This window comes from Taudactylus pleione, unplaced genomic scaffold, assembly GCF_031769625.1.
Source record: "Taudactylus pleione unplaced genomic scaffold, aTauple2 ptg000201l, whole genome shotgun sequence".
Classification (NCBI taxonomy): Eukaryota; Metazoa; Chordata; class Amphibia; order Anura; family Myobatrachidae; genus Taudactylus; species Taudactylus pleione.
The window spans coordinates 59,962,481-60,106,659 of record NW_028284603.1 but is presented as its reverse complement, the minus strand read 5'-3'; the positions used below and the strand labels follow the sequence as shown (position 1 = coordinate 60,106,659).

Sequence of the window (144,179 nt, the reverse complement as noted above, 5' to 3'; positions counted from 1 at the left end):
GTGTCCATTAAAACATAGATATGTGGACAAGCGGAACAGAGCAAATGCAAGATTACATGACTGTAACAGCCCACTGGGTGGGTGCATTGCCTTCATTGGCACCAACAGCAGCAGCAGAAGCATCTAAGAAACAGCAGCTCATTCAGAGGTAGACTACTCTGTGTATCAGTAGTTTCACTAAGAGGCATACCACTGACAACCTTTTAGAAAAACTCACGTAAGTCATTGCAAAATGGCTTTCGTCGCTTGGACTCTACTCAGGATTTGTGATTTCTGCCAACACCAACAATATTGTGAGAACATTATAGCTGGGTGAAATCCAACATGTCCCATAGTTTGCTCATGCAATCAACTTGGTTGTGCAATTTTTTTTTTTAAATGACAGGGTTGTGCAGGAGATGCTCTCTGTGCCCCGAAAAATTTCTGGACATTTTCATCATTTAGCAGGTGCATGTAGAAGATTGCAGCACCTACAAAAAATTGTGAATTTGCCCTGCCACCAGCTAAAGCAAGAGGTAGTTACAAAGTGGATCTCTACTCTTTATATGCTTCAGTGGATGGAGGAACAGCAAAAATCCATCTAAAGCTACACAGCGAACTATTACATAGGAAGAGGAGGGGGAATGCACCTTACTCAAACTCAGTGAAAAATACTTTCTGTGTTGTGCAAAGTGTAGAAAGCCTGAAACCCTTCAATGTAGTCACCTGTGAAGTGAGTTCAGTTACTACCAGCTTGTGTCAGGTAATTTCCCTAATTAGACTGTTGAAAAAGAAACTTGGTAAATTTAAGGAGAAGCTTAAATGAAGCGATTCTGCAAAGTATGTTGCACTTGTAGATCAAGTTCTTTATTCACTTCACCAGGAACTAAGGGCTGTCAGGACCTGCCAATTTGATCAATACGTTTTGGCAACTGTGCTCAAACCTAGGTTTATGTCATACATCATGTTTTTTTTCCCAATGGACACAGATCTGAAGAGATGCAAAGACCTGTTGGTAAGCAAATTGTCAGCTCCAGTGGTATGTGATGCAGTGATGGCTCCTCCTTCACATATGGTCACTATTCAAAGTATGGTTGAGGACTATTTTTAATGATAGCATCCAAATAGACATATCAGGCAGTCCATTTGACTACTAGCAGGAAAAAAGGCAATTTGGAGGCCCTTGCACAAACTGGCTTTGCTTTAATTGAGCTGCCCCCCCTCCAGTGTGTACTCTTAAAGAGTTTTCAGCACAGCTGGGAACCTTGTCTGCATTTGGCATAGGAGGCTACATCCTCAAAATGTAAAAAAAAGATGATGTTCATCAAAATTAACTGCAAATACCACGAGGAAGACCTTTACCACCAATTACATCCAAAATTACAGAGGCACCTGTAATGGTGGATTCCATCAGAGACAAATTAATATTGTGTGAAGTACAATGATGTAGACGCTGATGAGGTTGAGGATTCAGATGATGATGGCGACAACATCTTGCCTCTGTAAAGAGAGTTTGTGCATGCATGTAGAGATCATTGCCAGCAATATCAGCTGCCTATTGGTAGCTTGTCTTCTGGGGGCTGAAACAAACAAATCGCTTCATGATTGAGGATATTGTTGATGAAGGTGTTGGTGGTGAAGATGGCAGGTGCTTGGATCTAGCAGAGAAAAAGGAGCTAGCTGACACGGGACTACATGTTGTTACTTTTTTAGCCAAAGTTTCTGAATTTTACAAAAACTTTTTTATGGATGCGCTGCAGATGACATAACAGGTAAGAAGTTCCTAGATGGTTAAGCTCCCTACATCTATTTGCTCTGGCTTTACAAATTGCACAGATGGTTTGACAATTGTTCTCTGGATTTGGGTAGAAATAATTCCACACATAAGAAGTGGATTTGTTTGTCTTTTGCTCAGACATGAAAATGGGCTTTTTCTTATCATGGGCAACAACCTTTTCCTCCACTGGTGCTTGATTTACACAAACAACATCTTCATCATCATCAACATCCTCATCATCAACATCCTTATTAGCATCAGCTACACAAATATCCTAATCCTGGTGCATTTCCACAGAAGCATCCTCTATTTCTATGTTAGCATGTTCACTTGTGCTTACATCATCATGAGGCAGAACCACCAGTCATAAATAAAGACCAAGGCCTTAGCCTTTCCATGCCACTTTGTATGGTGAAAGGCATATTGCCAAATGTTTGTCTTTCTGCAACTTACTTTCACATTTCTTTACCACTGTACCACTGTAAAAGATTTACTTTACCACTGTAAAAGATTTTAGAATCCCTGACTTAAGCCTTGTATGCCCTTGGGCATTGGCTTTAGTAGCTGACGTAGATGGACTAGTATAGTCATGACTGGTGACACTGGCTGCAGCTCCAGCACTAGTATGTGGTTCCTGCTCTACTCTCAACTAATTGTTCTTCATATCAACAAACACAGAGAAATTGGGGTACATCACACAAGTCAGTTTGTACCAATTTTAAATATTACACTATGGTATCAATGACCTACAGTGTCACAATATTTTTGTGGATAAGAGAAGAATAACACACTTTGCTACCACTTACAGTGTCACAAGATTTTTTTATGAATAATAAAAGAAGAACACACTGCGCTACCACTTAGTGTCATAATATTTTTTATGAATAATAAAACTATAACAACAAAAATAACTACACTGCAGAAGAGCACCCCTGGACGAAGCAGCAGACCCTTGATGAACAACACAGCACCCCTTTATGGACAACAAAGCACCCCTGTGGAGTATGGGTGGACCTCCTGCAGAGTCTCAATGATGTGGTTAATAAACTGCGGTCTGGCCGGCAGTGTCACCAAACAATAATAGCGCAGCTACAGTAAGTTGCTAACACACACACCAAAAAAAAATGCAATTTTATTTTTTTTACACTGGGAAGAGCACCCTGGAATGAGGTAGCAGCATCTTGATGAACAACACAGACAGCACCCCTTTTTTATGGAAACCAAAGCACCCCTGATGAGTGCAGACAGACCACCTGCAGAGTCACAAATACGTGGACGATAAACTGTGGTCTCGCCGGCAGTGTCACTGAACAATAATAGCCCAGCAAGTTGCTATTTTTTTACAATGGGGAAGAGCACCCCTGATTGACAGAGAACCCCTCTGGACAACACAACCCCTTTATGAACTGCAGCCCTTACCACTTGATGGATAGGACAATAACACAGCAGCAGCTCCTTGTTTGATAGGACAACAGTGACACAGCAGCTGCAGCATTCACTGAAGCCCTCCTTTATGTACAGCATCCCCAGCCCCTTTATGGACAACACAGCAGCAACCTTCAGCCCCAGACCCCAACAGGACAAGTTGGACAACACACTGACACAGAAAGTGACAGCAACATGTCTGTTCAGTTCACTCTCCACATCTGGAGTGAAAATGGCGGTGATCACAGAGACCAGTGTGTACTCCGAAAGAGTTTTCAGCACAGCTGGGAACCTTGTCTGCATTTGGCGTAGGAGGCTACATCCTCAAAAAGTGATCACAGAGAATCCAAAACCCGCAAGATTTGACAGCGGGCTGGAAAGACTCGGATCTTGGTTCGGGTCCGAAAGTTTGGGTGGGTCTGGTTCTCTGAGAACTGGACCCGCTCAACTCTAATATATATACTCTGACAAGATGTAAAGCCACAAGCCATGGCAGAACACAGAGGATTTAGTACAAATGATTTCTACTTTGGCTTCATCATTTCAAAGCCCTTACGGCTTTGTCGTCAGGAAAACAAACATACAAATACAAAAAGACACTTACCTATATGCCCCACCTGATGAGTACTGAGTGATAGATTGCATTTAAGCCATGATCACATGACCGGGGGGCAAGGGTCACCCAAAAGTGATGTCACCGGCTCATCTCCGGAGGTTGCCATGTCAATCTAAGAATCTCTTGTGGCTATGAGCAGTATAAACAAAACAGAGTCAAACATATAGTGTAGTTACATCGTGGCTCAAAAACACAACACAACATAGGTGTGGGATCTATAAATAGAGGATGTATATACTTAAAGGCAATAGGATCCATAATCATGGATGCTGACAATAGGTGAGTTCTAAGGCTGCATGCATGGAGCAAGTGGTCATGTACAGAATATCCCCAAATAAGTACATAATCCTGAATATTAAAGAAGTTGTTCAATCTATACACAGAGAACAATACTTACTGGCTGCACAGGATGATTAAATGAAAGAATTCTAAGCAATACGTTCATTAAGCCCAAAAGGCTGGACAGTATTCATTCTCAAAATCCATTTAGCTTCTAATTTTGTATTTTTATTCAACTGCAGAAGCAACTTTAATGCAATTAATGACTTTATGTAACACAAGTTTCTCCTATGTTTCTTGTTTTTTATGTATCCACATCGCATGAGAAATCCAAAGAAAGGAGGAACATAGATAAACGAACATCCAGGGGCGTATTTACCGATTGGCCAGGATGGCACTCACCAGGGGTGCCGACCAAAGGGGGGGCACCATCTGGCAGTGCCACCAGCAGCCAAGGAACAGACTACCCCCACTAGTCCCCCGGCCCCACAAGTGTAGGGCAGACCACAGTGAGAGCAGTCTGCTCTACACAGTTCACAAACATACAGTTGCCAGTTGAGGCTGTGTGTTTGTTATAGCAGCTAGCCAATGAGAGTCAGACAGACTCTTATTGGCTGCTGAGTCGTCCACGGAGGGAGCTGGCTAGAGCTCACTCTTGAGCTCCGTCTTCCAGCTTCCCTGTCTCTCCCATACTGCAAGAGAAGATCCAGGACTCGGAGAGGACAGTGGCGGTCGCGTCAGGAGCGGGTATCAGGTAAGTTGTATTTTTTTTCTTGTGTGTGTAAGCCTGGCACAGCAACGGGAGTACTGTATAGGGGGTGGCAGCTACTGGAGCCACTTTATGGGGGGTGCCTGCTACTGGGGGCACAGTATAGGGCTGACTACTACTGGGGACACTGCATAGGAGGACTATCACTGAGGGCACTCTATGGGGGACTACTACTGGGGGCAGTGCAGCATAGGAGGGACTACTACTGTGAGCACTGTATAGAGGGCACTATTACTGGGGGCACTGTATAGGGGGACTACTACTGGGGGCAATGCAGCATAGGGGGATAACTACTGGGGGCACTGCATAGGGGGGGCATCAGTCCATTACATTGCCAGGGGCACATAGATCCCTTGATACACCCATGTTAACATCTAAAAGAAAATCCACATAATTATGTAAACATCATGGAAATTCATCTAAGAGTATATCAACTGTATTATCGGATGTGTATTTGTACTATTTTGCTTTCGTCATTACCAGCGCCATCTCCCCTGTAGAGTGTTATTTTTCTATAGTCTAATTTTGTAAGAGCTGCCATTCGGTTACCTCCCCTCGGTAATTCCGGGATGTGGTCAATTATTTTGTAATGCAGCGTTGACAGTTGGTGACCTTATTGTTTGAAATGCTTTGCAACCAGCTGATCAATGTCTTTACCATTTAGAGCCATGTGTATAGCAGACCTATGGAGGGCCATGTGCTCTTTAAATGTCCTGGAAGTAATGCTTATATAACATAAAGCATACAAGCATGTAATCAAATAGATTACATATTTAGTGTTACATTATAACACATGTCTGATTTTATATATTTTGCCCGTGTGTGCATGTTGAAAGGTGTTGCCAGCTTGTAAATAGCTGCAAGTCATGCAGGATGAGCATTTTATAGCACCTAGGTTTTTTTGTAGGTAGGCGTGGTATTTGATCTCTGTTGGTAATATGTGATGTCCGTATGGACTAGAAGATCCCTCTTTTCACGGCTAATGAATCATTCTGTACAAAAATACACACAGGCCCCTCCTTCTATACATCCCAATTTAACCAGGACAAAATTGGAAGCTTTGCGTAATTTTAACCAGGACCGCTCCATTGTAATACGTCCGACAGATAAGGGTGGGTGCATTGTATTACAGGACTTGCAACCATGCAAAGAGGAGATTACAAATCAACTGTCTGATACTAAAACATATGTCAAATTACCCAAGAATCCCACACTACAATTCCATTAGGAATTGTATATCATCTTACAAAAGGCATTAGATTACAAGATTATTGACCAAAAAACATTTGAAGCAATACAGCAGAAGGACCGTATCACTATTATCATCTACCCTGTCACATAAATACATAAAAACCTGCAGTGCCCACCGGGGCGTCCAATTTTTTCCGCCTGAGGTTCTATGCATCAACCTATCAAAGAATCAAAGACAAAAAAATAAAAATAAAACATAATACCACAAAACTCAAATCCCATCTTTCAAAAAAAAAGAAAAAAGAAGAGACAATTGAGTGGGATGCAGATCAATAGATGAACATATTCAGAAGGTTCATCTCATTCAAGCCCTTAGGGGCCACAGTATCTAATTGCTCGTTCTATTTAGCCTCTTTTTTCAACAGCAACAGATCCTAATCACCCCCTCTAGCCAGAACAGGAAACCAATCAATAAGCATATAACGCAAAGTAGAGATCTGGTGACATTCCTCAAAAAGTGTAAAGCCACAGGTTTATCTATGGAACCCGTGTTGTATGCAAGGCTAATAGATGAGCGGTGCAGTGACATCTGTTCTTTAAATGTTCGGATTGTCTTCCCTATATACATCAGCCCACAAGGGCAAATAAGGAAGTAGATTACATAGTCAAGTTGACAAGTATGCAACCCAGCAACATTGATACATGGTGTTTGTGAGTGCCACTCTGACTTTGGCTATATATATATTACCAATTTCTTGACCATCAAGAATCCACCCTCTTCTTCGTCATTCTTGTCCAAACCTCCAGGGTGCTACAAATGTCTCAGCTGTACCACCAGTTGCAACATGACCGTGGGCACTACATTTAAACACCCACACTCAGACTCCACATACACCATTAAACATGTCATGTCATGTACCTCTACTTTCATAGTATACCTGAAATCATGTCCTTGTGGTCTCAGCTATGTGGGTAAAACCACGAGAACTATGAGGGAACGCATGGCCTTACACAGGTCGGCCATCAAAGCGACCGTGTGGTAAACCTTCAGACCAACCTGTGGCCAGGCACTTTGCCAATAAAAAACATTCCCTCTCCATGTTAAGACATATGACCATCGATCATATCCCTAAATCCTAAGGGGTGGTGATAGAGCAGGAGACCTCCTGCGGAAGGAGGCCTGGTGGATTTTCCACCTTAGCACCACTAGCCCGAATGGTCTTAATGAGAAGATCACATGGAGTGTATATAATTAGCTCAACAGAAGTTCTACACATATTCAATCTAGGTACCAGTCCATACGTTCACTTACACCAATTGAACATCCTCCTTTTAGGGGAGGTTGAGTACACACACAGATTTCATCCCATACCTCCATGTCTTGCATGTAAGAAACGTTTATATCATCCCCGTTATTAGTGAGTACCTCTATTACACCATATTGTTCCATATGGACTTATTCTACAGGAACCTAATTCATTACTCCCTAGCTTGAGTGCTGTACATTTAGATGTGCCATTGTTTTGACTTCTGACTATTTTTTGCAGTAATGTTAATATGCCTTGTCATTTTAAATGTCACTTAATCCTATATTGTCACACATTTTTATGTATTATGTATTTTAATTTTCTTGTTTCCTGTTCTATCTTGGCATTGCACACTTAGGTGTTCTTCCTCTCCTATTCATTCTTTCTCTAGGTTTTAGTTAATGTTTTCCTGTACTTTGTTGGCAGGATAACAAAGCCGCATCTGGCTGGGCATCCTGGTTGCTATGACTACCAGAATACCCTGTCGCTTTGATGTCATCTTTGCGGGATGGGGTGATCATGCCACATGTCCCGGGCAGTGTCTAGCCGCATGCACAGGGCAGGGATTCTCCTTATTTAAGGTAAGATTTCTTTCACATTCACTGTACACACCTTGACAAAGGGACTTATTTGCCTTGAAATGTTGGTTGTGATTCATCACAGTAAAAATCTTTATACCCGCTTGGAAGACTTCGAGTGCCGCTGGCTTTTGTTCTCTATTGATCTGATTTTCCAGAGGGCATATATATATATATAAATCCAATCGGGCAGCACTCCAGAAGATAAGACACTGCAGAGGTATGTGAACAAAATCACCAATGTTTCAGAGCCATTTATTGCCCCATCATCAAGGTCAAAAGATATACACAAATAGTAAGCACTGTGACACAGGCAGAATAGGGGTCCCTCTCCTGGGTAGATGGACTCCCTCTTTAAGCACACAGCAGCCAGATAAACAGAACACAAGTCTGGGTTCTCATACTAGCTGGTCAGCGCCAGTCTTTATTATCCGGACACATAAACAAACATAAATAAAAACCTAGCCCATCTGGGCTCTAACTAGACAGAATGTTCCCTCTCTGTCAGGACACTAAACAAAAAGCACGTCCATATTACTCACAGGTGTGTATCCAGCAGTGTCTCAGAGCAAGCTAGCCTGTGCCTGCTCTCCTAGGTGTGAGACACTCAGTCACAACACCACCCAGCTTATATTGGCCACTTTCAGGTGAAAGCCCTAATGAGCCTGCTATCAGGCTGACAGGCCCAATACCTGGAGTGGCCTGTGGATGGAGCCCTCCCTCTTCTCACATCCACACCCCCAGGACCCATTCTGGCTTTTCCCAAAAGGGAAAAATGTAGAAGCCATTACACACTTCCCCAGTGCTTTTATCACATATCCCCCCTTTTGTTTCGACATGTGGGGTGGAACACCTGCAGCCCCTAACCAATGAATGCGTGACAATGCATCTGCATTGGCCAGCTGGCTTCCTGGCCTATGTTCCACTGAAAATTTAAAGGTTTGCAATGCCAAGAACCACCTTGTTATTCTCGCATTGCTGTCTTTGTTCTCTGACATCCATCTCCAAGGAGCATGGTCAGTGATCAGCCTGAATTTCCTTCCCAATAAATAGTACCTGAGAGTTTCTAATGCCCATTTTATGGCCAATGCTTCCTTCTCAATGGTAGCATAGTTTCTCTCATGTACATTTAATTTCCTGTTTAGGTAAAAAATAGAGTGCTCCTCACCCTCTTTGCTTTGGGACAGGATCGGTCCTATGCCTACATCTGATGCGTCAGTTTGTACAACAAACTCTCTATCAAAATCAGGGGTCACCAGAACTGGTTGGGTACATAACACTATTTTTAACTCCTGGAAAGCCTTCTCTGCTTCAGGACTCCATTCCACCATGACTTTCTGTTTGCCTTTGGTAAGGTCAGTCAGTGGGACTGCAATGGTGGCAAAATTGGGTATAAACCTCCTATAATACCCAGTGATCCCTAAGCAGGCACTCACCTGCTTCTTATTCAGGGGTCGTGGCCAGTTTTGTATTGCCTCAATCTTATTGAGCTGTGGCTTTGTCAAACCCCTGCCAATGGTGTACCCAAGATACTTTACTTCATCCATCCCTAGACAACCCTTTTTTGGGTTGGCTGTCAAACCTGCCTTATAGATGGAGTCCAACACTGCTTGTACCCTAGGCAAGTGAGACTGCCAATCAGGACTATGAATGACCACATCATCCAGATAAGCAGCAGCATACTGTCTATGGGGCCTTAGAATCCTATCCATCATTCTATGAAAGGTAGCAGGTGCCCCGTGTAGCCCAAAGGGCAACATCTTGTATTGAAACAATCCCTCTGGTGCAGAAAAAGCTGTCTTTTCTTTGGCGTTCTCAGTTAACGGCACTTGCCAATACCCTTTGGGTAGGTCAAGAGTAGTTAAATATCTGGCTGTCCCCAGCCTTTCAATTAGTTCATCCACGCTAGGCATAGGGTAGGCATCGAATTTTGACACACTGTTCAATTTGCAGAAGTCATTTCAGAATCGCACACTCCCGTTGGGCTTTAGAATGAGCACAATGGGACTTGACCACTCACTATGCAACTCTTCAATAACACCCAACTCTAAAAAATATTTTATTTCCTTTGACACTGTATGCAGGTCACACCAACAGTTTTCCCCTTACGCTTCAAGGGGTCCACCAGCTCAGCTTTCTTAAGTGTCACCAGGCTACCAGAATCTAACAGTGCCTCTACCCGGTTGCCCTCTACAGTGAGTACACACATGCTTATCAGTCTCAGTCTGCTGGTCAGCAGTACAGGCTGTCTGTGCAAAGAAAGACCCCCTGCAGTGGACATGAGCAATATCACATTGCATAGGTTCAGAGGTAAGTGAACAATTAGCTGCAATATGTCCAAAGCCACCACATCAGAAACACTGAATCATATTGTTATCTAGTCTCTTATGGGGTAGGAACCTTTCTGGCCTGGCTTGCCTGTCTCCAGGTTTCACACCCTCAGTCTTAGGTACATTCCAATGCCCGACACCCTTCTCCCCTGGAACAGTCTTACCAGTGTCAATGGGAGTTCGCTGTGGTGCCACCGGGGCTCTATGGGGCAGACTCAACAGCTCCTCAGCTGCCACGTACCTCTCCACCAGTTTGACTAACTGGTCGGCGGTCTTAGGGTCGGCATGGCTCACCCACTTGCGCAGAGTTGCAGGTAGCAAATGAAGAAACCGGTCCATCATGACTCTTTCCACTATCTGTGGTCCTATCAGTGTCTTGGGCTGTAGCCATTTTGTGGTTAGATGGACAAGGTCATGCATCTGTGAGCGGGGAGGTTTTTCCATTTGGAACTTCAAGCGATGGACCCTTTGGGCACGAACAAATGTGGTGACTCCCAAGCGAGTTAGGATTTCTTATTTTAACTTTTTATAGTCCTTTGCATCTGCCAGGCACAGATCATAATAGGCCTTTTGCGGTTCTCCAGACAGGAAGGGTGCCACAAGACTTGCCCACTGTTCCTGGGGCCAACTCTCCCTTTCTGTGGTTCTCTCAAATGCATTCAGATATGCCTCTACATCGTCGCTCAGAGTCATCTTCTGCAAAAAATGACTGGCGCATATGGAGCAAGTTTGGGTTGGATGGTCAGTGGGAGCATCTCCAGACTGGGCTACTAGGTGTTGTACTACTTCCTTTAGGGCCTGGCTGTTTTCTGCTATGGCCCGGCGGGTCTCCTCGAGGGTAACTTGTTGTTGCCTCTGGGCTGCCTCCAAGGCCAATAGTTGCACCTGGGTGGATTCCTGATGAGCTCTGGTAGCTTCTTGCTGAGCGGACATAGCCTGAAGCAAGGCCTTTACAATGTCCTCCATGGTGTCTTTAGGGGTAGGCTTAAAGCAAAACCTGGCCTCTCTGAGCATCTGCTGATGCCACCTTCATGAATTCCACAAAGTGTCTGTCCCTTTATATTTTAAAGGACAATTTTTCCTTGCTGCTATTTCAGTGGGTGTTTTCCCACATTCTCCATCAAGTGTGACACAGTCTGAATAGGGGTCCCTCTCCTGCGTAGATGGACTCCCTCTTTAAGCACACAGCAGCCAGATAAACAGAACACAAGTCTGGGTTCTCATACTAGCTGGTCGGCACCAGTCTTTATTATCTGGACACATAAACAAAAACAAACATAAATAAAAATCTAGCCCATCTGGGCTCTAACTAGACAGAATGTTCCCTCTCTGTCAGAACACTAAACAAAAAGCACGTCCATATTACTCACAGGTTTGTATCCAGCAGTGTCTCAGAGCAAGCTAGCCTGTGCCTGCTCTCCCAGGTGTGAGACACTCAGTCACAACACCACCCAGCTTATATTGGCCACTTTCAGGTGAAAGCCCTAATGAGCCTGCTACCAGGCTGACAGGCCCAATACCTGGAGTGGCCTGTGGATGGAGCCCTCCCTTTCCTCACATCCACACCTCAAGGACCCATTCTGGCTTTTCACAAAAGCCAACATCTAGTCTGTTATCAGACTTCTCCTGGGGGTTTTAATATATGTAGGACAGGAATCAGGGACACACGTAGAAGCCATTCCACACTTCCCCAGTGCTTTTATCACAGCACATTTATACTCAGATATCACCTCATGAGATTCATGCTTCCCGGTGTCTGGGAATGGGTCACCACATGATGACATCTAACCACCCGTAGAATATGTAGAGATGAAGCTACGGCTTTGGAACAGATAAAACTCATGTATACAAAATTTCGTGAGAGAGGGTATGCTGAGGATGTCCTGCTGCAGGCTAGGAACAAAGCCAAGTCAGAGTTACTGAAATCTAAGAAATCTAGGGAAACTATTGAATGTAGATTTCCCTGTGTCATCACTTTCATACTCATAGTGACAGCATTAGGATCTCTGCCCAGACACTATGTTCCATTATGGGCACAGATCCTGACTTAAATTTACACAATATCCGTATTATGCCATGCTACACCCGAGGACGCAACTCTTCAGTGTTTGCAATAGCATTAATTATATGATCACTTTTAATACTAGTTTAACACACTTGGGGGCCTATTCACGATGAAAAAATTTAAGGGGTGATAATTGTGGATTGAACTTGCTGTGAGTTCAATGTAAGTATCAAAAAGGCATAAATCAAGCCTCATTTACTTAATTATCACTTCCAAAAAGCTGCTATTTCTGCAGAGACAGCTTTTCAAAAGTGTGTTAAATTTCACTATCCTCTTTGTGTACCTGCAGCAGCATCCCAGACTTTTTGCACCTTTAGGTGTACCCAGACTGGCTGGTAGGGACATGTCAGGCAGCTGCAGCCCTGCTGCTGCATTTGCCTGGACCCCCCGGGACCTGCTGGGTCTGCCCAGCTGTCAGATGGCTGCTGTCCTACTGCTTGGCTGGGAGGGAAGGCAGCATTATTGCAGCAGCCACAGAGCCCTCCCCCCGCCAGTGATTGCTGCAGCTGTGGAGCTCCTCCACCAGGTCTACTCAGCTGGCAGGGTCATGTCAGATGGCTGCTGTCCTTCTGCTTGGCTGGGAGGAAGGCAGCCACAGAGATTCCTCCCTAGGTCTGCCTGGATAGAAAGACCACCAAAAAGATGTGAGATGAAGGCATGCAGTGGCATAGAGAGGTGAGATCCCTGGAATTAATAATCCTTGGGTGCTGTGGGTAAGAGGGACAGAGGAGCTGAGAGATGCAGGCAGGAATCTGAAAAGATCCCCCTGATGCACAAGTTTCCGTGTGTAAACGGCATCTTGTGAACACATTCGGGGACTGTACACCATCTGAGAGTGGCGTATAGCTACACTACCAAGTTTCAAATAAATGCTTTTTTGTAACGATGATCTACTAAAGTATGGACTGTAGAAATTGTTGGGGGAGAATGATGAATGAGTATGTATTTTATTTTCTACAAAAGTAGGTAAAAATTTAAATTTTCATCTACTTTTGTAAAAATTAAGGTAAGACGATAGACCCCATAGTACACTATATGGTGTACCTTTTAAAGTTTCAAGATTAAAAATTATATTTCATTTAATTGTAACCCCCCTTCTACCACTAAGGGCACACCAGGTTACTAACACCTATGTCATCTCTTTTTACCCACCCTTAGAATCATGTGAAGTGGTGTACCTCCTTTTGCTATTAATTCAATGCCTCCACCTACGTATTGGAAGTAGACCAGGCCTACTTGGGAAAATCCAAATGCGAATAAAGACACGCTTAAACGATATCATTGTATGGTTATGATTTTGCTCAAGCTCACAACTGACACTCGCTTACTTATGTAATTACATAACCAGATTACAATACGAATGTTAAAATTAAACTGAACTGTGTAACGCTCAATCACTGTATATAAATTATCAACCTAGATGTAAATAGTAGTAATACATCATATTTTACTGTAACACCTTTAATCATAAATTAGTTGATACATTTTGAGTCCTCAGCTTGTTTAATACGGGGTAAGTACTTTACACCGCTGTCAGTTTGTAGTCCCTTTGACACTTGCCAATAATATGCTGTTCCTAACTTTTAGTATATAAAAGTTATTTTGTTGGAATATCCTCTGACGATAACTTTTCCTGTATGCTGCTGTCTACATCCACTGAAGAATATATAAAGTTGATACATGTGTTGCAAATATTTCTAAGAGAATAGCATTTAGTTATAATCAACCTCCTAAGTTTTGAAATAATTCTTGAGTTAGTAGTTTGCCTTATACCTTCAAATAAAATGTATTCTTATTAGGGGTGAGCGGGTTCGGATTTCTGAAATCCGAAACCCCCCGAGCCCCCCCAATCGGAGGCCGATCCGAGTCAGGCTCGACTTTTCCCACCTGACTTGGATCTGAAATCGAGGCAAAACGTCATAATCCCGCCTTCTGGGTCTCGCCGGTTTTGGATTCTATATAAGGTACCTGCGTCGGCGCCATTTTCTCACTCGGCTGTGGACAGTGAGAGGGAGGGTGGGAGTTAGGGCTGGCTGGGCTGTGTAGTGTAGTGTAGTGCAGTGTAGTGTTGTGCTGTGCTGTGCTGTGCTGCGCTGCTGTTGTCGATAGGGGCTGTGTCCACTCCTCCAAAATCAATAGGGGCTGGCTGTGTTGTGCTGTGCTGCTGTTGTCCATAGGGGATGTGTCCACTCCTCCAAAGTCCATAAGGGCTGGCTGTGTTGTGCTGTGCTGCTGTTGTCCATAAGGGCTGTGTCCACTCCTCCAAAGTCCTTAGGGGCTGGCTGGACTGTGTTGTGCAGTCAGTTGTCCATAGGGGCTGTGTACACTCCAAAGTCCTGTGCAGTGTCCCAGTCCTAAAGGTGTGCTGTAGTGTTGTCCAGGGGGTGCTCTGTCCATCAGGGGTGCTCCCCCCAAGTGCAAAAAAATAAATATTTTTTCTGTTTGTGAATTGTGTGCGCAGTAGCCGCACTGCATCAACAAAGTAGCGCCAAGCGTGCGCCTGTGTCATACGTAAAGTGCCAGCTGGCTTGTCTGTTAAAGGGTGGTGTAACCCCCAAAGTGCACTCCAAACAAAATAAAAAAATATTTTCTGTGTTTGTGAATTGTGTGCACTGTGGCCGCACGGTTATCAACAAAGTAGCGCCAAGCGTGCCCCTGTGTCATACGTAAAGTGCCAGCTGGCTTGTCTGTTAAAGGGTGGTGTAACCCCCAAAGTGCACTCCAAACAAAATAAAAAATTATTTTCTGTGTTTGTGAATTGTGTGCACTGTGGCTGCATGTGCATCAACAAAGGAGCAGCGCCAAGCGTGCGCCGGTGTCCCATAAGTAAAGGGCCAGCTGGCTTGTCCGTTAAAGAGTGGTGTAACCCCCAAAGTGCACTCCAAAAAAAATTAAAAAATATCATTTTTTTGTGTTTGTGAATTGTGTGCGCAGTAGCCGCACATGCATCAACAAAGTAGCGCCAAGCGCGCGCCTGTGTCATAAGTGAAGGGCCGGCTGGATCGTCAGTTAAAGGGTGGTGTAACTCCCAAAGTGCACTCCAAACAAAATAAAGAAATATTTTCTGTGTTTGTGAATTGTGTGCACTGTACGTGCATCCTCAAAGCAGCAGCACCAAGCATGCATCTGTCTGTTAAAGGGTGGTGTAACCCCCAAAGTGCACTCCAAAAAAATAAAATATTTTCTTCTGTGTTTGTGAATTGTGTGCACTTTACGTGCATCCTCAAAGCAGCAGTGCCAAGCGTGCATCTGTCTGTTAAAGGGTGGTGTAACCCCCAAAGTGCACTCCCAAAAAAAAAACCAATTTCTGCTGTGTTTGTGAATTGTGTGCACTGTACGTGCATCCTCAAAGCAGCAGCAGCAGGCGTGCGACTGTCAGTTAAAGGGTGGTGTAACCCCCAAAGTGCACTCCATCAAAAATAAAACATTTTATTCTGTGCTTGTGAATTGTCTGCACTGTACATGCATCCTCAAAGCAGCAGCGCCAAGCATGCATCTGTGTGTTAAAGGGTGGTGTAACTCCACAAAAAATAAAAAATTATTTTTTTTCTGTCATTGTGAATTGTGCACACTGTAGCTGCATGTGCATCAACAAAGGAGCATCAACTTATGTGTCCCATAAGTAAAATGCCGGCTGGCATTTTTCTTAAAGGGTGGTGTAACCCACAAAGTCTCCAACAAAAAAAAATTATTTTCTTTGTTTGTGTGCGCCTTAGCCGCACGTATATATCAATATAACATAAATGGAGGACCAACCTTTCTCCGACAAAAATAAAATAGGGAAAGATCAAGAACCACTTCCTCCTAGTGCTGAAGCTGCTGCCACTAGTCATGACATAGACGATAACATGCCATCAACGTCGTTTGCCAAGGCCAATACCCAATGTCATAGTAGAGGGTACATACAATCCCAAATGACAAAGTTCAGGAAAATGACCTAAAAAAAATATTTTAATCATCTGAGGAGAAACGTAAATTTGCCAATATGCCATTTACGACACGGAGTGGCAAGGAACGGCTAAGGTCTTTCCCTATGTTCATGACTAGTGGTTCAGCTTCACAAGACGATGGAAGCCCTCCTCCCACTAAAAAAATCAAACGAGTTAAGCTGGCAAAAGCACAGCGAAGAACTGTGCATTCTAAGAAGATATCACAAATCCCCAAGGAGAGTCCAAGTGTGGTGGCGGTTGCGATGCCAGACCTTCCCAGCACTGGACGGGAAGAGGTGGCTCTTTCCACCATTTGCACGTGCTGAAAGGAGCACCCACAGTCCACTTGCTGATATGCAAATTGAAGATGTCACTGTTGAAGTACAACAGGATGAGGATACTGGTGTACCTGGCGCTGAGGAGGAAGTTGGCGAGGAAGATTCTGATGGTGATGTGGTTTGTTTAAATCAGGCTCCGGGGGAGACAGTTGTTGTCCGTGGGATGAAAAAGCCCATCACGGTCATGCCTGGGCAGAAGACCAAACATTCCACCTCTTTGGTCTTGCAATATTTCTATTCAAATCAGGACAACAACTGTCTTGCCATATGTACCATATGTAAAGGTGAAATAAGTAGGGGTAGGAACGTTAACCACCTAGGAACATCCTTCCTTATACGTCACCTGCAGCGCATTCATAAAAAGTTAATGTCAAGTTCTGAAACTTTGGCTAAGACCGTAAGCAGTCCAGGGACACCTAAAATCCCGTTGTCCTGTTGTACCCAAGCACCTGCAAACAATACCGTCAACTCCCTCCTCGTCAATTTCCTCCTTAGTCAGGATCGGAAGTAGTCCTGCAGGCCATGTCACTGGCATGACTGACTCTCCTATCCGGGATTCCTCCAGAGGATCTTGCATTGCTACGCCTACTGCTGCTGCTGCTGCTGTTGCTGGGAGTTGTTCATCATCCCAGAGAGGAAGTAGGAACACCACTACTTTTACTAAACAATTGACCCTACAGCAGTCCTTAGCGAGGAGGATGAAGTACGACAGCAGACATCCTAAAGCAAAATGAATAACTGAGGCCTTGACTGCTATGTTGGTGTTAGACGTGCGTCCGGTATCCGCCATTAGTGCAGTGGGATTTAGACAATTGATGGAGGTAGTGTGTCCCCGGTTCCAAATCCTGTCTAGATTCCACTTCACTAGGCAGGCGATACCGAGACTGTACAGAAACGTCAGAAAAAGTGTCCTCTGTGTCCAGAAAAATGCAGTTGTACCCAATGTCCACTTAACCACAGACATGTGGACAAGTGGAACAGGGCAGACTAAAGACTATATGACTGTGACAGCCCACTGGGTAGATGTATCACCTTACGCAGCAACAACAGTAGCGTCACCAGTAGCGGCATCTCAGAAACGCCAGTTCGTTCCAAGGCAGGCTTCGCGGTGTATCACCGGTTTCAGTAAGAGGCACACCGCCGACAACCTCTTAGAGAAACTGAGGGAAATCTTTGCCCAGTGGCTTACCCCACTTAGACTCTTGTGATATCTGACAACACCACCAATATTGTGCGGGCATTACATCTAGGCAAATTCCAGCACATCCCCTGTTTTGCTCACACAATAAACTTGGTGGTGCAGAATTTTCTGAAAAGCGACAGGGGCGTGCAGGAGACGCTTTGGGTGGCCTGAAGAATTTCTGGCCACTTTCGCCATTCAGCAACTGTGTGCCGAAGACTGGAGCACCAGCAAACACTCTTGAACCTGCCCACCATCACCTGAAGCAAGAGGTTGTGACATGGTGGAACTCAACCCTCTATATGTTTCAGAGGATAGAGGAGCAGCAAAAGGCCATTCAAGCCTATACATCCACCTATGACATAGGCAGAGGAGGGGGTATGCACCTGACTCAAGCGCAGTGGAGAATTATTTCTGTGTTGTGCAAGGTTCTCCAGCCCTTCGAATTTGCCACACGTGAAGTCAGTTCAGACACTGCCAGCTTGAGTCAGGTCATTCCCCTCATCAGGCTTTTGCAGAAGCAGCTGGAGAAAGCGAAGGAGGAGCTAAGACGGAGCAATTCTGCTCGGCATGTGGGACTTGTGGATGAAGCCCTTCATTCGCTTTGCCAGGATTCCAGGGTGGTCAATCTGTTGAAATCAGACCACTACATTTTGGCCACCATGCTCGTTCCTATGTTTAAAGCCTATGTGGTGTCTCTTTTTCTGGCCGATACAAGCCTGCACAGGTGCAAAGACCTGCTGGTGAAAACACTGTCAGCTGAAGTGGAACGTGACACGTCAACAGCTCCTTCTTCATTTTCTCCCGCAACTGGGGCTGCCAGGAAAAAACTTAGGTATCCTAAGCAACCCGTTGGCAGTGATGCAGGGCAGGCAGGACCAAGTTTGGACATCTGGTCCAGACTTAAGGACCTGGCAACAATTTCTGACATGTCTACTGTGACTGCATATGATACTGTCACCACTGAGAATGGTGGAGGAATTATTTTCTGTGTTTGTGAATTGTGTGCACTGTGGCTGCACGTGCATCAACAAAGGAGCAGCGCCAAGTGTGCACCTGTGTCATAAGTAAAGGGCTGGTAGGCTTGTCTGTTAAAGGGTGCTGTAACCCCCAAAGTGCACTCCAAACAAAATTTAAAAAAAATCTTTTTTTCTCTGTCTTTGTGAAATGTGTGGGCTGTAGCCACACCTGCATCATAAAAGCAGCAGCGACAAGCGAGCGTCTGTCTGTTAAAGAGTGGTGTAACCCTTAAAGTGCGCTCCACAAAAAGTAAAAAATTCTTCTTTTTTTTTTCTGTCTTTGTGAATTGTGTGGGCTGTAGCCACACCTCCATCCTCAAAGCAGCAGCGACAAGCGTGCGTCTGTCTTTTAATGGGTGGTGTAACCCCCAAAGTGCTCTCCACCCAAAATAAAATAATCTTCTTTTTTTCTGTTTGTGTGTGAAATATATGTGCAGTAGCCGCACCTGCATCCTCAAAGCAGCAGCGACAAGCGTGCACCTGCCTGTTAAAGGGTGGTGTAACCCTCAAAGTGCGCTCCCCAAAAAATAAAAAATTCTTCTTTTTTTTTCTCTTTGTTAATTGTGTGGGCTGTAGCCGCACCTGCATCCTCAAAGCAGCAGCGACAAGCGTACATCTGTCTGTTAAAGGGTGGTGTAACCCTCAAAATGCGCTCCACAAAAAATAAAAAAATTCCTCTTTTTTTTCTTTCTTTGTGAATTGTGTGGGCTGTAGCCGCACCTGCATCCACAAAGCAGCAGCGCCAAGCATGCATCTGTCTGTTAAAGGGTGGTGTAACCCCCAAAGTGCACTCCATCAAAAATAAAACATTTTCTTCTGTGCTTGTGAATTGTCTGCACTGTATGTGCATCCTCAAATCAGCAGCGCCAAGCGTGCATCTGTGTGTTAAAGGGTGGTGTAACTCCACAAAAAATAAAAAAATAAAAATTTTCTGTCTTTGTGAATTGTGCTCACTGTAGCTGCACGTGCATCAACAAAGGAGCATCAACTTATGTGTCCCATAAGTAAAGAGCCGGCTGGCATATTTCTTAAAGGGTGGTGTAACCCACAAAGTGCACTAGTCTCCAACAAAAAAAAAAAATATTTTCTTTGTTTGTGTGCGCCTTAGCCACACGTATATATCAATATAACATAAATGGAGGACCAAACTTTTTCCGGCAAAAATAAAATAGGGAAAGATCAAGAACCACTTCCTCCTAGTGCTGAAGCTGCTGCCACTAGTCATGACATAGACGATAACATGCCATCAACGTCGTTTGCCAAGGCCAATGCCCAATGTCATAGTAGAGGGTACATACAATTCCAAATGACAAAGTTCAGGAAAATGACCTTAAAAAAAACATTTAAATAATCTGAGGAGAAACGTAAATTTGCCAATATGCCATTTACGACACGGAGTGGCAAGGAACGGCTAAGGTCTTTCCCTATGTTCATGACTAGTTGTTCAGCTTCACAAGATGATGGAAGCCCTCCTCCCGCTAAAAAAATCAAACAAGTTAAGCTGGCAAAAGCACAGCGAAGAACTGTGCGTTCTAAGAAGATATCACAAATCCCCAAGGAGAGTCCAAGTGTGGTGGCGGTTGCGATGCCTGACCTTCCCAGCACTGGACGGGAAGAGGTGGCTCTTTCCACCATTTGCACATGCTGAAAGGAGCACCCACAGTCCACTTGCTGATATGCAAACTGAAGATGTCACTGTTGAAGTACAACAGGATGAGGATACTGGTGTAGCTGGCGCTGAGGAGGAAGTTGGCGAGGAGGATTCTGATGGTGATGTGGTTTGTTTAAATCAGGCTCTGGGGGAGACAGTTGTTGTCCGTGGGATGAAAAAGCCCATCATGGTCATGCCTGGGCAGAAGACCAAACATTCCACCTCTTTGGTCTGGCAATATTTCTATTCAAATCCGGACAACAACTGTCTTGCCATATGTACCATATGTAAAGGTGAAATAAGTAGGGGTAGGGACATTAACCACCTAGGAACATCCTCCCTTATACGGCACCTGCAGCGCATTCATAAAAAGTTACTGTCAAGTTCTGAAACTTTGGCTAAGACCGTAAGCAGTCCAGGGACACCTAAAATCCTGTTGTCCTGTTGTATCCAAGCACCTGCAAACAATACCATCAACTCCCTCCTCGTCAGTTTCCTCCTTAGTCAGGATCGGAAGTAGTCCTGCAGGCCATGTCACTGGCATGACTGACTCTCCTATCCGGGATTCCTCCAGAGGATCTTGCATTGCTACGCCTACTGCTGCTGCTGCTGCTGCTGTTGCTGCTTCTGGGAGTTGTTCATCATCCCAGAGAGGAAGTAGGAACACCTCTACTTTTACTAAACAATTGACCCTCCAACAGTCCTTAGCGAGGAGGATGAAGTATGACAGCAGACATCCTAAAGCAAAATGAATAACTGAGGCCTTGACTGCTATGTTGGTGTTAGACGTGCATCCGGTATACGCCATTAGTGTAGTGGGATTTAGACAATTGATGGAGGTAGTGTGTCCCCGGTTCCAATTCCTGTCTAGATTCCACTTCACTAGGCAGGCGATACCGAGACTGTACAGAAACGTCAGAAAAAGTGTCCTCAGTGTCCTGAAAAATGCAGTTGTACCCAATGTCCACTTAACCACAGACATGTGGACAAGTGGAACAGGGCAGACTAAAGACTATATGACTGTGACAGCCCACTGGGTAGATGTATCACCTTACACAGCAACAACAGCAGCGTCACCAGTAGCGGCATCTCAGAAATGCCAGCTCGTTCCAAGGCAGGCTACTCTGTGTATCACCGGTTTCAGTTAGAGGCACACCGCCGACAACCTCTTAGAGAAACTGAGGGAAATCATTGCCCAGTGGCTTACCCCACTTAGACTCTTGTGATATCTGACAACACCACCAATATTGTGCGTGCATTACATCTGGGCAAATTCCAGCACTTCCCATGTTTTGCTCACACAATAAACTTGGTGGTGCAGAATTTTCTGAAAAGCGACAGGGGCGTGCAGGAGATGCTTTGGGTGGCCTGAAAAATTTCTGGCCACTTTCGCCATTCAGCAACTGTGTGCTGAAGACTGGAGCACCAGCAAACACTCTTGAACCTGCCCCGCCATCACCTGAAGCAAGAGGTTGTGACGCGGTGGAACTTAACCCTCTATATGCTTCAGAGGATAGAGGAGCAGCAAAAGGCCATTCAAGCCTATACATCCACCTATGACATAGGCAGAGGAGGGGGTATGCACCTGACTCAAGCGCAGTGGAGAATTATTTCTGTGTTGTGCAAGGTTCTCCAGCCCTTCGAACTTGCCACACGTGAAGTCAGTTCAGACACTGCCAGCTTGAGTCAGGTCATTCCCCTCATCAGGCTTTTGCAGAAACAGCTGGAGAAAGCGAAGGAGGAGCTAAGACGGAGCGATTCTGCTCGGCATGTAGGACTTGTGGATGAAGCCCTTCATTCGCTTTGCCAGGATTCCAGGGTGGTCAATCTGTTGAAATCAGACCACTACATTTTTGCCACCATGCTCGTTCCTATGTTTAAAGCCTATGTGGTGTCTCTTTTTCTGGCCGACACAAGCCTGCAGAGGTGCAAAGACCTGCTGGTGAAAACACTGTCAGCTGAAGTGGAACGTGACACGTCAACAGCTCCTTCTTCATTTTCTCCCGCAACTGGGGCTGCCAGGAAAAAACTTAGGTATCCTAAGCAACCCGTTGGCGGTGATGCAGGGCAGGCAGGACCAAGTTTGGACATCTGGTCCGGACTGAAGGACCTGGCAACAATTTCTGACATGTCTACTGTGACTGCATATGATACTGTCACCACTGAGAATGGTGGAGGAATTATTTTCTGTGTTTGTGAATTGTGTGCACTGTGGCTGCACGTGCATCAACAAAGGAGCAGTGCCAAGTGTGCAACTGTGTCATAAGTAAAGGGCCGGTTGGCTTGTCTCTTAAAGGGTGTTGTAACCCCCAAAGTGCACTCCAAACAAAATTTTAAAAAAATCTTTTTTTTTCTGTCTTTGTGAAATGTGTGGGCTGTAGCCGCACCTGCATCGTAAAAGCAGCAGCGACAAGCAAGCATCTGTCTGTTAAAGAGTGGTGTAACCCTTAAAGTGCGCTCGACAAAAAATAAAAAATTCTTCTTTTTTTTTCTGTCTTTGTGAATTGTGTTGGCTGTAGCCGCACCTGCATCCTCAAAGCAGCAGCGACAAGCGTGCGCCTGTCTGTTAAAGGGTGGTGTAACCCTCAAAGTGCGCTCCCCAAAAAATAAAAAATTCTTATTTTTTTTTCTCTTTGTTAATTGTGTGGGCTGTAGCCGCACCTGCATCCTCAAAGCAGCAGCGACAAGCGTACATCTGTCTGTTAAAGGGTGGTGTAACCCTCAAAGTGCGCTCCACAAAAAATAAAAAATTCTTCTTTTTTTTCTCTTTGTGAATTGTGTGGGCTGTTGCCGCACCTGCATCCACAAAGCAGCAGCGCCAAGCGTGCGTCTGTCTGTTAAAGGGTGGTGTAACCCCCAAAGTACACTCCATCAAAAATAAAACATTTTATTCTGTGCTTGTGAATTGTCTGCACTGTATGTGCATCCTCAAAGCAGCAGCGCCAAGCGTGCATCTGTGTGTTAAAGGGTGGTGTAACTCCACAAAAAATAAAAAAATAAAAATTTTCTATCTTTGTGATTTGTGCACACTGTAGCTGCACGTGCATCAACAAAGGAGCATCAACTTATGTGTCCCATAAGTAAAGAGCCGGCTGGCATATTTCTTAAAGGGTGGTGTAACCCACAAAGTGCACTAGTCTCCAACAAAAAAAAAAATATTTTCATTGTTTGTGTGCGCCTTAGCCGCACGTATATATATATATATATATAACATAAATGGAGGACCAAACTTTCTCCGACAAAAATAAAATAGGGAAAGATCAAGAACCACTTCCTCCTAGTGCTGAAGCTGCTGCCACTAGTCATGACATAGACGATAACATGCCATCAACGTCGTTTGCCAAGGCCAATGCCCAATGTCATAGTAGAGGGTACATACAATCCCAAATGACAAAGTTCAGGAAAATTACCTTAAAAAAAACATTTAAATCATCTGAGGAGAAACGTAAGTTTGCCAATATGCCATTTACGACACGGAGTAGCATGGAACGGCTAAGGTCTTTCCCTATGTTCATGACTAGTGGTTCAGCTTCACAGGACGATGGAAGCCCTCCTCCCGCTAAACAAATCAAACGAGTTAAGCTGGCAAAAGCACAGCGAAGAACTGTGCGTTCTAAGAAGATATCACAAATCCCCAAGGAGAGTCCAAGTGTGGTGGCGGTTGCGATGCCTGACCTTCCCAGCACTGGACGGGAAGAGGTGGCTCTTTCCACCATTTGCACGTGCTGAAAGGAGCACCCACAGTCCACTTGCTGATATGCAAATTGAAGATGTCACTGTTGAAGTACAACAGGATGAGGATACTGGTGTAGCTGGCGCTGAGGAAGTTGGCGAGGAGGATTCTGATGGTGATGTGGTTTGTTTAAATCAGGCTCTGGGGGAGACAGTTGTTGTCCGTGGGATGAAAAAGCCCATCACGGTCATGCCTGGGCAGAAGACCAAACATTCCACCTCTTTGGTCTGGCAATATTTCTATTCAAATCCGGACAACAACTGTCTTGCCATATGTACCATATGTAAAGGTGAAATAAGTAGGGGTAGGGACGTTAACCACCTAGGAAAATCCTCCCTTATACGGCACCTGCAGCGCATTCATAAAAAGTTACTGTCAAGTTCTGAAACTTTGGCTAAGACCGTAAGCAGTCCAGGGACACCTAAAATCCCGTTGTCCTGTTGTATCCAAGCACCTGCAAACAATACCGTCAACTCCCTCCTCGTCAATTTCCTCCTTAGTCAGGATCGGAAGTAGTCCTGCAGGCCATGTCACTGGCATGACTGACTCTCCTATCCGGGATTCCTCCGGAGGATCCAGCATTGCTATGCCTACTGCTGCTGCTGCTGCTGTTGCTGCTGCTGGGAGTTGTTCATCATCCCAGAGAGGAAGTAGGAACACCACTACTTTTACTAAACAATTGACCCTCCAACAGTCCTTAGCGAGGAGGATGAAGTACAACAGCAGACATCCTAAAGCAAAATGAATAACTGAGGCCTTGACTGCTATGTTGGTGTTAGACGTGCATCCGGTATACGCCATTAGTGTAGTGGGATTTAGACAATTGATGGAGGTAGTGTGTCCCCGGTTCCAATTCCTGTCTAGATTCCACTTCACTAGGCAGGCGATACCGAGATTGTACAGAAACGTCAGAAAAAGTGTCCTCAGTGTCCTGAAAAATGCAGTTGTACCCAATGTCCACTTAACCACAGACATGTGGACAAGTGGAACAGGGCAGACTAAAGACTATATGACTGTGACAGGCACTGGGTAGATGTATCACCTTACGCAGCAACAACAGCAGCGTCACCAGTAGCGGCATCTCAGAAACACCAGTTCGTTCCAAGGCAGGCTTCGCGGTGTATAACCGGTTTCAGTAAGAGGCACACTGCCGACAACCTCTTAGAGAAACTGAGGGAAATCATTGCCCAGTGGCTTACCCCACTTAGACTCTTGTGATATCTGACAACACCACCAATATTGTGCGGGCATTACATCTGGGCAAATTCCAGCACGTCCCATGTTTTGCTCACACAATAAACTTGTTGGTGCAGAATTTTCTGAAAAGCGACAGGGGCGTGCAGGAGACGCTTTGGGTGGCCTGAAGAATTTTTGGCCACTTTCGCCATTCAGCAACTGCGTGCCGAAGACTGGAGCACCAGCAAACACTCTTGAACCTGCCCCGCCATCACCTGAAGCAAGAGGTTGTGACATGGTGGAACTCAACCCTCTATATGCTTCAGAGGATAGAGGAGCAGCAAAAGGCCATTCAAGCCTATACATCCACCTATGACATAGGCAGAGGAGGGGGTATGCACCTGACTCAAGCACAGTGGAGAATTATTTCTGTGTTGTGCAAGGTTCTCCAGCCCTTCAAACTTGCCACACGTGAAGTCAGTTCAGACACTGCCAGCTTGAGTCAGGTCATTCCCCTCATCAGGCTTTTGCAGAAACAGCTGGAGAAAGCGAAGGAGGAGCTAAGACGGAGCGATTCTGCTCGGCATGTAGGACTTGTGGATGAAGCCCTTCATTCGCTTTGCCAGGATTCCAGGGTGGTCAATCTGTTGAAATCAGACCACTACATTTTTGCCACCATGCTCGTTCCTATGTTTAAAGCCTATGTGGTGTCTCTTTTTCTGGCCGACACAAGCCTGCAGAGGTGCAAAGACCTGCTGGTGAAAACACTGTCAGCTGAAGTGGAACGTGACACGTCAACAGCTCCTTCTTCATTTTCTCCCGCAACTGGGGCTGCCAGGAAAAAACTTAGGTATCCTAAGCAACCCGTTGGCGGTGATGCAGGGCAGGCAGGACCAAGTTTGGACATCTGGTCCGGACTGAAGGACCTGGCAACAATTTCTGACATGTCTACTGTGACTGCATATGATACTGTCACCACTGAGAATGGTGGAGGAATTATTTTCTGTGTTTGTGAATTGTGTGCACTGTGGCTGCACGTGCATCAACAAAGGAGCAGTGCCAAGTGTGCAACTGTGTCATAAGTAAAGGGCCGGTTGGCTTGTCTCTTAAAGGGTGTTGTAACCCCCAAAGTGCACTCCAAACAAAATTTAAAAAAAATCTTTTTTTTTCTCTTTGTGAAATGTGTGGGCTGTAGCCGCACCTGCATCGTAAAAGCAGCAGCGACAAGCAAGCATCTGTCTGTTAAAGAGTGGTGTAACCCTTAAAGTGCGCTCGACAAAAAATAAAAAATTCTTCTTTTTTTTCTGTCTTTGTGAATTGTGTTGGCTGTAGCCGCACCTGCATCCTCAAAGCAGCAGCGACAAGCGTACATCTGTCTGTTAAAGGGTGGTGTAACCCTCAAAGTGCGCTCCACAAAAAATAAAAAATTCTTCTTTTTTTTCTCTTTGTGAATTGTGTGGGCTGTTGCCGCACCTGCATCCACAAAGCAGCAGCGCCAAGCGTGCGTCTGTCTGTTAAAGGGTGGTGTAACCCCCAAAGTACACTCCATCAAAAATAAAACATTTTATTCTGTGCTTGTGAATTGTCTGCACTGTATGTGCATCCTCAAAGCAGCAGCGCCAAGCGTGCATCTGTGTGTTAAAGGGTGGTGTAACTCCACAAAAAATAAAAAAATAAAAATTTTCTATCTTTGTGATTTGTGCACACTGTAGCTGCACGTGCATCAACAAAGGAGCATCAACTTATGTGTCCCATAAGTAAAGAGCCGGCTGGCATATTTCTTAAAGGGTGGTGTAACCCACAAAGTGCACTAGTCTCCAACAAAAAAAAAAAATATTTTCATTGTTTGTGTGCGCCTTAGCCGCACGTATATATATATATATATATATATATATATAACATAAATGGAGGACCAAACTTTCTCCGACAAAAATAAAATAGGGAAAGATCAAGAACCACTTCCTCCTAGTGCTGAAGCTGCTGCCACTAGTCATGACATAGACGATAACATGCCATCAACGTCGTTTGCCAAGGCCAATGCCCAATGTCATAGTAGAGGGTACATACAATCCCAAATGACAAAGTTCAGGAAAATTACCTTAAAAAAAACATTTAAATCATCTGAGGAGAAACGTAAGTTTGCCAATATGCCATTTACGACACGGAGTAGCATGGAACGGCTAAGGTCTTTCCCTATGTTCATGACTAGTGGTTCAGCTTCACAGGACGATGGAAGCCCTCCTCCCGCTAAAAAAATCAAACGAGTTAAGCTGGCAAAAGCACAGCGAAGAACTGTGCGTTCTAAGAAGATATCACAAATCCCCAAGGAGAGTCCAAGTGTGGTGGCGGTTGCGATGCCTGACCTTCCCAGCACTGGACGGGAAGAGGTGGCTCTTTCCACCATTTGCACGTGCTGAAAGGAGCACCCACAGTCCACTTGCTGATATGCAAATTGAAGATGTCACTGTTGAAGTACAACAGGATGAGGATACTGGTGTAGCTGGCGCTGAGGAGGAAGTTGGCGAGGAGGATTCTGATGGTGATGTGGTTTGTTTAAATAAGGCTCTGGGGGAGACAGTTGTTGTCCGTGGGATGAAAAAGCCCATCACGGTCATGCCTGGGTAGAAGACCAAACATTCCACCTCTTTGGTCTGGCAATATTTCTATTCAAATCCGGACAACAACTGTCTTGCCATATGTACCATATGTAAAGGTGAAATAAGTAGGGGTAGGGACGTTAACCACCTAGGAACATCCTCCCTTATACGGCACCTGCAGCGCATTCATAAAAAGTTACTGTCAAGTTCTGAAACTTTGGCTAAGACCGTAAGCAGTCCAGGGACACCTAAAATCCCGTTGTCCTGTTGTATCCAAGCACCTGCAAACAATACCGTCAACTCCCTCCTCGTCAATTTCCTCCTTAGTCAGGATCGGAAGTAGTCCTGCAGGCCATGTCACTGGCATGACTGACTCTCCTATCCGGGATTCCTCCGGAGGATCCAGCATTGCTATGCCTACTGCTGCTGCTGCTGCTGTTGCTGCTGCTGGGAGTTGTTCATCATCCCAGAGAGGAAGTAGGAACACCACTACTTTTACTAAACAATTGACCCTCCAACAGTCCTTAGCGAGGAGGATGAAGTACAACAGCAGACATCCTAAAGCAAAATGAATAACTGAGGCCTTGACTGCTATGTTGGTGTTAGACGTGCATCCGGTATACGCCATTAGTGTAGTGGGATTTAGACAATTGATGGAGGTAGTGTGTCCCCGGTTCCAATTCCTGTCTAGATTCCACTTCACTAGGCAGGCGATACCGAGATTGTACAGAAACGTCAGAAAAAGTGTCCTCAGTGTCCTGAAAAATGCAGTTGTACAAAATGTCCACTTAACCACAGACATGTGGACAAGTGGAACAGGGCAGACTAAAGACTATATGACTGTGACAGGCACTGGGTAGATGTATCACCTTACGCAGCAACAACAGCAGCGTCACCAGTAGCGGCATCTCAGAAACGCCAGTTCGTTCCAAGGCAGGCTTCGCGGTGTATAACCGGTTTCAGTAAGAGGCACACCGCCGACAACCTCTTAGAGAAACTGAGGGAAATCATTGCCCAGTGGCTTACCCCACTTAGACTCTTGTGATATCTGACAACACCACCAATATTGTGCGGGCATTACATCTGGGCAAATTCCAGCACGTCCCATGTTTTGCTCACACAATAAACTTGGTGGTGCAGAATTTTCTGAAAAGCGACAGGGGCGTGCTGGAGACGCTTTGGGTGGCCTGAAGAATTTCTGGCCACTTTCGCCATTCAGCAACTGCGTGCCGAAGACTGGAGCACCAGCAAACACTCTTGAACCTGCCCCGCCATCACCTGAAGCAAGAGGTTGTGACATGGTGGAACTCAACCCTCTATATGCTTCAGAGGATAGAGGAGCAGCAAAAGGCCATTCAAGCCTATACATCCACCTATGACATAGGCAGAGGAGGGGGTATGCACCTGACTCAAGCGCAGTGGAGAATTATTTCTGTGTTGTGCAAGGTTCTCCAGCCCTTCGAACTTGCCACATGTGAAGTCAGTTCAGACACTGCCAGCTTGAGTCAGGTCATTCCCATCATCAGGCTTTTGCAGAAGCAGCTGGAGAAAGCAAAGGAGGAGCTAAGACAGTGCGATTCTGCTCGGCATGTGGGACTTGTGGATGAAGCCCTTCATTCGCTTTGCCAGGATTCCAGGGTGGTCAATCTGTTGAAATCAGACCACTACATTTTGGCCACCATTCTCGTTCCTATGTTTAAAGCCTATGTGGTTTCTCTTTTTCTGGCCGATACAAGCCTGCAAAGGTGCAAAGACCTGCTGGTGAAAACACTGTCAGCAGAAGTGGAATGTGACACGTCAACAGCTCCTTCTTCATTTTCTCCCGCAACTGGGGCTGCCAGGAAAAAACTTAGGTATCCTAAGCAACCGGTTGGCGGTGATGCAGGGCAGGCAGGACCAAGTTTGGACATCTGGTCTGGACTGAAGGACCTGGCAACAATTTCTGACATGTCTACTGTGACTGCATATGATACTGTCACCACTGAGAATGGTGGAGAAATTATTTTCTGTGTTTGTGAATTGTGTGCACTGTGGCTGCACGTGCATCAACACAGGAGCAGCGCCAAGTGTGCACCTGTGTCATAAGTAAAGGGCCGGTAGGCTTGTCTGTTAAAGGGTGCTGTAACCCCCAAAGTGCACTCCAAACAAAATTTAAAAAAAATCTTTTTTATTCTGTCTTTGTGAAATGTGTGGGCTGTAGCCGCACCTGCATCATAAAAGCAGCAGCGACAAGCGAGCGTCTGTCTGTTAAAGAGTGGTGTAACCCTTAAAGTGCGCTCCACAAAAAATAAAAAATTCTTCTTTTTTTTTCTGTCTTTGTGAATTGTGTGGGCTGTAGCCGCACCTCCATCCTCAAAGCAGCAGCAACAAGCGTGCGTCTGTCTTTTAATGGGTGGTGTAACCCCCAAAGTGCTCTCCACCCAAAATAAAATAATCTTCTTTTTTTCTGTTTGTGTGTGAAATATATGTGCAGTAGCCGCACCTGCATCCTCAAAGCAGCAGCGACAAGCGTGCGCCTGCCTGTTAAAGGGTGGTGTAACCCTCAAAGTGCGCTCCCCAAAAAATAAAAAATTCTTCTTTTTTTTTCTCTTTGTTAATTGTGTGGGCTGTAGCCGCACCTGCATCCTCAAAGCAGCAGCGACAAGCGTACATCTGTCTGTTAAAGGGTGGTGTAGCCCTCAAAGTACGCTCCACAAAAAATAAAAAATTCTTCTTTTTTTTCTGTCTTTGTGAATTGTGTCGGCTGTAGCCGCACCTGCATCCACAAAGCAGCAGCGCCAAGCATGCGTCTGTCTGTTAAAGGGTTGTGTAACCCCCAAAGTGCACTCCATCAAAAATAAAACATTTTCTTCTGTGCTTGTGAATTGTCTGCACTGTATGTGCATCCTCAAAGCAGCAGCGCCAAGCGTGCATCTGTGTGTTAAAGGGTGGTGTAATTCCACAAAAAATAAAAAAATAAAAATTTTCTGTCTTTGTGAATTGTTCACACTGTAGCTGCACGTGCATCAACAAAGGAGCATCAACTTATGTGTCCCATAAGTAAAGAGCCGGCTGGCATATTTCTTAAAGGGTGGTGTAACCCACAAAGTGCACTAGTCTCCAACAAAAAAAAATTATTTTCTTTGTTTGTGTGCGCCTTAGCCGCACGTATATATCAATATAACATAAATGGAGGACCAAACTGTTTCCGGCAAAAATAAAACAGGGAAAGATCAAGAACCACTTCCTCCTAGTGCTGAAGCTGCTGCCACTAGTCATGACATAGACGATAACATGCCATCAACGTCGTTTGCCAAGGCCAATGCCCAATGTCATAGTAGAGGGTACATACAATCCCAAATGACAAAGTTCAGGAAAATGACCTTAAAAAAAACATTTAAATCATCTGAGGAGAATGGTAAATTTGCCAATATGCCATTTACGACACGGAGTGGCAAGGAACGGCTAAGGTCTTTCCCTATGTTCATGACTAATGGTTCAGATTCACATGACGATGGAAGCCCTCCTCCCGCTAAAAAAATCAAACGAGTTAAGCTGGCAAAAGCACAGCGAAGAACTGTGCGTTCTAAGAAGATATCACAAATCCCCAAGGAGAGTCCAAGTGTGGTGGCGGTTGCGATGCCTGACCTTCCCAGCACTGGACGGGAAGAGGTGGCTCTTTCCACCATTTGCACATGCTGAAAGGAGCACCCACAGTCCACTTGCTGATATGCAAATTGAAGATGTCACTGTTGAAGTACAACAGGATGAGGATACTGGTGTAGCTGGCGCTGAGGAGGAAGTTGGCGAGGAGGATTCTGATGGTGATGTGGTTTGTTTAAATCAGGCTCTGGGGGAGACAGTTGTTGTCCGTGGGATGAAAAAGCCCATCACGGTCATGCCTGGGCAGAAGACCAAACATTCCACCTCTTTGGTCTGGCAATATTTCTAATCAAATCCGGACAACAACTGTCTTGCCATATGTACCATATGTAAAGGTGAAATAAGTAGGGGTAGGGACGTTAACCACCTTGGAACATCCTCCCTTATACGGCACCTGCAGCGCATTCATAAAAAGTTACTGTCAAGTTCTGAAACTTTGGCTAAGACCGTAAGCAGTCCAGGGACACCTAAAATCCCGTTGTCCTGTTGTATCCAAGCACCTGCAAACAATACCGTCAACTCCCTCCTCATCAGTTTCCTCCTTAGTCAGGATCGGAAGTAGTCCTGCAGGCCATGTCACTGGCATGACTGACTCTCCTATCCGGGATTCCTCCGGAGGATCCTGCATTGCTACGCCTACTGCTGCTGCTGCTGCTGTTGCTGCTGCTGGGAGTTGTTCATCATCCCAGAGAGGAAGTAGGAACACCACTACTTTTACTAAACAATTGACCCTCCAACAGTCCTTAGCAAGGAGGATGAAGTACGACAGCAGACATCCTAAAGCAAAACGAATAACTGAGGCCTTGACTGCTATGTTGGTATTAGACGTGCATCCGGTATCCGCCATTAGTGCAGTGGGATTTAGACAATTGATGGAGGTAGTGTGTCCCTGGTTCCAAATCCTGTCTAGATTCCACTTCACTAGGCAGGCGATACCGAGACTGTACAGAAACGTCAGAAAAAGTGTCCTCAGTGTCCTGAAAAATGCAGTTGTACCCAATGTCCACTTAACCACAGACATGTGGACAAGTGGAACAGGGCAGACTAAAGACTATATGACTGTGACAGCCCACTGGGTAGATGTATCACCTTACACAGCAACAACAGCAGCGTCACCAGTAGCGGCATCTCAGAAACGCCGGCTCGTTCCAAGGCAGGCTACGCTGTGTATCACCGGTTTCAGTAAGAGGCACACCGCCGACAACCTCTTAGAGAAACTGAGGGAAATCATTGCCCAGTGGCTTACCCCACTTAGACTCTTGTGATGTCTGACAACACCACCAATATTGTGCGGGCATTACATCTGGGCAAATTCCAGCACGTCCCATGTTTTGCTCACACAATAAACTTGGTGGTGCAGAATTTTCTGAAAAGCAACAGGGGCGTGCAGGAGACGCTTTGGGTGGCCTGAAGAATTTCTGGCCACTTTCGCCTTTCAGGAACTGCGTGCCGAAGACTGGAGCACCAGCAAACACTCTTGAACCTGCCCCGCCATCACCTGAAGCAAGAGGTTGTGACATGGTGGAACTCAACCCTCTATATGCTTCAGAGGATAGAGGAGCAGCAAAAGGCCATTCAAGCCTATACATCCACCTATGACATAGGCAGAGGAGGGGGTATGCACCTGACTCAAGCGCAGTGGAGAATTATTTCTGTGTTGTGCAAGGTTCTCCAGCCCTTCGAACTTGCCACATGTGAAGTCAATTCAGACACTGCCAGCTTGAGTCAGGTCATTCCCATCATCAGGCTTTTGCAGAAGCAGCTGGAGAAAGCAAAGGAGGAGCTAAGACGGTGCGATTCTGCTCGGCATGTGGGACTTGTGGATGGAGCCCTTCATTCGCTTTGCCAGGATTCCAGGGTGGTCAATCTGTTGAAATCAGACCACTACATTTTGGCCACCATTCTCGTTCCTATGTTTAAAGCCTATGTGGTTTCTCTTTTTCTGGCCGATACAAGCCTGCAAAGGTGCAAAGACCTGCTGGTGAAAACACTGTCAGCAGAAGTGGAATGTGACACGTCAACAGCTCCTTCTTCATTTTCTCCCGCAACTGGGGCTGCCAGGAAAAAACTTAGGTATCCTAAGCAACCGGTTGGCGGTGATGCAGGGCAGGCAGGACCAAGTTTGGACATCTGGTCTGGACTGAAGGACCTGGCAACAATTTCTGACATGTCTACTGTGACTGCATATGATACTGTCACCACTGAGAATGGTGGAGAAATTATTTTCTGTGTTTGTGAATTGTGTGCACTGTGGCTGCACGTGCATCAACACAGGAGCAGCGCCAAGTGTGCACCTGTGTCATAAGTAAAGGGCCGGTAGGCTTGTCTGTTAAAGGGTGCTGTAACCCCCAAAGTGCACTCCAAACAAAATTAAAAAAAAATCTTTTTTATTCTGTCTTTGTGAAATGTGTGGGCTGTAGCCGCACCTGCATCATAAAAGCAGCAGCGACAAGCGAGCGTCTGTCTGTTAAAGAGTGGTGTAACCCTTAAAGTGCGCTCCACAAAAAATAAAAAATTCTTCTTTTTTTTTCTGTCTTTGTGAATTGTGTGGGCTGTAGCCGCACCTCCATCCTCAAAGCAGCAGCAACAAGCGTGCGTCTGTCTTTTAATGGGTGGTGTAACCCCCAAAGTGCTCTCCACCCAAAATAAAATAATCTTCTTTTTTTCTGTTTGTGTGTGAAATATATGTGCAGTAGCCGCACCTGCATCCTCAAAGCAGCAGCGACAAGCGTGCGCCTGCCTGTTAAAGGGTGGTGTAACCCTCAAAGTGCGCTCGACAAAAAATAAAAAATTCTTCTTTTTTTTTCTCTTTGTTAATTGTGTGGGCTGTAGCCGCACCTGCATCCTCAAAGCAGCAGCGACAAGCGTACATCTGTCTGTTAAAGGGTGGTGTAGCCCTCAAAGTACGCTCCACAAAAAATAAAAAATTCTTCTTTTTTTTCTGTCTTTGTGAATTGTGTCGGCTGTAGCCGCACCTGCATCCACAAAGCAGCAGCGCCAAGCATGCGTCTGTCTGTTAAAGGGTTGTGTAACCCCCAAAGTGCACTCCATCAAAAATAAAACATTTTCTTCTGTGCTTGTGAATTGTCTGCACTGTATGTGCATCCTCAAAGCAGCAGCGCCAAGCGTGCATCTGTGTGTTAAAGGGTGGTGTAATTCCACAAAAAATAAAAAAATAAAAATTTTCTGTCTTTGTGAATTGTGCACACTGTAGCTGCACGTGCATCAACAAAGGAGCATCAACTTATGTGTCCCATAAGTAAAGAGCCGGCTGGCATATTTCTTAAAGGGTGGTGTAACCCACAAAGTGCACTAGTCTCCAACAAAAAAAAATTATTTTCTTTGTTTGTGTGCGCCTTAGCCGCACGTATATAACAATATAACATAAATGGAGGACCAAACTGTTTCCGGCAAAAATAAAACAGGGAAAGATCAAGAACCACTTCCTCCTAGTGCTGAAGCTGCTGCCACTAGTCATGACATAGACGATAACATGCCATCAACGTCGTTTGCCAAGGCCAATGCCCAATGTCATAGTAGAGGGTACATACAATCCCAAATGACAAAGTTCAGGAAAATGACCTTAAAAAAAACATTTAAATCATCTGAGGAGAATGGTAAATTTGCCAATATGCCATTTACGACACGGAGTGGCAAGGAACGGCTAAGGTCTTTCCCTATGTTCATGACTAATGGTTCAGATTCACATGACGATGGAAGCCCTCCTCCCGCTAAAAAAATCAAACGAGTTAAGCTGGCAAAAGCACAGCGAAGAACTGTGCGTTCTAAGAAGATATCACAAATCCCCAAGGAGAGTCCAAGTGTGGTGGCGGTTGCGATGCCTGACCTTCCCAGCACTGGACGGGAAGAGGTGGCTCTTTCCACCATTTGCACATGCTGAAAGGAGCACCCACAGTCCACTTGCTGATATGCAAATTGAAGATGTCACTGTTGAAGTACAACAGGATGAGGATACTGGTGTAGCTGGCGCTGAGGAGGAAGTTGGCGAGGAGGATTCTGATGGTGATGTGGTTTGTTTAAATCAGGCTCTGAGGGAGACAGTTGTTGTCCGTGGGATGAAAAAGCCCATCACGGTGATGCCTGGGCAGAAGACCAAACATTCCACCTCTTTGGTCTGGCAATATTTCTAATCAAATCCGGACAACAACTGTCTTGCCATATGTACCATATGTAAAGGTGAAATAAGTAGGGGTAGGGACGTTAACCACCTTGGAACATCCTCCCTTATACGGCACCTGCAGCGCATTCATAAAAAGTTACTGTCAAGTTCTGAAACTTTGGCTAAGACCGTAAGCAGTCCAGGGACACCTAAAATCCCGTTGTCCTGTTGTATCCAAGCACCTGCAAACAATACCGTCAACTCCCTCCTCATCAGTTTCCTCCTTAGTCAGGATCGGAAGTAGTCCTGCAGGCCATGTCACTGGCATGACTGACTCTCCTATCCGGGATTCCTCCGGAGGATCCTGCATTGCTACGCCTACTGCTGCTGCTGCTGCTGTTGCTGCTGCTGGGAGTTGTTCATCATCCCAGAGAGGAAGTAGGAACACCACTACTTTTACTAAACAATTGACCCTCCAACAGTCCTTAGCAAGGAGGATGAAGTACGACAGCAGACATCCTAAAGCAAAACGAATAACTGAGGCCTTGACTGCTATGTTGGTGTTAGACGTGCATCCGGTATCCGCCATTAGTGCAGTGGGATTTAGACAATTGATGGAGGTAGTGTGTCCCTGGTTCCAAATCCTGTCTAGATTCCACTTCACTAGGCAGGCGATACCGAGACTGTACAGAAACGTCAGAAAAAGTGTCCTCAGTGTCCAGAAAAATGCAGTTGTACCCAATGTCCACTTAACCACAGACATGTGGACAAGTGGAACAGGGCAGACTAAAGACTATATGACTGTGACAGCCCACTGGGTAGATGTATCACCTTACACAGCAACAACAGCAGCGTCACCAGTAGCGGCATCTCAGAAACGCCAGCTCGTTCCAAGGCAGGCTACGCTGTGTATCACTGGTTTCAGGAGGAGGCACACCGCCGACAACCTCTTAGAGAAACTGAGGGAAATCATTGCCCAGTGGCTTACCCCACTTAGACTCTTGTGATGTCTGACAACACCACCAATATTGTGCGGGCATTACATCTGGGCAAATTCCAGCACGTCCCATGTTTTGCTCACACAATAAACTTGGTGGTGCAGAATTTTCTGAAAAGCAACAGGGGCGTGCAGGAGACGCTTTGGGTGGCCTGAAGAATTTCTGGCCATTTTCGCCTTTCAGCAACTGCGTGCCGAAGACTGGAGCACCAGCAAACACTCTTGAACCTGCCCCGCCATAACCTGAAGCAAGAGGTTGTGACGCGGTGGAACTCAACCCTCTATATGCTTCAGAGGATAGAGGAGCAGCAAAAGGCCATTCAAGCCTATACATCCACCTATGACATAGGCAGAGAAGGGGGTATGCACCTGACTCAAGCGCAGTGGAGAATTATTTCTGCGTTGTGCAAGGTTCTCCAGCCCTTCGAACTTGCCACACGTGAAGTCAGTTCAGACACTGCCAGCTTGAGTCAGGTCATTCCCCTCATCAGGCTTTTGCAGAAGCAGCTGGAGAAAGCAAAGGAGGAGCTAAGACGGAGCGATTCTGCTCGGCATGTGGGACTTGTGGATGAAGCCCTTCATTCGCTTTGCCAGGATTCCAGGGTGGTCAATCTGTTGAAATCAGACCACTACATTTTGGCCACCATGCTCGTTCCTATGTTTAAAGCCTATGTGGTGTCTCTTTTTCTGGCCGACACAAGCCTGCAGAGGTGCAAAGACCTGCTGGTGAAAACACTGTCAGCTGAAGTGGAACGTGACACGTCAACAGCTCCTTCTTCATTTTCTCCCGCAACTGGGGCTGCCAGGAAAAAACTTAGGTATCCTAAGCAACCCGTTGGCGGTGATGCAGGGCAGGCAGGACCAAGTTTGGACATCTGGTCCGGACTGAAGGACCTGGCAACAATTTCTGACATGTCTACTGTGACTGCATATGATACTGTCACCACTGAGAATGGTGGAGGAATTATTTTCTGTGTTTGTGAAATGTGTGCACTGTGGCTGCACGTGCACCAACAAAGGAGCCGCGCCAAGTATGCACCTGTGTCATAAGTAAAGGGCCGGTTGGCTTGTCTGTTAAAGGGTGCTGTAACCCGCACAGTGCACTCCAAACAAAATTTTAAAAAAATCTTTTTTTTTCTGTCTTTGTGAAATGTGTGGGCTGTAGCCGCACCTGCATCATAAAAGCAGCAGGAACAAGCGAGCATCTGTCTGTTAAAGAGTGGTGTAACCCTTAAAGTGAGCTCCACAAAAAATAAAAAATTCTTCTTTTTTTACTGTCTTTGTGAATTGTGTGGGCTGTAGCCGCACCTGCATCCTCAAAGCAGCAGCGACAAGCGTGCATCTGTCTTTTAAAGGGTGGTGTAACCCCCAAAGTGCGCTCCACCCAAAATAAAATAATCTTCTTTTTTTCTGTGTTTGTGTGTGAAATGTATGTGCAGTAGCCGCACCTGCATCCTCAAAGAAGCAGCGACAAGCGTGCGCCTGTCTGTTAAAGGGTGGTGTAACCCTCAAAGTGCGCTCCCCAAAAAATAAAAAATTCTTCTTTTTTTTTCTCTTTGTTAATTGTGTGGGCTGTAGCCGCACTTGCATCCTCAAAGCAGCAGCGACAAGCGTACATCTGTCTGTTAAAGGGTGGTGTAACCCTCAAAGTGCGCTCCACAAAAAATAAAAAATTCTTCTGTTTTTTTCTGTTTTTGTGAATTGTGTGGGCTGTAGCCGCACCTGCATCCACAAAGCAGCAGCGCCAAGCGTGTGTCTGCCTGTTAAATGGTGGTGTAACCCCCAAAGTGCACTCCATCAAAAATAAAACATTTTCTTCTGTGCTTGTGAATTGTCTGCACTGTATGTGCATCCTCAAAGCAGCAGCGCCAAGCGTGCATCTGTGTGTTAAAGGGTGGTGTAATTCCACAAAAAATAAAATAATATTTTTTTTCTGTCTTTGTGAATTGTGCACACTGTAGCTGCAAGTGAATCAACAAAGGTGCATCAACTTATGTGTCCCATAAGTAAAGAGCCGGCTGGCATATTTCTTAATGGGTGGTGTAACCCACAAAGTGCACTAGTCTCCAACAACAAAAAAAATTATTTACTTTGTTTGTGTGCGCCTTAGCCGCATGTATATATCAATATAACATAAATGGAGGACAAAACTTTCTCCGACAAAAATAAAATAGGGAAAGATCAAGAACCACTTCCTCCTAGTGCTGAAGCTGCTGCCACTAGTCATGACATAGACGATAACATGCCATCAACGTCGTTTGCCAATGCCCAATGTCATAGTAGAGGGTACATACAATCCCAAATGACAAAGTTCAGGAAAATGACCTTAAAAAAACATTTAAATCATCTGAGGAGAAACGTAAATTTGCCAATATGCCATTTACGACACGGAGTGGCAAGGAACGGCTAAGGTCTTTCCCTATGTTCATGACTAGTGGTTCAGATTCACATGACGATGGAAGCCCTCCTCCCGCTAAAAAAATCAAACGAGTTAAGCTGGCAAAAGCACAGCGAAGAACTGTGCGTTCTAAGAAGATATCACAAATCCCCAAGGAGAGTCCAAGTGTGGTGGCGGTTGCGATGCCTGACCTTCCCAGCACTGGACGGGAAGAGGTGGCTCTTTCCACCATTTGCACATGCTGAAAGGAGCACCCACAGTCCACTTGCTGATATGCAAATTGAAGATGTCACTGTTGAAGTACAACAGGATGAGGATACTGGTGTAGCTGGCGCTGAGGAGGAAGTTGGCGAGGAGGATTCTGATGGTGATGTGGTTTGTTTAAATCAGGCTCTGGGGGAGACAGTTGTTGTCCGTGGGATGAAAAAGCCCATCACGGTTTTGCCTGGGCAGAAGACCAAACATTCCACCTCTTTGGTCTGGCAATATTTCTATTCAAATCCGGACAACAACTGTCTTGCCATATGTACCATATGTAAAGGTGAAATAAGTAGGGGTAGGGACGTTAGCCACCTAGGAACATCCTCCCTTATACGGCACCTGCAGCGCATTCATAAAAAGTTACTGTCAAGTTCTGAAACTTTGGCTAAGACCGTAAGCAGTCCAGGGACACCTAAAATCCCGTTGTCCTGTTGTATCCAAGCACCAGCAAACAATACCGTCAACTCCCTCCTCGTCAGTTTCCTCCTTAGTCAGGATCGGAAGTAGTCCTGCAGGCCATGTCACTGGCATGACTGACTCTCCTATCCGGGATTCCTCCGGAGGATCCTGCATTGCTACGCCTACTGCTGCTGCTGCTGCTGTTGCTGCTGCTGGGAGTTGTTCATCATCCCAGAGAGGAAGTAGGAACACCACTACTTTTACTAAACAATTGACCCTCCAACAGTCCTTAGCGAGGAGGATGAAGTACGACAGCAGACATCCTAAAGCAAAATGAATAACTGAGGCCTTGACTGCTATGTTGGTGTTAGACGTGCATCCGGTATACGCCATTAGTGCAGTGGGATTTAGACAATTGATGGAGGTAGTGTGTCCCTGGTTCCAAATCCTGTCTAGATTCCACTTCACTAGGCAGGCGATACCGAGATTGTACAGAAACGTCAGAAAAAGTGTCCTCAGTGTCCTGAAAAATGCAGTTGTACCCAATGTCCACTTAACCACAGACATGTGGACAAGTGGAACAGGGCAGACTAAAGACTATATGACTGTGACAGCCCACTGGGTAGATGTATCACCTTACGCAGCAACAACAGCAGCGTCACCAGTAGCGGCATCTCAGAAACACCAGCTTGTTCCAAGGCAGGCTACGCTGTGTATCACCGGTTTCAGTAAGAGGCACACTGCCGACAACCTCTTAGAGAAACTGAGGGAAATCATTGCCCAGTGGCTTACCCCACTTAGACTCTTGTAATATCTGACAACACCACCAATATTGTGCGTGCATTACATCTGGGCAAATTCCAGCACATCCCATGTTTTGCTCACACAATAAACTTGGTGGTGCAGAATTTTCTGAAAAGCGACAGGGGCGTGCAGGAGACGCTTTGGGTGGCCTGAAGAATTTCTGGCAACTTTTGCCATTCAGCAACTGCGAACAGAAGACTGGAGCACAAGCAAACACTCTTGAACCTGCCCCGCCATCACCTGAAGCAAGAGGTTGTGACGCGGTGGAACTCAACCCTCTATATGCTTCAGAGGATAGAGGAGCAGCAAAAGGCCATTCAAGCCTATACATCCACCTATGACATAGGCAGAGAAGGGGGTATGCACCTGACTCAAGTGCAGTGGAGAATTATTTCTGTGTTGTGCAAGGTTTTCCAGCCCTTCGAACTTGCCACATGTGAAGTCAGTTCAGACACTGCCAGCTTGAGTCAGGTCATTCCCCTCATCAGGCTTTTGCAGAAGCAGCTGGAGAAAGCGAAGGAGGAGCTAAGACGGAGCGATTCTGCTCGGCATGTGGGACTTGTGGATGAAGCCCTTCATTCGCTTTGCCAGGATTCCAGGGTGGTCAATCTGTTGAAATCAGACCACTACATTTTGGCCACCATGCTCGTTCCTATGTTTAAAGCCTATGTGGTGTCTCTTTTTCTGGCCGACACAAGCCTGCAGAGGTGCAAAGACCTGCTGGTGAAAACACTGTCAGCTGAAGTGGAACGTGACACGTCAACAGCTCCTTCTTCATTTTCTCCCGCAACTGGGGCTGCCAGGAAAAAACTTAGGTATCCTAAGCAACCCGTTGGCGGTGATGCAGGGCAGGCAGGACCAAGTTTGGACATCTGGTCCGGACTGAAGGACCTGGCAACAATTTCTGACATGTCTACTGTGACTGCATATGATACTGTCACCACTGAGAATGGTGGAGGAATTATTTTCTGTGTTTGTGAATTGTGTGCACTGTGGCTGCACGTGCATCAACAAAGGAGCAGTGCCAAGTGTGCACCTGTGTCATAAGTAAAGGGCCGGTTGGCTTGTCTGTTAAAGGGTGCTGTAACCCCAAACTGCACTCCAAACAAAATTTAAAAAAAATCTTTTTTTTTCTGTCTTTGTGAAATGTGTGGGCTGTAGCCACACCTGCATCATAAAAGCAGCAGCGACAAGCGAGCGTCTGTCTGTTAAAGAGTGGTGCAACCCTTAAAGTGCGCTCCACAAAAAATAAAAAATTCTTCTTTTTTTTCTGTCTTTGTGAATTGTGTGGGCTGTAGCCGCACCTGCATCCTCAAAGCAGCAGCGACAAGCGTGCGTCTGTCTTTTAAAGGGTGGTGTAACCCCCAAAGTGCGCTCCACCCAAAATAAAATAATTTTCTTTTTTTCTGTCTTTGTGAAATGTGTGGGCTGTAGCCACACCTGCATCATAAAAGCAGCAGCGACAAGCGAGCGTCTGTCTGTTAAAGAGTGGTGCAACCCTTAAAGTGCGCTCCACAAAAAATAAAAAATTCTTCTTTTTTTTTCTGTCTTTGTGAATTGTGTGGGCTGTAGCCGCACCTGCATCCTCAAAGCAGCAGCGACAAGCGTGCGTCTGTCTTTTAAAGGGTGGTGTAACCCCCAAAGTGCGCTCCACCCAAAATAAAATAATCTTCTTTTTTTCTGTGTTTGTGTGAAATGTATGCGCAGTAGCCGCACCTGCATCCTCAAAGCAGCAGCGACAAGCATGCGCCTGTCTGTTAAAGGGTGGTGTAACCCTCAAAGTGTGCTCCCCAAAAAATAAAAAATTCTTCTTTTTTTTCTCTTTGTTAATTGTGTGGGCTGTAGCCGCACCTGCATCCTCAAAGCAGCAGCGACAAGCGTACATCTGTCTGTTAAAGGGTGGTGTAACCCTCAATGTGCGCTCCACAAAAAATAAAAAATTCTTCTTTTTTTTTCTGTCTTTGTGAATTGTGTGGGCTGTAGCCGCACCTGCATCCACAAAGCAGCAGCGCCAAGCGTGTGTCTGACTGTTAAAGGGTGGTGTAACCCCCAAAGTGCACTCCATCAAAAATAAAACATTTTCTTCTGTGCTTGTGAATTGTCTGCACTGTACGTGCATCCTCAAAGCAGCAGCGCCAAGTGTGCATCTGTGTGTTAAAGGGTGGTGTAATTCCACAAAAAATAAAAAATTATTTTTTTTCTGTCTTTGTGAATTGTGCACACTGTAGCTGCATGTGAATCAACAAAGGTGCATCAACTTATGTGTCCCATAAGTAAAGAGCCGGCTGGCATATTTCTTAAAGGGTGGTGTAACCCACAAAGTGCACTAGTCTCCAACAACAAAAAATTATTTTCTTTGTTTGTGTGCGCCTTAGCCGCACGTATATATCAATATAACATAAATGGAGGACCAAACTTTCTCCGACAAAAATAAAATAGGGAAAGATCAAGAACCACTTCCTCCTAGTGCTGAAGCTGCTGCCACTAGTCATGACATAGACGATAACATGCCATCAACGTCGTTTGCCAATGCCCAATGTCATAGTAGAGGGTACATACAATCCCAAATGACAAAGTTCAGGAAAATGACCTTAAAAAAACATTTAAATCATCTGAGGAGAAACGTAAATTTGCCAATATGCCATTTACGACACGGAGTGGCAAGGAACGGCTAAGGTCTTTCCCTATGTTCATGACTAGTGGTTCAGATTCACATGACGATGGAAGCCCTCCTCCCACTAAAAAAATCAAACGAGTTAAGCTGGCAAAAGCACAGCGAAGAACTGTGCGTTCTAAGAAGATATCACAAATCCCCAAGGAGAGTCCAAGTGTGGTGGCGGTTGCGATGCCTGACCTTCCCAGCACTGGACGGGAAGAGGTGGCTCTTTCCACCATTTGCACATGCTGAAAGGAGCACCCACAGTCCACTTGCTGATATGCAAATTGAAGATGTCACTGTTGAAGTACAACAGGATGAGGATACTGGTGTAGCTGGCGCTGAGGAGGAAGTTGGCGAGGAGGATTCTGATGGTGATGTGGTTTGTTTAAATCAGGCTCTGGGGGAGACAGTTGTTGTCCGTGGGATGAAAAAGCCCATCACGGTCATGCCTGGGCAGAAGACCAAACATTCCACCTCTTTGGTCTGGCAATATTTCTATTCAAATCCGGACAACAACTGTCTTGCCATATGTACCATATGTAAAGGTGAAATAAGTAGGGGTAGGGACGTTAACCACCTAGGAACATCCTCCCTTATACGGCACCTGCAGCGCATTCATAAAAAGTTACTGTCAAGTTCTGAAACTTTGGCTAAGACCGTAAGCAGTCCAGGGACACCTAAAATCCCGTTGTCCTGTTGTATCCAAGCACCTGCAAACAATACCGTCAACTCCCTCCTCGTCAGTTTCCTCCTTAGTCAGGATCGGAAGTAGTCCTGCAGGCCATGTCACTGGCATGACTGACTCTCCTATCCGGGATTCCTCCGGAGGATCCTGCATTGCTACGCCTACTGCTGCTGCTGCTGCTGTTGCTGCTGCTGGGAGTTGTTCATCATCCCAGAGAGGAAGTAGGAACACCACTACTTTTACTAAACAATTGACCCTCCAACAGTCCTTAGCGAGGAGGATGAAGTACGACAGCAGACATCCTAAAGCAAAACGAATAACTGAGGCCTTGACTGCTATGTTGGTGTTAGACGTGCGTCCGGTATCCGCCATTAGTGCAGTGGGATTTAGACAATTGATGGAGGTAGTGTGTCCCTGGTTCCAAATCCTGTCTAGATTCCACTTCACTAGGCTGGCGATACCGAGATTGTACAGAAACGTCAGAAAAAGTGTCCTCAGTGTCCAGAAAAATGCAGTTGTACCCAATGTCCTCTTAACCACAGACATGTGGACAAGTGGAACAGGGCAGACTAAAGACTATATGACTGTGACAGCCCACTGGGTAGATGTATCACCTTACGCAGCAACAACAGCAGCGTCACCAGTAGCGGCATCTCAGAAACACCAGCTCGTTCCAAGGCAGGCTACGCTGTGTATCACCGGTTTCAGTAAGAGGCACACCGCCGACAACCTCTTAGAGAAACTGAGGGAAATCATTGCCCAGTGGCTTACCCCACTTAGACGCTTGTGATATCTGACAACACCACCAATATTGTGCGGGCATTACATCTGGGCAAATTCCAGCACGTCCCATGTTTTGCTCACACAATAAACTTGGTGGTGCAGATTTTTCTGAAAAGCAACAGGGGCGTGCAGGAGATGCTTTGGGTGGCCTGAAGAATTTCTGGCCACTTTCGCCATTCAGCAACTGCGTGCCGAAGACTGGAGCACCAGCAAACACTCTTGAACCTGCCCCGCCATAACCTGAAGCAAGAGGTTGTGACACGGTGGAACTCAACCCTCTATATGCTTCAGAGGATAGAGGAGCAGCAAAAGGCCATTCAAGCCTATACATCCACCTATGACATAGGCAGAGAAGGGGGTATGCACCTGACTCAAGCGCAGTGGAGAATTATTTCTGTGTTGTGCAAGGTTCTCCAGGCCTTCGAACTTGCCACATGTGAAGTCAGTTCAGACACTGCCAGCTTGAGTCAGGTCATTCCCCTCATCAGGCTTTTGCAGAAGCAGCTGGAGAAAGCGAAGGAGGAGCTAAGACGGAGCGATTCTGCTCGGCATGTGGGACTTGTGGATGAAGCCCTTCATTCGCTTTGCCAGGATTCCAGGGTGGTCAATCTGTTGAAATCAGACCACTACATTTTGGCCACCATGCTCGTTCCTATGTTTAAAGCCTATGTGGTGTCTCTTTTTCTGGCCGACACAAGCCTGCAGAGGTGCAAAGACCTGCTGGTGAAAACACTGTCAGCTGAAGTGGAACGTGACACGTCAACAGCTCCTTCTTCATTTTCTCCCGCAACTGGGGCTGCCAGGAAAAAACTTAGGTATCCTAAGCAACCCATTGGCGGTGATGCAGGGCAGGCAGGACCAAGTTTTGACATCTGGTCCGGACTGAAGGACCTGGCAACAATTTCTGACATGTCTACTGTGACTGCATATGATACTGTCACCACTGACAGAATGGTGGAGGAATTATTTTCTGTGTTTGTGAATTGTGTGCACTGTGGCTGCACGTGCATCAACAAAGGAGCAGTGCCAAGTGTGCACCTGTGTCATAAGTAAAGGGCCGGTTGGCTTGTCTCTTAAAGGGTGTTGTAACCCCCAAAGTGCACTCCAAACAAAATTAAAAAAAAATTCTTTTTTTTTCTGTCTTTGTGAAATGTGTGGGCTGCAGCCGCACCTGCATCATAAAAGCAGCAGCGACAAGCAAGCATCTGTCTGTTAAAGAGTGGTGTAACCCTTAAAGTGCGCTCCACAAAAAATAAAAAATTCTTCTTTTTTTTTCTGTCTTTGTGAATTGTGTGGGCTGTAGCCGCACCTGCATCCTCAAAGCAGCAGCGACAAGCGTGCATCTGTCTTTTAAAGGGTGGTGTAACCCTTAAAGTGCGCTCCACCAAAAATAAAATAATCTTCTTTTTTTCTGTGTTTGTGTGAGAAATGTATGCGCAGTAGCCGCACCTGCATCCTCAAAGCAGCAGCGACAAGCGTGCGCCTGTCTGTTAAAGGGTGGTGTAACCCTCAAAGTGCGCTCCACAAAAAATGAAAAATTCTTCTTTTTTTTCTCTTTGTTAATTGTGTGGGCTCTAGCCGCACCTGCATCCTCAAAGCAGCAGCGACAAGCGTGTGTCTGTCTGTTAAAGAGTGGTGTAACCCTCAAAGTGCGCTCCCCAAAAAATAAAAAACATTTTTTTTCTCTTTGTGAATTGTGTGGGCTGTAGCCACACCTGCATCCTCAAAGCAGCAGCGATAAGCGTACATCTGGCTGTTAAAGGGTGGTGTAACCCTCAATGTGCGCTCCACAAAAAATAAAAAAAATCCTTTTTTTTTTCTGTCTTTGTGAATTGTGTGGGCTGTAGCTGCACCTGCATCCTCAAAGCAGCAGCGACAAGCGTGCGTCTGTCTGTTAAAGGGTGGTGTAACCCTCAGAGTGCGCTCCACAAAAAATAAAAAATTCTTTTTTTTTTCTGTCTTTGTGAATTGTGTGGGCTGTAGCCACACCTGCATCCTCAAAGCAGCAGTGACAAGCGTGCATCTGTCTGTTAAAGGGTTGTGTAACCCTCAAAGTGCGCTCCACAAAAAATTAAAAATTCTTCTTTTTTTCTGTCTTTGTGAATTTTGTGGGCTGTAGCCGCACCTGCATCCTCAAAGCAGCAGCGACAAGAATGCATCTGTCTGTTAAAGGGTGGTGTAACCCTCAAAGTGCGCTCCACAAAAAATAAAAAAAATCTTCTTCTGTTTTCTGTATTTGTGAATTGTTTGGGCTGTAGCCGCACCTGCATCCTCAAAGCAGCAGCAACAAGTGTGTGTCTGTCTGTTAAAGGATTACATCAGTGACAGCATCCAAGTAGGCATGTCAGACAGTCCGTACCTGTACTGGCTGGAAAAAGAGGCAATTTGGAGGCCCCTGTACAGACTGGCTCTATTTTACCTGAGTTGCCCCCCCTCCAGTGTGTACTCCGAAAGAGTGTTTAGTGCAGCCGGGAACCTTTTCAGCAAAAGGCATAGGAGGTTGCTTCCACAAAATGTGGAGAAGATGATGTTCATAAAAATGGATTATCAACTCTTCCAGGGAGACCAGCCTCCAGAACGTACAGAGGGACCTGTGGTGGTGGATTCCAGCGGGGACGAATTAATACTCTGTGAGGATGAGGATGTACACAACACTGAAGAGGGTGAGGAATCGGTGGATGAGGAGGATGAGGACGACATCTTGCCTCCGTAGAGCCAGTTTGTGCAGGGACAGATTAATTGCCAGCTTGTTTTGTGGGGGCCCAAACCAACCAATCATTTCAGCCACAGTTGTGTGGCAGACCCTGGCGCTGAAATGATTGGTTTGTTAAAGTGTGCATGTCCTATTTATACAACATAAGGGTGGGTGGGAGGGCCCAAGGACAATTCCATCTTGCACCTCTTTTTTTCTTTGCATTATGTACTGTTTGGGGCCTAGTTTTTCAAACTGCCATCCTGTCTGCCACTGCAGTGTCACTCCTAGATGGGCCACGTGTTTGTGCCGCCCACTCGTGTTGCTTAGCATAGTCATCCAGCTACCTCGGTGCAACCTTTTGGACTTAAAAACACTATTGTGAGGTGTGAGGTGTTCAGAATAGACTGGAAATTAGTGGAAATTAAGGTTATTGAGGTTAATAATAACATAGGAGCAGAAAAAACAACAAATTCTGTGATTTTAGCTGTTTTTATGCTTTACTTAAAAAAAATACAGATCCAAAACACAAACCCAGAACCCAAAACACGGAAGGGTGGTTTTGGCAAAACCAATCCAGATCCAAAACACGAAGAAAGATCCAGATCCAAAACCAAAACACAAAACACGAAAAGTGGCCGGTGCACACCCCTAATTCTTATGCATAAATGTACATTTCTGCCTCCCACAGCTCTTTGCTAAGGCTAATAGTTTAGGGAAGCCTATCCAGCTCAATGGCTGGTAGTACAAAGTCAGCCATCGATATTAGTATTACTTTTCCCACTTGCACTCCTGTGCTACTACTGTAGCTACTATGTATGTGTAAAGCTTGGAGTCTACTCACTGACCAGCATTAGTATTCATACCACCGCCTTTAAGGAACTGAGGATTCCTCTGCCAGGGCTCTGCTGCTATCACTACCTCAGTTGCCATTTAAAGTGCATATGGTGAGGCTTCAATACACTAACAGATTAACTCCAGCCTTGTTCGACAGCAGCCCACCTCCTTCCTACAGCTGACACCTCTCATGTCTGGTTCCACACCTCTGCTGGCCGCTACTGCTGCTATTCTGCCTCTGCCTCACTTCAACTCTATGAGCTAATGTGCAAACCTTCTGGAATGCAGCCACTCAGCTGCAGTAATGCGCCATGATTCCGGCCTCCCACAGCCTCTGCTCACCGCCGATCCCACCATGCAGCTCCACCAACAGAACCACTGCTGCTGCTCCATCCCCATGACCTCGGCCCTGACTTTGCTTCTGGGACCAACAGTACCGTTCACTCCCACCAAATGCCGCATTGGGGAGCTGCTTACTGGGATGGCGCTGTCCACCTGCTTCACCAGCTCTGGCCAGGCTCCCTGTGGAGGGAGGGATCTGCAGACTGGCCAGCTGAGCTATTTATACTCACGACCAACACTGCACACGACCCTTTCTCTGACCGCGCTACCCTAACCTTCCCACTCTGCAGTGCGAGCAACTGATGCCTCACGCTGCTCCAGAAATTTCTCCAACAGCATGTGCCCCACTGCACCCCCATGTACTTCTTTATGTACATTAATAAATATACACTGGGGCATATTACACCTGTTAAAATAAAGGCTAGATATCAAATTAATTTACAAATACATTATACATTCCAGTATAAATTAGGGATGAGCGGGTTCGGATTTACTCGGTTCTTATCGCCACTTTACCGCAAGTTCGGATTAGTTTGGATTTATTTTATTGGCTATCCAAAACACGTGATAGCCAATAGCCAATAAAATGCCGTTTTGAGAACTGAGTAAATCCGAGTAAATCCGAACCCGCTCATCGCTAATATAAATACATGACAGATATATATTTTTTCTCAGGAAATGTACAGTAATACAATACATTTTTAGTGTATAGATAATTTGTTAAAGGTATTTATCCAAATTATTTTTTTTAACCCTTAACCAGGGTTACACAATGTTCATTGGATACTTGGAGAACAGTGCCACTGTAAGAGTTTTTTCTTCTTTCTGTACTTGTGCATTAGTATTTATGAGTACATAAATACTTAGGCCTCCAGCTGATCTGCTAATTAATATTTTACATTGATATTGTTTTGAGACCAAAACTAATAAAGGAATTGTTTCAACATATGTAGACTAACAGCAATTCTCATTGAAAAGCATGTGTGAGATCTCTCCCTACTAATATTTCACATTGCTCAAAATAACATCCTGCACCAAAAAACCTGGGATCAGTAACAGTGGTGGCTCCAGAGGTGGGGCTGCAGTGCAGTACAAAATTCAAATAAGGGAGCCACACCAACTGCCACTCCATACGCTACCAAACATTGCCGGCCGGGACTCACTGGCAGTTGGTGTGGCTCCCCTATATGAATTTTGGACTGCGCTGCAGCCCCACTTCTAGTGCGGCCACTGATCAGTAATAAGGTGGAGCAAAGAATTTACTCACCACTAAAAAGGTGCAGGAAGACATAGGTCATCTACAGAGAACGTGTGCTTCCCTACATTCAAAATATTTGACAGTGAGTAAATCAATAGGTTCATGCATTACATCTGCACGGCATGAGTCAGAAGAACAAGCATGTATTAATTAGTAGGCACTGCAGATAGTTAACCATATCCACCCATAGGCAAACGCAGGGGGGTTTCCGTCTGCCTGGAACCCCCCCCTCGACCCACACCATGACCACAATAGAAATAGTAATGTAATAGAATTTTACTAGTGCTGCATGTTCTTCTCAGTATCACAAATTAAATAATTAGCACCACCTGTGGATATTTTAACATGTATCAGTCAGTAATAAATAGCCTGTGCACCAACTAGGAGATCTGGAAAACATTCACTGTTATGCTGGGCATACACTCCACAATTATCTGTCAGATATCTGTCAAATCTGTCTTGTGGGAAGGAAAATCTGGTCCGTTTTCTAGTGTTTGGGAGCAAATTTCTATTGTCATTTGCTCCCATACATTACCAGGTTTTCATGCCAACCAGCCAGATTGGACAGATATCTGACAGATAATTGTACAGTGTATGCCCAGCATTTGGGATGTGCTACTATAGAGCCCAATATGTACATATAGGGCAGTGCTAGGTTCTGCTGCTGCTCCCAGACTCCCGGACTTGCTCTAATACTCTGGAATGGTGCCCACATCTAAAATAAAAACATTCAGCTCAGGCAGGATGGCCCTACTGCCACATCTAATGGTTTACTGTGATCCCTGGTCCTGTATATGCTGGAATTATGACACACAATACACTTTGTATGTAACATATTAAAGCTGGTTAAGTGATAATTATACCCTCTTCATGGACTGGCTACACTCACTCTAAAATCAAGCATCTGGAAACCCCCCTCTAGAAATCCTGCATTTGCCACTGTCCACCTATGTCTACGGGCATCCCACAGCTAACTACATACATAAAAACTTGCTCAACTGTCAATCCTCAAACTCCCAGGCTCCTTTGCTTCCATCTCTCATATTGTAAACATTGCATTTCCTTGCCCTAGCAGAAACAACTACATTACATCTTATTTCCCAGTATTTTGTATACAGCATGCTAGACCATTATGCTGAACTTAGTTTACACCCAAAATGGAGGGAAAAATCAACTATAGTGGAACATTTGACAAAATTGTTAATAGTGAAGATCACTGATTGTGTTTCAGTATTGCAAAGCTGATTTTATTCCGGTCCCACCCTAGGACCATAAACTAACTAATACAATACAAAGTTGAACAGATCCCTGGTGCTTGCATATCATTTTATCATGTAGATGTCAAATAAAGATATGGTGCATACACACGGTCAGATAATCAGGATGATATAAACGATAACGATATAGTTTTATCGTTCGATTGTTCATGTCGTCCTGTTTATTAGCCCTTTTCAATGACCAAACGATGGTCGATGCGCAGGCACGGATGGTCGATATTAATATCGACCATCGCCTGTGCATGCAGGCCATCCTGGTTGATATCGACCAGGTTAGTTTGGTTACTACAGGGACCCTCGATCGTTGATCGAGAGTCGTTATAGTAGTTGGGGGGTTGGCGCATGTGCTGGATGTTCGATAACAATCATCCAGCACATGTAGGACGATCAGATAATGATATCTGATTGTGGTTTTATCTGACTGTGTATACGGGCCAATAGTCAGCTCAAAAATCATAAATCATTCAAAAGAATAGTAAATGAAAATATATACTTCCCTTTTAACTTTAGGGCCGTGGTTCTTTTTATTATTCTCAGCTATTACTTCTTTATGCCTAAGCTTTGATGTTCTTCCATACGTTCCTCAGTGTATAAATTCAAAAATGAAGACATTTTACAAGAATCTTGTGTAATACATTCAAAATAAGTAGATTTATTAGTACAGTCAAAAGAACACATCTACTCCCACCACTTTCCCTTCTCCCCCCCTACAAAACGTGGTACATATTTATTAGCAAAGTACTGTAGCACAGGAGAAAGGGAAATCATAAGTATAACAAACCACCACTAACATATAAATAAATTGATGATGCCTCTTAGCTTCAAGAAGCCTGATTTTTGCTCTCCATTAAGTTTTTATTCCCCCGTTAAATAATCATTAAATAAATTGTGCTACTAATATCAGTGTGTGTAGTGAAGACTGGAGATTTAAAATTCAACTCTATTGGACTCTTTTTTAGGTTACTCAGCCGGTTTGTATTCATGTTATACTGCAGTTGCACAATAAGCTATTTACTCACTAGGCTGTCTAAGAGTCACGTCCTTACAGAGATCAAGTGATCTTATTGGCTGTCACATACAATGTGAACTTCCTCGTAACTCAATGTAATCCAGGAAGGAAAAAAGTTTTACAGGAAGAGAAAAAAAAACATACTTTCTGTTTTAAGTTCTGCTATAGAAGTATTATCATGCAGTGTTAATTGGAGTCCTACTAACAACACAAGACAAGCTACACACACACATTACACAAACATAGGAAACAATATGTCCACTCAAAGATTCTTTGCCAGGTAAGAAAAATGTGATTTATTTTTTTCCATAGCCTTCAATTACTCTGCTTCTGCCATATACAAATTGTAGACTAAAAATATCTAATTGCAACATTTCCTCTAAAAGTATATACTGTTTGACTGTCAGCTGTACATAATGTTTTCAGATTTAGCTTGATTTATTAATAGTTTTATAGTTGTGCATTTATATATTTTTTTGTTTATACACTTATAAATTTAAAATATTGTGGATGGCTGTTCTTGTAATGTCAAATAAAATGTATTTAATTTGGCTGTAATTTTATACAATGTAACAGTCTGTTGTACAGTATGACATTGTTCTATTAAAGCCATTGATATTAACAAACTGTGGGACTGATTCATCATGGATTGCAAATGCAACAGCGTACGCAGATCGGCTGATGGTGCGTACTGCTAATGCGTGCATTAGCATTGTGATCGCACTGTGATCACCTACGCAGATACAAAGCTATCGCAGGCCGAGGGAAGGCACGTCAGCATTTGGGGGTGGTGACAGGGGAGCGGTTGCTGAAATGCAGGCATGTCTGTCTGTTTGAAAGCCATTGCATGGGCGTGCATAAATTATACACTGTGATGGCATTTGCAGCTTGTGTACTCACTGTTTGCGACAAGGTTAGCAATTTCTTAGACAGGTCAGAGCTGTTGTAATTGTGCATGAGGGGCTTATGTTACTCGATATTCCTGATGTTTACACAGCACTGCAAGGTATTACACATGTGGGATAGTGGTAGTGGGCGTCTCTATGTTGGCTGTGCAACGGCTTTGCAATTGCATTAGCATATTTTTGTAACAGACCTGCATGCATAATTGCAGCTGCGATTGCAATAGCGATCCGTAGTGAATCAGACCCTATATTGGAAAATATTACTTTAATTCTGAAATACCTATTATGGAACTAATGTAATTATCTGCCAGCTTAAAAATACACCATAATACTCCATAAGTGGGTTCTATTAGGGGGGGACAAATTTTTGTCCCTTCTGATGGTAGATGCTGATGAACGAAGGTAGCTCAAAGCTCATAATGCTAATTGCATGTTAGTCACCATAATGCATTTCCCAGGTGTAATAGTGTAATTGCACCATGTAATATAAGATATGCTAATGAAGTAAAGGGGTTTGTTGTCAAGGCCGTTATTTTGCAAGTCTATGGAGGTGGGCCCTCTTCTGGTGTTGTCTGGACAGCATTTTTGAAAAAGCACAGTAACAGTATTTAGATGTCCATTAAGAGACAGTAGTAGATACTAGCCACTACTTTAAGTGGAACAACTTTTGTGTCAAGTGATGTGGAGGGTCAGTAAACTAATTTGCAGAATGTGTCTGCATAATTTGTACCTCTTTCTGAGTGTGCAACCCTAAACTCTTAATTACAATCAAAGGAAAAGGGAGAAAAAGAGAGAATTGTTTTCTGTGGATGCACCAAGGACCAATTTTGTAGTAGTTAAAATCTGCTTTATTAATGATTTAATTAAAACCAACTTATGATCAAAAAGATCTATTTTTTTAAGCAAAATATTTCAGAACAGATATAGAGGTGTAGATAACGTAGGAAAATGTGTTACATGAAATGTGTTGGAAATGATGTGTGTGCAGGTATTGATATTGGCCACACCACCGGATGACTAAAACTATGAACAGCCCAGCTACTTAATCAGTGGTGTTGGTTTATTGAAGTATAGCTGGTACAGTTGTGCTCATTGTTACATGACTTTTCATGGAGAGGAGCGGGCTTATCTACAGATCATCAGCCATTCAGTGTATGCTGCAAACAGGTAGCTGTGCATGGATCTGGAACAACATTATATGCAGGTATTAACCAAGTTTATTTTGGAGCTAAGTAGGAGACTTCTGTTTCCCACCATGTCACTATTACACTGTAAAGACAAGATGACCCCTGCACATGCTCAGTAGTGAGCTCAGTAGCCATCTTGGGGGTATGCAGTCGGGGAGCCGGCGGACCTAATCCCGTCAGCCGGCTTCCCGACTGCTTTATCCCGGTGAGGGTTAAATGACAGGCATCTAAATCTAGACGCCTGTCATTTTGCCGACGCCGGGAGACTGGCGCCAGACATCCCAATCGAAAGGATGCCGGGCGATGCAGCGGACAGCCGCTGAGGGAGGGTTAATTTAGGGCTCCCGGGAGGTACTTAGGGTTAGGCACCCCCTGGGAGGTTAGGGTTAGGCTAGGGGGGGAGGGTTAGGGTTAGGCACCCACGGGGGGGACTTAGGGTTAGGCGGTGGGGAAGGGGGGGTTAGGTTTAGGCACTTAGAGGGGGGATTAGGGTTAGGCACTTGGGGGGGAGGTTAGGGTTAGGCACCCCAAAGGTTAGGGTTAGCGGGTTAGAAATAGCTTAGTAAATACTTACCTTCGACGATCGGGATTTTCTCCTCTGCCGGGATGCCGCTGTCGGGATTCCAACCGCCAGGGAGGTGTCCGGTGGTAAATCATACCGATTCCATCTTGGGATAGGGCATGAAGCCTCCCTGGTGAACAGGAAGATCAGAGTCTGCGAGTAGCACACTCCTCTTTAACCACTTAACTAACAATTTTTTTTTCTAAAAACCGCTACAAAATTGTTGATTTTTTTAATGAATGAATTAGGTGAGGGACATCTATTTTAACTTATCCAAAATGATTTCATTAAAAAAAATATATGTTTTTTTAAGATTTGTAAAAAAAAAAAATCAGAACATTGGAAACATCGGAAACATCACGACCATTGCGACTTTCAATTTGAGACCAGTTTCAGTAACCAGGTACACTAGGGGGTTGAGTGGGAGGTTAATTAACTTTTTCCCAGCAGCTGCTAATCTTTGCAGGCGGTGGATGGGGGGTACTGTTTTGCTGACCGATCAGCAGTGATCGGCAGCACAGCAGACACACGAGGAGAGGGTGCAGGCAAGCAGATGGACTGGAAGGTTCCTCTGAGAGCAGCAGCTGTGGGAAAATTCTCTTCCTGCAGCCGCCCTCATAATTATCTAACTTGTCAAAATTTTGCAGTCAGAGCAGATAAATAACTGCCTAGTATAGTCAGAAAATTATGACCATGCCAGGCAAGTGGTTAAACAAAAAGTCACCAAGTATCAGTCTATCCAGCCATATATGTGATTGGTCAGGAAATCAGTATGTATCAGTATCAGTATGGATTCAGTAATCAGTAGGTTCAAATCCAGACGCTGGAAGCAGGGCTGAGGATCCTGACAGTTGATTTAGGTAAGTAATACTAACCCTACCCCCCCTAACCCTAACCCTCCCTTAGGGGTGCCTAACCCTAACCTCCCCCTTTAGTGCATAAACCTAGCCCCCTGCTAAGTGCCTATACCTAAACCCCCCATCTCCGCAGCCTAAACCTAAGTCTCCCCGGGTGGGGGGGTGCCTAACCCTAACATCCCCCCGGTGGTGCCTAACCCCCCTTTCCCTAGCTTAACCCTAACCCCCTCCAGGGGGTGCCTAACCCTAAGTCCCACCAGGAGCCCTGAAACCTAACGCGGTCCACGCCCGGCGCCCAGCTTACTTTCATTCGATATATGCCGGTTTTGTTGGACTTCCAGCGTAGGTTTAATGCCAGGCGTCTGGATTTCGACACCTGTCATTAGTACCCTGCTGGGATTTGACAGTCGGGGAGCCGGCAGTTGGCATTTCGACCATGGGCTTCCTGACTGCATCCCTTGGTCAGTTAGGAGAAATTAGATTGTTGTAGTGGTATAATAATCTATATAAAAGCAAGAAATCTCCATTAAATTTGGCATGGTGGCATAGTTTGACTAGGATTAGGTTTTTACCTAGGATTGAACTTTCTCAGGGACACACACTGTCACACAATCCCTAAAAATGGGGACACTCTTAAATTACACAGGGGCGGGACTGGCTCCAGCGTGAAAAACCTGTGTGAAGGCTACAAACCTGTGTGAAGGCTACAAAAACCTGTGTGAAGGCTACCTCACAGACTGAGCAAGTGTCAAACTTTATGACTCATGCAAGTTCATATTAAATCCAGAGTTAGTCCTTTTTAAAGTGACCATATACTGTATATTAATCAGCCCTCTGTGTTTGTATTTAAGGGCATAACTAGAACTTTGTGGGCCACATAGCAATATATTAAAAGTCCCCTGAGAGGTAAAAAAAACCCCATATAATTGTTCCCACACAGAGCCCATCCATGTTATGTCACACAGTGGGCCTGATTCAGAGCCGGACGCTGTTTGCGGACGGTCGTTCCAAAAAAGGGACTGGCTATTAAAATTGAGCGCTCGCTCTTTGCGGTTTGTTGACGCCTCTATGTCTGAGCGAGCGAACGAAAAATGTGCTCGCTATTTTGTAAAGACGCCCCTTTGCCGTTCACATCACACATCATCTCCGGTATTTATTAGATTAATCGGGTACATCGAAAGGCATCTGAACTGCTCACAGTGCTTGTGGTAGGTTTTTCTTACCGCTATCACTGCGAGCAGTGATGGCTAAAAGACAACCAAGTGACGTGGTCGATGACGCTCCTTGACTAATTATGCACTCCCATTAAACGCCCTTTTGACCGTTTGTCATGCCTGTGTTCGGATCTCCACTCCCCCATTTTAAAGCACCTTCCCCTGTTACCACCCACAAACAGTACATTCTGTCAATCAAATTAGCAGCCCCTCGCTGTTTTGTGAGCACACGATTTACGATCACAATGACTGGTTTGCGCATGCACATTATGACCCATACGCATGAGCAGTTGTGCGAACATCTCTCAGAGCGAACGAGCGGCCACTTACGAGCAGCTCTGAATCAGGCCCAGAGCCCATTCAGGTTATATCACACAGTAGCACCCCTTATACACATTATGCCATGCAGTAGTAGTGCCCCTTATACATTATGCCACATAGAAATTCCATTTACACTACACAGTTATGCCCCTTACACATTATGACCCCCCCAGAAACTCCCCTCCCCATGTCCCTCCAGCAGCTTCTCACCTCCCCCTGTGAGCCATCAGCAGTCAGCAGGTGTGGATTTGGGCAAGGCCACCAGCTAATTATAGCTGGTGCACCAGTAGGCAGCAGCAGAAATGGACAGACTGCGCCGGTGCAATTGGAATCTGGCACTGGTCGTGAGCCAATCTGAGCTTGCGGACCAGCAGCCAATCAGGAGCCACTACTGCTGATTGGCTGCCGGTCCATGAGCTCTGATTGCTTCACATCCAGCGGAGCTATCTCTCCATATCTGCCTGCTGGTGAGCCAGCTGTACTCAGCTGGCGAGCTGGCACCAAATCAACACCGCTGACACTCAGGCACCCCTCGGTGGCCCTGACTGGACCGGCCCACCTTGTGTGTGTGACTGGGTGCTGGTGGAGCATCAGGCCACAGAGGCAGCTCATGCACCATAGCAGCCACATCCCTTGCACCTACGGCAGTTACACCACTGTTTGCATGCATGTTAGCAAACAGTGGGGTCCTTTTCAGGATCAATGGAATAAGTTATAGGCAAGGATAATGTAAACAAATAAAGGATGCAGGTGTACTTCATGGTCCAGTCTCCAACCCAGGCAATTCCAGGTATCCCAGCTAGTATTCAATAAATGTATGGAAGTTTCTTAACACCTTCTTTGTCTATAACCACTACCTTTCCACTATTTGGTCTCCATTTATTTTTAATTACAGTCATGGTTTATGTTATTAAAGAATATCATAATGGATTCTGTGATTGTGGACTTCCCAGAGCAGCTGAGATAATGAGAAACACTGTATGTATGTATACTGTTTATCCGGCAGCAACCTGGTAATTAAATGTGAATATATATACCAATAAACTATAAAATGAAAGATTACTTAATAGCTGCAAACTAAGGCACTAGTCAATTACATTGCATTGCAGTTTCAATACATTGCAGAAATTCCAATTGCTACTGATCAGTGACAGGTGACATAAAAACTGTGCTGAACATCAACAGCTACATTCTTATGCTCTAGAACTGTTGCATGAAATGATGTAATAATCCTAGGAAGGGCTATATGCTAGATGGCTAGAAATCACAGTTATAGAAACCATGATGACATCTATATTATATTCACCTAAGGTCCGTCCTGTCACCGACATGTGCAGTGGGAGCCTGTGCGTGTGTCTCAGGAGCCGACGACTCCCACTACAGTGACAGGACAGACCTTAGAGGATGGAGGATCACTCTGCAGGCACCAGGAATGGTGTAAGTACTAAGTGGGGATGGACTTAGTAGGGCGGAACATGGGTGGGAAAGGGCAGGGGGATTGGGAAGTGGACCAAGGTGACCTGGTATATGCCTAGTCCTTGACTAGTTCTTGAATAACAGAATACCATTACTATGTATTTACATAAAATGTGACCAAATAGTGGAAAGAGAATGGTTATAGAGAAAGAAAATAATAAGTAACTTGCATACATTTATCAAAGATAATTATACCGCTAAAATAATCAAATTTGATCCAATCCTCACTGACCAACTCTATACATGGTTGGATAGGGATCCGGTCAATATCCCGACACATGGGATGTCGGGGCGCTTAGAATACACCTGACAGAATCCTGGTGCCAGCATTTCGACCTTCTGTTGTTAGAAGTTAAATTTTTTATTGCCATTTGAAAAAGTGTTAAAAAAATATTACTTATCACCACATTTACCATTAATCACCAAGGAAGCTGAGCAATAAATTGATATTAGAATCCAATTCCCCATTCCCCCTCTCTGACCATAATCTTCTCTCTTTTAACCTATCCCTCTCTCCTTCCCCTCCTTTACCTTCTAAGGCTACCATTACTAAGCGTAACATTGAGGCTATTGACACTGTTGCTTTTTCCTCCCTGCTGGACTCTCTTCTCTCCCCTATCCTTTCTCTCTCCTGTCCTGAACAAGCTACGTCCCTGTATAATTCCTCCCTTACTACTGCTCTTGACTCTGTTGCGCTGGCAATAACTACTCACCCTCGCAGATCCACACCACAACCCTGGTATTCCAAATGCACCAGGTACCTGCAAAAGTATTCAAGAATTTCCGAGCGTCAGTGGAGAAAATCACGCTCTAAGGCTGACTTCCTCCATTTCAAATTTATTCTCTCATCCTACAGTGCTGCCCTGTCCCTCTACAAACAAACATATTTCAAGAACCTCATCTCCTCCCAGTCCTCAAACCTCCGGCGTCTCTTTGCCACTTTCAACTCCCTCCTCGCCTCCCCTCCACGCCTCCCCTCCTCACTCTCTGCCCTTGACTTTGCCACCTACTTTACATCTAAAATTAACTCCATACATGAGGACATCATATCCCATCAGACCCTCAGCACGCCTCCCCCTCCTTTTCCTGACCACCCCTCCCTTTCTGCCTCACCAACTGTGATATCCTTCTCCCCTGTTTCTGGAGAGGAAGTCATGGCCCTAATCAGGTCCTCCCCTCCTTCCACCTCCCCTCTTGACCCAATTTTCCCTTCCCGTCCACTCTGTTACCTGTCTCCTTGTGCCTTTTCCCATCTTGCTCACTTCTTTAATCTCTCCCTATCATCTGGCACTGTCCCTTCTGCATTCAAACATGCCCTTGTCTCCCCCATTCTTAAAAAAACTACCCTTGATCCTAACATACTTTCCAATTACTGACCCCTCTCTTCTCCCTTTTGCTTCCAAACTCCTTGAGCGTATTGTTTACAACCGCCTTACCACCTTTCTTTCCTCCCACTCCCTCCTTGACTCATTTCAATCTGGCTTCCATTCTCTCCACTCCACTGAAACTGCCCTCACAAAAGTCAGCAATGACCTCCTTGCTGCCAAATCCAAGGTCCACTACTCTGCTCATTCTCTTTTACCTCTCTGCTGCATTTGACACTGTAGACCACCCTGTCCTCCTGCAAATCCTTCACTCTCTTGGTTTACATAGCACTGCCCTCTCCTGGCTTTCCTCCTACCTCTCTGATCGTTCCTTCTTTGTGTCCTCTCATGACTCCTCCACCCCCCACTTCCACTAACAGTAGGAGTTCCCCAAGGTTCTGTTCTTGGACCTCTCCTTTTCTCCCTATATACATTCTCTTTAGGTCAACTCATAAACTCCTTTGACTTCCAATATCATCTCTATGCTGATGATGCTCAAATTTACGTTTCCACCCCTGAGCTCTCCCCCTCGCTCCTTAACCGTATCTCCAACTGTTTCTCTGCTGTCTCTTCATGGATGTCCCAACGCTTTCTTAAACTTAATATGTCTAAGACTGAGCTGATCATCTTTCCACCCTCTTCCACTACCTCATTTCCCACAATTTCATTATCTATTGATGGCACAACTATCGCCTCTAGCCCCAAAGTGCGCTGTCTTGGAGTTATCCTAGACTCTTCCCTCTCATTTAAACCATACATTCAGCACCTCTCGCAGTCCTGCTATTTCCACCTAAAAAATATCTCCTGGATTAGATCCTTCCTCACCCAGGATGCCACTAAAACCCTCACCCACTCACTAATCATCTCCAGATTGCACTACTGTAACCTTCTCCTAGCTGGCCTCCCAGTCTCTCACCTCTCTCCACTACAATCAGTTCTCAATGTTGCTACTCGGCTCGTCTTCCTCTCCAGACATTCTACATCTGCTTCCCCTCTCCTTCAAGCCCTACACTGGCTCCCCTTCCCCTTCAGATGCCAATTCAAGGTTCTTACACTCGCATTCAAAGCACTCACCAAATCCTCTTCCACATACATTTCTGACCTTCTCTCCCTTCACACTCCCGCCCATCCACTTCGCTCAACAAATGCATGCCGCCTCTCTTGCTAACTGATTACTTCCTCCCTCTCCCGCATCCAAGATTTTGCCTATTCTGCTCCCTACCTTTGGAATGCTCTCCCTATCAGACTCTCCACCTCTCTACAAATCTTCAAACGGGCGCTCAAGACCCACTACTTCATCAAGGCCTTCCAGGTCTCATGCTCACCCACTTCATGCGTCCCTATCTTCCCCTTCTGTGTCACGCCTGTCTGTCTGCCCCTCCCCTTTAGAATGTAAGCTCTCACGAGCAGGGACCTCTTCCCTCGTGTGCTTCTCTTTACATTTTCTTCAACTCTTTACTCACCATAAGTGCACCTAACATGTGACTGCCAACTCCCTGCTGCTTATTGTGAGTGTTTAATCGCTGTTGCAGCAATGTATATAAATCGTGTCCTTGTCCTGCACTGTAATGTACTGTAAGTTACTTGTTTCTTGTTCACTTATTAGTTGTATGTACTATGTAAAGCGCTGCGGAACACTTGTGGCGCCATATAAATAAAGGATAATAATAATAATATTAAATTGCAATAAAACCATTCATTCTAACAAAAAAAAGTTTCAGCTAAAAAATAGACGTATATATTATAACATGTAGAGGTCTCAAGTTGAATACAAAAACCTAACGTAATATGTAATATGAGAGTAGGACAACATGTGTAAGTAAAAAACAAAGCTTTATGCAAATAACTAGTTTTATCTTTTGAGCTTTGGATTTTAATTTAATGTTCTCTTTGACAACAAAAATCATTGACTAATCACAATAATCACTTTACCTTTTATTTTTGCAGTTACAAATCTGCACATCACTTCCTAGTACTGCTTTAACCTGGCTTCCTATTCATTTATGAAGATCATCGAATCTGAAGATTAAGCTATGATGTGCCCATATTTCCAGCATAATTGGGAGCCCTAGCAGTATTTATAGTACAAGTTTCTATTCTCAAATGCTGCATGAATCTCTCATTGTTTGTTTTATCACTGTGTTAAGGTAATTTTGAAGAGTGAAGTATATACTAGGGATGTGCAGGCTCGGATAGGTTCGAGTTTGCACGTGGAGTTCGGATTTTTCCCTCCAATAAAACGGAACTCAGAACGAGGCAAAACGTCATCTTACATGGACGAACATCATCATTCCTGGACAAAAGACCAGGAATGATGATGTTCGTCCATGTAAGATGACGTTTTGCCTCGTTCTGAGTTCCGTTTTTTTGGAGGGAAAAATCCGAACTCCACGTGCAAACTCGAACCTATCCGAGCCTGCACATCCCTAGTATATACTAATAAAAAATACATACTGGGGTTCTGTAAAAAGTTATACTACTTTGTATATACAGTATTACAGTGATGTTTCCTTTTTTTTCAACAGAATACAAATATATAGAAGTTGAATCTTCAATTTAACTTACAAGTGAGTTCCATGTAGATATTATTTGTGGAATGACAGTATTGTATAGATTGTTTCTTTGAATGAACAGACTGGGTTAAATACAACTATAGTGCTCAAAGTCTGGCACTATGGCAAATATAATACAATCATCCCATTGGCTTCATTTATCAATTTACTGTACATACACTGTTAGGTCTCCATAAGAAACAAATGCGGAATTCATTGCTTTTTTATATTAAAGTGATGCTTTATAATCAAAAATGTAGAAAGATATACAGATATTACATCATGCAGCATCAAGTTACATTTCACCCAAGGTATGTTTCACTATGGATAGCCATCGGTGTAGCCTCCATCGATGGTTGCCATCAATGGAAAAACAGCAAGGGCCATCAATGGTATTAAATTATGTGATCCTGTAACATTGATGGTTTTAACCATAAAAGGTTTGCGCATGCCAAGAGGAGACAGAATGAGCAGGGCAAGATTATTTTGTGCAAGCACGGTGGCTGGTACTGCTACCTCCCTGCACACTCAATGCTGTATGTGAGCCAGAGAAGCCTTGGGTAGGGCTAGACTGCTGACTAATAGCTGAATTGAACCTGCGTAGACAGCAAGGCGGGTCAGCCCACCCCGTACCACACACTGTCTGTGTTGTATTGAAGTGTAAAGTGGAGCCAAAAGCAGCGCAGAGCTGCTGGTTAACAGCATAGTAGACCTATGTAACAGTGCAGCTGCAGCACTCTGTCTGCAAGCGTGAAAGGAAAACCATTGGGCCCACAGCTACCATTGATTGTGGGGAACCATATAAATTTCCGCCATTGGTGGTCGATGGCCATCCATAAATCTCACCTATTTGTCAACATTTCAGGATGGCTTAACATCCTTTCCTCAGTACCACATACAGTGCTGTAACTAGGCTAAGCGAGCGGTACCACTATACAGAGCTCAGTGACCTGTGGGCAGCACCGCTACTCACCCATGACCCCTGCATCCTCTGATCACTCCAGGCAGACACCCTACAGCTCAAACAACCCACCTGAAACATCCTGAGTAGGTGGACATAGGGTTGAAATGACCCTGCCAATTAAATCTTAGATTAGAAGAGGAATTCACCTTGGGCTTTTTTACGTATAAGATTATTATTCTAAAACTTTTCTAAAATCTAAGGTTAAACACAGGTAAAATTAGATACAATTCTATATAATTAAAGAAACAATTGTACATGTGAAAGAACCATACCATATGCTTCATCTGTTTTCAATGTGTTCTTCTTTCCTAAGTGGAATTATTAATCCGTGCTAAGTTTTCAGTCTTGATTTCAAAAATCAACAAAACTATTTCTTGCCGGATTGCTGATGAACTCTTTGCGAAAGAAATTTTTACCATGGATGAGATGAATGAGGTGCATTCCATACCGGTAAGCCACGAGGCCGCAAGGAGGCTGATTACCGGGATTATCTGTAAGGGAGAAGAATCCTGCAGTAATTTTCTCAAGTTTCTTGAAAATCAAGATGAACATTTATTTCGGCATATCTTCGGAAACAGTGAGTAATTAAGCTGTTTAAAATGTATACATTATAGATTTGTTTTTTATTTTGAGAATTACTATTGTAAAATGTTGGGAAAATGACCGTTCTCTCCAAGCAAATGAAAGAATAAGAAACTGTGATTCTAATGCACCATGGAGTCTATTGGCTAACATGTAAAAAAAAAAAAAAAAAGAAGAAAAACCTCTCCATTCAAATTTTAGTCTAATATAAAAATAATTATTGAGCAGCTCATTAGGGAGTGCACCCAGAGAAATCCAGAGGGATATATTATACTGAAGGGATGTCTAACACCAAGCAGGGATTTGGCTAGCACTATTTTCATGTCATTAATCCCCCCTCACATAACCATGTTATCCCAATTTCCCAACATATCAGTATTTCCCTCATTAATCCCCCCTACACCATTACCTCACTTATTTATGATCATATTATGCTACACAGAAGTGCTAGCAGTATGGTATATTTAATATAGTACATGTACAACTATCTGCAATACTCCATCTTCAGTTAAAGGGATAATTCAAGCATGAAGTGAATAGTTGGGGCTGCTATCTCTGGTGAGCCAGTGTCAGCTCAGGGGAATACCAGCAGCACCTAAAGTTTTGCTGACAAGCACGGAAATGTCGTTCCACATTACGGTGTGTTTGAGCACACCTTTGACTCTCTATGTGCACACACCAATGCTTACAGTACTAATTTTATGCTTGCCTGTCACTGTTCTGCCTCTCTTGATATAAGAAGTAAGTCAACAACAATAAAGAAAACTATATATGGGTGCATGCATTGCATACATATCTTTGGTGCACCAGCAAAGTATGGAAATGAGAATATTAATAAAAAACAAACAAACAGATGCATGTCCATCTAAATGAGTCATTTTATTAGTAAATTCTAATTTCATTTATAAGTTCAAATTGGAAAAAAATAAAACTATAGTTTATAGAAGTCAAAATACTATGATATGTACATGAAAAAACATTACCATCTAAGCTACTTTTTTATCAAACTTAAAACAGGAAACTTATATCAAATATAATTTTTAAATTAATGTCTTGTAGCAACAAAATTTATAAAACACTACTGTGGCAACTTTCAAAAGAAAAAAAACATATAATTAGATTATTACTCTTTATACTCCAGTCATATCACTTAATAAATAAAACTATCTATTTAGACTCTCCCATACATCACATGTCATTCAGAATTTAACAAACCATTACATAGATCCAACAATATGAAAACTACCCAGAGATATTTTTACTTTTCACACTTTTTTGGTCAGACATAGGTGCCCTCTTTTAATTTTAAGACGTAAAACAAACCTCCTTACTAACAATAAAACAAACAACAGTGATTTGCAACCAGATACACTTCAAGGGCTACATTCAGGGGTATATCTATAATGGGTGCAGGGTGTGCAGGGCACATGGGCCCCTGGGTCCAGGGGGGCCCCGCACTGCACACCCTGCACCCATAATATACTTACCTCTCTGCAGTCCCACATCGGCGCGGGGGTCCAGCGCTGTAAAAATGTCTGGAAAATGGCCGCGGCCATGTGCAATAGACTCTGGGCACACTCTAGTGCCCAGAGTCTATAACTCCGGTGCTGGACGTGCACAGCTCAGTGCGCTGCCGGGTGCCGATCGGAGAGGGGGGGCCTGTAACAGAGACTGTACACGGGCCCCTCCTCTCTTGAAACGCCCCTGGTTGCATTTGTGTCTCTCTCCTGTAACTTTGACAGGACTGTATATTACCTTTAATCTTAGCAATAACTTTATTCGATTAGTGCTGAGGGTTTCTCTGCCCGATGCTGAGGTTATTTTTCATTGTTTGTGCTCATCACATTCCATCTTCAATATCATTGATTGTGGCACATGGTAGCAAAATAAATTATACCTTGTTTAGCTCAGAAGACTTTTTTTCTCAGAAAATGCAATGAAACTTTTTGCTCATTCTAACACATCAAATAAAATGTAACTAGAATGGGAAATAAAATAATAATTTAAATTTCAAAAAGTGTACCAAAAGCAGGATTGCTTTTTTTTTATGAAACACATAAAAAAAAACTTTGTGGATCTTCCGCATTATTTATCCATTTAAAAATTGCAACCATTAGGATTCTACATCAAGCTTATCACAAAAAGAAGACACTTAGGGCTCTATTTATTAACAATATTTTTACTAAAATAAAGTGAACAAGGGTTTTTTTACACCCTTTTCAAATTATTTTAGTTTCACCTGTAGTTATTACAGGGCAATTGGAGTAGAATTAGTAAAATTCTACTCCAACCCCTAAGTATCACTTATTTTTAGTAAAGCAGATCGCATTTCCCATAATTGTAATGGGAAATGTGATCCGACCACAGTTACTAAAAATAAATTGTAAAAAAATACCGGGGGAAGCCCTGTGATAATAACGCCACCTGGAGGTGGCGTTATCCAGGGTCTCCCCCGGTTACCGGGCTCCCACTCTGCTCTAACGGGGAGAGCAGAGGCGGGAGCCGGTACCAGTAATCAGCTATGTGGTCTAAGCAGACCGCAAGCTGATTACTGTAAACGAAAGAAAAAAAAATGAAAAATTTTTTTTTTTACTTACCTGAATCCAGGGACCGGTGATCAGGCCACCGGTGATGGCTCCTCTCCGGTCAGCTGGTCTCCCATAGTACACTGGGGCCTGGTCATCAGGTGGTTGGGCCCCAGTGCAGTATGGGAGATCACCTGATCGGGAAGCCCGGAGAAGATCACCGGAGGCCAGGAGGATGCAGGTAAGTGTAATGAAGGGAGGGGGGGTCGTGGGGGGGGAGGGGGGTCGCGGGGGTCCGCTATCATGGGGGGCGGGGCTTAGTGCCGGGGGCGGGGCTTAGCGTCGGTGGGGGGGTAGTAGCGGTGGTCGGTCGGCGCATGCGCGGGCTCTTAGTCGCGGTATTTTTTCCGAAAATACCGCAACTAGAGTGCGGATGGGATCCGCAGGGACAGAGCTTTATCGCAAGCTCTGTCCCTGCAAGGGATTTATAGTAAATCCCTGTGATATTGCCTGAATTCGCAATGCGAATTCACTCGGTAATATCACACTACAATCCGCATTCAATATGCGGATTGTAGTAAATAGAGCCCTTAAAATTAATACTTTTTTTAAATTATTTTAATTGTCTTGATTTAAACATTAAATGTATAGGAATAATATAGCAGCCTGACATGGCTAGTAGGAAACCTACTGCATTAATTGAGGGGACCCTTTTTATGTGACACAATATTGGGGAGATCTGATCATCTGATGATCATTAGGCAATAAACACTGAGGGACACCATAATTTGAAATAGGGTGTCTCTGAATTTATGGATGCCAAGTCGGGGGAAATTCTTCCCCATCCCCTTACTCTATAAATTTTCTGTAGTGAAGTGGTTAATACCTGGTGACCACATTGATCACCAGGCAATTACTTATGTGGGGGCACAATGTTTGAAATAAGTGATTTTCCTCCTTAAATGGTTACCCCCTTCTTCACAGCTAATAATACTTTTTTTTTTTTCAGTGGGCATGAGTCCCTACCGGATGTCCAGACCGGTGGGGAATGTAACTGTTTTTTATTTCATTATGCCCCCCCCTCAAAGTGGACAGTGAGTTCCACTCATCATATGCTGTTTTAGTGTACACGTGAATGACGAGTAAGATTCATCGGCCACAGCAAAGAGGTTAAGAAATACATTAAATGAAAGAAAGAGATGGCAAGACATACTCTTAAATTAGTTCATAGTTGTACTCATATCAAATTTACCAATATGCCACTAAAATCATCGCTCACCAAAAAACACTTCTCAGACCTCCTGAATGGCCACTTTTCTACAATATATCTATATTCCCTTTAGAACCCTATTTACTCCAAAACATCTTTCATAGCTTCCAACTGCCCTAAAAACACCCCACAGGTACCCACTCACAAACCAAATTTTACATGGCCATCGAACTCCACACACAATGCTCCTCAAACTTGCCTCTCACCAATAATATAAATAGTCATCATTCTGCTCATTGCCACAGTGTTAGGGCACTTCCCTCCTTCTCTGATCTCAGATATTTTCATGGTGTGGGGGTGGTCACATGATGCAGCAGTCAGCTGTTCCACACAAAGAATAAAATAAAGTTTAGTGTTATTATCTGATTTATTATGTGCCTCAAATTCATTACCATGACGGTATGAATGCTATATTTGCAGTTTTTGCATATGGTGTGCCTCAATATACTATTAAAACAATAACCATTGTTTAAACAATAATCAAATAATGCATGTGCATAATTTGGCTACTGTCTAGAAGAGTATCCACCAACTTCTCTCTTGTTTTAGATGCTAAGGGAAGTGTAACAGAAAAGAGTTTAGAAGATTTGGAAAAGCATTTAAAACATTTTTATCAGCACCCATCCTTTCAAACATTTCACCCACTAGGTAAAGAGACAGGCATCGACATACTTTTTAATTTGGAAACAACATATACAGATCCTTTACTATGGAAGAAAGACACGCTCAATCAAAGGAAAGAGCAAATGACATTGGAGGACGTATTAAACAAACTCCAAAGCCCATGTATTATCGAGGGAGAAGCTGGCAAGGGCAAAACCACAATACTGAAGAGAATTGCTGTACTCTGGGCATCTGGAAGGTGCCAAGCTTTACAAGAGTATAAACTTGTCTTCTTTATCACTTTGCGTAGTACAAGTGAAGAGCTTTATGAAACTCTGTGTGATCAACTTTTTCCTATTAATTATGAATGGAACAAAGAAGCGTTCATGCAAAAAATATGGGAGCTTAGACAAAATGTGTTGTTTTTACTGGATGGATACGATGAATTTCATTCCGCAAGCTGCGTAGAGATAGACAACCTCATTAAGCACAACTATAAATATGGCAGTACAGTTATTCTTACTACAAGAACTGAATCACTGGGAGAAGTAAGATATTGTGGGTCTCTGATTGTTGAAACAAGTGATTTCACAATTGAAAGTGCCAAAACCCTGATTACAAATGTCTTGCGGGAAGAGGAAGCTGCAGGCTTATTGCTACAATTGGATGAAACCGATTTCATGAAAAATCTCATTAAGACACCGTTATTTTTAGTGATAGCCTGTGTCCTTAGGATGGGGGAAAGTGATTTTCAAATGAACACTGAAACAGCTCTCTTTTGTACTTTATATGATCTGATGATTGAAAGAGGCCATAACCAAATCAAAAATATACAAGCAAACATCATAGAGGAGAACATCCACTTTTGTGGAGACTTGGCTCTAAAGGGGCTTTTTGAACATAAGTTTGAATTCCGAAGTGAGCACTTGACCAATATCATAGAGGATATCTTGCTTAAGATAGGGCTGCTAAATAAGTATGGGGCTCAGCAACGAAGACCTGGCTACAGATTTTTTCATACCTCATTCCAGGAGTACATAGCTGGAAGAAGACTGTCTCAGCTTTTGTCATCAGAGGAAAGTTCCGATGTGAAGAAAGCAGAATGCTACATTAACAAGATACAAACAGTATATGATGTCACCGGTAGATACAAAAATATGCTACTATACACATGTGGATCATCCAAAACCGCCACTTGTAAACTTCTCCATCATATCGCAAGTGTGTACAAAGAAGAAATGAATGATTGCAGTTCCGAATTTGTGGAGTTTGGCATTAACCTTTTTTATGAGAGTGCCACAAAAATGGAATTGAGTAATGAATTTGAATCACTATTTTCTGACAAAATATTGTACATCAATATGTATAACATAGCGTCTCATCATGTTGATTTTTTTCAGTACTTACCAAGCTGTCTAAGTGCTCTGAATTTGGTCAGATTAGACTTATTTGGCACAAAAAGCAATACACTCACTGAGGATGAAGACAGGGCCAAAAGCCCTGCAAACGTACAGTTATCCAAGTCCAAGACACATATTTCTGAAAAGGTTGTCAAGCTGTTTTTTGATTGGACTCAAGCTCTGCAGACGTTAGAGGTCACACTAAAGAACTTTGATCAATTGAATAAATATGACATAAAATGCCTGGGAAAAATATGCTGCTGTGCTGAGCATCTCAGGCTCAATATTAGCTGCAGTAAAGGAATCACAGGGACTCTGACAAGTGTTGTGGAGAATTGCAAACGAATGCAAGATCTGATTATTGAAAACACCCCACTTAGCACTGAAGATGAGAGGCGAATTGTAGAAATGACAAATATGAAAATATTAAGCATATCCAATATGGAAATTCACCAACAACCAGGTAAATGTCTAAGGGAAAAATGAATATTTTATTAAGAGAAAATGAATAATAATATAATTATGTTTTGCACGGAGCTATAGTCATTGGAGTAGCTATTGTACAACAAATAGCAACAAAATAGCCCTTCATGTTTCTCTTTATGAACAGTGGGGCCATTTCAGACCTGGGTGCTAAGCCGCGATCACTCATATTCAAAAGAGGCCGGGTATGCAAATACCACATTTGCACTGTCTGGCATAAGGACGCCCTCTATGTTTTAGAGTGCAACGGCAGAGTGAGCGCATGCCATTGTAAAGACGCCCACTTTTCTTTCTTAGCACACGTCATCTCCAGGAAGTGTATCATTAATCAGTAACATCGAGAGCTATCAGAGCTGCACGCAGCGCTTGAGGTAGACCCTTCCCCGCCGCAAGCAATGCGATCACTGCAGGCTGAAATACAACCAAGTGACGTGTACAATGACGCCTCCATGCTAATTATGCATGCCCATGAAAGGACGTTAGAACAAACAGGCATACCTGCGTTCACACATCCACACCCCCGTTTTCATAGACCTTCCCCTTTCACCACCCACAAACAGCACTATTTGTCACTCAAAGTAGCGCTCAGTCTGCGTACTACGAGCGCATGATTGCAGTGACTGGCTTGCGCACGTGCATTGCAATGCATTTGCATGCGCAGATGGGAGACAATCGCCCATAGCGAGTGATCGCGGCTTAGCTTCCGGGTCTGATTCGGCCCCACAGTCTTTAGCTACAGTACGAACTTTGTCTTCGGTCTTCATTCCTTTTAGAATAGATGTATGTACCCAGTTTTGAAACAGAACAGAGCAAACTGTAGCAATCGGATAACAGAATACTCACAGCAGCACAGAATATATTAGTAGTAGTGTATGAACTTCTGGGAAGAAGTGACTTGGGTGGTATTGGTGCTGAGAAGAGGTTGCACATTTTGCATAAAGCAATATTTATAACATAAAGTGCTGAATTTATGTTTTTAATGAATTGTGGCAGTGAGGAGACCTGTGGGTAAAGTATGCCTATTCTTTCCCACAGTAGTGCATTTCAAGTTTAGTATTAAGCCCTTGAAAAAGTCCCATTAAGGGATGAAACATTTTGGGTGACATTGGACTATGAGAAAACATTTTAAAATAATTCCTGACATATGCATGTTCTTTTTTTTTATCAGTGTCAATACTTGTAAACCTATATTGACAGTATACCTGTACCACAGGAGCCGGAGATAGGCATGTGGGCAGGTAAATAAATAACTTCTTTTTAACCCATTCCACCACATTTTTGATGTTATATAGTAGGTCATAGTATACCTTAGTGTTGCCCCCTACACCCACAAACAGCAGCCTCCACGGAGTGAGGACATATATATGGCAGACCAGCACTAAAAGTGGCAAGACCCGGGTAAGTCGATACATCTTACCTAATTTAATGCATAATAGTGTCCACAATTCCCTGATACTTTGATTCTGTGTGATTTTTGTGGTGGAGTGGCAACATATCTACGCAGACATCAAGTGGAAATGAGAGGAATTACTGCAATGTAATATACACTACTATTGAACATTCAGAAGCATTTAAAGTGACATTGTGACCTACTAATGAAAATCCAGCCGAAAGTTGTTGCACACCGGTTAAATATTGGACAATTGCACACTAATATTGACCATTTAGACTCATTAAAAAGTGCTAGAGGTAATACATAGGCCCTTGCAGTGCAACTGTGACAAGCCCTAAAAGTTTAGTATTAACACTTAGGGCGGGATGTACTAAGCATTACATCAGCGCATTGTCCGTAAACACAGGCAGATGTACCAATTTATCTGCATGAAATATCGGCTTCGGTTGTGCTGCAGGACCAAACTGATATGTCAGTGAACGACGCTGTTCACAGGCGCACATGTGCCAATCGACTATCGATATTTAGTTTGTCATCTGAATGAACAATATATCAACAAGTATGTACCCAGATTAAGCAGGAAGTTTCCTTAATCCACCAAACTCTTTCCTTCAGCCAGTTTAAACTGTTGCTTCCCTGTAGATGCCTCCATCTTGGCCTGCATATCTATGCTCTTCCCTGTAACACAAGGCACACTTGCATAAATAAAGGTGTGACACATCCAGGACCGGTGCTGCAATTAGGCAATTCTAGGCAGTTGCCTAGGGTGTCAATAGTCAGGGGAGCATAAAACACTGAATGAGTGACACAATGACACTTACAAAGTTTTATATGTCTGCACATGGAATGCCAGTTGCTGACATGAATGAGAAACTTCTTACCTGTGATGCTGCCAAATTCCGTTCTCCCATGTCAGTGGCCATGTGGGAAAGTGGCGTCAGGCTATGATGATACAGTCAAGTACCACACTTACAATCCCAGAAGCTGAAAATGCCATCCCACCTGCCAAGGTAAGAAGCAGCCTGCGGTGTATAGAGGGGGGGGGGGGGCGATCAGGGCGATTGCTGCCCGTAACACACAGCCACTGTGTACAGTGTACTGGCAGTACTGGCAGCCTCCTTCTGCTAAAATGGATTGAGTGATCTGCATAGGTTACATCAATCATAGCTCGGAGCCCAGGGATATGACGCACCATGCTGCAAAAAGGTTTTTTTTCCCTAAGTGGGTATGGCCACAGCTCCTGTGATTAGGCCATGCCCTCTTGCCCTTGGCCCGAGCCTGCTCTCCATGGTCCTGGTAACAGGGACAAGTAAGCTGCTGGGGTATGTGTGTGGGAAGAGGGGCTGAGATAGATAACTGGCGGAGTATGGGGGTATGCTGTCATCATGGATATATTGTATGTATATTCATACGTGTGCATAAATACAATACATATATATATATATATATATATATATTTATACATATATATATAGGGGTTAGACCCCTTTGGGACCCCCAAAGATTTGCATTAGAAAACATTATTTGACCAGAATTTTTACAGTTCATAAAATACCCTTAATGTTATTCATGCTTGTTTGCAAATACTTAAATAAAATTAGTTCATATGGTTTGCTCCAATCTCATTTCTGAACTTTAGTACATCTCTTTCAATAACAGGTTTAAGCAGAGCAGATGAAGTTGGTCATAAAGCAAACAATAGTGGTTGTAACTAATATATGTCTATTTATTATTTTAGGCTGTCTGTTAGATGGTTTGTGCAATCTTGAGGAAATTGAGAAATTTGTTTTGCACAACATAAGCATGAACGAAAAAAATGTTGAAGTCCTGGGTGAGTACATGGTATATACACTTGTCTATGTAACAACAAACATTATTATTTGTATTAAAGCACACCCATATTTCTGGCATACTGTATTTATAATAGAATGTACTTTCAGAGCTAGGTGGAGATGTTTCAAATAGCAAATAGCAAACAGCTTCTCCACAAGTTTGGCATAATTAGTTAATATATATATAATGACTACAAGTATGTCAACATGGCGCAGGTGTTGAAATGTATCTTGTAAGCATTTTAACCATGTCAACATGCTAAAAAGTGATGTTGGCATAATGACTGCAAACCCTTCTCCACTTGTCCTCTTTAGAAAGTTTCATACATCTCCCCCTGAAATGTGATTCAAAGAAATGCAGATCTTCATCTGTATTCAGAGTTGTTACCTATAGCTTGTAATCTCCCGCAAGTAGGGCCATCTCCCCTTTGTCTTTCCTGCATAATTATGCCAATTACACACTATAATTATGTATTAATGTGGAACTGTTACCTTGTTTGTAGTAGTCCTTACTCTTGTTACTTATTGTCAGTTGCATTCCTGCTGTTGGACCCTATGGAACCCTTGTGGTGTTCTTGTGAATACAGCTGTCATTACTATCATTGCGCACTTGCACCAGGCCTAACCTTGGAACAAGAGATCTGCCTAAAATCAGATGGATTTCTGCAGGCACTTAATGCTGAATAGCAGACAATTAGTGCCAATAGGGCAACTGGGGGCAGGGTAGTCCATGGGCCCCCACACATACTGTAGCTGCATCACCAGTGTGGAGGGCACTGTGGTAAATATGATCTGGGGTATTGTGTTGCATAATGTCAACAGAAGGCACCAGAGTGTGTTTAACACATTTGTGGTTCTTGGTGTATTATATAATTGCCAGCCTATTATATTAACAATTTTATTGGTAGGGGCCCCCATATACCTTAATATGGCCCTACACTCCGATGGCACACCCCTGCAACACCTATGTACAAATACCCTGTTGCCATCCAATTACACCTATTCAGCTGCAAGTGAAGCTGAGATGCATATGACTCTGAATTACCTATACAGGTTGAGTCTCCCATATCCAAACTGCTTGAGACCAGGGATATTTTGGATAACGGAATATTACGTATTTTGGAATATTTGCATATCATAATAAGATATTTTGGAATAGGACCCAAATATACACACAGAATGCACTTATGTTCTATATACACCTTATACACACAGCCTGCAGGTCATTTTATACAATATTTTCAATAATTTTGTGGCTCAAACAAAGTTTGTGTACAGAAATGAAATTCATTTATGTTTCATATACACCTTATACACACAGCCTGAAGGTAATTTTATGCCATATTTTTAATAATTTGTGCCTTAGACAAAGTTTGTGTACATTGAACCATCAAAAATCAAAGGTTTCATTATCTGTCATGCCAAAAAAATCCGTATTTCAGAATATTCCGTATTTCGGATTATTTGTATATGGGAGACTCAACTTGTAGTAACTCAGAGTTGTGTATGCTTTGCTACAGAACATTCACAGTTTGAAACATATAATATCCTTCTGCAAAACATACATACATTCATCTCTGAATCAGCTCCATATTCACTTGAAAGTTTTCAAAAATTATTGATTTGTTTTAGAAAATTCAATTCTAATCCACTGAGCAGCAGCAAAATCTTGTTTACAATGACAGAATTATTTATATTACATGACACCTTTCTATCTAGTTCTGTTACAACTGACTTTCAATATGTAAAATATATAAAGAATAAATTACTTGTATCTTATTTTTGCACAATAAAAAAGTAGCAATTAGGGATGTAATCAAAGGTTTAAGGGAACCCAATGAATCATTTAATTTAATCTCCCCATTTTTATAATAAAATTATTTGTAAATATTATCATTGTCTCTATAGGGTAAATTTATTAAAGGTCGATTTAAATTCGATCAACATCGACAGGCTTTCCAACTGCAAAATCCTCATACTTATAATCTGTAGAGGTTCAACTTCAATTGAAGTTGAAACCCTATGGATGATAATATGCAGATTTTGCAGACACAACCTGCTCTATGAATATTCTTGTATCAAATACAACCAATGCGACAAGCAGAGCTGTGTTGTATCCCAGAGCAATTTAACAGTTGCAGGAAAGAACTATTTGCTAGTAGCCCAGTGTACATATTGCTGGATAGCGGGCTGGGGGCCTGATTAAGATGTGGGTGCTAAAGCAATCGCAGTTGCAATCTTTCACTGATCGCAATTGCGAAAACAAGCTAATGACTCAACTGCTATCCAGAACATAGAGGCACCCACTGAAAGCATCGCACATCTGCTGGTGCAGACACAGCGGGTCTCCAGACACGGAAAGGGCTCTCCTGCTGCAAGCAAGAATGCAGTGGCTAATTTACGCATGCCTGAAAACAGTGTTTAAACAGTCCTTACACAACTGCGTTTTTCTAACCATCCCCTGTTACCTCCCCCAACACATTCGCTACCATCCGTTTAAAGTTGTGCAAAGTTTTTCTTTCATAATCCACTGTTATATTTCAGAAAGATTTTGTTTCACCTGTATGTGTCAGCACCGATGTGTGCCATAAGGTTTGAAACCACTGTAATAAACCTTAAAGCATCTCTTCTCAACTTTTTTACAGCAAAAGGCATTTGCTACTTACATGAGTTAAAGATCCTGAAATTGTGTGATCTACCCAACGTTGGGAAAGGCATGGAACATATTGTAGAATCGGTATCACACAACTGTCTCCAAATAAAAGAGCTTTATTTAGTTAATTGCTATTTGACCACAGAAGCACTAAGCTCTCTTTGTAAGTATTGCAGCTACTTCTTTTCCAGGCAATTTGTTTGGTTAATTAGAAAATGTTCATTCAAATTAAGCAAACTTGACACAATAAAGAAATGTTTGGCAGTGTCGTAGTGGGGTATGAAAGTCCCACAGGGGGAATGCAATGGTAGGGCTCACTGAAGGGGGGCGGCGTAAAGCTGAAGGGTGTGGCTAGCCAATTGAGGGGGTGTGGCAGAAAGCATTGCACTGCCAATATCATTCAAAGATTGTTGCATTGACCACCATATAATCCAGACAGCAAAGAATGCCATAGAATACAGGGAGCGTAGCAGTGAATGCCATTTAATGCAGAGACCTCAGTGACCCATAATATAACACAGATAATATGACTACAATCCCCACCACCACCACTACCACACGCACACACACAGCCCGGAAGGAGTGACTGTGTGCCTGCTGCTGCCCATAGGTCCCGCTGAGACTCCCACAGCATGGTAATTCCTGGACATCCAGCTGAAGTGTGTGTGACTGTGGAGCGCTGTGGAGCGCTGTATGTGTATGCACGTAGCTCAGGAAATTGTAGTTCTTTTGCCTAGACATCACTATTTCCCAGAACCATGGGTGGAGTATGGAAAGTCTACAACTCCCAGCATGCCTCGCACCTGTGTAATGGCAGAGTGACATCACCAGAGAATTCACTTGACTTTACAAAGTACTTAAACCAAGTCAGCCAATTGGAGAGAACTTGTGTAATAGTACAGTTGATTCAATTTCCAAGCATCTCCAGTTTCCACTCCACTGCCAGAGCACAACAGATACAGCAGCGCAGCAGTGTGACCCACTGAGTGCCCTGTACCCAGGTACTGCTCCGTAAAAAAAAGGTTACCATTAGAATGCTATCATATGGTAAAAAATACTGCCTTTGAATGAAAAACATTGATCGTCTGCAACCATCGCATTGCGGTGTCCATCCCTACTACACTCTGAACAGCACATACCGCCTGACAATACACAGGTCACAATAGACTGTGTACAACAGACAAAACACATGTCAAGAATGTTCAGGACACACTACACAGTGTGCAACACACATCTAGCAATATGCAGGTCATGCTACACAGCACACAATCACATATATAACAATGTAGTGTACAATACTACATATAAACATACACTATATGGACAAAAGTATTCGGTCGCCTGACCATTATACTAGCAGGCACTGTAATTACATTGTTTTCAAAAACATATACTTTAATATGGAGTTGTCCCCCTTTTGCAGCTATAACAGCTTCCACTCCTCTTGGAAGGCTTACCACTAGATTTTGGAGTGTTACTGTGGGAATTTATACCCATTCATTCTGTAGAGCATTTATGAGGTCAGGCATTGATGTTGGACGAGAATACCTGGCCTTCAATCTCCATTCCAGTTCATCCCAAAAGTGCTAGATGGGGTTGAGGTCAGGGCTCTGTGCGGGCCAGTCAAGTTCTTCCACACCAAACTCATCAAACCATGTCTTTATAGTCCTTGCTTTGTGCACTGGGGCACAGTCATGTTGGAATAGAAAAGGGCCTTCCCCAAACTGTTGCCACAAAGTTGGAAGCATAGCATTGTCCAAAATGTCTTGGTATGCTGAAGCATTAAGATTGCCCTTTACTGGAGATAAAGGGCCTAGCCCAAACCCTGAAAAACATACCATTATCCCTCCTACAGATATGCCCAGTTATATTGTGACTGATCTCACCATACACGTCCGCATGCATCACACCTTGCGATTCCCCGTGCCTGCATATGCTACGCTATGCTATGGCACACACTGTGATCGTACCATGCATTCCTATGGAGTCACAGTTGCGTATGCAGTGCACATATTACAAATAGAGCACCAATCCCGCACCAGCTATCTATTATGTAATTTATAGTTTACAGTTTTGTTTGTCCTCTCTCCAATTAGCTGTTATTCAGTTCATCTGTATCTAAAGCTTACTGATGTGCTACCCACTATTTAAACATTATAGAAATCATATATACAAAGAAGAAGAGTAAGTAGTTTTAATGGGTGCACTGGGACCCACGTTGGTAATTTAAAATGTAATATTTTTAATAGGTATGCATTAAAATATCTCACTGTATTAAATGTAAGATGGTGAAATATAAAAAGATAGAATTGTGCAAAAGAGATGAAAATTAACGTCTACAATAAAATATGCAAAACAAAACCATTGTCAATTTGTCATTCTTTCAATATGATCAGTGTTTAGTAACACAGTGGTTCATTACTTATTATAGTTTATTCTGTTATTTATGTTGCAAATAATTATTTCTTAAGGCTACATACCTTAATCAGCTCCTAGATGTAGCAAATTGTATCAAACAATGCAGTGACTAATATTGTGTAAAGTCAGTATTCCAAACTGATACAGTATCTTCTCTTCCTATGCTTAGATGTCTTATCCTTATGTATTGCCATGCAATACTTATAGTAAATATTTCTTGGCTGCAGTATACACACATATATGTTGTAGTTCTGTGTCTCTTAGCTATAAGGTTTAATCCCACACAGAAGGTATATTATGTTAGTATATAGTTGGTCAAAACACCTAGTATTAATGGGTCTCCACTACATGTGATATATATTAGTAGTTCCCATTATATCATATGTGTGTGAATCACATACCAGAAAAAAAGATTTTATAGGTATAAATTTTAACCTTTGCATCTCTGGGTATTCATGAATACAATAATGCAGCTAAACCTTTAGGAAATTGCAATCATTATAATAAGTAATGAACCACTGTGTTACTAAACAATTATCATATTGAAAGAATGACAAATTGACAATGGTTTTGTTTTGCATATTTTATTGTACACATTAATTTTCATCTATTTTTCACAATTCTATCTTTTTATATTTCACAAATTTAATACAGTGAGATATTTTAATGCAGTGCACATATTGTCTCGTGCTATGTGTGATTCGCCGCACCAGCGGCAACAATATGGCTTGGCATATCTGTATACCGACCTTCACAGTTGGCACAATGCAGTCAGGCAGGTAATGTTCTGCCAAACCCAGATTCTCCCATCTGACTGCCAAACAGAGAAGCGTGATTCGTCACTCCACAGAACACATTTCCACTGCTCCACGGTCCAGTGTTGGTGTGCTTTACACCACTCCATCTGATGTTTGGCATTGGACTTGGTGATGTGAGGCTTGCATGCAGCTGCTCAGCCATGGAAACCCATTCCATTAAGCTCCCGCCGCACAGCTTTTGTGCTTACATTAATTCCAGTGGCAGTTTTGAACTCTTCAGCTATGGAATCAGAAGAGCATTGGCGACTTTTACGCAGCATGTAACTTAGCAGTCGTTGACCCCGCTCTGTGATTTTATGCGGTCTTCCGCTTCGTGGCTGAGTACCTGTTGTTCCTAAATGCTTCCACTTTTTAATAACATCACTTACAGTTGACCGTGGAATATCCAGCAGTGATGAAATTTCACAAACCATCTTATTGCAAAGGTGGCATCCTATACAAGTACCACGCGTGAAGTCACTGAGCTCTTTATCACGACCCATTTTGTATCACAAATGTTTGCAAATAGAGACTGCATGGCTAGGTACTTGATTTTATACACCTGGGGCAACAGGTCTAATTGAAACACCTCAATTCATTAATTAACAGGTGTGGCCAAATACTTTTGTCCATACAGTGTATATAACAATATACAGATCACACTAGACAATACACAACACAAATTCCTATAGCAATGCACAGGTATCACTATATAGTGTGCAATACACATATATAACAAAGCATAGGTCACACCAGTGGTGGACCAAGTGGCGGTGCAGATGGTGGCTTGCACTGGGGCCTGCTGTGGTACAGAAGCCCATAGCCACCTCTGCACCTGCCGCTAGAGTCCCCTGGGCCCCACAAGTGTAGTGCAGACCTCAATGAGAAGGGTCAGCACTACACACTAACAAGCACACAGCCACCAGTGGTGGCTGTGTGTTTGTTATAGCAGCCAATGAGAGTCAGACAACCTCTCATTGGTTGCTGTGTCCATGGAGGGAGCCGGCTGGAGTTCACTCATGAGCTCCACCTATCAGCTCCCCTTGCAGCGGGTGATGGGATAGATGTCATGACTTCTCTTCCATAGTGCAAAAGAGCAGGCAGGGAGGAGCGGACAGCGGCGGTTGCTTCAGGAGAGGCAATTCAGATAACTTGTGTTTTTTTGTTTTTATTTTGTTTGTGTGTGTGTGTGTTAGGGGGCACAAGAACTGACACTGGCACAGCAAAGGGGGGCGCTACTGGGGGCACTGTATAGGGGTGGTGGCGGCTACTAGAGGCACTGTATAGGGGGCACTACTGAGTGATCTGTGTGGGGGGGTGGCTGCTATTGGGGGCACTGTATAGAGGGGTACTACTAATGGGGACAATGCATAGGGGGGAATACTACTGGGAGAACTGCATAGGGGGGACTACTACTGGGGCAATGCATAGGGGGATTACTACTGGGGGCAATGCTTAGGGAGGACTGCTACTTAGGGCAGTGCATAGGTGGGACTACTACTGGGGGCACTTGATAGGGGGGACTACTACTGGGAGAAATGCATACTGGAGACTACTACTGGGGGCACTGTGTAGGGGGGACCACTTCTGGAGGCACTGCATAAGGGGCACTACTGGGGGCACTGCATAGGGGGACCACTACTGGGAGTACTGCATAGGGGGCCCAAAGCATATTCTTGCACCTGGTCCACCACTCTCTAGTTCTGCCACTAAGTCACACTACACAGTGTATAACATACATTTACATGTAACAACATACAGGTCACAGCAGACAGTGTACATCACAACCACCAACAAAAATACACAGGTCTTACTATACAGTGTACATAACACTTCACTTCTACCCCTTCCACCCCCACTCACGAGTCTCACCTCTTGCAGATGGATCTTTCAGCTGTAGTCACTGAGTAAGTAGCAGGAGGCAACAGGTCCCACAGCTGGGAGGAGGAGGTGGAGGAGGAGGAGCAGCCATGAGACCTGACAGAAGCAGGGGCACAGCCCCTGTAAGAGAAGACTGTGGGGGGAGTGCTAACAGTGGGAGTCAGGTGACATCACTGAGGGCTACAGAACAATATTGCTGGCTACCAGAGCTGATGCAGGCAGAATAGGGCAGAGCTAATTTCCTTTTCATGCTAGGGACCTGGAAGTGACGTAAGGGAAGGCGGAAGTGCAGTTCCATGCCCATTAAGGCCACCTAAAGAAGAAAGTTGTCCCCTCTGCTGCACTCACCACAAGATTATATTCCCTAGGGAGGCCCTGTGATAATAACGCTGCCGCGTTATACAGGGTCTCCCCCTGTTACCGGACTCCTACTCTGCTCTAACGGGGAGAGCAGAGCCGTGAGTCAGTCCCAGTAATCAGCTGTGTGATCAAAACAGACCGCAAGCTGATTACTGTAAAAAAAAAATTAACTGAGGGACCGGTGATCAGGGCTCTGGGTGATGTCCTCCCTCCGGTCAGCTGGTCTCCCATAGTGCACTGCGGCCCGGTCATCAGGTGATCTAGTCACAGTGCAGTATGGGATATCACCTGACCGGAGCACATGGAGGACATCACCGGAGGCCCGGATCATGCAGGTAAGTGTAATTAAGGGAGGGAAGGGTCGCAGGGGTCTGCTATCGCAAGGGGTGGGGCTTAGCACCAGGGGCGGGGCTTAGCACCGGGGGGAGTAGCAGCGATGGCCGGTTGGCACATGCGCGGGCACTTTGTCATGGTATTTTTTCCAAAAGTACCGTGACTAGTGTGCGGATGGGATTCGCAGGGACAGAGTTTTTTCGCAAGCTCTGTCCCTGCAAGGGATTTGTAGTAAATCCCTGTGATATTGCCTGAATTCGGAATGCGAATTCAGTCGTTAATATCACACTACAATCTGTATTCAATATGCGGATTGTAGTAAATAGAGCCCTTAGTGAGACAAGAACTGTTTGTTTATCTATTAGACTTCTTGAAAGAGGTTCTCTCAGAGCTACACTATAATTTCTTTAAAATAGGGCACACAGGCTAAAAAAAAGTCTTCACAGCAGTGGTGGAATTAGTGAGTCCAAGTGCAACACCATGGCACCACAATTTTTGGACTTTTTGCATCTGCTTTTCGGCGTGCAACCCACAAAAAGGGTGTGGTCTTGTGGGGAAGGGGCATGGTCTCACAGCACACAGGGTATCAGTAGCACTGAAGTCTATGATGGGAGCCGCTACATCGTAGCCACAAGGTTAATTGAGTTTAATCTTGTGGTTACATCATTGATACAATGTTGCAACATTGTATCAGTGATGTAACCACAAGATTAAACTCAATTAACCTTGTGGATATGATGTAGCGGCTCCAATCATACACTTCAATGGTGAATTCTCACCAATGATGTCTATGGGGAACACAGGCTGACCGCATTCAGCCAATCAGGGAGCTGCTCCGACGGAGATGCCCTCTGATTGGCTGGTGGCTCCTTCATGACGGGGCACATGTGTGCCACGGTCATTCACGCGGAGTAATGGTATGTGGAAATCGGGTACCCTCGTTTTGTTGTTTTAACCCTTTGGACGCCTACTTGGACAAGAGGACGCGATCTACACATAAGAGAGGTGAGTATGGATTTTTATTTCAGGTACCCCTATGGATTACTTCGGATACTAGGTGAGTATGTGTGAGTGTGAGTGTGCAGGCATGTTTTATTAAAATTTTACATTCATGGTTTGTGTTTGTTTTTTATGTATTTCTTTAGTTGTGGAACTACAAGTGCCAGCGGGCCCGCAATGCCCTGCATGCTGGAATTTGTTGTTCTCCAAATACCAGCATGCGGAGGAGGCTTGCTGGTACTTGTGGTTCTACAACTAAAGACAATATTTAACACTTTATTTTGCACCAAACACTAACACTATCAACCCGGCACCCACCGCCCTAGGGTGCCGGGGATAGCCCCGGGCTATCAGTCTAGGCCTGGGGTGCCCTGGAGAGGGGGACCCCTTTATTGGGGGGGGTCCCCAACTCCCCAGGGATCCCCGGCCTGGGCTGACTAGCGGTCAGGGGTAATGGTTTGGCCGGGGAAACCGGTGAAATGTTTTCCTTGGCTGTGGCATTACCCCCCCCGCTAGAAAGAGTCTGGTGATGGTTATGGAATTTTCAGGGGACCCCTACTCATTTTGTCCCCTGATTTTCTATAACCAGAACTGGCTCTGCAAAGCCCTTTGATGGTTCTTAATATACAGGGGACCCCTACGCATTTTGTCCCCTGTATTTTTAGAACCAGGACAGGTTTTAGAAAGTCCAGGGCTGGTAAGGCTTTGGGGGGAAGCTGCACATCATTTTTATTTAAAATACAGACAGAAGCCATCACGGATCTCACTGATCTGTGATGGCTTCTCTAAAACTCGCACCTTTTAATGCTAGTCGCATTAAAAGGTGTCAGTTTACCTAGGGAATAACTCGCCTAAACTCGCAAATGGAGTAGCCTCGACCTGAAAATTTCGCAGGCTATTGAATTTGCGAGTAACAGCACAAACTCGCACTTTTAAAAAATGCGAGAAGGTGCAAGTTTGTACTGTTACTAAAACTGACACCTTATTACATTTGGCCCTAAGAGAGCATCGCAGTGACCACCATATAATGCAGAGAACTTTGCAGTTACCACCATATAATAAGGATAACATCACAGTCACCATCAGTTAATACAATGATTACTGCCCTGAATGCCAAATAATGCAGAGAACGCCGGATGCAAACCGGCAATACACCAGCTGCACCGCTGATAGTTTTTCCAATGCTTCACAGTACCTCCTAGGAATATTTTAGCATTGATATATTTTTTTAAAACAAATGATTCCCATTTAAGGATCACAAGAGATTTATATTGCAATTTACTAAACTGCTATATGCATTTTTTGGGTTGTAGTTATGAGTCCGGCTTATGCAATCCCGACACCCAAATCCTGACAAAGGATTTAAGATAGGCATCAAAATACTGACGTCTATCTTAATCCTGATGCCGGAATGCTGAAGGATGCTGGACCGAATGAGGTATGTCTGGGACACCCTTAGCATTAGCCGCGGGGGTGGTGGGGGGCGTTTAGGTTTAGGGAGCATAGTGGGGGTAAAGGTTAGGTTTTGGGGGGGAGCTTTGGGTTAGGCACCCCTAGAGGGGGGTTACAGTTAGGCACCCCCGGGGGGAGGTTAAGGTCAAGCACCTCCCGGGAAGGTTAGGTTTAGGGTGCGGTAAGGGGGTTTAGGGCTAGTCACTCCTAGGGGGAGATTTTGGTTAGGCACTAGGAAGGGAGGTTAGGATTAAGGCACCACTAAGGGACGGTTAGGGTAAGGGGGGGAGAGAGGTAGGGATAAGTTACTTACCTGCCCTGTCGGGATCTTCTCCCTTCGGGACTTCATACCCATTCTGCATTTATCATGCTGTTTAATGCTCATTTTATTAGAAGTTGAATCACACATGAAACTATGTTATGAATTGCCAGATTTCAAACTGCAATGGAAACAAATAACATAATGTAGGAGGCATGACCTATTGTAATTAGGCCACACCACCAATTTCGGGTGCACGCGGCTGTGCCATGCACAATGTATGGGCACTCTAGAGAGGGCCGGCACAGGGTGCTCCGACCCCTGGAACCGGCCCTGTGTGTATGCAATCGCAGCAGCTAATTTATGAATGCCCAGAAAATGGTACTAAAATGGACAGGAACACCTGCGTTTTTTCGACCACTCCCCTGTCACCACTCCCAAACGCTGACATCCTGTCACTCACGCTGCAATGGGTTCCTCTGTGCATCCATAATTACAGTGAAATTGCTGCGCATGCACAGTGAGGTTTATATGCAGGCACAATTGCAAACATTCGATTGATGTACATCCGTAGTTGCAGTTGCGATCGGTACTGAATCAGGCCCTTTGTTCAATATAAGCACTATATCTACCAGATTGGGCAAAAACAACTTGTATTCTGTCTTGGTCAAAGCTCTCAGAATAAAGTCTATGTACAGTATTAATAAGTCATTTAAAAAATAGGATGCAAATGGCACCCTAAAATCCTAAAATAAATCAACCAGAATACATTGGCTGCCAATTAGAAGTGGTACAAATGAACAAAAGCAAGACTATGTTTAATGCAACTTAATTGCAGGGGTGTATCTAGGTATCCAAACGCCCCTGGCAATGTAATGGACTGGCGCCCCTACCCCTATTCACTGCCCCCAGCAGTAATCTCCCCTATGCTGCATTGCCCCCAGTAGTAGTCCCCCCTATACAGTGCCCCCAGTAGTAGTCGCCCCTATGCTGCATTGCCTCCAGTAGTAGTCCCCCTATACAGTGCCCCCAGTAGTAGTCCCCTCTATACAGTGCCCACAGTAGTAGTCTGCCTATGCTGCATTGCCCCCAGTAGTAGTCCCCCTATACAGTGCCCCCAGTAGTAATTCCCCCTATACAGTGCCCCTAGTAGTAGTTCCCCTTATACAGTGCCCCCAGTAGTGGCTCCCGCTATACAGTGCCCCCAGTAGCAGGCAGCCCCCCATAAAGTTCCCCCAATAGTGGCCACCCCCTATACAGTGCCCCCCTGCTGTGCCAGGCTTCCACACACACACAAGAAAAAAAAATACAACTTACCTGATACCCGCTCCTGACGTGACCGCCGCTGTCCGCTCTGAGTCCCGGATCTTCTCTTGCACTATGAGAGAGACAGGGGAGCTGGAAGATGAAGCTCAAAAGTGAGCTCCAGCCGGCTCCCTCCGTGGACGACTCAGCAGCCAATAAGAGTCTGTCAATAAAAGTCTAGCTGCTATAACAAACACAGCCTCAGCTGGCGACTGTGTGTTTGTAAACTGTGTAGGGCAGACCGCTCTCACTGTGGTCTGCCCTACACTTGTGGAGCTGGGGACTACACTTGTGGAGCTGGGGGTAGTCTACCCCTTGGCTGCTGGTGGCACTGCCGGACGGCGCTCCTCCTTTGGTCAGCGCCCCTGGTGAGTGCCATCCTGGCCAATGGGTAGATACACCCCAGCATAATTGTACCTTCCTTTCAAATAAATCATCAAGGTTTTTGTCTCTTTTATTGGTTAAAAATAATTTGAAAAAAATCCCCTTTTCTTTGAAAAAAGCATTTTTATATGCCAAAAGTGTTCAAATAATATGTATATATAGTATACATATATACATATGTATTTATTTACTATGGAGTACAGTGTGGCACTAAGGTAAATAAAGAACATTGCAGACAGCATCTCTAGATCAACGTTTCAGTGCTTGCACACTGTCATCAGGATAACAAATAATTAAATACACTTACCTTAAAAAACAAAAATAAGCCCCAATGTGTGTTCATCCAGACCAGAACCGGGACTTCTGGTCTGGAGTTTCGCACAGGAAAGTGACGTAAGTGCGCCACAGCCAACAACGTCGGGCACTAATGTACGTACCCATCACCAAGGTTACTATTAACAACAACATGGACACTAAGGACCTCATTCAATGCTGCTCGCAAAAAGCGAGTGCTCCCTCTGAATGAGGGCGGACGCGTTTTCTTTTAAGCCGGCCTCCTGGTCCAGTGACCATCACAACCATCGGGCTTGCGGCGAGACCCTTGTGGTAGGGTCTCATCTGCTGCAAGCCTGTGAGCTTCCTGCTCTAATAGAGCAGGAAGCTCACTACTGACATCACGAGTGATGTCAATAGGGCAGCCCACAAATGCCTCCATTTGTCCAGCCACCCCCCCTCCCTACAAAATGGGGCAAGCTGTCGATCAACATCGACAACCACCCCGTTTGTAGCGAGCCCCGGAGCGAGTGAATTTCTCACTCGCTACGGGGCTAGCGCACACACGCAGCTCGTGCGCAGTGCCCCACCACTGACCCGCTTGCGAGTGCATAGCGCTTGCGAGTGAGCCTGAATGAGGGCCTAAATATCTGCTAATAATTCTGCTCTCAATTAGCGTTTCACTATAAAAAAGAGCAAAGCATCGCTAAAGAATCAAGGCATGATGTTTTAACCATTCAAGTAGATATACAGTACTCAAAAGAAATATATATGTTATAAACATCTAAGCATCTCTAATCTTCATTTTACATATAAGAAAACTAGTAAGCACCAATTAAAGGAAACAATTATGACCTAAGGTCTCATTGAGACCCCGTAGAGCTAAGTCATTCATTTGGTGAATCCACTGTGATTCGCATTGCAGCAATTTCTTGGACCTATTGGTCCCACGGACAGACTCACTTGAAACCTGCCACTTTCCCATATAAGGGATTCAGCAATGTGAATGAATCATTATGTTAAAAGAAAAATAATAAAATAATAATGTCTTAATGTTTCCACTAATCCAACTTCTGATTTTTATGTCAACAGCAGTCAATCTGGGAAAACTTACTAACCTTGAGATACTTGATTTGTCTGATAACTATTTGGAAGATGGTGGACAACAGTCAGTGAAAGAATTGGGTAAATATTTATATATATATATAAAGTTACCAAAATAAAATAATAATAAAATAAACTATAGACATGCTAAAATGCATATGCTTTCAGGTCATGCCATGACTCATTTGCCAGAACTTTCCGCCCTGTCACTACCTGGTGGCACTGATGTGAAATGTTGCCTGGATGACGTGATGTGTCAACTTAAGAAAATTCCCAAACTGTCGAAACTTGCATTTAGAAGATGGAACATGGCAGACGATGACATGATAACGTTAGGTGAGAAGACATGAAGCTTTGTTTTACCAAGTGTTTTAGTTAATAGCTGGTACAGATCATTTTTAACTTTCATTTCAGAAATGACCTAACACAATTGGGCATGTCACAAAAAACCTAGGACAAAATAAAGCCGTAAGCTCTATTTCCTCTTGTTTGATTAAATGGGAGTGTTCATCAGGGAAGGAAATACAAAAGCAGAAATATGAGACTAGCATGGCGGAGATATACCCTGGGCCGTTATGATACATTTTGGGCACCTGTATGAGACCAATCATATGTGGACGCGACCACAATAAAAGTGTGACTGTCGGACTTCCTGTGTAGAGGCTGCATGGTTGCAACAAATCCTCCAATGATTTGATATAAGCTGCTAATTATTGGCTGATTAAAGCCTGCAGCGATTCTAAGATATAAATACCTATATTCAAGGTTGCTTATTTTTTGGACAAATGCATGTCCGCAGTCATTTCTAACTACTTTAGGCTGAATACATAATCATAACGAATCCAATCTTACTAAACAAAAGAATGAGTTCCTTTGCTGCTAAATCAGATCTGCAGCTACCAAAAAACTCAATGATTTAGACTGCACATTTTGGGTTGAAAATTTATGCCCGCAGTATATTTAATATTTAGTAAATGTCTGGGACATAATCTATTCAAAACAGCAGCAGGAATATAAAAACCAATATCTGTCCGCACAAACATCATTTTTTCCAAGAAACCTAATTAAGGTTATACAAAAGCTAAACATCTTAGCTAAAACTCCCTCTACAAACAGATGTGTTAAATAAATCACACAGATTATATAAGAATATACTTAACTTTATTGCAACAGTATAGGAAATAAAGTGCACGCATTTCATGATTTTCAAGGAGAATACAGGGGGAAGATAATCAAAATAAGTTAATATATAAATATATGTATTATCAGGAAACAAGACTAAATGGTCGCACCAAAGTTTATTGTTAACAAAACCCTTGTTTACTGTTAATCCTTCAAAATATGTTAACTCCATTGATATTTATTAGGGGTGCTATTCCTGGATTAATATAGCCACAACAATTATCATCCAAATAGAAACAGTAATCCAAATGATGGAATGCACATGTATATCAAAATAGATGTACAATCCATTTCTAAAACGTAACCTTTATTAGGTATTATTAATAACCAGTATTGTTAAAATCAGCGAAGTAAAAGTAAATAGAACAGTGGTGAAAACGTAAAACAAAGGCTGTAAAGGATCTCTGTGTCCCATTTAATATTACTTAAAGCTGCATTCACCAAGTATCCATTAATCAATTTTTTATTGATTTTATTATGTAACAATTCTTAATCGACACCAGCTTATAAATGTTTAGCATAAATAATGTTATTAACAGCTGAACGCAGATGCGCATTTCGCTGTAGCTTTTTTCAAATTTGCCTATTTGAAAAAGCTACAGCGTCAGCGTTCAGCTGATCTATGTCTGTGAAATGTGCCCTAACTTAATGATAATATGCTATAATAGTTGTATCTATAATGTGACAGAGGGTTCTATTCAGCATTTTTTCATAAAAAATTGGGAAACTATGATTTCCGTATTTTTTATGTAAATCCCCTATTCAGCAAGGGTATAATGGAGAAGATAACGCAATTATCTTCTCCATTACTTCCCATCTCGCAGAGTTCCGCACTGTAGGGATCAGCCATTGATCTCTACAGTGCTTTAACACTTTTTGGTATTCAGCAAAGCAAAAAGTGTTAAATCACTCAATAAATATTTCCTTTATATAACGCCATTTCAGAATGGCGTTACATGAAGAAAATACTTATATTTTCCGAAAACTGCAGGGACAGAGGGAAATTTTCCCATAAGTCCCTGCAGCATTTTGTAAGCCCGCCCAGTCTCCGTCCTTGTTTCCCGGGGATCGGCAGCAGGTAAATCACTTTAGAGGCTTTTAAACCCCCCAAAACTGATTGATATGTGTATACAGGCTTTATACTAGCCTGTATACATGTATATTTATGGGCTATTATATTTAAAATTTATATATAAATTTTAAATATAAAGGCACATAAATATACATGTATACAGGCTAGTATAAAGCCTGTATACACATATCAATCAGTTTCGGGAGGCTGGAGCTGTACTTACCCCTCCGCGGTCACCGGGAAGCCAGGACGGAGACTGTTCCTGAGTGCATGACTGAGCATGCGCAGGGAACAAACAGAAGGGATTGTTTTCGGAATCCCGAAAACAATCCCTTCTGTGGAATCGCAGGGACAGCGGTGTTACCGCAACCGCTGTCCCTGCTGAAAATATTGCTGCATAGCTTACTTATTTTATCATAATTGATACAATATCGTGACGATGTTGCCTGATAATATTCTAGGCAACATCGTCACTTTTGCTGAATAGACCCCAGAGCCGGCATATGTTTGAACTTAGACGGACTGCTGCTGTAACAATGGTATTGATAGTGTGACAGAGCCAACATTTGTTTGAACATAGACGGACTGCGGCTGCGGCTCCGTTATTATTAGGAGAGAGAATCAGTGTAACACACATTCCTAGCATAACAGAGCCGGCATATGTTTAAGCATAGACGGACCACGACTATGGCTCTGTAAATAGTAGGAGGCAGAATCAATGTAACACATAGCTACTGAATAAAGTACACTTGAGTTAACAGACGGGAACAGCGTGAGAGGGAGCAACTGATCTAATTGACCATAATAATGGCACAGATGAAGATTTACTGTGTAAATAAAGTTATATAACATCAGCCCTGATAATAACCACTCAGTGAAAGGCTCATGTGAAATAATTGTATGTGACAGTATTAGTAGTGATACCAGAGATAAGAAGAGTTAAATGTATGAACTCCTAAGAGATATACACTTACCTGCTACACTGAATATATAGTGCACACAATGTCACGGATATATTGTGTAATAAGAACAATAATATCGGCTCTGATAACAACCTTTAAGTGAAAACAGTAGCGTAACCTCAGATAAAAGGAGTGAGATATTTGAACTCCTAATTGATAGATATATGTATTATGTACTGACCTGTTACACTGAATGTGAAGTGCATTGCATGAGAGTATAAACACAGATCTCTTCTCTTAGAGAACTCTAGACGCTGATCATTTAACCTATATTTCTCTGAATTTACTGTATGTATACAGAGATAGAATTGTTTCAAATCAGAGACTAGATACAATTGTTTCAGATTTCCTCTTTGTGTCTGAGTAAAGGCCCCCATACATCTGCAATCTGAAAACCACAATTGAACAGTTTGAAGATTTGTTGTCCGATGTTAGGATTTCCCAATCTACAGTAGTAATCTGCACCCATACATTACAGATCTTTTTCAGTGATTTGCAGATCATTTTCAGCAAACACAGATCTGCCAATCTTTAAAAGGCCTTTAATTTTACTAGTAACGGTCTGCAAATCTGCTCATATTGTCCATACACCAGCAATCTACACCCCAATCCATCTGTGAAATCCAACATGTTGGAGAATCTGATTTAACAATTCCAGTCACTTTTTGGTTGCAAACTGCAGATATTTTTATACAATCATCTGTAAATTGCAGAAATGCCACAATTGATTGCTGATGTAACAAGATGCATTTGTATCAATTGGAGTGTTGTCTAGTTACTATGTGAACACTGATAATAAACATACACAGTGAAGATTTTCAATCCCTTGAGTTATAAAAGGGATCAATAATTGCATATTTAAACTAATGTAGGGCTGTGTATTCACATTATTGCCTCAATAAAATCATGTGATAATAACATTATCTATGCTAAACATTTAATAGCTGCCCCCAATCTTAAGGAAATATTGGTGGCTGCAGTATGCGCAGAACTCAACCATCGATAGCTAAAGCTTCAAAGATTTTCAAACAATGGTTTAAAACCATTGGTGGTCGATGGCCTCCACTACAGTATAACAGTAAAACTTGCTATTTTTATAATGTAGTGTCTTTAAAAAAAAAAAAACAGATAAAAAAAAATAAAATCATGTTGGATAAGTATTAAATAGATGTTCTTGGCCTAATACAATCATAGAAAACACAAGAATTTCTGAGCAGTATTTGAAATAAATATTAGTCAGTTAAGTGGTTAAAGGGGTCTGAATACTGGTGCCGAAATCCCGACCGGATCCCAACACCAGTATCCCGACCGCCGGCATCCCAAAGGTAAGTATCAGGGTGTTAGGGGTAGATTAGGGTTAGGGTGCGGGTTAGGGTTAGGCACTAGGGAGGGAGGGTTAGGGGTAGTGGTTAGAAAAACACTCACTGGTCTTCTCTATGGGTATCGGGATTGTGGCTGTCAGGATGCAGCTGTCGGTATTCTGACCAGCTCCATCCCGACAGCTGTGATTTCATACCCAACCCAGTTAAAGTTATTTATTTAGCCTTCATATGGAGATAAGCTTGTGAAGATAAAAAACTTTACACTGGACATAATTTTTCTGAAGAATCTGTATCATTAACATGAATCTGTTAACTATAACAATTCCTAACATTTACAGGTACTTACTTTAAGGAGAATTTTAAAAATCTTTCATATCTGGACCTATCACATAACCATGCAGGAGCTGATGGTTGGATTTCTTTAATTAACGCTCTCCGAAACCTAAAGAGCCTGAAACATTTTAATCTTAGTACAGAGGAAATCTTCATTCCAATTGGAGATGTTGTGCAGACTTTGTGCCGTGTAGTGGAGCTGCTTCCATTATTATCTTCATTGGAACTGAATAACTGGGAACTGGAAAATATGGACCTGGATAAAATGAAAAATGTAAAATTAACCTACATAAAAGGAGAAAGTTATGAGCAGTTTTTTCAAGTTCAGAAAACGTAACAGAATGGAAGATCCATCAATTTGAATGAACGCTGTAACATGACTAGTAATGCTGTTTAAAAAACAATTTGGAATCTTTCTTTACTAACATAATTGTTATTATATTTCAAACTCTGATGTAGTTTTTGGTTATTATGTTAAAAGCTACATGTAATCATGTGTGATTTGTTTTGTAGATTTTTTAGCAACAAATTATGCTAATTAATGTGGGATGTTTTAAAGTTAAACTCTGAAAAGTAATTAAATTTGTTTGTTTATTTAAAAAAAAACAAGTTATGTGCCTGTGGATCCAGCATTATCTGACACTATTCAAAATATTGGTGTTATCAGGAAAGTTCCTTAAACTAATAGAAACTTACTCACACATTGACTCTCACTCATAATCACTTTTTAATTAGTAAGGGCATTGGCACATGCAGGGGGGTTTCTGAGTACCCAGAACCCCCCCCCCCCCCAGACAGACTGGAGAGCAGGCACCATCTTCTTAAGCCCCACCTCCTTGCTGCAAAATGCCATGATTCGAGGGTCAATCAGGAAGAGGCAGAGCCAATCATGGCATTTTGTCACTAGGGGAAGGGGCCTAATGACATGCCAGGTTCCATCCTTATCAGGTCTACAACCCGCAGTTGCTGCAAGGCAAGTGTGTGTGTGTGTGTGTGTGTTTGTAATGTGTGTGACAAACAGTAGGCATGTGTGTGTAAGGTATGTGTGACATATTTATGTGTGTATTAGGGATGAGTGGGTTCGGTTTTCTGAAATACGAAACCCCCCGAGCCCCCCCGTTCTGAGCCGAATCCGAGTCAGGTTCGAGTTTTCCCGCCTGACAGATCTGAAATCGGGGCGAAATGTCATCATCCCGCTGTCGGATTCTCGCAGGTTTTGGATCCAATAAAAGGTCCCCGCGTCGGCGCCATTTTTCAATCCACCTGTGGACAGTGAAACAGGAGGGTGGGAGTTGTGCTGCTGTTGTCGTCCATAGGGGCCGTGTCCACTCCAAAGTTCATAGGGGCTGGCTGGGCTGTGTTGTGCAGTCTGTTGTCCATAGGGGCTGTATCCAATCCAAAGTCAATAGGGGCTGGCTGGGCTGTGTTGTGCAATGTCCCATAAAGGCTGTAGTCCTAAAGAGCTGCTATAGTGTTGTCCAGGGGGTGCTCTGTCCATCAGGGGTGCTCCCCCAAGAGCAAAAAAAAATAATTTGTTTGTGTGCGCTGTAGCCGCACATGCATCAACAAAGTTGCACCAAGCGTGAACCTGTGTCATAAGTAAAAGGCCAGCTTGCTCATCTGTTGAAGGGTGGTGTAACCTCAAAAGTGCCTGAAAATTTTTTTTTTGTGTTTGTGACTTATCTGCGCTGTAGCCGCACGTGCATCAACAAAGTAGCGCCAAGTGTGCACCTGTGTCATAAGTAAAGGGCCGGCTGGCTCGTCTGTCAAAGGGTGGTGTAAGCCCAAAGTGCACTCCAAAAAAAAAATAAAGAAATCTTTTTCTGCGTTTGTGACTTGTGTGCGCTGTAGCCGCATGTGCATCAACAAAGTAGTGCCAAGCGTGCACCTGTGTCATTAGTAAAGGGCCGGCTGGCTCATCTGTTGAAGGGTGGTGTAACCCCCAAAGTGCCTGATAAAAAAATTTTTGTGTTTGTGACTTATCTGTGCTGTAGCCGCACGTGCATCAACAAAGTAGCGCCAAGTATGCGTCTCAGTCATAAGTAAAGGGCCAGCTGGCTTGTCTGTCAAAGGGTGGTGTAACCCCCAAAGTGCACTCCAAAAAAAAAAATAAAGTAATCTTTTTCTGTGTTTGTGACTTGTGTGCGCTGTAGCCGCATGTGCATCAACAAAGTAGTGCCAAGCGTGCGCCTGTGTCATAAATAGAGGGCTGGCTGGCTCATCTGTTGAAGGGTGGTGTAACCCGCAAAGTGCACTCCAGAAAAAAAAAAATATTTTTCTGTGTTTGTGACTTGTGTGTGCTGCAGCCGCACGTGCATCAACAAAGTTGTGCCAAGCGTGCGCCTGTGTCATAAGTAAAGGGCCAGCTGGCTCGTCTGTTGAAGGGTGGTGTAACCCCAAAGTGCGCCTGAAAAAAATAATAATCTGTGTTTGTGACTTGTGTGCACTGTAGCCGCATGTGCATCAACAAAGCAGCGCCAAGCGTGCGCCTCAGTCATAAGTAAAGGGCCGGCTAGCTCGTCTGTTGAAGGGTGGTGTAAACCCCAAAGTGCCTGCAAAAAAAAATAATTCTGTGTTTGTGACTTGTGTGCATTGTAGCCGCATGTGCATCAACAAAGTAGCGCCAAGCATGCACCTGTGTCATAAGTGAAGGGCCGGCTGGCTCATCTGTTGAAGGGTGGTGTAACCCCCAAAGTGCCTGAAAAAAAAAAAATCTTATTCTGTGTTTGTGACTTGTGTGCACTGTAGCCGCATGTGCATCAACAAAGTAGCGCCAAGCGTGCACCTGTGTCATAAGTAAAGGGCCGGCTGGCTCATCTGTTGAAGGGTGGTGTAACCCCCAAAGTGCGCTGCAAAACAAAAATATAAATATTTTATCTGTGTTTGTGACTTGTGTGCGCTGTAGCCGCATGTGCATCAACAAAGTAGCACCAAGCGTGCGCCTGTGTCATATGTAAAGGGCCGGCTGGCTCATCTGTTGAAGGGTGGTGTAACCCCCAAAGTGCGCTCCAAAAAAAATAAAAAAATCTTTTCCTGTGTTTGTGACTTGTGTGTGCTGCAGCTGCATGTGCATCAACAAAGTTGCGCCAAGCGTGCGCCTGTGTCATAAGTAAAGGGCCAGCTGGCTCGTCTGTTGAAGGGTGGTGTAACCCGCCAAGTGCCTGAAAAAAAAAATCTTATTCTGTTTGTGACTTGTGTGCGCTGTAGCCGCACGTGCATCAACAAAGTAGCGCCAAGCGTGCACCTGTGTCATAAGTAAAGGGCCAGCTGGTTCGTCTGTTGAAGGGTGGTGTAACCCCCAAAGTGCGCTGCAAAAAAAATAAAAAAATCTTTTTCTGTGTTTGTGACTTGTGTGCGCTGAAGCCGCACATGCATCAACAAAGTAGCAGTGCCAAGGATGCCCCTTTGTGATAAGTAAAGGACCAGCTGGCTCTTCTGTTGAAGGGTGGTGTAGCCCCCGAAGAGCGCAAAAAAAAAATATTTTTTTTTTCTGTATTTGTGACTTGTGTGCGCTGTAGCCGCACGTGCATCAACAAAGTAGTGCCAAGCATGTGCCTGTGTCATAAGTAAAGGGCCAGGTAGCTCATCTGTTGAAGGGTGGTGTAACCCCCAAAGTACCTGAAAAAAAATATTTTTTTTTTTCTGTGTTTGTGACTTGTGTGCGCTGTAGCAGCACGTGCATCAACAAAGTAGCGCCAAACATGCGTCTGTGTCATAAGTAAAGGGCCAGCTGGCTCGTCTGTTGAAAGGTGGTGTAACCCCCAAAGTGCCTGAAAAAAAATAAAAAAATCTTTTTTTGTGTTTGTGTGCACCTTAGCCGCATGTGCATCTATATCACATAAATGTAGGACAAAAATTTCTCCAATAAAAATAAAATAAGGAAAGATCAAGAACCACTTCCTCCTAGTGGTGAAGCTGCTGCCACTAGTCATGACATAGACGATGAAATGCCATCAACGTTGTCTGCCAAGGCCGATGTCCAATGTCATAGTAGAGGGCATATAAAATCCCAAATGGCAAAGTTCAGGAAAATTACCTTAAAAAATAAATGTAAATTGTCTGAGGAGAAACGTAAACTTGCCAATATGCCATTTATGACATGGAGTGGCAAGGAATGGCTTAGGTCCTCCCCTATGTTCATGACTTGTGGTTCAGCTCCACATCACGATGGAAGCCCTCCTCCCGCTACAAAAATCAAATGAGTTAAGCTGACAAAAGCACAGCAAAGAACTGTGCTTTCTAATTCTAAGAGGATATCACAAATCCCCATGGAGAGTCCAAGTGTGGTGACGGTTGTGATGCCTGACCTTCCCAACACTGGACGGGAAGAGGTGGCTCCTTCCACCATTTGCACGCCCTCTGCAAGTGCTGGAAGGAGCACCCACAGTCCACTTGTTGATATTCAAATTGAAGATGTCACTGATGAAGTACAACAGGATGAGGATATTGGTGTAACTGGCGCTGAGGAGGAAGTTGACGAGGAGGATTCTGATGGTGAGGTGGTTTGTTTAAATCAGGCACCGGGGGAGACAGTTGTTTTCCATGGGGTGAAAAAGCCCATCACGGTCATGCCTGGGCAGAAGACCAAACATTTCACCTCTTTGTTCTGGAAATATTTCTATCAAAATCTGGACAACAGCTGCCTTGCCATATGTACCATATGTAAAGGTGGAATAAGTAGGGGTAGGGACGTTAACCACCTAGGAACATTCTCCCTTATACATCACCTGCAGGGCGTTCATGAAAAGTTACTGTCAAGTTACTGTCAACTTTTTTTCTTTGCATTATGTACTGTTTGGGGCCTAGTTTTTCAAACTGCCATCCTGTCTGCCACTGCAGTGTCACTCCTAGATGGACCACGTGTTTGTGCTGCCCACTCATGTCGCTTAGCATAGTCATGCAGCTACCTCGGTGCAACCTTTTGGCCTAAAAACAATACTGTGAGGTGTGAGGTGTTCAGAATTGCCCGGAAATGAGTGGAAATTAATGTTATTGAGGTTATAGCATAGGAATACAAAAACCCACAAATTCTGTGATTTTAGCTGTTTTATGCTTTTTTCCAAAAAAATACAGATCCAAAACACAAAACCCAGAACCCAAAACACGGAAGGGTGGCTTTGGCAAAACCAATCCAGATCCAAAACACGAAGAAAGATCCAGATCCAAAACCAAAACACAAAACATGAAAAGTGTCCGGTGCACACCCCTAGTGTATATAAATATGTATGTGTGTGTATGTATTATATATATATATTCATATATACACACATATATATACAGATGTAGCCATGCTCATTCATCCTGCGATGCAAGTGCATCACAGCATGGATGGCGTAACTGGTGTGCCCACATCTATGGATTGTGCGTATGCACATGCCTGCCATGGGCGAATGCCAGCTGTGTTTAATCGTGGATCGGTGAGAGCCGTGCTATGCCATGATGCGTGTGCCCATGCACACGCATCACGTCAATGATGTAACCAGCTAAATCCTGCATTTGCCCGTGCAGGGGCCTGTCAGTTTTCTGTTATAAAAATGATCAATTGTAGCTTCTTTTTCTTTTATTCCCGTCATCTCCTGGCTGCTCAAATCTCCTCCCTGGCCAACTCCCCCTTCATCTGGCCACCTGCCCATGCATCTTCATTCACATCCTCTTTTATTTAACACACACATTTCAAAATACTGTCAAACCCACAACTCAAACCTATCACTTTTCACATAGCAGTCACACGCTTTACACATTAAGCTATTTTCCCAAAACATTTCTGATGGCAGCCCTATACACAGCCACTTACATATAGACCTGGTGAGTTATACTGCATAATTATTGTGTATCATGACTGCAGCCATCAGATTCACATTGTATTTGGCAGTGACACCTGGATAACAGAGGGCAGTGAGACATGGAAGGAGAGTAGTGCTTTAGCTGGAACTAGTGAATTCAGCGCTCCCTTGGCACAAAATGGAATATAAGAAAGGTGACAGTGGGGTAAATGTCTAAAGCAGTGAAAAGACTGGAGAATTTACCCATGGCAACCAGTCAGCTCTTACCTTACCTATTTTTTTATAAAATGTACTTGATATATGCAATCCAAAGTTGATTGGTTGCCATGGGCAACTTCTCCACTGACACACTTCTCCACTCTTTTCACTGCTTCATACATTTACCCAATTGTGAAGTGCAGTAAAAGGAGTGCTGCTAAGAAGAGGATGGGGGAGAGTACCCCTCCAAACAGAGCAGGACTGTCTTAGAGAATACCAGAAAAGCTGAGAAGTGCTTGTGAGAGAATGTGTAGAATGGACTAGTGCAGAAGTTAAGCAGCAAGGACAGGGTCACCGTAGATGGGAAGAGCAAGTACTGATTACCCGGGCCTGGACTTGCTGAAGGGGCCTTGCAGGGGGCCCCGGGTCTGCCTCCCCCCTGCCTTTCTGACTCTAGTTGCATGAACAAACAGAATAATGATAAGAATAATGTTTTCCTGGACAAGGGAAATTCAAGAGGGAAAAAAATACTTTATGTTACATTTTACTCCCTTCTCATTCAGGCAATGTTTTGAAAGAAAGGACTTAGAGGAAGAAATTATATTCAACGGATAATTCATAGCTGCACCAGGCAGGGCCTCAGCTAGGGGGGAAATTGGGGGCACATGCCCCGGTAGTTGAATTTAAGGGGGTGCGCATGCTGCAGAGGGGGCCGGGTGGCAGCAGGTGTGTATTTGAAACTGTACAACCGCACCTGCAGCCAGCCGCCAGCAGCCCTTGAAAGACACAGCACCACGCTCTGCCATCATTCTAATCACACTTGGCCACTTGTGCTGGTCACGTGCCAATCAGAGCTCACAGACCAGCAGCTACTTAGAAGCGGCTCTCGACCGGCAGCACATTAGAATGACAGTGGTGGGCGCTGTTGCTGTTTCTTTCAAGAATGGGGCAGGGCTGCGGGGCGAGCGTGCGGCTTCAAATGTAGAGCTGCTAGGCTGCTATCGGAGGAGGGGGACAAGGTGAGAGGCTGAGGGATGTGGGCAATAATGTTGTAAGGTGAATTACTGTGGCATAATGTGTAAGGGGCATTGCTGTGTATGGCATAATGTATAAGGGGAATTGCTGTGTGTGGCACAATGTATAGAGGGCATTACTATTTGTGTGGCTTAATGTATAATAGGCATTACTGTGTGTGGCATAATATATAAGGGACATTACTGTGTGTGGCATTATGTATAAGGGGCAATACTATGTGTGGCAAAATGGTGTAAGGGGCATTACTGTATGTGACATAACGGAGGGTGGTGCCAAATGACTGCCTTGCCCCGCGTGATATAACTCCTAGTTTCAGCCCTGGCAGTAGGTAATAGGTAGTGCAGAGAAAACAGACCCTTTCACTTGTTGCTGATCTGGATGAAGTGTTTGCTATGCGTGCGTGTGAAAGGGAGAAGCTAACAGCGAAAGTAGGGGCCATGCACTGCAATAATAGACAGCATGGCCACAGCTTGTGTGCTCACTATTTTATTAATTTCCCAGACTTTAACTCCCAGTGATCCAGAACACATGCATCCCTTATTCTGAGACTAAAGCTGGGAGCAGGAAAGACAGGCCATAGAAATGGTACCACCTCCACCCACTAAAGTTAAGCCTCTAGTGGATTTCCATAGACAGCATGTAGGATAAAATATCACTGCAATTTTCACTATTTAACTCCATGTGCATTTGATTCTTTCTTGCCATTAAGATGGCTTTTTGCAGTAAATGTCTCCGCAGATAGGGGTTTGGCTGGCCAATGATCTATGGAGTGGGCTGAAGGCCAACCAACAGTCTCTGGAGCGATCTCTTGAGTCACCTGAAGGCAGCTGAATGATGACCAGCTGTCTCTGGTGTGGACTGGAGGCCAGCCAGTGGCATCTGGAGTGGACTGGAGGCTTGCCAGCAGTCTTTGTATCAGTAATATGGTTTATTTAGAATTGTTGACTTAATAGAGTCCCCCTACCTACTTGTGTGTCTCCAGTACCATCCACCTGTGTGTCTCTAGCATCCCCCATGTGTCTCTCCAGCACCATCCTACTGTGTTCCTCTAGCACCATTCCCCTGTGTCTGTCCAGCAACATCCCCCTGTGACTTTCCACCACCACCCTATGTCTCTCCAGCACCATCCCCTTGTGTGTCTCTAGAATCATTCCCCTGTGTGTCTTTAGCACCACCCACTGTGTCTCTCAGGCACCATCATGCTGTTGCTCTCCAGCACCATCTCCTCTGTTTCCCTAGCACCATCTCCTATGTGTCACCAGCACCATCTTATCTGTGTTCCCAACTCCATCTCTTCTGTGCCACCATCACCATCACATCTGTGCCCCAAGCTCCATCTCATCCCCAGAATCAGTTTTTCTGTATTGTCAGTGCCATCTTCTGTGTCCCCAGCTAAATCTGCTCTCCCCTATCCACATCTTCTGTGTCCCCATTTACTTGTCCTCTAACCAGAGCCATCTTCTGTGTCCACAGCTGATCTCCTCTTCCCCAGCACCATCTCCTGTGGACCCAGTACCATCTACTCTCCCCCAGTACCATCTCTTGTGTCTTGGCCCTGTCAGTGTGAGAGTGGTGCCTGGTCATTGTGATAATGTGTGAGTAGAACCTGGTCTGTGTGAAAATGTGTGATCATCCTGGTGTATGAGAGTGCATGAGTGGATTCTGGCAAATGTGAGAGTAGCCTATGGTCAGTGTAATAGTGTGTGAGTGGTCCTTGATTGGTGTGAGCATGTGACAAAGCCAGCATGACACTGTGAGCGCAGGCAGGCATGACCACCTCCCCACCAGTGTACATGGTGCTTAAGGCCACCACCTGCTGCCTGGCCTGGAGGTGGCAAAGATGCAAATGCAGGGGGAGCTTCAGGTCTGCAGCTTCTACCCCAAACACTACAGCGGGGTGCTGCAGGTTGTGCTGTCCATGTGGTGGGACGATGGGCTGCAGGAAGACCCGGTGAGTAGGGGATCAGAAAGGGGTGAGCTGATCGATGAAGCACAGTCATCAAGGCTGGTTCCAGGGGAGGGGTCAGCACCATAAAAAAAATAAATGTTGGCTTCACCCACATATATGTCAGGAATGGCTCCAATCAGCACTGCATCACATATTTAAAAATAAATAAATAAATAGAAATAAATATTTCAGTGGCCTCAAAATGGTCCAGCCCCCTGGGAAAACTTCCAGTAAGGTCTTCGGCCAATCTTCCCCTGACGATGTCCCCCTCAACCTATATGAAAAATGCACCAGAAGATGACTTGTGCCCTGTCAGAACTGTGTATATAATAACAATGAAATATATAAATAACACACCCACTAGTCTGGTGGAAAGGCCATAGCATAGTTGCCAACCTTTTGGTCGGCACTGCAGGGGGCATAGTTTGATGGCTCTGGGGATGGCAATGGGTGGGGCTCAGTGGAGTAGAGCAGGTATGGGCCATGATAATGCAACCACATCATTCTAGCCCCACCACCACTATGCAATGCCATTGTGGAGCAGGGGACTGAGCCACGATGACACGATTCAAAGCAAATTGCATTTTTAGCCATCTGTGCCACCCACTTTATTAGGAATGTGGGCAGCCTCTGCCAGATGGTACTAGCTCTCAGAAGACTTGCAATTTTTGGAGCATACAATCAAAAAAGAAGAAAAAAGATTTGTCATAATATGATGCACTAATTTAAAATATACATTTTATTAGTGTTTACTAAAATTGGGACATAAATCAATAAAACAGTGAAATATATAAATAGATATGTGTTATAAAGCAAAGGAATTGGTGAATAAAATAATCCAAGCCACTCTGCGCTTGCACCCTGACTGGGCTAGCGATATATTACAGGTATCAATGTTATAATATCTATATTTATATCTCTCTGATGTCAGTGAAATGTGCATTGGCTAGTACCGGCCACACAGCGCGTCTCTCCTGACTGTGTTTATGTATTAATATGAGCATGATGTGAAGAGCTATAACAAATTAACACTGTATAGGGTTTTAGTGCACAGCGCAGGGATGACTGTTGGGATTGTGATTGTATGCCGGACAATTTATTGAGCTGGAGATCCAGCATGATCCCGCTGTCTAAATTTAACATCAGATCAGCCTGAGAAAGCAGATGTTGGTTCTGTGAAATGTGTTGCTAAATAACCACTGATTGGTACTCACCACTTTTGCATTGATAGCAATATGTTAATATTTTTTTTCTTTTATATTTATATTAGGGGTGAGCGGGTTCGGATTTCTGAAATCCGAACCCCCCCCGAGCCCCCCCGATCCGAGTCCGATCCGAGTCAGGCTCGACTTTTCCCGCCTGACTCGGATTCTGAAATCGAGGCAAAACGTCATCATCCCGCCTTCCGAGTCTCGCGGGTTTTGGACCCTATATAAGGTACCCGCGTTGGCGCCATTTTCTCACTCGGCTGTGGACAGTGAAGAGGGAGGGTGGGAGTTAGGGCTGGCTGGGCTGTGTAGAGTAGTGTAGTGCAGAGTAGTGTTGTGCTGTGCTGCGCTGTGCTGCTGTTGTCCATAGGGGCTGTGTCCACTACTTCAAAGTCCATAGGGGCTGGCTGTGTTGTGCTGTGCTGCTGTTGTTAATAGGGGCTGTGTCCACTACTTCAAAGTCCATAGGGGCTGGCTGGACTGTGTTGTGCAGTCAGTTGTCCATAGGGGCTGTGTCCACTCCAAAGTCCTGTGCAGTGTCCCAGTCCTAAAGGGGTGCAGTAGTGTTGTCCAGGGGGTGCTCTGTCCATCAGGGGTGCTCCCCCCAAGTGCTAAAAAAAATATATTTTTTCTGTGTTTGTGAATTGTGTGCGCAGTAGCCGCACGTGCATCAACAAAGTAGTGCCAAGCGTGCGCCGGTGTCATAAGTAAAGGGCCGCCTGGCTTGACCGTTAAAGGGTGCTGTAACCCCCAAAGTACACTCCAGTCCAAACCAAATCAAAAAATATTTTCTGTGTTTGTGAATTGTGTGCGCAGTAGCCGCACGTGCATCAACAAAGTAGTGCCAAGCGTGCGCCTGTGTCATAAGTAAAGGGTCGGCTGGCTTGACTGTTAAAGGGTGCTGTAACCCCCAAAGTACACTCCAAACCAAATAAAAAAATATTTTCTGTGTTTGTGAATTGTGTGCGCAGTAGCCGCACGTGCATCATCAAAGTAGTGCCAAGCGTGCGCCTGTGTCATAATTAAAGGGCCAGCTGGCTTGACCGTTAAAGGGTGCTGTAACCCCCAAAGTACACTCCAAACCAAATAAAAAATTTTTTTCTGTGTTTGTGAATTGTGTGCGCAGTAGCCGCACGTGCATCATCAAAGTAGTGCCAAGCGTGCGCCTGTGTCATAAGTAAAGGGCCAGCTGGCTTGACCGTTAAAGGGTGCTGTAACCCCCAAAGTACACTCCAAACCAAATAAAAAAATTTTTTCTGTGTTTGTGAATTGTGTGCGCAGTAGCCGCACGTGCATCAACAAAGTAGTGCCAAGCGTGCGCCTGTGTCATAAGTAAAGGGCCGCCTGGCTTGACCGTTAAAGGGTGCTGTAACCCCCAAAGTACACTTCAGTCCAAACCAAATAAAAAAATATTTTCTGTGTTTGTGAATTGTGTGCTTAGTAGCCGCACGTGCATCAACAAAGTAGTGCCAAGCGTGCGCCTGTGTTCCATAAGTAAAGGGCCGGCTGGCTCATTTCTTAAAGGGTGGTGTAACCCACAAAGTGCACTAGTCTCCAACAAAAATAAAAAATTATTTTCTGTGTTTGTGTGCGCCTTAGCCGCACGTATATATCAATATAACATAAATGGAGGACCAAACTTTCTCCGATAAAAATAAAATAGGGAAAGATCAAGAACCACTTCCTCCTAGTGCTGAAGCTGCTGCCACTAGTCATGAGATAGACGATAACATGCCGTCAACGTCGTCTGCCAAGGCCGATGCCCAATGTCATAGTAGAGGGCACATACAATCCCAAATGACAAAGTTCAGGAAAATGACCTTGATAAAAACATTTAAATCATCTGAAGAGAAACGTAAACTTGCCAATAAGCTATTTACGACACGGAGTGGCATGGAACGACTAAGGTCTTTCCCTATGTTCATGACTAGTGGTTCAGCTTTACATGACGATGGAAGCCCTCCTCCCGCTAAAAAAATCAAACGAGTTAAGCTGGCAAAAGCACAGCGAAGAACTGTGCGTTCTAAGAAGATATCACAAATCCCCAAGGAGAGTCCAAGTGTGGTGGCGTTTGCGATGCCTGACCTTCCCTGCACTGGACGGGAAGAGGTGGCTCTTTCCACCATTTGCACGCCCCCTGCAAGTGCTGAAAGGAGCACCCACAGTCCACTTGCTGATATGCAAATTGAAGATGTCACTGTTGAAGTACAACAGGATGAGGATACTGGTGTAGCTGGCACTGAGGAGGAAGTTGGCAAGGAGGATTCTGATGGTGATGTGGTTTGTTTAAATCAGGCTCCGGGGGAGACAGTTGGATGAAAAAGCCCATCACGGTCATGCCTGGGCAGAAGACCAAACATTCCACCTCTTTGGTCTGGCAATATTTCTATCCAAATCCGGACAACAACTGTCTTGCCATATGTACCATATGTAAAGGCGAAATCAGTAGGGGTAGGGACGTTAACCACCTAGGAACATCCTCCCTTATACGGCACCTGCAGCGCGTTCATAAAAAGTTACTGTCAAGTTCAGACACTTTGGCTCAGACAGTAAGCAGTCCAGGGTCACCTAAATCCCTTTTTCCTGTTTTATCCAAGGAATCGGTGGATGAGGAGGATGAGGACGACATCTTGCCTCCGTAGAACCAGTTTGTGCACGAAGAAAGATCCAGATCCAAAACCAAAACACAAAACACGAAAAGTGGCCGGTGCACACCCCATATATATATATATATATATATATATATACATATATATATATATAAGGGGTGTGCACCGGCCACTTTTCGTGTTTTGTGTTTTGGTTTTGGATCTGGATCTTTCATCGTGTTATGGATCTGGATTGGTTTTGCCAAAACCACCCTTCCGTGTTTTGGGTTCTGGGTTTTGTGTTTTGGATCTTTATTTTTTTTTTAAAAAGCATAAAAACAGCTAAAATCACAGAATTTGTGGGTTTTTATGCACCTATTCAATTATTAACCTCAATAACCTTCATTTCCACTCATTTACAGTCTACTCTGAACACCTAACACCTCACAATATTGTTTTTATGGCCAAAAGGTTGCACCGAGGTAGCTGGATGACTATGCTAAGCGACACGAGTGGGCGGCACAAACACGTGGCCCATCTAGGAGTGACACTGCAGTGGCAGACAGGATGGCAGTTTGAAAAACTAGGCCCCAAACAGTACATACTGCAAGGAAAAAAAATAGGTGCAAGATGGAATTGTCCTTGGGCCCTCCCACCCACCCTTATTGTTGTATAAATAGGACATGCACACTTTAACAAACCAATCATTTCAGCGCCAGGGTCTGCCACATGACTGTGGCTGAAATGATTGGTTCGTTTAGGCCCCCACAAAACAAGCTGGCAATTAATGTGTCCCTGCACAAATTGGCTCTACGGAGGCAAGATGTCGTCCTCATCCTCCTCATCCACCGATTCCTTGGATAAAACAGGAAAAAGGGATTTAGGTGTCCCTGGACTGCTTGCGGTCTTAGCCAAAGTTTCTGAACTTGACAGTAACTTTTTATGAACGCGCTGCAGGTGCCGAATAAGGGAGGATGTTCCTTGGAGGTTAACGTCCCTACCCCTACTTATTTCACCTTTACATATGGTACATATGGCAAGACAGTTGTTGTCCGGATTTGGATAGAAATATTGCCAGACCAAAGAGGTGGAATGTTTGGTCTTCTGCCCAGGCATGACCGTGATGGACTTTTTCATCCCACGGACAACAACTGTCTCCCCTGGAGCCTGATTTAAACAAACCACATCACCATCAGAATCCTCCTCGCCAACTTCCTCCTCAGCGCCAGCTACACCAGTATCCTCATCCTGTTGTACTTCAACAGTGACATCTTCAATTTGCATATCAGTAAGTGTACTGTGGGTGCTCCTTTCAGCACTTGCAGGGGGCGTGCAAATGGTGGAAAGAGCCACCTCTTCCTGTCCAGTGCTGGGAAGGTCAGGCATCGCAACCGCCACCACACTTGGACTCTCCTTGGGGATTTGTGATATCTTCTTAGAATGCACAGTTCTTCGCTGTGCTTTTGCCATCTTAACACGTTTGATTTTTTTAGCGGGAGGAGGGCTTCCATCGTCATGTGAAGCTGAACCACTAGTCATGAACATAGGGAAAGACCTTAGCCGTTCCTTGCCACTCCGTGTCATAAATGGCATATTGGCAAGTTTACGTTTCTCTTCAGATGATTTAAATGGTTTTTTTAAGGTCATTTTCCTGAACTTTGCCATATGGGATTGTATGTGCCCTCTACTATGACATTGGGCATCGGCCTTGGCAGACGACGTTGATGGCATGTTATCATCTATGTCATGACTAGTGGCAGCAGCTTCAGCACTAGGAGGAAGTGGTTCTTGATCTTTCCCTATTTTATTTTTATCGGAGAAAGTTTGGTCCTCCATTTATGTTATATTGATTTGATATATACGTGCGGCTAAGGCGCACACAAACACAGAAAATATTTTTTTATTTTTGCTGGAGAGTAGTGCACTTTGTGGGTTTCACCACCCTTTAAGAAATGAGCCAGCCGGCGCTTGGCGCTGCTCCTTTGTTGATGCACGTGCAGCCACAGTGCACACAATTCACAAACACAGAAAATATTTTTTTATTTTGTTTGGAGTGTACTTTGGGGGTTACAGCACCCTTTAACGGACAAGCCAGCCAGCCCTTTACTTATGGGACACAGGTGCACGCTTGGCGCTGCTCCTTTGTTGATGCACGTGCAGCCACAGTGCACACAATTCACAAACACAGAAAATATTTTTTTATTTTGTTTGGAGTGCCCTTTGGGGGTTACAGCACCCTTTAACAGTCAAGCCAGCTGGCCCTTTATTTATGGGACACAGGCGCACGCTTGGCACTACTTTGTTGATGCACATGCGGCTACTGCGCACACAATTCACAAACACAAAAAAATATATTTTTTTATTTTGTATGGAGTGCCCTTTGGGGGTTACAGCACCCTTTAACGGACAAGCCAGCCGGCCTTTTATTTATGGGACACAGGCGCACTCTTGGCACTACTTTGTTGATGCACGTGCGGCTACTGCGCACACAATTCACAAACACAGAAAAATGATTTTTATTTTGTTTGGAGTGCCCTTTGGGGGTTACAGCACCCTTTAGCAGTCAATCCAGCCGGCCCTTTATTTATGGGACACAGGCGCACTCTTGGCACTACTTTGTTGATGCACGTGAGGCTACTGCGCACACAATTCACAAACACAGAAAATATTTTTTTATTTGGTTTGGAGTGTACTTTGGGGGTTACAGCACCCTTTAATGGTCAAGCCAGCCGGCCCTTTACTTATGACACAGGCGCACGCTTGGCACTACTTTGTTGATGCACGTGCGGCTACTAAGCACACAATTCACAAACACAGAAAATATTTTTTTATTTGGTTTAGAGTGTACTTTGGGGGTTACAGCACCCTTTAACGGTCAAGCCAGCTGACCCTTTACTTATGACACAGGCGCACGCTTGGCACTACTTTGTTGATGCACGTGCAGCTACTGCGCACACAATTCACAAACACAGAAAATATTTTTTTATTTGGTTTGGAGTGTACTTTGGGGGTTACAGCACCCTTTAACGGTCAAGCCAGCCGGCCCTTTACTTATGACACAGGCGCACGCTTGGCACTACTTTGTTGATGCACGTGCGACTACTGCGCACACAATTCACAAACACAGAAAATATATATTTTTTTTGTTTGGAGTGTACTTTGGGGGTTACAGCACCTTTTAGCGGACAAGCCAGCCGGCCCTTTACTAATGGGACACAGGCGCACGCTTGGCGCTGCTCCTTTGTTGATGCACATGCAGCCACAGTGCACACAATTCACAAACACAGAAAAAATATTTTTTTTTTAGCACTTGGGGGGAGCACCCCTGATGGACAGAGCACCCCCTGGACAACACTACAGCACCCCTTTATGACTGGGACACTGCACAGGACTTTGGAGTGGACACAGCCCCTATGGACAACTGACTGCACAACACAGTCCAGCCAGCCCCTATGGACTTTGAAGTAGAGGACACAGCCCCTATGGACAACAGCAGCACAGCACAACACAGCCAGCCCCTATGGACTTTGAAGTAGTGGACACAGCCCCTATGGACAACAGCAGCACAGCGCAGCACAGCACAGCACAACACTACTCTGCACTACACTACACAACACTACACAGCCCAGCCAGCCCTAACTCCCACCCTCCCTCTTCACTGTCCACAGCCGAGTGAGAAAATGGCGCCGACGCGGGTACCTTATATAGGATCCATAACCCGCGAGACCCGGAAGGCGGGATGATGACGTTTTGCCTCGATTTCAGATCCGAGTCAGGCGGGAAAAGTCGAGCCTGACTCGGATCGGGGGGGCTCGGGGGGGTTCGGATTTCTGAAATCCGAAGCCGCTCACCCCTAATATATATATATATATATATTTTAGTTTATTTTTTTTAAATAATTTTATTTTTATTCTATGATTGATTTTTTTTTATTTTGTAAACTCTGTATTTTATTGTATTCATTCTTTATGTAGTATATCATTTTACCTTTGTAAACATTTGGTGTTATACGACCACACCACAACAAATTCATATATTTTTATGGTAAATGGATCTTACATAAGTTTTTTGGATCCAGAGACTACTATTAAAGTTCCAGGAAGTTATTGTCTATGCACACCGAAGGACATCAGGTTCTGATAAATAAATGTCCAAAGCTCACTTTATTTCTCATTCAAGGTGAGTATATTACTTGACTTTATAGGACCTTGCATTGGGTATATTGATTTGCACTATGTAGGCTTGTTATATGCGTTTTCCCGCAACAATACACATCGATCTGGAGGTACTCACGGACAATATTGACGCGCTCTGTGTTGCATTCCACAACCACCGTAGGACCACGGTGAACGTTAGGTCAAATGTCTATTTTTCACCATAAAAGGGTGAGTGTACACCTATATCCTATGAGAACAAATTTATTTTACGTTATTACACAATATTGCTGTTTTCCATTTTTTACATATATCTCTGAACAACTTAAGAACACTATCAGAACAGATCACAGACACTATCAAGCAGATTTTAATTCAGAATACATCACAGACAGTGCCGGAAGTACCCTTTTATTTCCAAATACTTCTCCAGACCAGGGCCATGTCTTCCATTGGGCTTGTTGGGCAGTTACCCAAGGGCCCAAAGCTTGTAGGGGCCAACCAATCCGCCCCCCTACAACCGCAAGTACTCACCTCAGTCCCAGTTTCACTTCATCCGCCAGCTTCAGACCAGTCAGAGTCTCTCTGCATGTGTGGGAGGTCTGATGGGCATGCAGGAGGGTTTAATTTTATTGACCATTTAAATTTTTTTCCCGTGAATGGATGGGTAGAGGCCCCAGTGCATTGCTTTGCCCAGGGCCCACACTGCTGTTAAGAGATCTCTGCTCAAGAGGGGCCTTGTTGAAAAGCTCCGACTGCTCCTGGCTGCACCTCTGGGTCTATCATCGGATCTCTAAGGGAACTAGGCTCCAGTTACATGCACTCTTAAATTTAACATCAAGCTAGAGAGTGGCATAATCACATCTCACAGCTGATTATAACAGTTTGTCATCTATTGTTTATTAGAAAAAGAAGAAAAAGGAAGAGTTTTTTTGTTTGGTGCACTTAGGATCAATATTAAACACATATCCTGTCAAGTAGTAATTAAAATGAATCAATCTTTATTAATTTCATCTATTAAAATAAATGTATTCAGCAATTCGGCAAAGTATTGATAAAATAATGATAGATAGTGCAAAAAAGTTGAAATGAGATCATTTATATTTTTTTTAATAGTTTTTTAGAAATTTTTGTTAAAAATTCCCTTTTCACTACTGATCACTGTGAATAATTACAATGACTTGTATAGGAATCAAGTCAGTGATTACAGCGTCCTCTATCACTTATGATAAATGTTGAAGAGATGTGATTATAGTTGCAAAAGTATGATGAATTGGTATTTTATATCCCAGCTTAGTTTTGCCAGTGCTTGTTATAGTTTTCTTTTGTCACTAGTTATAAGATTACAATCCTAGCTTTCATTTACAAATTACTGCTCATTTATAACAGTGATAATCCAGTATTATTTGTGTTGTACATTTGATACTCCAATATTATGGTTACTCAAATTGTATATATTATCCCCACTTGTCCAGGCTATTGTTTCAGCCTAGACCTGTGGACACAAATCTTAACGCAGGTATGATATATTGTAAGTCCCAGTTTTAGCTTTCAACACAAATTATCTAAGTATATGTCTCAACGGAGATACAGCGTGGCACTAATTAGGAGACTCTGGCCCTGATTCAGAGCCAGACGCTCTGACAGAGCGCTCGCTCTGAATCAGGGCTGGGCTATTTTTTTTTAGAGCGGCCTCCTGGCCGCTCGCATAGCTGTGGGTGTGCTGTCACTCAACATCGACAACACGCCCCCTTTGATACGAGACCCAGAGCGACGGATTGCCCGGCGCTATCCGGGTCTCCCGCATTCGCACAACGGAGCCGGCTCCGTGTTGCGCATGCGCTCTGGGCCACCATCGCCCCGGTTGCGAGCGCTCAGCGCTTGCGACCGGGTCTGAATCAGGCCCACTATTCTTCCTATAGTCTCATTCTAATCCACTTCTGATTATATATTTTACAATTCACTGGCAGTGATATATAGGTTCAACCCTTCTGGTATTCACTTGCAAACAACTTGAACATATATTAGGATTGTTCTCCCCTATTGTGAGTATTGTGCCTGTTATATTCCGGCACTGTGATCACTCGGGCTGTGATTATCCACAGGTCCCGTCTCTCACTGGTTCATAGTTCTATTAGCGTACATTGCACATGTCTAATCACATCATATAAAACAGTCAGGTCTAATCGGAAAGTGTATTTGTAACAAAATAAATGTTTTATAACATGGTATCGATCAGTGTTTATACTGATCGATACCATGTTATAAAACATTTCTTGAATGGGAAATAAAGTGAGCTTTGGACATTTATTTATCAGAACCCGATGTCCATCGGTGTTGAATGGATAGACAATAACTTCCTGGAACTATAATAGTAGTCTTTGGATCCAAAAAACTTATCTAAGATCCATTTACCATAAAAATATATTAATTTGTTGTGGTGTGGTCATATAACACCAAATGTTTACAAAGGTAAAATGATATACTACATCAAAAATTAACACAATAAAATACAGAGTTTACAAAATAAAAAAAAATCAATCATAAAATAAAAATAAAATTATTTAAAAAAAAAATATATATATATATAAATATATATATATATATATATATATAGAAAAAAAATATTAAAACATTGCTATCAATGAAAAAGTGGTGAGTACCAATCAGCAACACATTTCACAGAACCGACATCTGCTTTCTCAGGCTGATCTGATGTTAAATTTAGACAGTGGGATCATGCTGGATCTCCAGCTCAATAAATTGTCCAGCATGCAATTACAATCCCAACAGTCATCCCTGCACAGTGCACTAAAACCCTATACAGTGTTAATTTGTTATAGCTCTTCACATCATGCTCATATTAATACATAAACACAGTCAGGAGAGACGCGCTGTGCGGCCGGTACTAGCCAATGCACATTTCACTGACATCAGAGAGAAATAAATATAGATATTATAACATTGATATCTGTAATATATCGCTAGCCCAGTCAGGGTGCAAGCGCAGAGTGGCTTGGATTATTTTATTCACCATTTCCTTTGCTTTACAACACATATCTATTTATATATTTCACTGTTTTATTGATTTATGTCCCAATTTTAGTAAACAATAAAAAAGTTATATATTAAATTAGTGCATCATATTATGACAAATCTTTTTTTCTTCTTTTTTGATTGTGTAGTTCCCTATTTGTCCTTGATAGCACCCTAGCAATTTTGATTCATATTATTTATACGGTACTAACATATGTTAGGGGTTTGAGATCCATTTCCATATTATTTGATTATAGATTAAATGTGAGAATGCCTGTGCGCAGTGGCGGACTGGGCCGGGGGGCAGCATGCCATCTGCCCCCCCCAGGCCGCTAGAATTGTGCAGCACAAGGTCTGCTGCTGCACTGCTCATGGGCTGCCATGCAGGACTGGGGAAGAAGGGCTTTTTCAGTCCAGCCATCGGACGAGTACCAATGACTGGACTCAGGGCCGGCGCTACCCGCTCAGCAGTTCCTGTACTGCAGGGAGGCGCCATGCTGGAGAGGCGCTCTCTCTGCAGCTGGTACTGAGTCATATTTTGCTGCTGCTGGCTGCCGCTCTGCCTGATAGGCAGCGGCAGCCTGCTGCAGAGAAGTGAGGCTGAGCCAGAGCGGCTCTTCACCCAGCCCCACTCCTTGCTGTTCCTCCTCCTTGCCGGATCCCCCCTCCTCTATCTTCTCCTACACGCTTCTCTGAGCGGCTCTTCACCACCAGCACCATTGCACTTGTTTCCCCTTCCTACTCTCCTCTGCTCCCTGCTGCGCTGCTCCCGATATGCTGACTGTGCTGTGACAGGGATTAGGGGAAGCAGAGGATGAGGTACCCATTGACAGTGCTGCAGCCTTGTAAATGCTCTCTGCCTATTATCTGCCTGCTGTATCCACTATCCCCCCTACTCCCGGCACACTGCGACCCTCTCACTCCCAGCCCGGGCTGCAGGGAGATGACAGGGTGATGCTGTTTCAGAGCAGCAAGGGTTAAGCTATCAGCTTCTGGGCAGGGCTTATGGTAGGCAGCTGACCAATGAGATGAGGGATATAGGGCAGGTGATCCCTGGGGGAGACTGATGATCATTTATGCGTTGGGCTGTTTCTTCCTTCGTGAATGTGTGCTCTGTGCACAGAGGATCCAGGATCTGCTGTGGGTGAAGGTGGCAGGAGGCCTCCTCTCACTACCTCAATGCCAGCTGTAGATGTTTGGGGCAGCAGGGGAGTTTGGACCTGGCAGCTCAGAGGGAAAGGGGACAGGACTGAGGTCCCTGGGAGAGGGGGGGTGGAGGGGGGCACCTGCAGGGTGAAGACCAACTTTCCCACACTCCCCAGGCACAATGCAGGTGGTCAGCCACATAAGCTATATTTTGCGGAACTACAATCCCCAGCAGGAGAATTGCATGGCATGCTGGGACTTCTAGTTCCACAGCAGGAGATTCAGGGGTTGCATATAATTAATGAGTATGTACAGAAACATAAGAGCATGGGGTATACATATGTGTGCAATAAATAGGACATTTCATGTAACAAGCTCCATTTACCCAACCTCTGCCCTGCACATGCCTGGGGATGTAGTGAGAAAGCCGGCGGTCAAAATGGCGACCACCGGCTTCCCAACAGTGAAATCCCGGCATGGGACTAATGATAGGCGTCTATATACCGACGTCTATCATCAGCCCCATGCCGAAATCCCGACGCCCGGCATACCGAACGTTTGTAAGCCGGGCGTCGGGAGCACTTAGCCACAGGGAAAGGAAGGAGGGAGGTTAGGGTTAGGCACCCCTAAGGGAGGGGAGAGTTAGGGGTGTTACCTGAGTTGGGATCTTCAACTGCCGGCCTTCCAGCATCTGTAATTCTTCCGCCAGGGTTAGGTCCGGCGGTGATTCATACAGATACCCATGCCTGTGTACAAGGGATGACTATACAGTAATGTCCACATCTAATGCAGACTCGGCTGGGAAAGTTTATTGCAAAAAAGTTTTGACCCAAAACAAATGTGGCTTTATAACCCTGGATACAAACTGTTATGTACATCAGATTTACATGTCTGATAAAGAGCAACATGTGTACGTGAGTGTGTGTGTATGTATCATGTCCGGCACAATATGGTAAGCTGGCCCTGTGCCGCAACCACCATGTAAGGGGCACCACTAATGTGGGCATTGTGTATAAAGGGCAATACTGTGTGCTGTAACATGAAGAAACAAAACTACTGTATGGTGTAATGTGAATCAGGGGCACTATGTGCAGTGTAATATGTAGAAGATTTTTTTGAAGTGGGCACTGTCCCTTAATAAAGAATGGGAGGGAGGGCGCAAATGTATAATTTGCAGGGGGGGCATCTAACACCCTAGCACCGGCCCTGACTGGACTGTATTATGATCCTTCCTTATCCTCCTCGCAGACACCGGCGCCACTGCGGAGGAGCTACTGTGGTCTCGCGAGATGACGACATCATCATCTCAAGAGTCTCTCTCTTGGACTGGGATGCGAGAGCGGAAGCAGCACTGGAATCTACCTGGGTGCATTGAGACTAATGATGACCTCCCCGTGTATGTGTGACCAGGGCCTTGGTAAGGTAAGCTGCAGCTCTCCCCACAGTGCGTCACCTTCACCAGTCTGTCACTCTTATATTTAAATATATATATATGTGTATATGTATATATATATATATATATATATATATAAACCATAATAGTCCGGTACTCTGTAGAACATATGATACTTAGCTGGTTGCCCCCACAGAAGAGATGATCTAGAAGTAGATAAGTGCGGCACTCCATGGTTCTGATGAAAATGCTTTGAAGTAGCATTGAAACATTAACCCTGTCAGCTGTGTCTGTGTATTTCTTTCTGCTGGAGTGCTGCACTTATCTACATCTATATATATATATATATATATATATATCAATATCAGGTGGCGCTAAATGAATAGTCCAGAACCACACAGGTCACTCCAGGGCTTGCAAAAAAAATTTCTTTGTATGTAATCAACGTTTCGGGACTGCGCAGAGTCCATTTGACAAGATTCTGGGCTGTGATGTCATCCGGAGTGCGACCTCGGACGAGCGTGGACGCCACTCTTACCTCCGGCGGAAGCTTTGATCACTGGATTGGGATATAAGGTAAGCTCATTTAGTATTGCATTTTATACTGTTTGAATCTTGACAAAGGGACTCTGCGCAGTCCCGAAACGTTGATTACATATAAAGGAAATTTTTTTGCAAGCCCTGGAGTGACCTGTGTGGTTCCAGACTATTCATTTAGTGCCACCCGATTTTGATCTGCATTAATTCAACAGGAGCATCCAGGCAGCTGTCCATTTTTACATAGAAGTGCCGGACCATTGGACGCATATATATATATATATATATGTGTGTGTGTACATTATATATAGGCATATATATAATAAACAGTCGTCGATCCTAGGACAAAGGTATTCACTTGAGTCTCTCTCTCTCTCTCTCTCTATATATATATATATATAAATATATAATGCTAGATATATATATATATATATATATATATATATATATATATATATGCAGTGCTGGGGCCACTTGCTTGTGTTTGCCCCCCAGGCTGAAAGTTGCCAGCCAGCCCCTGCCTGTGCGGATAGTTTTTTTTCATAAATTTAGAATTTCGAAGCATCTCAGCCATTTTGGGAGAGTAGGCAAGTATGGGTCACAGGGACTGATTCAGACCCGCTCGCAAGTGCATAGCACTCGCAAGTGGGTCTATGGTGGCCCAGTGCGCATGCCCAGCATGCGCCACTCGTGTAAGCAAGCTCCATAGTGAGTGTGAACTTCACTCGCTCCGGGGCTCGCAACAAAATGGGGTGACTGTCGATGTTGATCGACAGCTCACCCCATTTTGTAGGCGAGTAAGGGGGGTGGCTGCACAAATGGAGGCATTCCCGAAGGAATGCCTGCCATTTGTGGGTGGCCCTACTGACATCGGCATTGCGAGTGCTGAGACCCTACCTTAGGGTCTCCTCGCAATGCCGTTGGTCGCGATAATCATGACCATCTCCAGCCTGCTCGCACAAGCTGTGGGTGGGCACCCACAGCTTAGCGAGCGGGCAGGAGAAAAAAAAATTTAAATCCCCGCCCTGTTTCAGAGCGAGCGCCTCTGAATCACGCCCACAGTCCCCTTTCTTGTTCAAGTTTTATATTAACATGTCACACCAAACTGGAGCTCAGCCATAATAACCCAAGTTGCCCACTTTAACAGCTCAAATGCAGAACTTTATTAACTCATATGTGTATAACTGTAATCCATTAGAATTTTACTGAGTCTAATCCCTATTAAACCATGAAGAGAGAGGCACCCTTCACCAATCATAATATGCTTTCATTGCTGTTCATAACCCAATCTTACAAATATCTAACCCCACTTTATTTTCTCTGTAAAATTTTTGAATTTCAATTTCTAAAACAATATTTCTGAATCTAGAGACTTTCTCTCTCCAAAAAGCCAATCACTTTTTCTAAGGGAAGGAGATGTAAATTCCTTCTGATGCAAACCTAGAAATTTTAAGTATTTACCACATTAAAGTTTCAAAAGGATGGAAGACTGTAGTGGACAATATTCACATACAGTAATTACTGTCCCAAAATCCAGATTAGTTTTACACAGTGGCAGTGCCATACTTGCCAACTCTCCCTGATTGTCAGAGAGACTCACTGAAATATTAGCAATCTCCCAAACAAGTCAAATTGCTCTTTGTCCTAATTACAGTATGTAGCTGTTATATACGTGGAAAAAAATAAACTTCAAGGTATTTACATTCAAAACGGTACAATCAGTGCCATTTCCGTGCATTGGTTATAAGACACTATGATTCCTACATTAAACTAGTGATACCATTAGGCAGCTTTAGGTGGCTGTCTAAGGGTGTGAGTGACTGAGTCCACACAAAAAGTGAAGGATCTCTCTTTCAGTCCTGGACTACTGATGACCAAGGCTGACACAAGAACTCCCCCGCCCCTTGCACAGCACTCTCACATATTAGTGTAGTAGAGTCAGCAGCAATACTTTCCTCAGGGTGTCAGCCTGTCATTCACATAAGACAACATGAGATGCTGTTACTGCTGAATAGAGCCTAGCAAAGTATGTTATGATTTTTTGCTGAAGAGAAAGGGTTAATGGATGAGTGTGTGTAATGTGTGGGGAGCTTGTTTGTGTGCGTTAATGAGTGCAGACAGACTTGCGTGTGTGGCTAGGGGGTTAATGAGTGCTGGCAGGGTGAGTGCGTGGGTGTGGAGGTTTAAAGAATGCTGGCAGGATGTTTTAATGTGTGCTGGCAGGATGAATGTGTGTGTGAGTTAATGAGCACTGCTAATGTGTGTGTGTGTGAGTGATTGGGCGAGATACATGACACATCGCAAATTGCATGTGATGCAGCCCGCCACTCTTTGCATGCATGCTGGCATTAATTACACAAGTATGCATGTAGAAAAATGCAAAGGAGAGCTGTCCTTTGTGAGAGACTAAACAACAACATGGGCTACTGCACCGGTTTATCTCAATGAACCCCTTTAATTTGTGTATAACTCTCACATTCTATAAGGGGTGTGCTACCTGCTGCCAATTAACAGAACTGAAAAGAAAGTATTGCGGTGCACAGATTGAGAAAAAAATTAATATTTAAAAATTAACCTTTATTATGTATTCATAAAAATTATATCCCCTTAACAAAATACAGAAATTGGCGAAGTATTAAACAAATTATGAAATAATAAAGAAATTAAATTAGATTACAAGAATGCACAGGGGTCTCACCCGTATTATAATGGACTTGCTATGGATGTCAATTAATGACAAAAGTATTGGACAAATTTCCTACTCTGTATTTTCCTACTCCTACTATTTTATAGGGACCCTATGTATGAATTATATTTATTTCATATTAATGAATAGTTTGGATTTAAATGCCCTACATACAAACAGCCTGAGGAGGATAATTCCTGTCATTTCTGAATAGGAAAATGATGTGTCTGCTAACATGCAACAATATGTTGTAACAATTTAAAATGCAACATTGTTTCAATAAGGTTGCTCTACAGGGAAGAGAAACTCTAGTTATCATAATCAATAAGCTATGATAATATAAATACATAGTAGGAAATTTGTCCAATACCTTTGTCATTAATTGACATCCACAGGAAGTCCATTATAATACGGGTGAGACCCCAGTGCATTCTTTTAATCTAATTTAATTTCTTTATTTTTTCATAATTTGTTTAATACTTCACCAATTTATGTATTTTGTTAAGGAGAAATCATTTTTAATGAATACCTAATAAAGGTTAATTTTTAAATATTAATTTTTTCTCGATCTGTACACCGCAATACTGCCTCTCTTTCCTTTTTCTTTTCAGCTTTGTGAGAGACTTCCAGGTCTATGACCCAGAAGTTCCTCTGGCATCCTTCTGTGCATGCTCAAAAGGATGCATTCACCACAGGGGGTGCTGGGAGGGATCAGATTGGATCCCTCTCACATCACTCTGCGATTAGAATCCCATAGGCTTCTATAGGGTAATGCCATCTGAAGATGGCATTACTCACCGCATCCAAGTCACGGAATGCATTGCCTTCCACGGTTTGGTGCATATGTGAAATGTGGTCAAACTCTGAATAACTGCATTTTTGGGTGTTTGACCGTATTTCTGACATTGCTGCATCCCGCCCTGTCTGTGGGTTAATGAGTGATGGCAGTGTGTGTGTGTGTGTTTGTGTTAATGAGTGCTGAAAGGAATAGTTTGTGGGGTTTAATGAATGTTGGCAGGGGTAGTGTGTGTGGGAGGGTGAATTAATGGGTAGTGACATATACTAGGGTACAGATGTGTGGCATAAAGTATTGGGGCACAGCTGTAGGGCATATAAAAAATTTGGAGCACATGTCTGGCATATGTATTGGGGCATTGTGTGGCATATTTCATGCTCATGTGACATACAAAAAATTTGTAGCACAGCTGTGTGGCATATATATTGGGGCACAAATATGTGGCATACAGTACTATGTGTTAGGGGCACAAATGTGTGGCATGTTTTATATATTGGAGGCATAAATGTGTAGCATAATTATGAAGTGGGAATATAGCTGTGTGGATATAAGGAATTTGTGGCACTGATGTTTAGCATATAATGAATTTGTGGTACTGATGTTTAGCATATAATGAATTTGTGGTAGTGATGTTTAGCATATAATGAATTTGTGGCACTGATGTTTAGCATATAATGAATTTGTGGTACTGATGTTTAGCATATAATGAATTTGTGGCACTGATGTTTAGCATATAATGAATTTGTGGCACTGATGTTTAGCATATAATGAATTTGTGGCACTGATGTTTAGCATATAATGAATTTGTGGCACTGATGTTTAGCATATAATGAATTTGTGGTACTGATGTTTGGCATATTATGAATTGGGGCAGTGTTATGAGGTACATTATGATTTGGGGGCTATGCTGCTTAGCATGTTGGAGCATTTATGTATAGCATATTATGAATTTAATACACTGCTGTGTCACACATTATAAACTGTAGTCACTAATGTGTAGCATATTATGAATTGGAGGGAGCAAGGCAGTGGGTGAAATGTTGCTTAGGTTGCCCAGAAACCTTGCACCGGACTTGCCTACTGCTACATGAATTTTCATATAAGGTGTCTCCTGGACACATGTATGGAACCCCTTGTAAAACACATTACATGAGCACAGTGGTGGACTGGAGCATGAAGGGCCCACAGGGGGATGCGATAATAGAGGCCCACAAAGGGGTGTGGCCAGTCACTGGGGGGGGTGGCCAGCTATAATGGGAATTCTCTATAGTCTTCTATTTTCATATACTAAAAAAAGAATGCAGATACTATAAAACTCTCTCTCTCTCTATTAATGGGAGAGGTCAGTGATCTACTCCTGTGTGTGGCAGTCAGTTATGTGGGTAAGGAAGATTGTGGTGCGTATCAGGGATCATGTAGGCAGTGCAGTGTTTGGTATGGAGGGCTCAGGGGGATAGAATAAACAACAGAGGGATAGCGTTAGGTATGGAAGGGTAAAGGGAATAGTGCAGATAGGTAGTGGTGAGTATGGAGGGGGAAGGATGGTAGTGCAGAGAGATAGTGTTTGATAAGGAGGGGTCAGGGGGTAGTGCAGATAGGTCATGGTGAGTATGAAGGAGTCAGTGAGGTAGTGGTAAGCATGGAGAAGTCAGAGAAGTAGTGCCGAGCCACCCAGTAACCCTTGCAATGCTGGTCAGTTGTGGGTAAATGAGACCACTACACATGTACTAACATTATGTCACACTGTAGTGCCCTCATATGATGCCACAGTGTATTGCATTACACCACATTATAGTGCCTCCACATTATGCCACTGTAGTGCCCACACATTATACCACTGTAGCGCCCACACATTATGCTACCTGTAGTGTCCTCACATTATGCCACTTGCAGTGCCCACACATTATGCCACACTATAGTGCCCCCACAATATGCCACCCTGTAGTATCCCCACATACCACACTGTAGTGCCCACACATTATGCACACTGTAGTGCCCACACATTATGCTGCCTGTATAAAAATGAGAATCAGTACAGCACTGTCAATCAGCAGCTTGTTCAAATGTAGGGTGTCAGCCTCCCAAGATAGAAAATACACAATAGATAGATGAACAGCTCTATTAAACTAGTACCATATGTTGTATTTCAGTTTAAGCAAATGGGGTAGATGATGGACTCACACATGGATTCAAATATTATGGATACATAGACACAATAGGGCAAATCTCCTAATACACAGTATGTTAAAAAAAACTTGGTACAATACACATATATAAGAGACTCCTGGCGACTTGGTTGAATAGGAAATGGCTATTTATTGCTGCAATTTCATAAAAGGTTAAATTAAAAATAAACAATGTAAATTGTAAAAACTCAATATTCATGTGAATATTTGATGTGCAATTCCATATGACAATGTTAAAACACAATTCAAGTACAAATGGTGTAAATGATGAATATGGATTAAAAATAAATAAAGATAATAAATGGATAAATATAATTAATAAATGGAGAATGCTAAAATATGCAGTAACTGTTAGTAAGTCTCAGTTCATAAAGAGCAATCGACATAAATGAATCTCAGTCACTGGTCTCAAAAAAAGTGATCTGGAATAATATCCAGCTTGTAGGTATTTACCAGACTTGTGTTGAAAGGTCACATCCTGATGAACATGCAGGAATAAATGCAATGACGAGCTACTGAGGAAGCTGTGGGAAATTCCACAGGGAAAATGCATCTAGAACCCCATGAGCATCGGCTACTCTAACATTGGGATCTCATTTGGACAAATTCCTGGACCAGCACCATCTACTTTATTCCAATCTGAAGCCTTATTTATACAAGCATGCCATTGCAGTCATCTCTGCATTTTCATTGGGATGTGACCTTTCAACACAAATCTGGTAAATATTGGTAAGTCAGGCCTGATTCAGGTTGGATCTCAAGGCTGCATTTGCATGTAGCCAGCTGATGTTTGCATTCTGCACATGCATATAAGAACAAGTGCATCTGCGCAAACTGGCCACTGCGATCAGGAAGTGATCGCAGTGAGCATGCAGAGTCTTCAGACAGTTATTGACAGGGAGTGACCATTTAAGAGGGGTGTTGGGGGATGGTCAGAGAAAAGCAGGCATACCTGGGCATTTAAATGCTGTTTGAAATATTCCTTAAGCCCCGGGCCTTAACTCTTGGCCGAAAATGAAAATTCCAAAACTGCCCTATTTTCTGCTTGGCAATTTAGGTACCTCTCCCAAATGAATCCCTGTGGCGACATAAGTTAATTCTGGTGATTGGTTTTGAATTAGGACCTACGAACATTTTTACCCATATGAAAAATTCCTTAAGCCCCGGACCTTAAATCTCGACCAAAAATGAAAAATCCAAAAGTGCCCCAACTTCTGCTTGAAACTTTAGGTACCTCTCCAAAAATAATTCCTTTGGCAATAGAAGTTAATTCTGGTGCACGGTTTTAACATAGGACTCACTAACATTTTTACACGTATGAAATATTCCTTCAGCACCAGACCATAAATCTTGGCCAAAAATGAAAATTCTAAAGGTGCTCCAATTTCTGCTTGAAATTTTAGGTACCTCTTCCCAAATGAATCCCTGTAGTGACATAACTTAATTCTTGAGCTTGGTTTTGACATAGGACTCAACAACATTTTTACCCATATGAAATATTCCTTAAACCCTGGACCTTAAATCTTGGCATAAAATAAAAATTCTAAAAGTGCTTCACTTTCTGCTTGAAAATGTAAGTACCTCTCCTACATAAATCTCTGTGGTGACAGAAGTTAATTCTGGTGCTTGGTTTTGACTTAGGGCTCATCAACATTTGTATCCGTATGAATTATTCCTTAAGTCTCTGACCAAAAATCTCATCCGACAATGAAAAATCCAAAAGTGTCCCAATTTCTGCTTGAAACTTTAGGTACCTCAACCGAATGAATCCCTGTTGTGACAGAAGTTAATTCTGGTGCTTGATTTTGACATAGGACTGAAGCCTTACTTATACAAGCACGCCATTGCAGTCATCTCTGCATGTTCAAAGGGATGTGACCTTTCAACACAAGTCTGGTAAAAATTAGTAAGACTCACCAATATTTTTACCCATATGAAATATTCCTTAAACCATGGACCTTAAATCTCGAACAAATTAAAAAAATTTCAAAAGTGCCCCAATTTCTGCTTAAATTTTAGGTACCATTCCCAAGTGAATCACTGTGGCAACAGAAATTAATTTTGGTGCTTTGTTTTGACATAAGACTCATCAATATTTTTACCCGTATGAAATATTCCTTAAGCTTTGGACCTTAAATCTCATTCCACAATGTAAATTCCAAAAGTGCCCCAATTTCTGCATGAAACAATAGGTACCTCTTCCAAATGAATCCCTGTTGTGACAGAAGTTATTTGTGGTTCTTACTTTTGATATAGGACTCACCAACATTTTTACACATATGGAATATTCCTTAAAACCCGGAACTTAAATCTCAGCCAAAAATGCAAATTCCAAAAGTGCCCCAATTTCTGCTTGAAACTTTAGGTATTTCTAACAAATGAATCCCTATGGTGACAGAAGTTATTTCTGGTTCTTCATTTTGATATAGGAGTCACCAACATTTTTACCCATATGAAATATTCCTTAATCCCTTGTCCTTTAATCTCGGCAAAAAATTCAAATTCCAAAAGTGCCCCAATTTCTGCTTGAAACTTTAGGTATTTCTAACAAATGAATCCCTATGGTGACAGAAGTTATTTCTGGTTCTTCATTTTGATATAGGAGTCACCAACATTTTTACCCATATGAAATATTCCTTAATCCCTTGTCCTTTAATCTCGGCAAAAAATTCAAATTCCAAAAGTGCCCCAATTTCTTCTTGAAATTTTAGGAACCTCTCCCAAATTAATCATTATGGCAATATAAGTTAATTCTGGTGCTTTGTTTTGACATAGATTTCACATACATTTTAAATTGTATGAAATATTCCTTAAGCCAAGACCTTAAATCTTGACTGAAAATGAAAATTACAAAAGTGCCCCATTTTCTGCTTTAAACTTTAGGTACCTCTCCCAAAAGTTAAAACTGGTGCTTGATTTTGACATAGGACTCATCAACATTTTTACCTGTATGAATTATTCCTGAAGCCTCGGACCGAAAATCATGTCTGACAATGAAAAAGCCAAAAGTGCCCCAATTTCTGCTTCAGACTGTAGGTATCTCTACCGAATGAATCCCTGTTGTGACAGAAGTTAATTCTGTTGCTTGGTTTTGACATAGGACTGAAGCCTTATTTATTCAAGCACACCATTGCAGTCATCTCTTCATGTTAATTGAGATGTGACCTTTCAACAAAAGTCTGGTTAACATTTGTAAGACTCACCAACATTTTCACCCATGGGAAATATTCCTGAAAACCTGGACCTTAAATCTTGGCCAAAAATGAAAATACCAAAAGTGCTTGAAATTCTGCTTGAAATTTTAGGTACCATTCCCAAATGAATCACTGTCACAACAGAAGTTAATTCTGGTGCTTTGTTTTGACATAGGACTCACCAACATTTTTACCCATATGAAATATTCCTTAAGCCCTAAAGTTAAAACTCGGCCAAAAATATAAATTCCAAAAGTGCCCCAATTTCTGTTTAAAACTTTAGGTAACTCTCCCAAATTTATCCCAGAGATGACAGAAGTTGATTCTGGTGCTTAATTTTGAAACAGGAGTCACATGCATTTTTGCCCTTATGAAAATTTCTCTAAGCCCCAAACCTTAAAACTCGGCCAAAAATGAAAATTCCAAAAGTGCCCCAATTTATGTTTGACACTTTAGGTACATTTCCCAAATATATCCCAGAGGTGACAGAAGTTGATTCTGGTGCTTAGTTTTGACACAGAAGTCAAATACATTTTTAACCTTATGAAAATTTCCCTAAGCTCCAGACCTTAAAACTACAAAAATGAAAATTCCAAAAATGCCCCAATTTCTGCTTGAAACTTTAGGTATCTCTCCCAAATATATCCCATAGACAATAGAAGTTGATTCTGGTGCTCAGTTTTGAAACATGAGTCACATGCATTTTTACCCTCATAAAAATTTCTTTAAGCCCTGGACGTTAAAACTCGGCCAAAAATGAATATTCCAAAAGTGCTTGAATTTCTGCTTGAAATTTTAGGTACCATTCCCAAATGAATCACTCTGGCAACAAAAGTTAATTCTGGTGCTTTGCTTTGACATAGGACTCACCAACATTTTTACCCATATGAAAATTTCCTTAAGCCCCGAAACCTTAAAACTCGGCCAAAAATGAAAATTCCAAAATTACCACAATTTATGTTTGAAACTTTAGGTACATCTCCCAAATATATCCTAGAGGTAACAGAAGTTGATTCTGGTGCTTAGTTTTGACACAGGAGTCAAATACATTTTTAACCTTATGAATTAACTTCATGAAGTTAATTCTGGTGTTTCTTTTTGACATAGGACTCACCAACAGTTTTACTCTTATGAAATATTCCTTAAACCCAGGACCTTAAATCTGACCATAAAAGGAAAATTCCAAAAGTGCCCCATTTTCTGCTTTAAACTTTATGTACCTTTCCTAAATGAATTCCTATGATGATAGAAGTTAAATCTGTTGCTTCAATCTGACATAGAACTCATCAATATTTTTACCCATATGAAATATTCCTTAAGCCTCGGACCTTAAATCTTGTCCGAAAATGAAAATTCCAGAAGTGCCCCAATTTCTGCTTGAAGCTGTAGATACCTCTCCCAAATTAATCCCTGTGGTGACAGAAGTTAATTCTGGTGCTTGGTTTTGACCTAGAACTCATCAACATTTTACTTGTATGAAAACTTTCTTAAGCCCCAGACCTTAAATATTGGCAAAAATGAAAATTCCAAGTGCCCCATTTTTTGCTTTAAACTTTATGTACCTTTCCCAAATGAATCCATATGGTGACCGAAGTTAATTCTGGTGCTTCATTTTGACATAGGACTTACCAACATTTGTACCCATATGAAATATTCCTTAATCTCCGGACCTTAAATCTTGTACAAAAATTAAAATTCCAGAAGTGCCCCAATTTCTGCTTGAAGCTTTAGGTACCTCAACCAAATGAATCCCTATGGCAACAGAAGTAAGTTAATTCTGGTGTTTGATGTTGACATAGGACTCACAAATATTTTTACCCATATTAAATATTCCTTAAGCCTCGGACCTTAAATCTTGGCAAAAGTGAAAATTCCAAAAGTGCCCCAATTTCTGCTTGAAACTTTAGGTTCCTCACCCAAATTAATCCCTGTGGTGACAGAAGTTAATTCTGGTGCTAGGTTTTGACATAGGACTCACCAACATTTTTACCCGTATGAAATATTCCTTAAAACTAGTTTCGTAAATCTCTGACAAAAATGAATAATCCAAAAGTGCCCAAATTGTGCTTGAAACTTTAGGTACCTCTCCTAAATGAATCCCTGTGGTGACAGAAGTTAATTCTGGTGCTTGATTTTGACATGGGACTTACCAATATTTTTACCCACATGAAATATTAATTAAGCCTTAAATCCCATTCCACAATGAAAATTCCAAAAGTGCCCCAATTTCTGCTTGAAAATGTAGTTACTTCAACCGAATGAATTCCGGTGGTGACAGAAGTTAATTCTGGTGCTTGGTTTTGACCTAGAACTCATTAACATTTTACCCATTTGAAAAATTTCTTAAGCCCCAGACCTTAAATCTCGGCCAAAAATGAAAATTCCAAAAGTCCCTCAATTTCTGCTTGAAAATGTAGGTACCTCTAAAAAATGAATCCCTATGGTGACAGAAGTTAATTCTGATGCTAGGTTTTGACATAGGACTCACCAACATTTTTACCCGTATGAAATATTCCTTAAAACTAGTTTCTTAAATCTTAGACAAAAATGAATAATCCAAAAGTGCCCAAATTGTGCTTGAAACTTTAGGTACCTCTCCTAAATGAATCCCTATGGTGACATAAGTTAATTCTGGTGCTTCATTTTGACATAGGACTCACCAGCATTTTTACCCATATGAAATATTAATTAAGCCTTAACTCCCATTCCACAATGAAAATTCCAAAAGTACCCCAATTTCTGCTTGAAAATGTAGTTACCTCAACCGAATGAATTCCTGTGGTGACAGAAGTTAATTCTGGTGCTTGGTTTTGACATAGGACTCACCAACATTTTTACCCATATGAAGTATTCCTTAAGGCTCAACTGAAAATGAAAATTCCAAAAGCTCCCCAATTTCTGCTTGAAATTTTAGGTACCTCTCCCAAATTAATCTCTGTGGCAACAGAGCTTAACAGATCAGAACTGAACACCTGTGCCACCCATTGATTGTATAACATGTGCCACATCCATCATCATTAGTATCATCATTTTCACTGGCACCATTGTTAAAGCTAAAATATTGAAACTGAATGAAGTACAATAAAATACAACACTTTCTGTACGTTATTATAAATATTATTTTTATTATAAGTGTAATTACCTATTTTCTATTCAATTTGTATAACTGTATATTGATATTTAGTCTTATCAGCATTTAATATGTATTGTTTTATAGATAAATATAAGATCTTTCAGAAACAATCTTCCCTTCCCTGTATGTGCAACTTTCCATTAACATATCCATGACACTACAAGTCAGGGCAGTTTCATGTGCTCGCCGAAACACCAAATTTCATGAAAAAAGAGACCCAACCCAGGTCACTCACTGTTTCTCTCCATTCACATAGTTCAACCCATACTTGCTGATATTCTGCCTGCCCCTTCTAGGTCAGCACAGCAGGAGCATGGCGAGGCATAAGGGGGGAGTGGCGGGGGCATGACGTGGCATTGGGTGGGTAGAGCAGGTTAGGTTTAGGATGCAGGGAGGGAGGGTTAGGTTTAAGGGTAGGGGTAAGGTTAAGGTACTTACCAGCAAGTGTCAGTATCCTAACCCAGTCGTGATGCCGGCATTGGAATTCTGATCGCCGGGATGCTGAGCATTGGGATCCCAAACTTAACCCTGAGGGGGATCTCCTCTGCTAAGGGGTGATCTGTGTGGGAGTGAAATCTTTTGTGCTGGGGGGATCTTCTGTGCTAGTGGGAGATATGTGTGAGGGGGTTCTGTGCTACAGCACATCTGTCTGTGGGGGGAGGAACTGTGTGAGGGGGGAGATCTGTATAATTAGGACAGGCTCATATATATGTGAGTAAATCTGTCTCTGATACTTGCCAGTGCCTCCTCAGCCATTGACCTTACCACACGTCCTTGGTTTTCATTGTGAAATATTTGGAAGAATACTACTATATTTTTCACTGCTAACATTGCTCATTGACAAAGGGATCTATTTACTAAGACTTGGATGGAGATAAAATGAACGGAGGTAATGTACCATCCAACCAGATCCTAACTGTCAGACATAGACTTCCTGAGCCTGGCAAAGAGGTTAGGACGAGTAAATTTCAGCTTACCCAGACTGGCCAAGGGCAGCGACCATATCCAAAGCTGCATCTACAGACACTGCACTCAGATCAAAGATGCATACAGGAGGTGTTTATTTCCTACAGACACCTCCTGCTGCATTTGCATTTTAGCTGGAGGGTATTGCACAGCCACCACCCCATGGCTGTGCAATACCGTCCCCACCTGAATCAGGCCCATAGGTCACAAGCCTGCGCTCCCTGGGCCTGATTACGAAGTGGACGCAATACCAATATTTGCACAGATTGAGCGATTGTTAAACATTGTGCAAGCATGAAAGCTGCACTGCACTCGATGTTTCCCATTTTGTGCATGAGCGGTGGATGTCTCTAAATACTCGATGGCAAATGGGAGATTAGCATTTTTTCACAATTGCAATCCATGAGAGATCACTGCTGCGATGACATTAGCATTCATATCTGAATCAGGCCCTCTCTGTGTGATATGTTCCACAGGCATTGGTGGGACTTTAGTGAGGTATAAGATGGAGTCAAATATAAATCAGGAGTGGTCCAAAACCAGCATCTTATTAAAAATTATTATGGCTAATTTACACAAAGAAAAACACAACCTGTGTGTTTGTTTTGTCACAATTATCCACAAAACGGTCCCATAAAAGTATAGGCATTCGTCTCAGAAATGTATTTCAAGGTACACTCCTAACAATTACAGTGTAACTACTGGAGGAAATGGAAGCATTTTTCTCTGGGAACCGGGTGTCAGGGGTGACACAAATGGGCATACCAAGACAGAGGGATGGACATCAGAGAAAACCAGGAGACTTTGTAGTTAGACTGGCAGGCTGCTTGAGGGCCTCATTTATCAACAAGTTTTATCATTCACAATGAGTGATAAAACTTGCATCGTATGATAAATGGTGCTCTAGCCAATCATCTCTCAACTGTCATTTTTCAAACAGATGCCAGTTGGGAGCTGATTGGCTGGAGCACCATTAACATATGCAATGAATTTTATCACTCGTTGTGAATGATAAAACTCATTGATAAATGAGGCTCTGGATTAGAAAAGCAGCGAGCGGACATTTACACAGGCTGCACAGATTATGCATCTGTGAAATCCTCCAGTTCCTAACTATGAGAAATGGGTGGTGAGGGTGATGGGTTTTGAGGCAAGAAACATCATCCCCAGCTCTATGAGAAACTGGTGACAGGGGGTGAAGGAGACCTTGGGGCTGATTCAGGGGTGAACGGACACACGTCTGCGTCTATTGGCGGTCATCTGTCTGTAACTTTATGCAAACGCCACTACAAAGTACTTCCCTGGTGTACATCCGTGCATCTGACTGTGCAAGGACTGAAACCACCCACTGTCAGCATCCATAGGTGCTGAAATTATGCACCACTGGTCGCACCATCAAAAATTATGCCAGTCCTATGGCCGGTGCAGTTTCTCTGTCTGTGCATGGCCTCCTGTGTGAGGGGTTGAACATCTGTGTACGTAACTACTGACATGCACGTGACACTCCCATAACACACCCATAAGATGGACCATCTCCCTGCGTGCACTAAGTCACCTCCCAGTCACCACCCAGGAATACCCATCACTTTTCCAAGACATTACTCATACTGTGCCTCTCAAATGCAACTGCGTCCATGTAATGCATGTGCTGTATGAGTTATTAGAGAGTTTTGCGCAACGTGCAATAGCAAAAAATTGCTGAACTACAGTAGGTGAACATTGGCATTGCGTGCGTCTCTGAATCGTTCCTATAGATGCTGGGGACTTTGTTCCACCATTGCAAACAATGTAACAAAAGTTTCACACAGCTCAGGATACTGCTTCCTATATCAGATGGTGTGTACTGTGATGTGTGCTGGGCAGATCATCAATACTTCCCTAGGCAAATCTAGGTGTTTTACAGAGTACATTGGTTGTGGCTGGTACATGATGTCCACTGACACCAACATGCACAATTGATTTAAGAACTTGACATTACAGCTATTTTCTGTAGGGGAGATGTACCAAGACTTAACGAGAGATAAAGTGGAGCAAAGCAACCAATCAGCTACTGTCATGTCAAAGACTGTGCTGGGTGAATTAGATTTAGAAGCTGATTGGTGGGAAACCTTTCCACTTTATCTCTCTCCAAGACATGAGGGATCTCCCCCAAAATATAGGGAATACAATCCCATTGTATCTGATATATTTGTTAAAATGTACTGACTGGCACAAAACATATAATTTCCTATTTAGGGGTAGAAATACATAAGCATTTATAGTTATATCAACCAGTTTGTTAAAATGTTTCACAGGGAAAATGGAAAAATATAGCTTAAGGTTATCAAGAGTTAATGCACTACCAAGAACAGCCAAACTCTTCAGTCACTCATACAAGAAAATTAGATATGTTAGAGAAAAATTGGGATGGAAGATAGGAAGAAGAGCCACTTACTGCACATTTTAAACAGAAAACTGTGGAAATGTATGTGAGCTGCTCCATGCATGGTACGTACACCTGAGTAGGATCTGCTGGAATTTTGGCAGCAAAAGCTTGGCCAGTAAACATACTTACTAAGCGAAAGTGGTCAGTAATCCCCCAAAAATGAGTAAAGGCTGATATTTATAAAAGTTAATCAGCAATAGATTGCCCTTTAAAGTCAGCCACCCACACTCTATACAATATATATGGTAACATGCACCATGGGTAGTGTAACATTATATTGTTTGGAAACAAATAACTATTCTGAAACATGTAGCAATTATATATTAAATACATTAACACCAGGACAGCAGCCTCCCCAACTATGAAAACCCTAAACAACTATCAGTAAATGAACAAACATACTCTTTATTGGCCTACAAATTGTCATAAAGAATAATGTTAACATATTCTACGTAAACTCTATGTATGGTCCATGATGCCATCATTTCCTTATCATCAAAGCCGTAATTCAATACTTCAATACAATATGCTGGCAAAATGTGCTATGCTTAAAAAAAGCAAAACAGTAAAGTAAACGAGAGATACTTTAACTGCTCTTACATGCTGTCAGGCATCTGAGAACAGTAGTGCTAGTGTTTAACCTGATTTCTCCATGAGCAGCTGCTGTCTAGTAGCCGATACTAATACCCCTTTCAGACATAAGCCAAAAACTCAGGTTTTTTGCTGTGCACGCGCATCGATCCAGGTCCTGCTTATGTCTGAAAGGATTAACCCGTGTTGACAGTCCTGGGTCTGTGAACCTGCAACCGACCAAGTCTTTTCTCTGGACTTTCAACTCAGATTAGTGCCACGACTCATGTCTGAATGGAATGGGATTGAAATGCTGGCGGCTGTTTGGCCACCAGGTCAAATCCAGACAGCATATGGCCGATAGGATCAAGAGCCCAACAGGGGCAGGTAAGTACCCTAACCTCCCCTCCCCTAGTGGTGCCTAACCCTAACCTCCCCCCCTAGTGCCTAACCCTAACCTACCCCGGGGGTGCTAAACCCTAACCCCCCTTACCTCTCACTAAACCTAACCCTCCCGGGGTGGTGCCTAACCCTAACCTCTCCCTGAGGGTGCCTGACCCTCTCCCCTAGGGGAGCATAACCCTAATCTCCCCCCAAAACCTAACCCTAACCCTGCTAGACTCCCTAATCCTAACCCTCCCCCATCCCCGTGGCTGATGCTAAGGCGCCCCAGACTTACCTTCGTTCGGGATGGTGTCTTCAGCGGTCCATCGTCGAGATTATGATAGGTGTCGGTATTTCGACACCTATCATAAATCCCTAGCCGGAATTTTGCTGTCGGGATTGTGAGCGGCGGCCTTGCAGCCGCTGGTCACATGGCTACATCCTATCTGAAAGGTAACATCCATGATTGGAGGATACAGTGGGCGCTTGGAGATGACATCATCTACATGTGTCCACTGGAGATGGAAAACCCAGGGCCTCACCTAGATATGAATGGGTGTAAGTACAAAAAACCCAGCTTTAACCCATGTTCTGTGATCCGGGTCAGAGCCGGGTTAAAGCTGGAATTTAGATCTGAAAAGGGAATAAGTGTGCAATTTTATATTTAATTTTTTCACATTTATTTAACACATGTTTCTAATGAATTCATATCATTATTAAATTACAGAATATTGAAATAGTGCATAAAATCCAAGGTGATTATACCAAAGTATGAATGCCACAGAGTGCTATATTTTCTGTCTGACTCATCTTTGTTCTTGCTATTATGGTGAGACCAGCTCTATTGCATCACTGCATCTAACATTTTCTACGATAGAAACGCTGCTCTTCCCAGCTTATAATTTCAATATTGCTTTTGTTTTCGTTAGCAACCAATCTTTTTATAAACATAATTGTTACTTTGCATGCACTTTTAAGTAATGCCACTAGAGTGTGCTCATAGACAACAGAAATACACAGAAAGACTGCCTTATAGTTTTGCACCATACTACCTTTTAAGGTTTAATACTACACATTATTCTTTCAAATCTTGTACAGTATCTTCTTTTAATTATTGAGTAACTTTGCAGTATATATATATATATATATAGGTGCAACTGCTGGTATTCATTTTTATTATATAAGATGCATGATTTATTCTTTACTGAAGGGAATTAAACTATATTATGATGATTATAGATAATGGTTATTTCATGTGGTGTGATGGAATATAATTTATTCCCACAGAATCAGTGACCTAAATACTAAAGGTACCTATACTGTAGTTTAAGTATTTGCTCTATATGCAAAGAAAGAGTAGCATTTGCACCACTCAGTATTCTAAAGTGTGCCAACTAACAACATGTTGTACACCTGGGCATAGATGGCACCTACTGTAACTCCAAATCAGCCCTGCTAACTGTAGTCTGAGTGCTTGGTACTATACTTGGAATTTGATTGTGGAAATAACCAGTGTTATTGCTCACACAAGAAAAATAAGTAAATAAGTAAATAAAATGGAAATCAAATTAAAATAGAGGTCTGCAATTGGAATATTTGTTTGGATTGGCATGTACACAAAAACAGGTTACGTTACTTGCCACAACCAACAACACTCTCAGCTAATATTGCTTATTATTAGAGATGAGCGGGTTTGGTTCTCAGAGAACCGAGGCCAACCGAATTGAGCATAACCGAGTCTAATCCAAGCAGGCTCGGAGGTTCCCTGCCTCACTCGGTTCTCGAAACCGAGGCAAAACCATAGAGACGGAAATCTCGCGGTTCATGAGCTTTCGTCTCTATGATCAATGTAGTATATAAGGGACCACGCGACAGACACCATTTCCAGTCCAGCTGTGTAAAGTGAACAGGGAGGGTGGGTAGTGTAGGGCTGGGAGAGTACTGGTGCTATCTGCTGTGCCCTGGGCTGGTGACTGCTGATCCATTCTGGTCTGTGGTCACGGTGCTGTCACTATTACTGTGCTGTCTGTGCTGATCCATTCTGGTCTCTGGTCATGGTGCTGTCTGGTGATCCATCTGGGCTGTCTGCTGTGTCCTGGGCTTGTGCTGTGTCCATCAATGTGCCCAAATTCTGGACTCCCAAAAAAAAAAAGTGCTTTTTTAAGTTTTTAGATTTTTCTATGTGTGCATGCGTGTTAGGCAGGCTTAACTACAGTAGTGCACAAGAGCCAGCCAGCAACGCACATTGCACTTGCAACCTTGTGCTGCCCGACTCCAGTCGATCTTAAAAAAAAAAATCAATACAAGTGTCACTGTCTTATATATTTTTTTCTTCTGTGTGTGCGTGGGTGTTAGGCTTAACCACATTAGTGCACAAGAAGATCCAGCAACTACAGTACAGTCGTGTTCAATCAAAAAAAAAAAAAAAAAATACAATTGTCACTGTCATATATTCGTGATCAATCTTTACTCTGGGGCCAAGTTCTTCTGGAGCTGACAAAAAATATAAATCATCATTTGTCATTTTTTCTAATATTTTTGTGCGTGCGCACGACTGCACGTGTGTTAATTTTGTGACCGCACCTTGGTTACACTATTGGTGATTGTGACACTGCTTCTAGACTGCAGAAAAAATATGGAGGGCTGTCACATGACAGGAGAGCAAGGCCAAGAACCACTTGTTGTAGCTGCTGGCAGCAGAACAAGGCCGTCAACTTCCTCGACCTCTAGGAAGGCCCATGCCCCAGGGCTTAAGTCAGGCCATCGATATGGTAAAGCAGCTTTTACTGAAATTAAGAAAAAAAAATTGAAAGGATATTTGACTTTAGATAAACAAAAAATTGGCAATATGCCATTCACTACACAAAGTGGCAAGGAAAGGATAAGGCCTTGGCCTTCTTACTTTATGAAGAAGACTGCTGATTCTAACAGCCCTTCTGCTTGTAGTAGTAGTGGTGGTGGTCCAATTAAAAATTTAAAAGTTGTTAAGACAGCTCTGGAAAAACCAACTGTGTGCCCTGAGAAATCGAAATCACAAATCCCAGAGGAGAATGCAAGTGTGTCCGCGGTTGCCATGTGTGAGCCCGACCTAAATACTAGTGTACTGGAGGATCCTCCAAGTTCCAACATTTGTGTGCCCTCTGTAAATGTGGGGAAGGGCAGTCAACATCTTGCACACGTAGTCATTGAGGATGCTTCTGTGGAATTGCACATGGAGGAGGAGGATATTTTGGTGGATGAAGGGGTTAAGGATGATGAGGATGTTGATGATGAAGATGTTGGTGTTGGTGATGAGGATGTTGATGCCAAGGATGTCCTTTGTGTAAGTAAGGCAACAGCTGTTTCCCATGGTTTGAAAAAGCCAAAGCCCATTGTTGTCATGCCGAGACAAAAGACAAAAAAATCTACTTCTCATGTGTGGAATTATTTCCATCCCGATCCGGACAACAGTTGTCAAGCCATATGTGCCCATTGCCATGCAAGAGTGAGTAGAGGGAGGTACCTAAACCACCTAGGAACCTCCTTCTTGTTACATCACTTGGAGCGCATTCATCAAATATCAAAGTGTACGTTGCCAAGTTCCAAAACTCAAAACGTAACAAGTCCAGTGTCACCTACCTGCTCCCTCTCTGTGAGATCCAAGCGCCTTCGATCTCCAATACCAACACCTGCATCATCAACATCCTCATTCGTCATTGGGAGTAGTCCTGCTGTATCCAATGTTGGTATTCCAAACATGATTGACTCCTCTCCTATCTGTGATTCCTCAGAAGGATCCTTGATGACTACGCCTTTGTTGGTGCTGCTGTTGCTGTGAGTGGATCTTCATCCCAGAAGGGGACCAGGAGGAAGACTACTTGTAGTGTATCCTCCAAAAAGAAATTAACTGTCAAACAATCGTTTGCAAGGGCAAACAAGTATGACAGCAATCACACAGTTGCACAGTGGATTACTGACGCCATAACAGCTATGCTGGTATTATATGTGCATCCAGTATCCGCCATTACTGCAGTGGGTTTTCAACAGTTAATTCAGGTCCTGTGTCCTCGCTAGCAGATCCCTTCTAGATTCCACTTCACTAGAACAGCAATTCCAAATCTGTACAAGGACATTAAAAAAAATCTTATTAATATCCTCAGAAATGCCGTTGTAACCACTGTCCACTTGACCACTGATATGTGGACAAGTGGGACAGGGCAACCTAAGGATTACATGACTGTGACAGCCCACTGGGTAGGTGTATTGCCTACAACAGCAACAGCAGCAGCAACATCTCTCAAAAGACAGCTGATACAGAGGCAGGCTACTCTTTGTATAACTGGTTTCACTAAGAGGCATACCACTGAGAACCTCTTAGAAAAACTCAGGGAAATCATTGCTAAATGGCTTACCCTACTTGGACTCTCCTCGAGATTTGTGATTTCGGACAATGCCACCAATTTTGTGAGAGCATTACATCTGGGCGAATTCCAACACGTCTCATGTTTTGCTCACCAATTAATATGGTGGTACAACATTTAAAAAAAAATGACAGGGGCGTGCAGGAGATGCTCTCGGTGGCACGCAAAATATCTGGACATTTTAGACATTCAGCGACCGCTTGTCAAAGATTGCATGACCAGCAGGTACTGTTAAATTTGCCCTTCCGTCAGCTGAAGAGGTAGTAACTCGATGGAATTCTACCCTCTATATGCTTCAGTGGATGGAGGAACAGCAAAAGGCCATCCAGGCCTATACAGCAGACTATGACATAGGGCGTGGAGGGGAAATGCACCTCACTCAAGCACAATGGAGAATAATTTCCGTGTTGTGCAAGGTTCTCAAACCCTTTGAACTTGCCACATGTGAAGTTAGTTCGGACACTGCCAGTTTGAGTCAGGTCATTCCCCTCATCAGACTTTTGCAAAAACAGCTGGAGAAACTGAAGGAGGAGCTGAAACGGAGCGATTGCACAAAGTATGTCGGACTGGTGGATCAAGCCCTTGATTCACTTCACCAGGATCCAAGAGTCGTCAATCTATTGAAATCTGAAAAATATATTTTGGCCACCATTCTGGATCCTAGGTTTAAGTCCTACCTTTTGAGATTTTGACCAAAATCTAAAACTATGCAAGAGCTGGTCAAAAAATTGTCAGCTGCAGCCGCATGTGAAATGCCTTCATCTCCTCCTTCAGTTTCTGCAGCTGCCAGGAAAAAACTACATTTTCCTTACCCTTACAGAATGCCTGCTGGTCATGCAGATCGTTCACCAAAAAATGACATCTGGTCGGGCCTGAGAGAACTGCATAATTGTGACATGTCTTCTACCGTGACTATGTGTGATACGGTCTCCATTCACAGAATGGTGGAGGACTTTTTCAGAGATAACATCCTAATAGACATGTCAGACAGTCCCTTTCAGTACTGGCAGGAAAGAGAGGCAATTTGGAGTCCCATACACAAACTGGCTTTGCATTACTTAAGTTGCCCACCCTCCAAAGTGTACTCTGAAAGAGTTTTCAGTGCAGCTGGCAACCGTGTCAGTGATTGGCTTAGGAGGATAATTCCTCAAAATGTGGAAAAGATGATGTTCATTAAAATGAATTACAAATTCCACGAGGAAGACCTCGACGAACAATTACATAAAAAAATGACAGAGGCGCCTATGGTGGAATCCAGCGGGAATGAATTGATATTGTGTGAAGAAGAGGATGTACACACTGACGGGGAGGATGAGGATGATGACAACTTGTAATGTAAAGCCAGCTTGTGTATGGGATTATTTTCTTTTCCTTGTCCAAAGCACATTGGCAACTTGTTTTTCGGGGGTCCAAACAAACCAATAATTTCAGCCACAATTGGCAGTTCGCTGAAATTATTGGTTTATTAAACTGTCCTGTTGCGTATACAACATAAGGGTGGGTGGAAGGGCCCAAGGACTATTCCATCTTGCACCTTTTTCCTTTCCATTATGTGCTGATTGGGGCATTGCTGCCTGACATTTTAAATTAATGTTATGGTTGGTTTAGGAACCAATGATTTTTTTAAATTCATTTATGATCAATTTAACAGCCAGGGGCAGCAACCAATGAATTGTTTTTTAATTAATTTATGATCAATTTTACACCTGGCTATCACTGTCATCGGCGTAGCTGCACAGGGGTGCTGTGCTCCTGTCTGTCGAGGGGCTTCTGCCCAAAATAATAAATAAACAATTATTTTTTGTGCATGTCAGGGGTGCTGCACTGCTGTCTGGCAAGGGGCTGCATGAATATTGCAATGAAAACTTTTTTTTTAAGTTATTGGGTAAGAAAAAGTTTTTTTTGTTTTAATCTTAAACATAGCAGAAATGTTATCCTAACAGCTTATAAAGTTATATGCTCTAAAAACTAAAGCCTATATTTATAATATTTGTAAAAAACTAAAGCCTAATTCTGCGAAAAGAGAGACTGACACCACAGCTAAACATAAGAGTCACCTTCTGGATGTGAATTGTCTCATTTGCATGGGGAAAACACAACCCTCAGATGAGATGGATCTCAGCCAGTGGACAACATAGAAATCACCATTAAAAAGTCACAATGGAAGACTATAGTGTGGAGAATCTTTCTTCACAGTCAGGAGAGGCCTCAGAGAACATGAAAAAAGATGCTCTAGGTGTTGAACTTCAAGGGATTTCTCCATCATGTTCTGCAGTATGGAAAGGTTTCATTCACATGTTTTCTATAAAGCAGCTCAAAGTTACAGCCTTCAAAGTCTGGTAATTCCTGGCAAAGGTGGGTGTTATAGAGAGCCAAAGATTATTACAAGCAAAGGATTAATTTGTTTGGAATCTGTCTGGGAATTCTGGATCGTATTTGGCCTGAATGCACTAAGACATCCAGTGATTCTTTCACTGTGTTCTGTAGCCCACTAGTTTATTCCTACCTGAATGGCAAAATTAAATACGGAATAGTAAGCACAGACAACATGGAGGCCTTTGTTATTCCTCTGCCTGCATGCCAACCAATACCTCGCAGACTACACCCACTGGGGGGACCAGATCTTGATAATGACCATCCCCATCTGTTGCTAGGCCTTCTTCCAAACCATCCATGCTGGACTTACTGTCCAAAAAGGGTAAGCAGAGTACAGAAAGAGGAGCTAGATGTCCCCAATGACATTTTTTTTCTTCTATCATAGATGATAGATAGATGATGTGGAGAGAATAAGAGCTTCACAAATTTGACTAGGAACAGGGGCTCCCACCTATTTGGCTTCTGTCCAGAGAACAGAGCTATGTTCCTCAAGAACTGTCTATGCCTGAGCTGATAGGTAGGTAGTCTCTGTCTGTTGGTAAACACCCTTCAGGAGATGGCAAACCAGAATAACAACAACTATAATAATGTGTCCACTGATAACCAGCCTGATCCCTTAACAGCAACATACCCCATATGGCCAACTCATAACATGACACCCAGTTTGCAGCCTCCTCTTCCTTATGACACTAATTCAGTCGCCATGGTTGCTCCAGTCCAAGACAGTGGGAACAATGGCAATTTGAAGGCCACTAACTAACTGTGTTTTTTTTAATGTCCCTTTACAGGTTGGGAAACAGAACAGAAGATATATTTTTGGAAAGCACGCTTCCTGGTCCCGTTCTGGGATGAAAAAAAAATGCCAGCAAGCAGGCATGGTGCAGCCGCACAACGTAATACTTGAACCTTAGGTCTGAAATTTTGCATTTGTTACTCAGTTATGCTTATTCACAATATATCTCATATGGTTAAGTGGACAGTGGGAACAATGGCAGTTTGAGCTAACTATGTTTTTTTTTTATGTCCCTCTACAGGTTCGGAAATGCCAGTTTATAGAAGATTTGCAAAGCATTATTTAAGTCATTTGTTTATTTATTTTTGGAAAGCACACTTCCTGGTCCCCTTGTGAGCTGTGAGGTGGTCAAAATTGACTGGAAACGATTGGAAATAAATGTTATTGAGGTTATTAATACTGTAGGAACAAAAAAAGGCCCATTTTATGAGATTTTAGCTGTTTTTTTTTTAAATTTTAAGAAAAAATCCAGATCCAAAACCAAAACCAAAACACGAAAACAAAACACGGAGGTGAGGTTTTGGCAAGACCAATCCAGATCCCAAACCAGGGGAGATCCAGATCCAAAACCAAAACACAGGGGTCGGCGCACATCTCTACTTATTATAAGTGACATAACTGTTTGTTTTATATTACAATTATTTGCATCTTTCATGTATACAACCATTTCACCCATCTTTCACCAATGTTTAGGTCACACCACTGAAGACAGTACCAAACACATGTCCCATGGCTGGTGCATATGCACAGCAGTCTGTACAGGAGTGATTGGCAAGAAAGTTTTGATTTTTGGCAGCTTACTCCATGTTATTCCTCTCCAGCTTTCTTCTCTGTATCATGCTGCCACACAGTGGGGGTCATTCAGACCCGCTCGTGAGCGCAGGACACTCGCAAGCGGGTCGATGTTCCCCCAATGCGCATGCGCACGACGGAGGGAGCTCTGTTGTGCGCATGCGCGAGACCCGAATAACGATGGCCAAACCGTCATAATGGGTCTCGCACTAAAGGGGGCGTGCTGTTGATAGTGACTGACAGCATGCCCCCTTTTGTGGGCGTGCCGGGGGCATGGTTGCCAGACGGAGGCATTCCCATGGGAACGCCTACCGTCTGAGTCCGGCCCCACTGACATCACTAGTGATGTCAGTTTTTGTGTTTTCGGCTCTGATAGAGCCAAAATCACTCCAGGGCTTGCGGCAACGAGACCCTACCACAAGGGTCTCGTTGCAAGCCCGATGGTCGCGATGGTCTTGACCATCACGACCATCATTTTGGCGCTCGCATATGCTGTGGGTGGTCACCCACAGCTATGCGAGCGGCCAGGAGGCCGCTCCATTTTACGGTAGGAGGGCACTGATTCAGAGCGAGCGCTCTGGTCAGAGCGTCCGGCTCTGAATCAGGCCCAGTGTTCATTGGCCATAACTTAAAGGATCGGTCAGCTGATCTCTGATGTCATGTTGGTGCAAAGATTGAATGGGATCTGCCTATTTAAGCTGCACTCCAACTCAGAGCCGTAACAGGGCTTTACATCGCCCTGTGCAGGCCATGCTCTCTGAGTACATGATGTCATGCTGAGGGGCCCACACCAGCCCCCGGAAAGAACAACACAGCCCTGTGCAATCTCAGGATGCTCTGGGGGGGCTGCACTGATACTACAGGGTGCTGTGTGTATGTCTGGAGCTTCCAAAGGACTCTACAGGCAGCAGAGATGCAGGGTCCGTGGGGCAGAAATGATGCCACCAACAGAGCCTGTTTGCACACCACAAGTTACGGCCCTGCTCTGGTAGCAAGATGCCACCAGAGTATTAGGCCCTTTTACCCTTTTACAGCATTCCTGTTACTGAGTGTATTCAAGTGTGTCAGATGCTGCTCGTTCCTGATCATTTCATCTCTGCCTATGACCCTGACTTGTTTCTTGTCATCTCATTTATGAACTCTTGCTAGAAGGGATGTGCGCCGACCCCATGTTTTGGTTTTGGTTTTGGATCTGTATCTCCTTCAAGGTTTTGGATCTGGATTTGGTTTTGCAAACCACCCTCAAGTGTTTTGGTTTTGGTTTTGGATCTAGAATTTTTAAATAAAAAATAGATTAAAAGTTTTAAATACACCTAAAATCATGTAATTTACGCAATCCAAAACCCGAAATTCGGATTTAAAATCGGAATTCCGGACCGCAAAAAAAATCAGAACCACAACCCGGATCTCCTCAGGAGTTTAGAGTCGTGACTCAAATTTTCCCCGGATTCACAAAATTCATGGATCCAATGATGTCATGGAGACATGAAGCTTGAATGGGATCTGCCTACTTAAGCTGCATTCTGGCTGCAAAATGCCGCTGGAGTATTAGGTCTTTTCGCTCTAGTGTTCCTGTTACTGAGTGTATTCCCATGTACCAAATCCTGCTTGTTCCACACCATTGCATCTCTGCTTATGTCCGTGACCTGTTTGCTTGTCTCCTCATTTATGAACTATTGCTAGTGACCTCGACCTTCAGCTTACCTGACCGTTCTCTTGGATCCTGACTTAGTAGTGTGTCTCCCTACAACAGTGATTCTCAAACTCGGTCCTCAAGGCACACTAACGGTCCTGGTTTTAGTGATATCTATGATTGTACACAGATGGTTAAATCAAAATAACTTAGGTACTAATTAAGTCACTTGTGCTCAGGTATGGCTATCCCTAAAACCTGGATGGTTAGTGTTCCTTGAGGACCGTGGTTGGGAACCACTGCTCTACAACTATCCCAGCTAGGGGGAAGAAGTTAGAGGCCCCTGACCTGTGGGCTCCTGGCAGCAAAGTTCATACCATCTTGTTGTGAACATCATGGGGTCTGTTAGTCTCCACACTTCGACACTGCCAGTACAAATCCCTCACTAGCTTAACTAATCCTTCTGTGTGTACAAGTGTGACAAAAACATGTCACATTGCTGTGATCTCATGTGTATAGGAAGAACTTCAGTCTGAAACATGTAGATGGTGGAGGACTTGGCACCACTGACTCAGTTGTTATTTCCACCTGGCCTTTGCTATTTCCATCTGCAGGAGGAAATCTTACCTTCTCAGGTTTATGTAAGAATTTCTTTTTGGCTCACAAGTCAGTTGTGGATTTGTCTGAGTGGATTGTTTTTGTAACTTTATGGAATAAAAATAACTGTTGAGGGGATTGCTGCATATTTTTAGCAAGATCTGGTTGCTTCTGAGGGGTCGAATATAAAAGAAACCTTTTGAGGAACGACACAAGGGGTGCTGAAGTGAGTAAAATTCCATGTGTCTGGTGTATTGAAGGAAAAAAAGAACCGAGTACTGGAGTGTGCTATAGAGTGTTAAAGAAACCTCAATGTGAACAGTACCCATTGATCTTTGATGAGTGCAGCTGTCTATGATATTGGTTGGCTCCATTTAGGATTGGGATAGAAGGCCTGAGAGTTGGCACAGAGCTGTTTTTACCTATATGTGCAAAGGAATAAGGAAAGCTGTATGCTGACATTGGAGGAATACATCTATCATTGAAAAGACAGAGCTTGTGGACTACCCCTATTATTGTATTTGGAGATCTAGAGGAATTGGTGTTCCCAGGAATAGGACTGAGCTGCTGTCTAGGGCTGCGAGAAACTTCCATTCTTTTTTACATATAATCCATTTAACTGTTTGCTGCAAAATATGGGGTATATTTAACTATTTTATAAATTTTTCCTCATTAAATAACATTCCTTAACACTGCATATCGTTGTAATTAGAAATAACAATATGATACTTAGTGTCTCTTGTCGGGGCACAGGCTCGGGTAAGAGCATGTCCCGGTTAAAAGGTGGGAAACTTTTGGAGCAAGAGTAACTTTGTTTTATAGACTTTGACTTCCCTAGTGCCTTACTAAATTCTGTTATTATTCAGAGTTTGTTTGTTTGCTAGGTATGCATATATACAGAGTTATGGGAAATACAAACTTACTGACAAAGTACTTGCATACAAGGCCGGGTTAACAATGGGGTGGTTGGAGCTGCAGCATCAGGCCATGAGAATACGTCCACACCACGAGTAGTCTCTGTAGATAATGTTCACAGAAGAAAAAATCCTGTCACCAAAAGCAGCTGTCAGATATCCCCCCCTCTCCCCCACACCTGCCATCTGCCACCCAAGGGAACTTTTCATTCTGTGAGTCCCAGGCATTAATGGAAATGGTTGCACAGTGGGAGGCTTCACAATACTTTCCTGCACTGCATAGAGTGCCTCAGCGCTGCCTTTGCACCATGTGACATCATACCACATGATATGACATAGGTGTCCTTGTTCATCACTGCCATTCATCTCAGTCAATGTTGTGATGTTGCCTGAACACCTGTGAGTGTAGACTGAGAGAAGACTCGTGGAGAGTGTAAGACGGAAAGAGGAGCCAAGAAAGCCGAGGAACACATAAGGTGTTCTACTGAACTACTGAGGTGGAGGGAGTAGAACACAAAACATACAAGGGAGGGAGAGAACACAATAATAGACACAGATGAGGAGGAAGTGAAGAGAACACAATAATGGACAAAGATGAGGAGGAGGGAGAAAGAACACCATAATGGA

The 144,179-nt window shown here is 43.5% G+C and overlaps 1 protein-coding gene across 3 annotated transcripts; it reads left to right on the top strand.

Moving 5' to 3' along the window:
• The first annotated feature begins 52,223 nt into the window (after positions 1–52,223).
• NLRC4 (NLR family CARD domain containing 4) lies at positions 52,224–93,177 on the top strand. Of its 3 annotated transcripts, none has more exons than XM_088477405.1 (10): positions 52,224–52,382; positions 61,936–62,135; positions 62,514–62,555; positions 63,818–64,081; positions 68,530–70,347; positions 73,499–73,591; positions 76,238–76,408; positions 87,799–87,891; positions 87,979–88,146; positions 92,687–93,177. In XM_088477405.1, coding segments are annotated over exons 3-10 (2,940 nt in total). In that variant the 5' UTR covers positions 52,224–52,382; positions 61,936–62,135; positions 62,514–62,554; the 3' UTR covers positions 93,019–93,177. The 3 variants fall into 3 exon arrangements, with proteins under 3 accessions (XP_088333531.1, XP_088333529.1, XP_088333530.1); XM_088477403.1 differs by having other exon boundaries at positions 68,431–70,347; XM_088477404.1 differs by lacking the exon at positions 61,936–62,135 and having other exon boundaries at positions 68,431–70,347.
• The last annotated feature ends 51,002 nt before the right edge of the window (positions 93,178–144,179 follow it).

What these genes read in the sequence shown, in the direction of transcription:
- NLRC4 (XM_088477404.1), top strand. An exon ending in GGAAATTCACCAACAACCAG is followed by an intron (nt 70,348 to 73,498) that starts GTAAATGTCTAA and finishes TTATTATTTTAG; the next exon opens with GCTGTCTGTTAGATGGTTTG. An exon ending in AAAAAATGTTGAAGTCCTGG is followed by an intron (nt 73,592 to 76,237) that starts GTGAGTACATGG and finishes ACTTTTTTACAG; the next exon opens with CAAAAGGCATTTGCTACTTA.